Genomic DNA, 136622 nt, shown 5'->3' with positions numbered 1-136622 from the left:
ATCCATCAAAGAGGCTGCAGTCTGGCTCCCAAGGCCCCTCTCAACTCAGACCAAACTACAAACACTGCTGAACCAGCAATTACAAACTTATTTTGACAAGACCATTTGACTTGGGCCACTTAGCCCCGCGTGGATGTAAATGGATTACAATCATACTGCAACTCGTCTGTTTCCCAGAAATTTCAGATCGCAGGTAGCCTTCAGGATGAATTGAATCAAACTTCTCTCCTCCCATAATGAAGTGGCTGGCAAAATAGCTTCCTAGAGGGCGAGAGACAGAAAAATCAAACAGAAACCAGTCAAACTAAGCCAAGTGAAAAAGCTGATGCGGAAAAAAAAAAAGGTTAACCCTTCAACAAACAATTAGAGCAATTTCTAACCCTAGGAAAATTTTCTTCTCTTGATTGGGGATAATGGCACAAAATAAGCAAAATCATAGCAGCGAGAACCCAAGATACCAAATATAAAATAGATCACCATATTCCTTGTGACATTCTTAATTGAATCTTTACCATGATCTGCCTATGATACCATGAAGCAAAAGACCAGAAGGCCCAACAATGCACCTGAACATATAATGTATGAACATATCTATGTTATATATATATAGATAGATAGATAGATAGATAGATAGATGTTAATGAACATATATATATGTGTTTTGTTCCTGATTTTTTTTCCTTACACTGGAAGCTGTTATTCTTTGTTCTCCACCTATTCAGGAATCTTATATGCAGGTATCAGCATGCATACACACATATGTTTCTTTACCTAGATTTTTCATAAGCCAGCTCATACCTATACACAGAAGTCTCAGCACCTACCTACCTATGTGTATACCTCCATAACCCTCTACAATGAAGGCTCTTTGTTTTTCATATTTGTTTCAAAATGATTGTTTAATAGGAAAATACAAATTTAAATAATACTGCCCCAGGCTTTACCTACCAACTACCACATAGATTATGTAGTTTAATTGGACAGGTTTAGTGCTATGAAAGATATAGACACATACACAAACCCTAGTCTCAAATTCATTAGCAGTGCTAATGGCCAAGGTTACAGGGACATCAGTCACACAGGCTCTCTTTGCCCCACCTTGACCAGCCAGGAGGCAGGGATATTTTCAACTCTACACTAACCAGATGCAATCAGCAGTCAGGGTCAGAATCCCCATCTGCCTTATCCAGATAGAAGGAAGAACCGTGCCAGGACGTGATGGCACTAAGTCACCAAGGGAGGCTTGGGTAACACTGCACATTCCATGTGGGAACACTTTCCAAATCTGATGATTAAACGAACGCTTCTCATAGAATGGATAAACAACAAGGGCCTACTGCATAGCAAAGGGGACTATATTCAATATCCTGTGATAAACCATAGTGGAAAAGAATAGAAAAAAGAATGTATGTATATGTATAACTGAGTCACTTTGCTGTACAGCAGAAATGAACACTTTGTAAATGAACTATACTTCAATTAAAAAATGCTTTTTTTAAAAAAATAGATCTTTATTGGAGTATAATTGCTTCACAATACTGTTAGTTTCTGTTGCACAACAATGCGAATCAGACATACGCATACATTTCCCCATATCCCCTCCCTCTTGAGCCTCCCTCCCACCCTCCCTATCCCACCCCTCTAGGTCATCACAAGGCACCGAGCTGATCTCCCTGTGCTATGCTGCTGCTTCCCACCAGCCAACTATTTTACATTCAGTAGTGTATATACGTCAATGCTACTCTCACCCCAAGTCCGCAAGTCCATTCTCTATGCCTATCTCTTTATTCCTGCCCTGCAACTAGGTTCATCAGTACCATTTATTTTAGATTCCATATATATGCGTTAGCATACAGTATTTTTTTTTCTTTCTGACTTACTTCACTCTGTATGACATACCCTAGGTCTATCCACGTCACTACAAATCACTCAATTTCATTTATTTTTATGGCTGAGTAATATTCCATTGTATATATGTGCCACATCTTCTTTATCCATTCATCTGTTGATGGACATTTAGTTTGGTTCCATGTCCTGGCTATTGTAAATAGTGCTGCAATGAACATTGCGGTACATGTCTCTTTCTGAATTACGGTCTTCTCTGGGTATATGCCCAGTAGTGGGGTTGATGGGTCATATGGTAGTTCTATTTTTAGTTTTATAAGGAACCTCCATACTGTTCTCCATAGTGGCTGTACCAATTTACATTCCTACCAACAGTGCAGGAGGGTTCCCTTTTCACCACACCCCTTCCAGCAAAAAAAAAAAATGCTTCTTAAGCCACATTTCTATAATCTAATTCTCCCACAAAGGCAAGCTGTTCAAAGTGAACGACTCCTACCATAACATACTTTATTGATGCTCTCATATACCCAAGTTCTTAGATTAATACAAAGAACTTATGAATCGGCAAAAGTCTTCTTTATGTGTTATCGGCTCAGGTAAATGTTTCAATGTTTAAGGTATACAGCAAACTCTTAAAAAAATGAGATTCAGCAATTTCAGCCTGTGAAGAAGCCACAGCAAGGAAGACAGAGAAGAAAGTTCTAACAGAAAAATGGAACCAAATGTTCATTTTTTGGATTTTCTACACATGGAGCTGCTTTAGTCTAGAAACATGTATTAAACAAAACAACGTGGATAAAATCACTCGCCACAAAGTGAGGCAATTCTTTAATTAAATAACAAGCAGGAAAACATTATTTGAGAGTAACAGCAGCCAAAACCAAAGCAATCACTGAGGACCCCTTGAAAGTTACCCATCAAAACGAAAACACACACGGCAGCCATCTGCAGTGATACAACAGTGCGATTCATCATTTAGGAAAGCTTAATTATCAATTATTTATGTCTAGCACTTACTAGCCCTATTTTCCACGTGCATAATTTATAGAGAGGGGAGGTGCCTAGTTGCCATAAGCAGATGCAGCCATCTCAAAGAATTTGTCATTTACTGTTGAACCTTAGTAAAATATATTTTTTATACACTAGACATTATACATTTATTATACATAAGGTGAAATTAGAAAAGGGAAAGATGTTCACATTGATGGATGGATGGCTTGCCCAAATCATGAATAAAGAACCAGGAGAAGCAGGTTTGGTGTCTGGAGTGGTACAGGTTGAGCTCAATGTGGGACACGCTGAGTTTCCGGTACCTGGGAGCAGTCAGGTGGGGGATGTGGGGACAATGAAATCCACGGAGATTTGATCCTAGCAAGAGAAGAGCACTAATGGCCTCAGGGTTAAAGTGTTAAAGATGACAGTGTTCTATTGGAAATGCCATTCTGGGGGGAGCTGTGACATTAAAAGGAATCATCCGGAAAGCAGTGCAGAGCTAACTGTAGCATTAGAAATCAAGAGCACACATATACAAAGACCTAAACTTAAGGTCAATAATCCGCAAATGAAAAGGGGAGTTTTCATTTCAGGAGAGGCATCAATGCCACGTTCCTGGGAAAAGCTGATCTTCCTTGGTGCACTTAAAATAGAAATGCCTCATCAGGTAAAAGGAAAATTAAACTTAAGACAACTGAAATTTTGTTTTTTCCTCTCTTTGAAATGCACCTCACTAATAACCCCAGTTAGACTAGAGGGAGAGCAAACTTGCTATCTGCAGCCTAGCTAAAGCATCCTGCCTGTGTGCCCAGGCTGCCCAGAGGTGTGGATCAGGGCACACTGACCTAGAGCAGCCACATCAGCAGATGGGAACACCAAACACACTAACAATCCTTGAAAAAAATGCCTTCTGGACAATTTGCACACATTTTTTGCTTCTTAGTGTGAACTGCGCTCTAAAATCAGAAATGGCAGGGAAAAAAGAACTGCACTAAAACACTTATTTGCCTGTTTGCTAACAGGAAAATCATATGACTAGTAGATAACCTGCAAGCTTTCCGTTATTAGTTGGCTATAATTTCTTAACCAAATTATATTTAAAACATAAGGTATGAGTGGGAGGGGAAAAGGGGAATTCGTGTTTAATGGGTACAGAGTTTGTTTTGCAAGAAGAAAAAGTTCTAGAGATTTTAACACTAATGAACTGTACATTTGAAAATGGTTAAGATGGTAAGTTTAATGTTATATATTTTTACCACAATAAAAATAAATATCAAGAAAAAAAAACAACCATAAGGTGTGGCCCAGAATGACCAGTGCTAATACCATATTTTTCAGTATTTTTTAAAAAAGTATTAAAGAATAAAAAGGTATCCAGACAAACAAAAATCAAATTACTTACAAGAGAAGAAAATTACACTAGTACTGTTCTTCCAGATCAGCACTGAACAAAAATACGCTAACACGGGACTTCCCTGGAGGTCCAGTAGTTAAGACTCCATGCTTCCACTGTAGGGGGAATGGGTTCAATCCCTGGTCCCGGAACTAAGATCCCATATGCCACGTGGCGTGGGCAAAAAAATATATATGTATACCATGAGCCGTAAATGCAAGCCACATATGTAATTTTAAATTATCTAATAGCCACATTTTTAAAAAGTAAAAATAAGCAAAATTAATTTGAATATATTTTATTTATCCCAATGTTGGATATCCCAATATCCCAATATATCCAAAATATTATTTCAATAGGTAATCAATATAAAAACTTTTAAGGAGCTATTCACATTCTTTTTTCAACTATCCATGAAGAAAAATACAACTATTTGTTACTCAGCAAGAGAACAAAGAGAAAAATCTTAGAATTCACTAACTTAAATAATTTACCCAGTGAATTAAGATATTAGGGCATATTCCTAACATCACAATGAAATTCACTGTTGCTCAGTGAATTCCAGAATTTATGTCTGTCCCAGTGAGATATTCTGACATTTGCCACCAAACCACTATGTATTATCACATCACGCAATAAAGGGCAGTTAAACATCCTTCCTGTCTTTCTACAATTCTGTATTTAAAGGGTACCCTAAATGTTAACAAACAGAAACTCTAATTTTACTCTAATTTAAAATAACTTTTCTTTCCAAATCTATGATATTACTGAAATATGTTGGTCTACAGAAAAAGGGTTAGGGGGAAAAACTCAACTGTTTACGCCTCTAGGTAATAGCAATTTATTTATTGTCATGGCATGATTCCAAATAAAAGGTTTTAAGGTTTTTGAAACTTTATATTTTATAAAACTAACAAAATTCAAAGACGCTGAGTAAGCAATAAAATTGTGATAATTTGTATAGAGTAAAAGATGAAGCAAAATATATTTTGGATTTGAGTCACTATCTCATGCTAATTGGGAGGTTGTTTTTGTTTTGTTCTGTTTTGCGGTACGCGGGCCTCTCACTGTTGTGACCTCTCCCGTTGCGGACCACAGGCTCTGGACGCACAGGCTCAGAGGCCATGGCTCACGGGCCCAGCCACTCCACGGCATGTGGGATCTTCCTGGACTGGGGCATGAACCCGTGTCCCCTCCATCAGCAGGCGGACTCTCAACCACTGTGCCACCAGGGAAGCCCTAATTGGGAGCTTTTATTGCAAGATCTCTAATCAATCTTCCCTCCTTTTTGTATTTTTTTAAAAAATTGAGGTCATGGTAAAATAAATTAGATATCCTGCCTATAAGTGAAAAATACTGATCTTCACCTATCTACTTTTGGACCAATGGAGTTATATCCTTGATTATTGTAGAAAATGGAATTGTACTTAAAAATAACTTCATAGAAAATTAAAATATGGGGAAAAATTTAAAAATAAATAAAAAGAAAAGGAAATAAAAAGAAAAAATTAAAATATGGAAAAACTGGCTATGGAAATCCTATTACGTTTTCATATATTTGAAAAATCTTCATCTACATGGCATTTCAATAACATACTTTAAGCTTAAGGTCACAAAAATAAAAGGAAAGTAACAAAATTGTATTTAAGCACCTCTAACTGCTCAAGTCAATTCGAATGCTACAGTGCTGCTTTTGTTATTCATGTTTTTACCTATTTAAAAAAATTATACGGACTTCCCTGGTGGTGCAATTGTCAAGAATCCACCTGCCAATTCAGGGGATACGTGTTCGAGCTCTAGTCCGGGAAGATCCCGCATGCTGCAGAGCAACTAAGCCCGTGTGCCACAACTACTGAGCCCACGTGCCACAACGACTGAAGCCTACGTGCCTAGAGCCCGTGCTCCACAACAAGAGAAGCCACCGCCATGAGAAGTTCACGCACCACAACAAAGAGTAGCTCCCGCTTGCTGCAACTAGAGAAAGCCCGCGCCCAGCAGTGAAGACCCAACACAGCAAAAAATAAATAAATAAACAAAATTTAAAAATTATATAAGTAATACATGTCTTTGCCAAAAAAAAATACAAAGAAGTACGTAATTTGAAAAGTGATAATCTGGGCTTCTCTGGTGGCGCAGTGGTTGAGAGTCTGCTTGCCAATGCAGGGGACATGGGTTCGTGTCCCGGTCTGGGAAGATCCCACGTGCCGCAGAGCGGCTGTGCCCGTGAGCCATGGCCGCTGAGCCTGCACATCTGGAGACTGTGCTCTGCAACGGGAGAGGCCACAACAGTGAGAGGACCGCGTACCACGAGAAAAAAAAAGTGATAGTCCAACACTATGAAAGGTAACTCCATTATTAACAATCAGTTTGCAGCCTTCCAGATTTTCCTATACATATATAAACACATTCAGGGTTTCTGATTTGCTTTATTTTGATATTTTACCTAACTGGGATATTACTCTTCTTGATCTGCATGTTGCTTTTTTCCCTAATGTACTGTAGGCATCTTTCCATGTCTGTACTTAATGGATTGACCTCATTGCCTCATTGTTTTTTTTTTTTTTTGGCCCGCTGTGAGCAGCTTGCAGGATCTTATTTCACCAACCAGGGGCTGAACCCGGGCCTCAGCAGTGAAAGCGCCACAGTTCTAACCACTGGACCGCCAGGGAATTCCCAAACTCATTGTTCTTAATGACTACATAATAACCACCTCTTGGGCTTCCCTGATGGCGCAGTGGTTGAACGTCTGCCTGCCGATGCAGGGGACACGGCTTTGTGCCCCGGTCCGGGAAGATCCCACATGCTGCGGAGTGGCTGGGCCCGTGAGTCATGGCCGCTGAGCCTGCGCGTCTGGATCCTGTGCTCCACCACGGGAGAGACCCCAACAGTGAGAGGCCGGCATACCGCAAAAAAAAAAAAAAAAAAAGGAATTTTAAATATGTAGATATTTTCTTACTTTTCTTCTTGTTTTCTATCTTAATTGCATCACTGTCTGAGAATGTACTCTGTATGATTTAGAGCATTTGAATTTGTTGAGACTTGTTATATGGCCCAGCATTTTCATAAACATTCCATGTAGACTGGAGAAGAATTTGTGATCTGCAGTTGTGGGTGCAGTATTCTCTATATATCTATTAGGTAAGGTCTGCTTATCCAGTTGTTCAGATCTCTTTCTTACTAGCTCTCCATCTGCTTGTTTTAACAGTTACTGATATATGCATCTTCCACTGTATTTGTAGATTTGTCTCTACCTTCTTGCAATTCTGTCCATGGTTTTGCTTTCTATATTTTGAGGCTATGTGTATTAGGCACACACAAATTCAGAACTGTTATGTCTTCTTGGTGAATGAAGCATACCATCATTATGAAGCATCCCTCTTTACTTCCAGTCATGCTTTTTTGCCATAATGCCTACTTTCTTTTGGTAGTTTTTGCATGGTTTGTCTTTTTAAATTTTTGTTCTTCTTTCAAAAATTGTGGTGCAATGCACAATTTACTGTCTTAACCATTAAGTTTTAAAAATTGCGGTAAAATCTCTGTTCACATGAAGTTTACCATTTTAGTCATTTTAAAGTGTACAGTAAAGTACATTTACATTGTTCTGCAATTAATCTCCAGAAGTCTTTTCATCTTACCACACTGAAGACGCTATATGTGTATCCAGGTAACAATTCCCCATCCTTCCTCCCCACCCCCTGCTTGGTAATCACCCTTCCTACTCTCTAAGAATTTGTCTACTCTAGATGCCCTCGTACAAATACATCAGACAGTTGTTTGTTTCTTGCTGCTGGTTTATTCCACATAGCACAATGTTGTCAAGGTTCATCCATGTTGTAGCATGTGTAGCATTTCCTCCATTTTTAAGGCTGAGTAATATTCCATGGTGTGTATATGCCACATTAAAAAAAAATCTGTTCATCTCTTGATGGACGCTTGGGTTCCTCCCACCTTTTTGTGATTGTGAATAATGCTGCTATGAACATGAGTGTTTAATATCTGTTTTGAGTCCTTGCTTTCAATTCTTTTGGTTATATACTCAGAAGTGGAAGTGCTGGGTCATATGGTAATTGTTTAATTTTTTGAGAAACTGCCATAATGTTTTCCATGGTGGTCGCACCATTTTACATTCCTACCAGCAATGCACAAGTATTTTAATTTCACTACATCTTTGCCAACACTTGTTATTTTCTGTTTTTTGTTTTTGTTTTGATAACAGTTGTCTTAATGTGTTCGAGGTGATACTTACTCTGGACTTAAGTTGCTGTCAAAAGCAAAGGAACATAGGGCACAAGGACCCCAAACCTTAGAATCACCTCCCTGTTCTGTCTACCCCTGATAGTTTTCACTCTTATTAACCCACCAGATGTTTCCAAGCAGATGTTTTGAGGAATACATTGTCTATTTTGTTTTAGTAGTCCTTAGTGGGAGGGTTAGTCTGAATTATCTGGACCACCATCACTTCTTTTCTGTATTTCAAAAAGAAATGAAGTGGGCCTTAAAGGTAGAAGGAGAGTAGGAGTCCATGGATTTAATATTTATTTATTTTTTAAACAACGTTATTTCCCAAGTCTCTATTTTAAGTAACCTGGAGTAGATATCCTGGCTGAGTACTCGCAGTAGCTCACATTAACAGGCAGTGATTTTTTTTTAGATTAAGTGGGAATAAAAAGAGAAGAAAATCCATGGAAGAAAAAGGAGTGGAAGAAGAAAGGGAGAGAGAAGGAGGACCTAGAGGGATAGAGATGGAGAAGGCAGAAAAGTGGGAAGAAGAGAAAGATGAAGCGGGGAAAACAGAATTAAAGGAAGCTCCATTTAGTTTGACCAAGACCTGTAGCCAGTGCTTCTGTAGAAATCCAGAGTTACTACTTGTTTAACAATCAAACAAACAAAAAATTCCTTTCACTTTGTCCTTTCCTTGCCAACCATTCACTTATTTTCATGACTGGTCATGGAAAAAGGAAACTAATTCATTCACTCAACAAATATTTATTAGGTACCCACTATATGCCAAGCTCTGTTCTGGGCACTGAGGAGAAACAAATGAACAAAACCTACACAAGCCCTTGCCCTTACTGAGCTTCTGTTCTAGTGGGCCACTGTACCCAAGGTAGAGTGATTGAGGTGCTAAATGCTGTAACAAACAGATCACAACTTCTCAGCAGGTTAACATAATAAAGGTCTGTTGTCTGCTCAGCTGAGAGTCCTTGCATGTATTTTTGGTCATGCAGATCTGCCCTGCTCATTCAGAGTCACACTTCTGCTTCACGTCTATTGGCAAGAACTAGTCACATGGCCCCAAAGGCAAGGGCATGGCTGGGAAATGTAGTTCCCAGTAACAAACACAAGTCTTTGGTGACCAAAGACTTTGATTCTTCACATGGAAAGATACAGACAAGAAGCTGAATAAGAAATTTTTTATTACTTTAGGAGGTGATAAATGCTATGGGAAAAATGCAGGAAAGAAATAGAGTGTCTGGGAGGGGGGAGTATTGAAAATTTAAATAGACTGGCGAGAGATGGACTCATGGGGCTGAGCAAAACTTGAAGGAAGCAGAGGTGTGAGCCATGTGAATATAGGGGAGACGGTGTGACTAGAAGAGGGAACACTCAAAAAGGAGCCCATTATGGCTGAAACAGAGCCAGCGGAGAGAGGCAGGAGATGAGGTCAAACAAATCAGAGGCAAATCGTGTGGGACTCTAGATTTATCCTCTGAATGAGATGAGAAGAAATCAGATGGGTGTGAGCAGAGGAGAGCTAGGATTCGATCTGCACTTTATTGAGACCAGTGTGGTGGCTACATTGGGAATACACTGATTGGGGGCAAAGGGAAGGAGATAAAAGTGCATGGGACCAGAGTGGCAACAATGGAGGTGATGAGAGATGTAGATTGCTAGATACAATTTGAAGGCAAAGCAGGATTTGTAGATGGATTGAAGATGGAGTTTGAGAGAAAGACAGGAGTGACTGTGGCCTGAGCAATTAAGACATGGAGCTAGGGAAGACCATGGTGGAGCACGTTTGTGGGGGGAACTCAAGAACTCACCTCTGGACATGTTGAGCTTGCTACGTCCATGCGAGTTTCATGTGGAGACGCTAAAAAGCTGCTGGACTAGGGTCTGAAGCTCAGGAGAAAGCCCTGGGCTTGAGCTACAGGTTTAGAGTCCTTTCTCAGGGTAAAGGCGCTACTCAAAGCCTTGAGACCGAAAGAGAAGGGCAGGCAGTGTAGTTGAAAAAGAGAGACCCAAGGGCTGAGCCTTAGGTCTGGACAGAATAAGATGTGGCCATTGCTGGGTTGGGGAGAAAAAAAGTGAGGGAAGGAAGCGGGCGTGAGTGGGGAATTATTTGGGGCTGAGATTCATCCGATCAGAATCAGAATGGAGCACCATTAATGGTGACCAAGGGGTCTGTTTCCCCCCAACTCCACTCCAACCTGCCTGCTTCTAGCTGTGTACAAGCCCCGTGGTCTGATGATGGGCAGGGCCGTCAGCTGCTCATTCCATGCTTCTGCACTCTTTCACCACCACCCCTCGCTCTCATAAAGGTTTGGTCATTCATTCAACAAATCTTTACTGAATGCCTATATATGTGCCAGGCCCTGAGTGAACAAGCTAGACAAGGCCTGTGCCCTTCTGGAGCTTATACTCCATAAGGGGGCTGGGGTAGAAAATAAAAAATCAACAAATAGACAAACAGGAACATTCCTAATCCAGGATAAAAGAATAGAGAATGCCCTGATTTGGTGAAGGGGATCATGAAAATTCTCTTCCAGGAGGGGACATCCGAGCTGAGACCTGAGCGCTAAAAAGATTATGGCCATCAGATCTGGGGGTCAAGGATCTGGCTGGAGGGAGGCTTGTAGTGCTGCAAGGGAATGTTGAAGGCCAGTGTGCTGATCATGGTGAGGAGCCCCCTCACATGGGACCTTGTAGGCTATGGTTAGGAATTTGGTTTTATTCTAAGTGTGACGAGGACACCTCCCATGGGTTTAAGCAGAGGACTCACGTGACAACATTTCACAGACCTCCCTGGGTTGGTCAGATGGAGAGAAGAGAGTAGGGGGCAGAGTGGAGGCAGCGAAAGGAGTTAGGAGGGTTTTCTAGCTGAGGCCACAGGTGGCATCTTGCACTAGGATGGGCCAGGGTGCACGTTCTCTTGAACGAACGGGGGAGGGTCAGGCAGTCATACATATATCAAGCTCTTCTCTGGGTCCAGGCCCATGCAAGGCCAAGAAAAGCACCTCCTAAAGAAACATGGTCGAGGTACAGTCCTTGCCCTCAGCTTACTGAATGCTGAATTACAGGAAACTCAGGCCACACATATTAAGGTGCCGGGTAAACACAAAGCAACCAATAAGTCAGTGCATAGGAGGGGTTGACTAGGTGCAGAAGGGGGACTGGAAACAGTAACTGGCTACCGCGTAAAGGAGAGAGTTTGGAGCCTTCTCCAGACGGGCAGGGCGGCTCATTTTCCAGCGGGCAGCGGCAGAGGGTCTCGAGCAGCTCTGCCTCCCCACCCGCAGCCCACGGCCCCGCGTGGCGGCGGGGCCTGGATTGTCCAAGAACTTGGCTCCGGGCTCCAGTTTCCCAACTCACTCGGGAGCTCAGAGAAGCAGTGACTCAGGCGAGGGCCCTCCCAGCACGCAGCGTTCTCAGCCGGCCTGCAGTGATTCACCACTTCGCTCCCTCCCTCACCGCTGACCCCGGGCCAATCCCTTAAGGAGTCTACACCCCACTCTTCTCACTTGGCCGGGACAATTGCCTGGTGGAGTTTTTAGCTCCCCGGGGGCAGGGCCTCTGTCAGCAACCGTCCAGGTTCCTCGAGAGAGGCTTCTCCTAGGGTCTGGTGGATCGTAAAACCCTTGGGTGGACCCGAAGGCCCCAGGCCCTCCCCGTGCACCGAAGGAGGGCTTTAATGCCTGTGCATTCTTCTAATTTCAGAGCCTTTCAACAGCATTTTATACCGAATACAATTTCGCAAGTCTTGGTGTCCTGGAGGAATTTTCCCTTGGACACCTCTTGGTCAAAATTTGCTTGGGGGAAACCAAAAAGCAACCAGAGTAGGCCCCCAAAGTCTGCAAAGCAGAGACCAGTGGCAATGGGAGGCGAGAGTGCGGCAGACTGACCAACGGGCCCCGAGGCAAGGGGACCACCGCGCGAGGGCGCGGGCCGAAGCTCTACTCGCCCGCGCAACCGAAAGCGGGCGGCGAGTATCGCGAGAGCGCTCAGCTCCCCTGCAGCGAGCCCTCGGGCAGGAGCAGAGGCCCAGGCGGCGGGCGTGGGCTGCGGGGTCGCTCGCCGGGTTCCCCGGCTGGCATCTAGGCGCCCCTACTTCCAGCGCGCCCCATCGCAGCCAGGCGACCTGAGCGGCCCCCAACCAGCCTTGGGCCAGAGTTCTGCCCGCAGTCCTCCGCTCGCCTGGGCGCCGGCGCTCGCCGCCCGGCTGGGACCCGGCAGGTGGACTGTGGCATGTGCACCCTCCTTCCAGCCCCGGCCCCTGTCCCGGACCCTCCCTCGAGCCCTTTCGTGCCTCTGCTCGCCGGCCAGAGCTCGCTATCTGCGCCCCCGTGTTACCTGCCTCGGGAAGTCCCAGTTCGCAGGCAGCCCGCACTGTAAAAGGGTGGATTCGGCAGAGCCCAAAACCACATTCCTAGGGGAGGGGTGGGGTCCCCATCTAGAGGGTCGCAGATCGCATTACCGGCCGAGGGGAGGAGACAGCGGAAGGGAGAGTCAACAGGGGTAAAATTTGCTTTTCGCTTAGTACTCCCCCTCCCCCTCCCTAAAGCGCTGCGATGCCTGTAGGCTCAGGGACACGGTGTCCGCCCAGGTTCCGGAGCCCGACGGCCCCGGAACGGTTTGGCAGGACACAAGCATCTTTCCATACGCGGATGCTGCAGTCAGAGCGCCGGTTGGCCTGCAGGGCTGCCAGGCTCCAGGGCCCCGAGGGCGACCCCTCTCCGGGCAACGAAGCCCGCCTCCGGGCAACGAAGATCTAGAGCAATAACAGACGGATAAATCAATCAATGAGCGGCTCTTTGCTGCCAGCAGCAGAGAAACCTCGGGCTGATTAAATGCAGACGCGGGGTGTCTGCCAGGACAGGAGGGCGGTGGGGTACAGGGAACCGGCGGGGAGGCGAAGGGTGGGGGGAAGGGAGGCCGGGGCAGGAGCGACGGGAAAGACCCAAAGCCACGTTCTTAAACATGGGGGGCGGTTTTAAAGGAAAACAGTACGGGGGAGGTGGGGACAGGGCTGCGGGCCTCTTGGCCTCCAAGCCACCCGGGGCAAATTTCCAGGTGGGAGGTGCGGCCCGAGGGGCGGCGCCGGCGGCAGGAGGCGGGAGTCCGAGGCTGAGGGAGGGGGGGCGGTCACTTTAAATGCTCTTTCTTACCCATAATGCTTTGTGGGGGCGTTGCCATAGTGGATCCAAGATGGCGTAGCAAGTAATGAGAGGTAAGTCCTGAATTCCCCCTTCTCTGCTGCTGGGATCGCTCCGCGAGCTGCTGGAGCCCTCCGGAGAGAGAACCGGACTCCCCTCCGGTCCTCCAAGTCCCAAGAGGGTCGGCCCCGGGGCCGGCCTGAGGCCCAGACGGCCCGCGGCGGGGCCTGGGAAGCGGGGCTCTTCGAGGCGAGGCCCAGACGCTGGGGCTGTTTACAGCTTCTTTCCCTCCCTGGCCCCGTTCCCCTCCGCTGGGGGCCGCGGAGCCCTCGGCCCAGGCCGTGGAGGGGGCCTCGCAGACCCCAGCCGTGAGCGTGCGGGAGGTTTGTCCAGCCCACAGCACGCCGGGAGGGGAAGTCAAGCCGCCTTGCACGCTCCCCTCCTCTGGGTCGCGGCTGGGTGTGGGGAGCGTGCAGGCCTCCCACGCCCCCGCTCGATTGCCCCCTCTGAGCTTGGACTTCCACGAGGGGTGGGGCGGGGCCGGAGGGTGAGCGCGGGGAAAAGTAGGTCAGGGGTGCACCCCTCCCTCCCCCGCCGAGGGCTGTTGCCTGAGCTTCACTTTCTTTACCCCCTTTCTCCGCCCCCTCCTCGGAAATTCTCATTGGGCCACAAGCACATCAACAAAAACAAAAACAGAGGATCCTTTCCTGGAGATTCCTTCAAGACTTCCCTTTTCTTGAGCTAAGGGACCGCAGCTTTATCTAAGGAACTTTGATTGCTCTCCCCCCAAATTATTTGAGCCTCCTGCACCTTCCCCTTTGCTGAGGATCGTCCAGCCAGGGTTGGGAATCAGGGTCTTAGGATTCTTCTTGAATTGAGACCCTCAGGTTGTGTTTGAAACTCAAAATTGTTGTTCCTTCACCCTCACCACTTAACGCTTTTCAGGCAAATTGTTTATAGATGTGTAACTCCAGAGACAGTGGATGCCTAGAGTTGGGCGGGGGGAGGGGGGAGAAAGGCGTCGTCCTGGCTAGTTTGTTCTTAATTCTGCCCTCTCTTCAACTCGTATGAATGGATTTCTTCTCCATCATCTCTTCTTTTTTCTCCTTCTTTTTCATTTGATTTTTTGAAAGTAAGCTCAGTCAGATATGACATTTTTATGTTTGGATTTTAAGAACACTTTATAATTATTCTTTTCTCACACAGAGAGGAAATGTTTTTGTTTTAAAGTAAAGCAAACAGACTCATTTACAAAGCTGCATACTGTACCATTTTGGTAACTTTTTCCATTTGAAATTTATATGCCCTTTCACTTCAGGCTGATAGAATGTTTGCTACATGTCTCTTACTGGTGTTGTCTAGACACATTTTACTTTTCTGTTTATCTCAGGAATTGGATGAAGTCATTGATGACTAAAGAACTACAGTGCTGGTGAGATGTGTAAGGTGAGACTGCAGTTAAAAATGATTTACCTTTTTTCCTTCTTTATTTTAATCAAGTCATGAGGGTGAGACTGCAACTAAGTAACTTGATGGGGCCATCTTTATTTCCAAATCACTCACTCAGTCAAATGGGAGTAGAGGCAGGGCTAGATTTGGAAAGGACAACTGTGTCAAGTACACCAAACTTTTCAGCTACTGGAGCTTATCCAGAGCCAAATGTTATTTGCAGCCATCCTTGATTAGTATCTTCACCAGGGGTAATTATAGTTTGCCTATTTAAATTCCCTTGTGTAACTTTAATTGAATGTCTTAATTTTATCTGTGCTTTGGTGTCCATCACTTAGTCTGCATTGAGTGTTAGTGATTGTGTATGCGGATTTTGTGTGCCTACAGTTTGTGGGACTCATGTAAAGTACACCCTTTGCATTGGAAAGAATGATTTCAGGCAAATCCTGCTTTTATTTTCTGAAAAATGGAACAATGCTTGGCTCTCTCATAATTATTTGGAAATAAAAATGATAGTGTTGCATTTTGGTTAGGTTATTAGGGATAAGACTGGCTTGTCATTATCTTCTGGTCACATGTAGTGTGTGAATTCAGAGTGTTGCTTTATTTAATCTAACTCATAAGGCTTTGGATTTATAGAACATTATGAATACAGGGTCAACGAACAGTCAGTATTCTGTACTGGTGAGAAGGACAGTGTTGCTAATTTTACATTCTTCACAAGCAATTTTCTCAACTTTAAAAATATATCTTTTAATTTTTTTTTATTTTAGTCACTGTAGATGTACTATAGTACAGTGTGTGTGAGTGTGTGTGTCTGTAAAATATTTTACTATGGTTTATTGAGAAAATGTAAGTTGTTATGGTAGATTGGTTACTGCAGGGTTTTGTTTATTTTTCCTTTAACACATCTGAGTAGCCTTTGAATTTTGAAATTCACTCACAAAGTTTTCATCTCTATGACACATCTGTTTAAGAAGAGTAAGCTGTGCTTTATTTTATTCCAGATTGAGGCATACAATTGACATTTTTGCCTTAAAAAAAAACTTGGGAGAGGAAGGTGGACATAAACCAAGATCTTTTTGTAAGTGCACACACCACATTTGCTTGTGTTTGAAACTCAGAAGTGCTTGTGTGTATTACATATATTTTTATTTTTATTCTTACCAGAGCAAATATGGATTGTAAAATTTATTTATTTTCAGCTTACAGATGGAGGCATATTCATGCCTTAGGCCTCCCAATCTGTACCTTTTATCTTTTTTTTTAAATACATATTACTTTGTGGAAAGAACCAATGATCTACTTTAGGGCCTATGGAGATGCTTGTTTATAATCCAAAAGGGAATATTTAGAAATAGGTCATCTTGTGTGGCTAGTGTTGTTTGGCCTGAGCTGTGTCAAGACATTTTCCACAATTTTCACACGTGTAGACCATGTGAAGTGTTAGTATTGACTTCAAAGTGAAGTTGGTGGTTGGCCACCGAACAGGTTGTCACACGAAGCATTCTAAAATGGGAAATGCCATAGTACTGAAGTTTGTGGTGAAGCGAGGGTCTGTGTCTTTGAAGACATAGCTTTTTTAGTCTGTCCTTTCAGCTGGGAAGCTGGGACACTATTTTTAGGTAAGGTGGGAGTTTTGGGGAGTCAGTAAGTGTCTCTCTATCAGCTGGTGTGCTTGATTTTTGCAGTTGTTAGCAAGAAGTTTCATTTCTAATACCATAAGTATTCAATCTACATTGTTTTAAAGTCTGTATACATTTATGCACAGTCCAGAATTTTACTGGAGCAGGGAGTGATGCCAAAATAACAGGGGAAATCATTCCTGGTTGCAAAGCACCTTGTGTAGTTTAAAAATATAGAGCATATTCGTGAAAGGCTAAGAATATTGCAGAGGGACCTACAACTAAGTAGACCAGATCTTACACATGCACTTTTGTCCTCTGTTTAAGAAGTAGGCATGGTATTGATATTAAATGCAAATTAGTCTATAATTATCTGTCAGACTCTATTTAAGATTCTAAATACAGGCCCAGCACAAGAAGTAAGGTCCTTTGCCTGTTGTTTTAAATGCTTAGCAGTTTTAAATGCATAGTAGATTTGGGGCCAAGTTTATCAACTTGTCGATAAACAAGAGATGGGGAGGAGCTACTTAAAAATTATAAACGAAGTGTTATGGCCGTTTATTTCCATCAACTTAGATAAGTATACGTGCCAATATAATTTGATTTCTAAATAATAGTTTGAGTTGTTTTCTAGGAGAGAAGTATGATATGTGTGGAGGGTGTGGCCGCAGCAGCTTGTAGTCCATTCAGGTTGCTGGCTGGAGTCAGGGTGACGTCGGTAGCCCTGGCTCGGAGCCGCGTAAAGCGTAGTGGTCCGTCACTTCACCGGTGGCTGGGATTATGCTTCTGAGCCTTCCTGAATTCAGTAAGGTTCATATTCCTCGTTCAAGAATAGATAGTAGACATAACATGGAGATTTTTAATTTATATGTCTATATGTGTGTGTGCATATATATTTATATACGCATCTATCTTTATTTTAAAAGCTACCAATTGTCTAAAGCAAATTGAACGTTTCTCAGCATACTACTAGAGAGTCATACCAACTTGTTTACCGGTGTAAATTGTACTGGGTCAGTTTCTCCAAGGGCAGGAGGTTGTCTGGTAAAGCCAGAATTTGTGTGTTCAACTTGTTTTGACCCCCAGAAACCCTGATTCATCATTAGGTTCTTCAAAGAATGCAGGCACATTTTTTTTGAGTAAACCATTGTGACGTGTGAATGTTTGTGATTTTTGTTATTTCTGTGCCATATTTTAGGTGTTCTCAGAACATCTGAATTTGCCTTTTTGCTTTCTTCTGTCGATATTCTCCTGGTGGTGAAAATATTCCTGTGAGGCGAGCTTCCTTTCAGTAGGCAATATGTGTAACTAATATAGTCTAAAAAATTATTTATTTTTATGTAAAACTGATGCATGCTATGGTAAACAAATCCAAGCAGTGCTAAGTGTATATAGGAAAAAAGATAAAAAGCCTCTGCTCTCCTTCCTCCATCGTTAGCCATGTCCCCCTAATCTGACCGTAGAAAGCAGTTGGTGTTACTTGGTGTTTAGAAGACCTCTGTTGCCTAGGTGCGCGGGCACTAGTGAAAGCAGAGGGAGAAGTCATGGAAGGCATGGCCACTGAACCCGTTTAGATGTTAGGCAGGTATTCCACCCTTATTTCCTGTGATGTTAATTAATATTGATAATCTTAAACTTCCATTGGTTTAAGATAACTGTAATTGAATTGTTAGTGAACCACTCAAACAGTTAATTGCATTGTCAGGTTGGTAAAGTTTTGATTTGTTGATCTTGTAAGGAAATAAATATTTAGAAATTGAATTCACGTAACCTTAGGGCTGGGAGTAATGTTGGTAATTATCATCTGTGGAATTTTATGATGAGATACACAGTATATTTACTATAGCTTCTATCTAGTCTGTCTTATTTTCCAGATGAGGAAGTTGAGGCCTGGAGAAGTCAAGTGACTTTCCCAAGGTCACACAGCTGATTAGTAGCAACATTAAAGCAATCTTTTATCTCTGGACCCTTATCTCAGGACTCTTGGTCCTGGCTGGTTATGCTACATTTTACTGCAGTACTGTGGACCAAAGGACCATATGCTGTGACCACTGGATACAAATGCTTCAGAACTGATACATCAGCAGTGAGTGGTGTTTTCTAGTATGTATTAAAAGGTTCCTTCTCTCTCTTTCAGAAATTATAAAGAGCTCTGATGGGCTCTTTGGGTGATAGCCAGTGCAGTGAACTGCAGGTGAGTAAGGTCTGGGAGAGCCTTATTTACAAAGCAAGGACTTGGTAATGCCTGAGGAAAAGACAAAAGGGACTTAACCTAGAGGAGGGTGTCTGGTCAGCAAGATGAGGTGGGACAAGGTGGAGGAAGTAGGGCCCTGGTGCAGCAGTGGTGACCTGGCTGAATTGGTTACTTCTGGAGCCGACTGGATGATGGTGAAGCTACTCCAAACAGACTGCCTGATGCTTTGTCAGTTTGTTTGAAGAGAAGTGAGGGTAGGTTAATCTTCCACTTCTGTTTTGAATGAGTAACTGCACAGGGATTCAACCTATCTGCATATGATTGGATCTTCAGATGTCCTTCAGTTTCTGTGTCAACATTCTTGAGTGTTGATCACCCAGTGCTCTGATGAACGGGTTAAGTATTAAATTGTTTGTTTTCTGTTATGTACTATGTGTGTATTGTCATGAATGACTATATATCCATATTTTTGAGGATCTGGATACCAGGAACATATCAATGGAAACAGAAGGTTAAACGTTTTTCCTAATGGTTGTATTAGTCCATTAGATTATTTGTATATTGCTGAAATGCCCTAAGAATGACATTTTAGTCTTGAGTATTTATTATTTCACAGTAATTAATCTTCTTGGTCCATTATAGTATCTTGGCCATTCAGTATTAAACTAAGAAAATTGTAGTACTACAGAGAAAACAATTAGAAGAGAGTTTTAATATTGTCCTTGTGGGGCATCAGTGCTAAAATTATTTTTTGATGTATTTTTAATGCTAGTCCCGGAGACTATAATGAGACAATGCTATATACTTTTAGGGTTTATAATTAAACTTATGCTTGGCTACTTATTGATTGCTAAAGTAAAACATGGTTGTAGGGGTTCTTTGTTTCTTGAGTTAGGGCAGTTTGCACGATTCATCCCCCACAGGTTCATGGGGATGATCAGAAGGCTAGTTGAGCTGGTTTCTTAGTCCTTGGAAAACTGGGATCTGGGTTGTCATAGGTCATTGTGATAAGAAGTACATGAGCGTTCTCAGTTAAGGCCAAAGTAAGCAGTAAAAGAGAGGTGTGGACCTCTTCCTGAGACTATATTGAGTTTGCATCCTGGGACCCCTAAGTTTCCTCAGTATGGTAGAACTTTCTCTCTTAAATTATAAAATAATTTAAGCATGGCTATTAAGTAAATTGTTAAATATTTGGGTTACTACCCCAAAAACAGTTGATTTTCTTTTTGGCATTCTGTTAAATATATATATATATATATATATATATATATATATATATACACACATATATATATATATACACACACATATATATATATATATATACATATATATATATACACATACACACACATATATTATTGTACTCATTTTTAATTATAATGCATATAATTTGAATTTTTTCTACTTATTAGATTATGAAACATTTCCATGTTATAGTTGTCACAATTTTAATTGACATGATTACACTTTGAGAGGCTGCAAAATACGTCATCAAGTCATGCCGTCAATAATTTACTTAAATCGTTTTATATTAGATATTTATGTTGCTGGCTGGTTTTCAGTTAATATTTAATCTACGTTATTGTAGATATTATTGTATTTTTTTCTGGCTAATTATATCTCTAGGATAAATTTTTGAATGCATTATTGTGTTAAATGGTATGAATGTTTTTATGGCTTTTGATATATATCGCCATACTGTTTTTCAAGAATGTTATACCAGTTTGTACTACTAACAGATATACAGATGTACCTGTTTCACCATAACTGGATATAAATACATATTTTCCTTAAAAGTTTTTGCTTATTTAATAGTGTAAAGTGGCATTTGTACTTCTTTGTTCTATAATGTTGCATTTTTCTCTTTGAGTCTCTTCATGGTGAATTGTTTGTTCATATCCTTTGCTATTTTAATCAGTAAACTATCGTTGTGGGCTTTGGATGTTACGACAAGTAAAACCAGCTAATAAACAGGTGATTATTAAAATGATGATCAGACCTCTTTAGCTCATTTATGGCATACCACAGTGCCACGGCACAGTCTTTGAGAAGCTCTGTTCTGAAGGATACAAAGACGAATAAAGCATCATTTCCTCTGACAAGGAGCGAATCATCTAGTAGAGAGAGTAGGGGCACCAAAACAAGAAAGGACTAATAGGAATTTGAAGGGTGTTGTAAGAGGGGTTCAGACAAGGTGCTTAGGGGTTCAGTGGAGGGAGTGATACTGCCCCCTTGGGGATGTAAGGGAACACTTCAACTGAGGAGGTGGCATTTAAATTGCACCACTGTGAAATTGAGGCGCCAGGGCAAGAAGAGGGCATTCTGGAGGGAAGGGTAGCTTGAGCAAAGGCTGAGGGGTGCTGTTGGAAATGAGGTGGATGTCCGGAAACTGAGTATCCAAATTACCCAGACCCTGGGTTACATGAAGGAACATAGTGGACAGTGAGGCTGTTGAGAGGTCATGACTGGGTTTTGGAGAATGAATATGATGGATTGTCAGTGAGGAGAAACTAGAGACAGGGTTTTCAGTCGAGTTCATGGCACTACTCCAGGTGAGGGATGATGAGTGCCTGAGTTAGTGTGCTTGGGAATGAAAGGAGGTGGTGGAGTCAAGAGATACTTTGGAGGTTGAACAGAGATGTGGTGACTGATTAGGTAGGAGGGTAAGGAACAGTCAGTTCTGTGTCTTAAGTCAGAGATGATGCTGAGGTATTTGTGGTTGGATGGCTGGCAGAATGGGACAGCAGGAATACAGAAGTCAGGAGGAAGAGCAGGTCTTAGGGGTTTAGAATAGAGAAAAGATGATTTTGGTTTTGTGTGTTGAGTTTAAGGAACTAGTAGAAAGGTGAAATCAGAATCTTAACCCTGGAAGGAACAGATGAGGAAGTTCGGGGCCCAGAGGAGCTTGAGGGACCAGTGAGGTCTCACAGTTAGATAAAGCAGAGTGAAGACTGAATCTTCCTGATTCCCAGTGCAGCACTTTCTTCAGTGCCTCAGACTGAGAAACTTCTCTGCTGTGGTGTTTTCCTCGCACCTAGGTGTGCTCAATAGGAAGTTGGAAGTGGCAGAGCTTATGTTGGGAGTGAAGAGCTTATTTTTCAATTACATTTTTATTATGGAAAATTTCAGATGTATAGAAGTGGAAAGGGTATAATCAATCCCACTGTACCCGTTGTTCAACTTTAATAGTTAGTAATGTTGTTTCATCTGTTTCCTCCCTCTCCATCAATTCTATTGAAGCAAATCAGATAAAGTGTTTTGGTGAACTTGAACTCTGTGTATCTGTAGTTAAGGAGAATTGAACAGTTCAGTAGGGTATGTTCTGAGCTTTCTGGGTGGGGGTCTAGAGTGAACAGAAGTAGCATTAATTGCCAGGATTCCTGGGCAAATCACTTACGTCTTCTGAGCCTTCGTTTGTCTGTGAGATGGAAGTAATAATGGCAGCGTCACAGAATCACCTGAGATAAGGTGTAGAAAACGCTCTGTGAACTGTGAGCCTGAAGAGTGTTATGCAGATTTTAGTTGTTGGTAATAACAGAAAGGTAGTGCTATTCCTTTGGGCTTCTGTGTTGCTGGCATTCAATACATTGTTATTACTCAACAAAGAATAACAGGGAACAAAACAGACAAATCTCAGCTCTCCTGGAACTCATGTTCTAGGTCTGGAGTATAATAGGAAGTTGATACCTTAATAGTGATTAGTGTGGGCTAGACACTGTTCTGAGGGCTTTCATATTTTAGCCTATTTAATTCTTGCAGTAATGCCTTGAAGTGTAGCACTGTTATTATTCCCATTTTGCAAATTTGGAAATCAAAGCAGATTTTTAAGCAGATTGCCTCAGGTCACAATGCCAGGATTCAGTTTCAGGCAGAGCTGGCTTCAAGCCTATACTCTTACCCCTGTGCCATTAAAACGCTTTAGCTCATTCATGGCGTACTAGTGTTTGGTACAAATAAAAAAGGTAGGCCCTGATTGAAATTATTCCTAAACAAGTAAGTGTTCTCTTCTTGTGGGAGAAAAAAAGACAAAAACAAAGGAAAACAATGGCAGTACACAGTTCTCTGTGGATGGGCATATATTAGTATTCTTACACAGAAAAGAATTTTTCTTCCTACATTTTATAGGCTTCACCAACTTTCTTGGTTTCTTTAGATATAAATGGCCACCTCAGTGGAATGAAGTCATTTTCCTGCTGGTACTTGGGAAGAGTCTCTTCTTGGATGAATCTCCTTCTTGCTTACAATTCTTCTTTTTTCTCCTACTCCTCTCTTTCCTTACCTTGGGGCAGTTCCCTTCTCTGATTTCCCCTGTTGTCTGATCCTCCTTTTCCTCACAGCTGTGGTGTCCCTTCCCAGTGTCATCAGCTGCCCATGTTCTCAGGGATTTCCTTCCTTCTGCCTTTGCCTTCTCTTCCCTAGCCTGCCTCTGTCCGTCTTCTTGGGCCTTACCGTTTGTTGTGGCTCTTCTGAGTTTCTTCAGTGGGACTAACGTCAGGACCAATTTCCCGCCCCTGGCTCTGGCTCTGCCCTGCCAGCTCGTGGTTCTCCTTCCTGGGCAGGGAAGATGGGGAAATGGGCAGTGAGCATTCCTTAAGTTTGCATCAGGATTAGGACAAGGGCCTCATTCCTTTTAAGGAGGGTTAGGAGGGTATTATGGCTTGCATACCTGTGGGGGTTTTTTGAATATTGTTAAAATATACATAACATAAAATTTACCATTTTAATCATTTTAGCATACAATGTTCAGTGTCATTAAGTGCATTCACATTGTTGTACAACCATCACCACCATCCATCTCCAGAACTTCATCATCTTCCCAAATTGAAGTCTGTACTCATTAAACACTAACCCTCCATCCCCCTCTCCCTCAAGCACCTGGCAAACATCATTCTACTTTCTGTTTCTAAGAATTTGAATAGGGTCCATTCATACCATAGGTACCTCATATAAGTGCACTGATACAATATTTGTCTTTTTGTGACTGGCTAATTTCACTTAGCATGTCTTCAAGGTTCATCCATATTGTAGCATGTGGCAGCATTTTCTTCCTTTTTAAGGCTAAATGCTATGCCATTGTACATAAATACCACATTTTTTAAAATCCATCCAGTTTTTGATAGACACTCAGGTTGCTTCCACCTTTTGGCCGTTGTGAATAATGTTGCTGTGAACTTGGGTGTATACATATCTGTTCAGGTCCCTACTTTCAGTTCTTTCGGGAAATACCCAGAAGTGGAATTGTTAGATCATATGGTAATTCCGTGTTTAATTTTTTGAGGAATCCCCATATTGTATTCCATAGCAGTAGCACCATTTTATGTCCACCAGAAATGTAAAAGGGTTCCAATTTCTCCACACCCTCGCAAACAGTTATTTTCTATTTTTTTGATAGTAGCCATCCTAATGGGTGTGAAATGATAATATATACTTGTTTTTAAAGGTGTTTTATGTAGAATAATAGAATTTCAGGACCTGAAATGGTATTAAAGATTTCTGATTCAATTAGCTGTAGACAGCAGCGAATGTTCTCATATGTCTTAGCATTTTCACTTCTTTCTCATTTGGAGAAAGGCATTTTGGGCAGACGGGTCTCTACTGGATCTTCGGCTCAAGATGAACTATGTCTGACCCAGGCAGGGTACATGGAATGCAGCTTTGCAAGAGATCTGCTCTTCTCTTCTGCCAGTGACTCTCTTTCTTATACTTCTTTACAGTTTCCAACTGTGTCTTCTGGGTTATTTAATATTCTTTCCAGCTTCTTTAAGGGATAAGGTAATTGTATTCAAATAAACATTCTTATTTTTAAAAAAAGTAGGTAAGTTAGCAATTAATGAGCCCAAGATCAGTATAAACTGCTCAGATGATTAAAAAGACTGTATTGAATATCAATTTGAAGGAAACCTAAATATTACTCCTGGATGTTAGCTATAATTCCTTACTCTGTAAAATAAGTCATCCCTTTTCAATTTTTTTTAATTTGGAGGAGATGATTTAAGCAGCATAAAATAAAATATATTTTATATTTACGAGAAGATTATAACTTCTGGATTAGTTTGGGTTTTGAATCTTTTTTAAGTTAAAGAAAACTGTTAGTTTAATTTATATTATGAAAACCTATACGCCTACAGCAAAGTTGTAAGAATAGTATAATCAATACCCAATTGTTAGCGTTATGTCATAATTTGCCTTGTCTCTCTTTCTCTGTCAAATAGATAGAAAGTTTTTTCCTGAGCCAGCTAAAAGTAAGTGGCAGACATCTTAGATGGCATTTCATTCATACTTCATCATGTGTCTCCTAAGAATGAGCACATAGTTCTTCATAAACATAATACCATTATGACACCTAAGAAAATAATTCAGTAATACTAATAGTTATACTATCAGATATCAAGTACATGTATAATTTTTCCTCTTTCTTCCCAAAATGTATTTTATTTCATTAGTTTGTTTTTGACTCTTTAGTTTCTTTGTTTTTAAATTAATTAATTTAATTTATTTATTTTTGGATGCATTGGGTCTTCGTTGCTGTATGCGGGCTTTTTCTAGTTGCGGCGAGCAGGAGCTACTCTTCATTGCGGTACACGTGCTTCTCACTGTGGTGGCTTCCCTTGTTGTGGAGCACGGGCTCTAGGCATGTGGGCTTCAGCTGTTGTGGCGCACAGGCTTAGTTGCTCTGCAGCATATGGGATCTTCCCGGACCAGGGCTCAAACCCGTTTCCCCTGAACTGGCAGGCAGATTCTTAAACACTGCCGCAACAGTTATTATTTTTTTTAAAAAAATTATTTCCTCATTTGTTTTTATGTCATGATGCCTTTATATATTCATTTTTATTATTGTTTATGTTTGGCTGTGTTGGGTCTTTGATACTGCGCATGGGCTTTCATGAGTTGTGGCAAGTGGGGGCTACTCTTTATTGTGGTGCGCAGACTTCTCATTGTGGTGGCTTCCCTTGTTGCGGAGCACGGGCTCTAAGGGTGCGAGCTTCAGTAATTGCAGCAACTGGGCTCACTAGTTGCAGCACACAGGCCCTAGAGTGCACGGGCTTCAGTAGTTGCGGCATGTGGCCTCAGTTGTTGTGGCTCGCGGGCTCTACAGCGTAGGCTCAGTAGTTGTGATGTACGGGCTTACTTGCTCTGCGGCATGTGGGATCTTCCCGGACCAGGGCTGGAACCGGTGTCCCCTGCATTGGCAGATGGATTCTTAACTAGTGCACCACCAGGAAAGTCCCAGACTTTTCTTTTCTTAATGACAATTTTGAAGAGTCCTGGTTCACGTATTTCATAGACTGTCCTTCCACTTGGTTTTGTGTGATGTTCTCCTCATGACTGGAGTGGAGTTAGGGTTTTGGGGAAGGAGATGTTTACTTTTAATATTCGGTTTCAACTCTATCTTTTGGCTTTTTATATAAGATATTCAATGCATTTAGTTATATATTTAAAAAAGCAGGCTTGTAGACTATTATTTTAAAATCTGCTTGCTATTTTGTAATCTGCTTGGGTTGATGGTTGTATGTTTTTTTTTTTTTTTCAGTACGTGGGCCTCTCACTGTTGTGGCCTCGCCCGTTACGGAGCACAGGCTCCCGACCCGCAGGCTCAGTGGCCATGGCTCACGGTCCTAGCCGCTCCGCGGCATGTGGGATCTTCCCGGACCGAGTCACGAACCCAGGGCCCTTGCATCGGCAGGCAGACTCTCAACCACAGTGCCACCAGGGAAGCCCGGTACACTTTTGTTTTAATTATGCAGTTGGCTCTATTGTGTTGATTTACATTTTATTGGTAAAGCTCAACTGCTTTGGATTATGATGTGTTTACAAGGCTACACAGATAATCTGAAAGGGAAAATGAAGTAATACAAATGACAGAAAATGTTTTATAATAATAAAATTTTCTTGGCAAGCAGCAACCTTTTCTCAAAGTCAGTGTTTTAATATAATTTGCTTGCTTCATAAATATGGCTTTCTTGTTTGTTCTTATCTTTATTGATTAGTGAGCATGTTAGATGACTTGGGAGGAATCTCACTGTCTTCAAGAAATAATTTGGAATTATTGATCCCGAATGCTGACAATTCTCAAAAATGGGTCAGGAAAATCAAAGTAAAAATGAAAAAAAATCTCAATTTTAGCTGTTGATACAACTTTACTTAAATTTAGGGTGTTTTTTATAATTTAAGTTACTTAAACAGGTGGTGGAAGGTCCACCAACATATTTATTTTATGTATTTAAAGCATTTTACTTTGTGTATTGAATTCCATTCATTCTGGAATTTAGGAGAATTTACCTCTTTATGAAAGAGATTATTGAAAGTAGAAAATGATTGATGACCTTCGCTTCCAGTATTCTTCTGAATAGACTTAGTCTCTCTTCTAATGCTTCTTGCATACTCAGTAATTGTATAAGGTGTAGAGAAAAATGCAGGTCTGGCTGAATATTAAGCACAGTACACTAAATAAAGCTTTTTTACTTTGCAGAATATTTTACATGTGTGTCCCATAGATTCATCAGAGATTCTAGTTTTGGATAAAGGCAAGTACATTTAAGGACAATACAACATCCCTGTCTATGACATTGGCATTCGAATGAGAAGTGAATTTGGTTCAGGACGGTTCTTGGAATGCTTGGCATTTAGGTTATTTTAGGTCAACTCTTTGGGCAATTCAAATAGAGTATTTAATGAATGGTTTTCGTGAGCAGAATGGTTGTCATGTCATGTCATAGATGGTCTAAAACATGACTCTTATTTCTAAAATAGTTGTGTTGGTCAGATAAGGCATCTTACATGATGTATTTAATCCAAGATAATGATGGATGAGTAAGAGGCAGATCATTCTCGAGGAAGTAATTTTGGTTTTGAGAGAGGCATTCTTAGGGAAATAGGCCTTGCAGTGCTCATTTAGAGCTGGGCAGGATTGAGGTCCGGAGAGAGGAGGGAAAGGATATTTGGGTGGAGGGAAGGGCATTGGCAGAGCCTCAGAGGCCTGACGGTTCCTGGGGCCTGTGTGGGAATGGTGGGAAAGTTGGGCTGCAGTCAGCCTGTGGGTGGCCTGGACGTTGGGTAATGAGCGTGGCCGTCAGTTTATGGGTGCCCTCTGTAGAGTGGTCTGTAACTTGCTTCCTCCCTGAGCAAGTGTGACACGCTTCTGCTAGCTGCAGTGTCTTCCCCACAGCTGTGCTGTCCATTGAGGAGAAGGGGGCCTGCTCTGCCATGGCTTCCTTACTCCTCAGGGTATGGCGTGTGAGTTTTTTAATAATGTATCAACCTGCCTTTTCTTTCTTTTGTCACGATGCATTTGCTTTCTAAAGTGGTCTTGTTTTCAGGATAATAATTGGGTTTCCACAGGGAAAATCATAATGTATGAGGCAAATTACTGACTAAAGGTAAATTCCTGACTTAAAAAATGAATCTCTAATATTTTTCTAGTAGTTCTTCTTTTGTTTAAATTTTTGTTGTGTTAGTTATGTATAGAAACTTAAGGATAGTAATTTCTGCTCAGGTGGATAGTGGTACTGTTTAGCACAGCTCATTGGTCTTCTGAAACTTTTACAAATGCAGTCTGATTCATTCCAGCCAAGTTAATTATGAGGTACATATTTTTTTCCCCTAATGGAGACAAATGTAAAAGACAGAGATACAGAAATCATCTCCAGTTTAGATTGAAGAAATTTTAGTTACTACTGTTTGTTCCTGCTATTTGATCACAGTTTATTTTTATTTTTTGAAGTCTGTCTCTAATCAAATAAGATTTAATGTTTTAGAAGTAAAAGAGCACCATGACTAAGTTAATAAGAAAAGTTAATTTAAGGACAATAATTGATTTTTAAAAATATAAAAGTACATTTCATGACTTGATTTCAAGATGATCTGGTGGTATCCTTATACTGCTGCAGAAGGAAGTCCACAGTGGGACGAGAATGATGCTTAAAAATCACCACCCTTATTATCTATGACTGAACATGTCTTAGTCCAGGCCAGTGTGCCTACCACCTCTGTGGTACACTGTTGATGTCATTTTTCTTCCAGTATTTACTTTTGGTCCTGGACCAGTTATCTAGCTGTGATGGGATTCTCCAAAAGTATCCTACATTTTGTACTTAGTGAACTAGTGATTGTTCTGTTTGCAGACATTCTTTCTGAGGCTCTACTCTTGCCTCGAAAACCTACATATGCAGAAAGGGAAATGTATAGGTTTTCCTTTTCAATGTATTTATTTTTATTTATATTTTATTTATTTTTGGCTGTGTTGGGTCTTCGTGTCTGTGCGAGGGCCTTCTCTAGTTGCGGCGAGCAGGGGCCACTCCTCATCGTGGTTCGTGGTCCTCTCACTGCCGTGGCGCCTCTTGTTGCGGAGCACAGGCTCCAGAAGCGCAGGCTCAGTAGTTGTGGCTCACGGGCTTAGTTGCACTGCAGCATGTGGGATCTTCCCGGACCAGGGCTCAAACCCATGTCCCCTGCACTGGCAGGCGGATTCTTAACCATTGCCCCGCCCGTTATTCTTTTATTTAAAAAAATATTTCCTCATTTGTTTTTATGTGATGATGCCTTTATTTATTTATTTTTATTGTTTATATTTGGCTGGGTTGAGTCTTTGTTGCTGCGCGCAGGCTTTCTCTAGTTGTGGCAAGTGGGGGCTACTCTTTGTTGTGGTGCGCGGACTTCTCATTGTGGTGGCTTCTCTTGTTGCGGAGCAGGGGCTCTAAGAGTGCGGGCTTTAGTAATTGCAGCACCTGGGCTCAGTATTTGCGGCACACAGGCCCTACAGAGTGCGGGCTTCATTATTTGCAACATGTGGCCTCACTTGTTGTGGCTGGCGGGCTCTAGAGCGCATGCTCAGTAGTTGTGATGTACGGGCTTACTTGCTCTGCGGCATGTGGGATCTTCCCGGACCAAGGCTGGAACCTGTGTCCCCTGCATTGCCAGACGGATTCTTAACTAGTGCACCACCAGGAAAGTCCCAGACGTTTCTTTTCTTAATGACAATTTTGAAGAGTCCTGGTTCACGTATTTCATAGACTGTCCTTCCACTTGGTTTTATGTGATGTTCTCCTCATGACTGGAGTGGAGTTAGGGTTTTGGGGAAGGAGATGTTTACTTTTAATATTCGGTTTCAACTCTATCTTTTGGCTTTTTATATAAGATATTCAATGCATTTAGTTATATATTTAAAAAAGCAGGCTTGTAGACTATTAGTTTAAAATCTGCTTGCTATTTTGTAATCTGCTTGGGTTGATGGTTGTATGTTTTTTTTTTTTTCAGTACGTGGGCCTCTCACTGTTGTGGCCTCTCCCGTTACGGAGCACAGGCTCCCGACCCGCAGGCTCAGTGGCCATGGCTCACGGTCCTAGCCGCTCCGCGGCATGTGGGATCTTCCCGGACCGAGGCACGAACCCAGGGCCCTTGCCTCGGCAGGCAGACTCTCAACCACTGTGCCACCAGGGAAGCCCAGTACACTTTTGTTTTAATTATGCAGTTGGCTCTATTGTGTTGATTTACATTTTATTGGTAAAGCTCAACTGCTTTGGATTATGATGTGTTTACAAGGCTACACAGATAATCTGAAAGGGAAAATGAAGTAATACAAATGACAGAAAATGTTTTATAATAATAAAATTTTCTTGGCAAGCAGCAACCTTTTCTCAAAGTCAGTGTTTTAATATAATTTGCTTGCTTCATAAATATGGCTTTCTTGTTTGTTCTTATCTTTATTGATTAGTGAGCATGTTAGATGACTTGGGAGGAATCTCACTGTCTTCAAGAAATAATTTGGAATTATTGATCCAGAATGCTGACAATTCTCAAAACTGGGTCAGGAAAATCAAAGTAATAGATGGAAAAAAAAATCTCAATTTTAGCTGTTGATAAAACTTTTCTTAAATTTAGGGTGTTTTTTATAATTTAAGTTACTTAAACAGGTGGTGGAAGGTCCACCAAGATATTTATTTTATATATTTAAAGCATTTTACTTTGCTGTATTGAATTCCATTCATTCTGGCATTTAGGAGAATCTACCTCTTTATGTAAGAGATTATTGAAAGTAGAAAATGATTGATGACCTTCGCTTCCAGTATTCTTCTGAATAGACTTAGTCTCTCTTCTAATGCTTCTTGCATACTCAGTAATTGTATAAGGTTTAGAGAAAAATGCAGGTCTGGCTGAATATTAAGCACAGTACACTAAATAAAGCTTTTTTACTTTGCAGAATATTTTACATGTGTGTCCCATAGATTCATCAGAGATTCTAGTTTTGGATAAAGGCAAGTACATTTAAGGACAATACAACATCCCTGTCTATGACATTGGCATTCGAATGAGAAGTGAATTTGGTTCAGGACGGTTCTTGGAATGCTTGGCATTTAGGTTATTTTAGGTCAACTCTTTGGGCAATTCAATTAGAGTATTTAATGAATGGTTTTCGTGAGCTGAATGGTTGTCATGTCATGTCATAGATGGTCTAAAACATGACTCTTATTTCTAAAATAGTTGTGTTGGTCAGATAAGGCATCTTACATGATGTATTTAATCCAAGATAATGATGGATGAGTAAGAGGCAGATCATTCTCGAGGAAGTAATTTTGGTTTTGAGAGAGGCATTCTTAGGGAAATAGGCCTTGCAGTGCTCATTTAGAGCTGGGCAGGATTGAGGTCCGGAGAGAGGAGGGAAAGGATATTTGGGTGGAGGGAAGGGCATTGGAAGAGCCTCAGAGGCCTGACGGTTCCTGGGGCCTGTGTGGGAATGGTGGGAAAGTTGGGCTTCAGTCAGCCTGTGGGTGGCCTGGACGTTGGGTAATGAGCGTGGCCGTCAGTTTATGGGTGCCCTCTGTAGAGTTGTCTGTAACTTGCTTCCTCCCTGAGGAAGTGTGACACGCTTCTGCTAGCTGCAGTGTCTTCCCCACAGCTGTGCTGTCCATTGAGGAGAAGGGGGCCTGCTCTGCCGTGGCTTTCTTACTCCTCAGGGTATGGCGTGTGAGTTATTTTAATAATGTATCAATCTGCCTTTTCTTTCTTTTGTCACAATGCATTTGCTTTCTAAAGTGGTCTTGTTTTCAGGATAATAATTGGGTTTCCACAGGGAAAATCATAATGTATGAGGCAAATTACTGACTAAAGGCAAATTACTGACTTAAAAACATGAATCTCTAATTTGTTTCTAGTAGTTCTTCTTTTGTTAAAATTTTTGTTTTGTTAGTTAGGTATAGAAACTTAAGGATAGTAATTTCTGCTCAGGTGGATAGTGGTACTGTTTAGCACAGCTCATTGGTCTTCTGAAACTTTTACAAATGCAGTCTGATTCATTCCAGCCAAGTTAATTATGAGGTACATATTTTTTTCCCCTAATGGAGACAAATGTAAAAGACAGAGATACAGAAATCATCTCCAGTTTAGATTGAAGAAATTTTAGTTACTACTGTTTGTTCCTGCTATTTGATCACAGTTTATTTTTATTTTTTGAAGTCTGTCTCTAATCAAATAAGATTTAATGTTTTAGAAGTAAAAGAGCACCATGACTAAGTTAATAAGAAAAGTTAATTTAAGGACAATAATTGATTTTTAAAAATATAAAAGTACATTTCATGACTTGATTTCAAGATGATCTGGTGGTATCCTTATACTGCTGCAGAAGGAAGTCCACAGTGGGACGAGAATGATGCTTAAAAATCACCACCCTTATTATCTATGACTGAACATGTCTTAGTCCAGGCCAGTGTGCCTACCACCTCTGTGGTACACTGTTGATGTCATTTTTCTTCCAGTATTTACTTTTGGTCCTGGACCAGTTATCTAGCTGTGATGGGATTCTCCAAAAGTATCCTACATTTTGTACTTAGTGAACTAGTGATTGTTCTGTTTGCAGACATTCTTTCTGAGGCTCTACTCTTGCCTCGAAAACCTACATATGCAGAAAGGGAAATGTATAGGTTTTCCTTTTCAATGTATTTATTTTTATTTATATTTTATTTATTTTTGGCTGTGTTGGGTCTTCGTGTCTGTGCGAGGGCCTTCTCTAGTTGCGGCGAGCAGGGGCCACTCCTCATCGTGGTTCGTGGTCCTCTCACTGCCGTGGCGCCTCTTGTTGCGGAGCACAGGCTCCAGAAGCGCAGGCTCAGTAGTTGTGGCTCACGGGCTTAGTTGCACTGCAGCATGTGGGATCTTCCCGGACCAGGGCTCAAACCCATGTCCCCTGCACTGGCAGGCGGATTCTTAACCATTGCCCCGCCCGTTATTCTTTTATTTAAAAAAATATTTCCTCATTTGTTTTTATGTGATGATGCCTTTATTTATTTATTTTTATTGTTTATATTTGGCTGGGTTGAGTCTTTGTTGCTGCGCGCAGGCTTTCTCTAGTTGTGGCAAGTGGGGGCTACTCTTTGTTGTGGTGCGCGGACTTCTCATTGTGGTGGCTTCTCTTGTTGCGGAGCAGGGGCTCTAAGAGTGCGGGCTTTAGTAATTGCAGCACCTGGGCTCAGTATTTGCGGCACACAGGCCCTACAGAGTGCGGGCTTCATTATTTGCAACATGTGGCCTCACTTGTTGTGGCTGGCGGGCTCTAGAGCGCATGCTCAGTAGTTGTGATGTACGGGCTTACTTGCTCTGCGGCATGTGGGATCTTCCCGGACCAAGGCTGGAACCTGTGTCCCCTGCATTGCCAGACGGATTCTTAACTAGTGCACCACCAGGAAAGTCCCAGACGTTTCTTTTCTTAATGACAATTTTGAAGAGTCCTGGTTCACGTATTTCATAGACTGTCCTTCCACTTGGTTTTATGTGATGTTCTCCTCATGACTGGAGTGGAGTTAGGGTTTTGGGGAAGGAGATGTTTACTTTTAATATTCGGTTTCAACTCTATCTTTTGGCTTTTTATATAAGATATTCAATGCATTTAGTTATATATTTAAAAAAGCAGGCTTGTAGACTATTAGTTTAAAATCTGCTTGCTATTTTGTAATCTGCTTGGGTTGATGGTTGTATGTTTTTTTTTTTTTCAGTACGTGGGCCTCTCACTGTTGTGGCCTCTCCCGTTACGGAGCACAGGCTCCCGACCCGCAGGCTCAGTGGCCATGGCTCACGGTCCTAGCCGCTCCGCGGCATGTGGGATCTTCCCGGACCGAGGCACGAACCCAGGGCCCTTGCCTCGGCAGGCAGACTCTCAACCACTGTGCCACCAGGGAAGCCCAGTACACTTTTGTTTTAATTATGCAGTTGGCTCTATTGTGTTGATTTACATTTTATTGGTAAAGCTCAACTGCTTTGGATTATGATGTGTTTACAAGGCTACACAGATAATCTGAAAGGGAAAATGAAGTAATACAAATGACAGAAAATGTTTTATAATAATAAAATTTTCTTGGCAAGCAGCAACCTTTTCTCAAAGTCAGTGTTTTAATATAATTTGCTTGCTTCATAAATATGGCTTTCTTGTTTGTTCTTATCTTTATTGATTAGTGAGCATGTTAGATGACTTGGGAGGAATCTCACTGTCTTCAAGAAATAATTTGGAATTATTGATCCAGAATGCTGACAATTCTCAAAACTGGGTCAGGAAAATCAAAGTAATAGATGGAAAAAAAAATCTCAATTTTAGCTGTTGATAAAACTTTTCTTAAATTTAGGGTGTTTTTTATAATTTAAGTTACTTAAACAGGTGGTGGAAGGTCCACCAAGATATTTATTTTATATATTTAAAGCATTTTACTTTGCTGTATTGAATTCCATTCATTCTGGCATTTAGGAGAATCTACCTCTTTATGTAAGAGATTATTGAAAGTAGAAAATGATTGATGACCTTCGCTTCCAGTATTCTTCTGAATAGACTTAGTCTCTCTTCTAATGCTTCTTGCATACTCAGTAATTGTATAAGGTTTAGAGAAAAATGCAGGTCTGGCTGAATATTAAGCACAGTACACTAAATAAAGCTTTTTTACTTTGCAGAATATTTTACATGTGTGTCCCATAGATTCATCAGAGATTCTAGTTTTGGATAAAGGCAAGTACATTTAAGGACAATACAACATCCCTGTCTATGACATTGGCATTCGAATGAGAAGTGAATTTGGTTCAGGACGGTTCTTGGAATGCTTGGCATTTAGGTTATTTTAGGTCAACTCTTTGGGCAATTCAATTAGAGTATTTAATGAATGGTTTTCGTGAGCTGAATGGTTGTCATGTCATGTCATAGATGGTCTAAAACATGACTCTTATTTCTAAAATAGTTGTGTTGGTCAGATAAGGCATCTTACATGATGTATTTAATCCAAGATAATGATGGATGAGTAAGAGGCAGATCATTCTCGAGGAAGTAATTTTGGTTTTGAGAGAGGCATTCTTAGGGAAATAGGCCTTGCAGTGCTCATTTAGAGCTGGGCAGGATTGAGGTCCGGAGAGAGGAGGGAAAGGATATTTGGGTGGAGGGAAGGGCATTGGAAGAGCCTCAGAGGCCTGACGGTTCCTGGGGCCTGTGTGGGAATGGTGGGAAAGTTGGGCTTCAGTCAGCCTGTGGGTGGCCTGGACGTTGGGTAATGAGCGTGGCCGTCAGTTTATGGGTGCCCTCTGTAGAGTTGTCTGTAACTTGCTTCCTCCCTGAGGAAGTGTGACACGCTTCTGCTAGCTGCAGTGTCTTCCCCACAGCTGTGCTGTCCATTGAGGAGAAGGGGGCCTGCTCTGCCGTGGCTTTCTTACTCCTCAGGGTATGGCGTGTGAGTTATTTTAATAATGTATCAATCTGCCTTTTCTTTCTTTTGTCACAATGCATTTGCTTTCTAAAGTGGTCTTGTTTTCAGGATAATAATTGGGTTTCCACAGGGAAAATCATAATGTATGAGGCAAATTACTGACTAAAGGCAAATTACTGACTTAAAAACATGAATCTCTAATTTGTTTCTAGTAGTTCTTCTTTTGTTAAAATTTTTGTTTTGTTAGTTAGGTATAGAAACTTAAGGACAGTAATTTTTGCTCAGGTGGATAGTGGTACTGTTTAGCACAGCTCATTGGTCTTCTGAAACTTTTACAAATGCAGTCTGATTCATTCCAGCCAAGTTAATTATGAGGTACATATTTTGTTCCCCTAATGGAGACAAATGTAAAAGACAGAGATACAGAAATCATCTCCAGTTTAGATTGAAGAAATTTTAGTTACTACTGTTTGTTCCTGCTATTTGATCACAGTTTATTATTATTTTTTGAAGTCTGTCTCTAATCAAATAAAATTTACTGTTTTAGAAGTAAAAGAGCACCATGACTAAATTAATAAGAAATGTTAATTTAAGGACAAGAATTGATTTTTAAAAATATAAAAGTACATTTCATGACTTGATTTCAAGATGATCTGGTGGTATCCTTATACTGCTGCAGAAGGAAGTCCACAGTGGGACGAGAATGATGCTTAAAAATCACCACCCTTATTAAGTATGACTGAACATGTCTTAGTCCAGGCCAGTGTGCCTACCACCTCTGTGGTACACTGTTGATTTCATTTTTCTTCCAGTATTTACTTTTGGTCCTGGACCAATTATCTAGCTGTGATGGGATTCTCCAAAAGTATCCTACAGTTTGCACTTAGTGAACTAGTGATTGTTCTGTTTGCAGACATTCTTTCTGAGGCTCTACTCTTGCCTCGAAAACCTACATTTGCAGAAAGGGAAATGTATAGGTTTTCCTTTTCAATGTATTTATTTTTATTTATATTTTATTTATTTTTGGCTGTGTTGGGTCTTCGTGTCTGTGCGAGGGCCGTCTCTAGTTGCGGCGAGCAGGGGCCACTCCTCATCGTGGTTCGTGGGCCTCTCACTGCCGTGGCGCCTCTTGTTGCGGAGCACAGGCTCCAGAAGCGCAGGCTCAGTAGTTGTGGCTCACGGGCTTAGTTGCACTGCAGCATGTGGGATCTTCCCGGACCAGGGCTCAAACCCGTGTCCCCTGCACTGGCAGGCGGATTCTTAACCACTGCCCCGCCTATTATTCTCCTTTTTAAAAAAATATTTCCTCATTTGTTTTTATGTGGTGATGCCTTTATTTATTTTTTTATTATTGTTTATATTTGGCTGGGTTGAGTCTTTGTTGCTCTGCACAGGCTTTCTCTAGTTGTGGCAAGTGGGGGCTTCTCTTTGTTGTGGTGCGCGGACTTCTCATTGTGGTGGCTTCTCTTGTTGCGGAGCGTGGGCTCTAAGAGTGCGGGCTTCAGTAATTGCAGCACCTGGGCTCAGTATTTGGGGCTCAGAGGCCCTAGAGTGCGCGGGCTTCATTAGTTGCAGAGTGTGGCCTCAGTTGTTGTGGCTGGCGGGCTCTAGAGCGCAGGCTCAGTAGTTGTGATGTACGGGATTACTTGCTCTGTGGCATGTGGGATCTTCCCGGTCCAGGGCTGGAACCCGTGTCCCCTGCATTGGCAGACGGATTCTTAACTAGTGCACCACCAGGAAAGTCCCAGACTTTCCTTTTCTGAATGACAATTTTGAAGAGTCCTGGTTCACATATTTCATAGACTGTCCTTCAACTTGGTTTTGTGTGATGTTCTCCTCATGACTGGAGTGGAGTTAGGGTTTTGGGCAATGAGATGTTTACTTTTAATATTCGGTTTCAACTCTGTCTCTTGGCTTTTTATATAAGATATTCAATGCATTTAGTTATATGTTTAAAAAAGCAGGCTTGTAGACTATTATTTTAAAATCTGCTTGCTATTTTGTAATCTGCTTGGGTTGATGGTGGTATGTTTTTTTTTTTTTGCAGGACGTGGGCCTCTCACTGTTGTGGCCTCTCCCGTTACGGAGCACAGGCTCCTGACCCGCAGGCTCAGTCGCCATGGCTCACGGGCCTAGCCGCTCCGCGGCATGTGGGATCTTCCCGGACCGAGGCACGAACGCAGGGCCCCTGCATCGGCAGGCAGACTCTCAACCACTGTGCCACCAGGGAAGCCCGGTACACTTTTGTTTTAATTATGCAGTTGGCTCTATTGTGTTGATGTACATTTTATTGGTAAAGCTCAACTGCTTTGGATTATGATGTGTTTACAAGGCTACAAAGATAATCTGGAAGGGAAAATGAAGTAATACAAATGACAGAAAATGTTTTATAATAATAAAATTTTCTTGGCAAGCAGCAACCTTTTCTCAAAGTCAGTCTTTTTTTTTTTTTTTTTTTTTTTTTCTTTTTGCGGTATGCGGGCCTCTCACTGTTGTGGCCTCTCCCGCTGCGGAGCACAGGCTCCGGACGCGCAGGCCCAGCGGCCATGGCTCACGGGCCCAGCCGCTCCGCGGCATATGGGATCCTCCCAGACCGGGGCACGAACCCGTATCCCCTGCATCGGCAGGCGGACTCTCAACCACTGCGCCACCAGGGAGGCCCAATCAAAGTCAGTCTTTTAATATAATTTGCTTGCTTCATAAATATGGCTTTCTTGTTTTTTCTTATCTTTATTGATTAGTGAGCATGTTAGATGACTTGGGAGGAATCTCACTGTCTTCAAGAAATAATTTGGAATTATTGATCCAGAATGCTGACAATTCTCAAAAATGGGTCAGGAAAATCAAAGTAATAGATGGAAAAAAAAATCTCAATTTTAGCTGTTGATATAACTTTTCTTAAATTTGGGGTTTTTTTATACTTTAAGTTACTAAAAGAGATGGTGGAAGGTCCACCAATATATTTATTTTATGTATTTAAAGCATTTTACTTTGCTGTGTTGAATTCCATTCATTCTGGTATTTAGGAGAATTTACCTCTTTATGAAAGTGATTATTGAAAGTAGAAAATGATTGATGACCTTCGCTTCCAGTATTTTTTTCAATAGACTTAGTCTCTCTTCTAATGCTTCTTGCATACTATGTAATTGTATAAGGTTTAGAGAAAAATGCAGGTCTGGCTGAATATTAAGCACAGTACACTAAATAAAGTTTTTTTACTTTGCAGAATATTTTACATGTGTGTCCCATAGATTCATCAGAGATTCTAGTTTTGGATAAAGGCAAGTACATTTAAGGACAATACAACATCCCTGTCTGTGACATTGGCATTCGAATGAGAAGTGAATTTGGTTCAGGACGGTTCTTGGAATGCTTGGCATTTAGGTTATTTTAGGTCAACTCTTTGGGAAATTCAATTAGAGTATTTATTGAATGGTTTTCGTGAGCTGAATGGTTGTCATGTCATGTCATAGATGGTCTAAAACATGATTCTTATTTCTCAAATAGTTGTGTTGGTCAGATAAGGCATCTTACATGAAGTATTTAATCCAAGATAATGATGGATGAGTAAGAGGCAGATCATTCTCGAGGAAGTAATTTTGGTTTTGAGAGAGGCATTCTTAGGGAAATAGGCCTTGCAGTGCTCATTTAGAGCTGGGCAGGATTGAGGTCCGGAGAGAGGAGGGAAAGGATATTTGGCTGGAGGGAAGGGCATTGGCAGAGCCTCAGCGGCCTGACGGTTCCTGGGGCCTGTGTGGGAATGGTGGGAAAGTTGGGCTGCAGTCAACCTGTGGGTGGCCTGGACGTTGGGTAATGAGCGTGGCCGTCAGTTTATGGGCGCCCTCTATAGAGTTGTCTGTAACTTGCATCCTCCCTGAGGAAGTGTGACACGCTTCTGCTAGCTGCAGTGTCTTCCCCACAGCTGTGCTGTCCATTGAGGAGAAGGTGGCCTGCTCTGCCATGGCTTCCTTACTCCTCAGGGTATGGCATGTGAGTTATTTTAATAATGTATCAATCTGCCTTTTCTTTCTTTTGTCACAATGCACTTGCTTTCTAAAGTGGTCTTGTTTTCAGGATAATAATTGGGTTTCCACAGGGAAAATCATAATGTATGAGGCAAATTACTGACTTAAACAATGAATCTCTAATTTTTTTCTAGTAGTTCTTCTTTTGTTTAAATTTTTGTTTTGTTACTTATGTAAAGAATCTTATGGAGAGTAATTTCTGCTCAGGTGGATAGTGGTACTGTTTAGCACAGCTCATTGGTCTTCTGAAACTTTGACCAATGCAGTCTGACTCGTTCCAGCCAAGTTAATTATGAGGTACATAATTTTTTTCCCCTAATGGAGACAAATGTAAAAGACAGAGATACAGAAATCATCTTCAGTTTAGATTGAAGTAATTTCAGTTACTACTGTTTGTTCCTGCTATTTGATCACAGTTTATTTTTATTTTTTGAAGTCTGTCTCTAATCAATTCAGATTTAATGTTTCAGAAGTAATAGAGGACCATGACTAAACTAAGAAGAAAAGTTAATTTAAGGACAAGAATTGATTTTTAGAAATATAAAAGTACATTTCATGACTTGATTTCAAGATGATCTGGTGGTATCCTTATACTGTCGCAGAAGGAAGTCCACAGTGGGACGAGAATGATGCTTACAAATCAGCACCCTTATTATCTATGACTGAACATGTCTTAGTCCAGGCCAGTCTGCCTACCACCTCTGTGGTACACCGTTGATTTCATTTTTCTTCCAGTATTTACTTTTGATTCTGGACCAATTATCTAGCTGTGATGGGATTCTTCAAAAGTATCCTACAATTTGTACTTAGTGAACTAGTGATTGTTCTGTTTGCAGACATTCTTTCTGAAGCTCTACTCTTGCCTCGAAAACCTACATTTGCAGAAAGGGAAATGTATAGGTTTTCCTTTTCAATGTATTTATTTTTATTTATTTTTTATTTATTTTTGGCTGTGTTGGGTCTTCGTTTCTGTGTGAGGGCCTTCTCTTGTTGCGTTTAGCAGGGGCCACTCCTCATCGTGGTGCGTGGGCCTCTCAATGCTGCGGCCCCTCTTGTTGTGTAGCACAGGCTCCAGACGCACTGGCTGAATAGTTGGGGCTCACGGGCTTACTTGCTCTGCAGCATGTGGGATCTTCCCGGACCAGGGCTCAAAGCCGTTTCCCCTGCACTGCCAGGTGGATTCTTAACCACTGCCCCACCCGTTATTCTTTTGTTAAAAGTAATTACTTCCTCATTTGTTTTTATGTTATGATGCCTTTATATATTTATTTTTATTATTGTTTATATTTGGCTGTGTTGGATCTTCGTTGCTGCGCGCGGGCTTTCTCTGGTTGTGGCAAGTGGGGGCTACTGTTTGTTGTGGTGCGCGGACTTCTGATTGTGGTGGCTTCTTTTGTTGCGGAGCACGGGCTCTAAGTGTGCGGGCTTCAGTAATTGCAGCACCTGGGCTCAGTAGTTGCGGCACACAGACCCTAGAGTGCGCGGGCTTCAGTAGTTGCGGCGTGTGCCCTCAGACGTTGTGGCTCGCGGGCTGTAGAGCGCAGGCTCAGTAGTTGTGACGTACGGGCTTAGTTGCTCTGCGGCATGTGGGATCTTCCCGGACCAGGGCTGGAACCCATGTCCCCTGCACTGGCAGACGGATTCTTAACCACTGCACCACCAGGAAAGTCCCAGACTTTCCTTTTCTTAATGACAATTTTGAAGAGTCCTGGTTCACGTATTTCATAGACTGTCCCTCAACTTGGGTTTGTGTGATGTTCTCCTCATGACTGGAAGGGAGTTAGGGTTTTGGGGAGGGAGATGTTTACTTTTAGTATTTTGTTTCATCTCTATCTCTTGGCTTTTTATATAAGACATTCAGTGCATTTAGATATATATTTTAAAAAGCAGGCTTGTAGACTGTTATTTTATAATCTGCTTGCTATTTTGTAATCTGCTTGGGATGATGGTGGTATGCTTTTTATTTTTCAGTACGCGGGCCTCTCACTGTTGTGTCCTCTCCCATGCGGAACACAGGCCCCGGACGTGCAGGCTAAGCGGCCATGGCTCCCGGCCTCGCCGCTCCGCGGCATGTGTGATCTTCCCGCACCGGGGCACAAACCCGTGGCCCCTGCATCGGCAGGCAGGCTCTCAACCACTGCTCCACCAGGGAAGCCCGGTACACTTTTGTTTTAATTATGCAGTTGGCTCTCTTGCGCTGATTTACGTTTTATTGATAAGCTCAACTGCTTTGAATTATGATGTGTTTACAAGTCTACAGAGATAAACTGGAAGTGACAAAGAAGAAAAACAAATGACAGAAAATATTTTATAATAATAAAATTTTCTTGGCAAGCAGCAACCTTTTCTCAAAGTCAGTCTTTTAATATAATTTGCTTGCTTCATATATATGGGTTTTTTTTTGTTTTTTCATATCTTTATTGATTAGTAAGCATGTTAAATGACTTGGGAGGAATCTCACTCTCTTCAGGAAATTATTTGGAATTATTGATCCAGAATGGTGACAATTCTCAAAAATGGGTCAGGAAAATCAAAGTAATAGATGGAAAAAACAATCTCAATTTTAGCTGTTGATATAACTTTTCTTAAATTTAGGGTTTTTTTTATAAATTAAGTTACTAAAACAGATGGTGGAAGGTCCATCAAGATATTTATTTTATGTATTTAAAGCATTTTACTTTGCTGTATTGAATTCCATTCATTCTGGTATTTAGGAGAATTTACCTCTTTATGAAAGAGATTTTTCAAAGTAGAAAATGATTGATGACCTTCGCTTCCAATTTTCTTCTCAATAAACTTAGTCTCTCTTCAAATGCTTCTTGTATCCTCAGTAATTGTATAAGTTTTAGAGAAAAATGCAGGTCTGGCTGAATATTTAGCACAGTACAATAAATAAAGCTTTTTTCCTTTTCAGAATATTTTACATGTGTGTCCCATTGATTCATCAGAGATTCTAGTTTTGGATAAAGGCAAGTACATTTAAAGACAATACAGCATCCCTGTGTATGAGATTGTCATTCGAATGAGAAGTGAATTTGGTTCAGGACGGTTCTTGGAATGCTTGGCATTTAGGTTATTTTAGGTCAACTCTTTGGGAAATTCAATTAGAGTATTTATTGAATGGTTTTAGTGAGCTGAATGGTTGTCATGTCATGTCATAGATGGTCTAAAACATGACTCTTATTTCTAAACTAGTTGTGTTGGTCAGATAAGGCATCTTACATGATGTATTTAATCCAAGATATTGATGGATGAGTAAGAGGCAGATCATTCTCTAGGAAGTAATTTTGGTTTTGAGAGAGGCATTCTTAGGGAAAGAGGCCTTGGAGTGTTCATTTAGAGCTGGGCAGGATTGAGGTCCCGAGAGAGGAGGGAAAGGATATTTGGGTAGAGGGAAGGGCATTGGCAGAGCCTCAGAGGCCTGACGGTTCCTGGGGCCTGTGTGGGAATGGTGGGAAAGTTGGGTTGCAGTCAGCCTGTGGGTGGCCTGGACGTTGGGTCATGAGCGTGGCCGTCAGTTTATGGGCGCCCTGTCTAGAGTGGTCTGTAACTTGCTTCCTCCCTGAGGAAGTGTGACACGCTTCTGCTAGCTGCAGTGTCTTCCCCACAGCTGTGCTGTCCATGGAGGTGAAGGTGGCCTGCTCTGCCATGGCTTCCATGCTCCTCAGGGTATGGCGTGTGAGTTATTTTAATAATGTATCAATCTGCCTTTTCTTTCTTTTGTCACGATGCATTTGCTTTCTAAAGTGGTCTTGTTTTCAGGATAATAATTGGGTTTCCACAGGTAAAATCATAATGTATGTGGCAAATTACTGACTAAAGGCAAATTACTTACTTAAACAGTGAATCTCTGATTTTTTTCTAGTAGTTCTCCTTTTGTTTAAATTTTTGTTTTGTTACTTATCTAAAGAAACTTTTGGAGGGTAATTTCTGATCAGGTGGATAGTGGTACTGTTTAGCACAGCTCATTGGTCTTCTGAAACTTTTACAAGTGCAGTCTGACTCATTCCAGCCAAGTTAATTATGAGGTATATAATTTTTTCCCCTGATGGAGACAAATGTAAAAGACAGAGATAGAGAAATCATCTTCAGTTTAGATTGAAGTAATTTCGGTTACTACAGTTTGTTCCTGCTATTTGATCACAGTTTATTTTTATTTTTTGAACTCTGTCTCTAATCAAATAAGATTTAATATTTTAGAAGTAATAGAGGACCATGACTAAACTAATAAGAAAAGTTAATTTAAGGACAAGAATTGATTTTTAAAAATATAAAAGTACATTTCATGACTTGATTTGAAGATGATCTGGTGGTATCCTTATACTGTCGCAGAAGGAAGTCCACAGTGGGACGAGAATGATGCTTACAAATCAGCACCCTTATTATCTATGACTGAAGATGTCTTAGTCCAGGCCAGTCTGCCTACCACCTCTGTGGTATACCGTTGATTTCATTTTTCTTCCAGTATTTACTTTTGATTCTGGACCAATTATCTAGCTGTGATGGGATTCTTCAAAAGTATCCTACAATTTGTATTTAGTGAACTAGTGATTGTTCTGTTTGCAGACATTCTTTCTGAGGCTCTACTCTTGCCTCGAAAACCTACATTTGCAGAAAGGGAAATGTATAGGTTTTCCTTTTCAATGTATTTATTTTTATTTATTTTTTATTTATTTTTGGCTGTGTCGGGTCTTCTTTCTGTGTGAGGGCCTTCTCTAGTTGCATTTAACAGGGGCCACTACTCATCGTGGTGCGTGGGCCTCTCAATGCTGCGGCCCCTCTTGTTGCGGAGCACAGGCTCCAGACGTGCAGGCTGAATAGTTGGGGCTCACGGGCTTAGTTGCTCTGCAGCATGTGGAATCTTCCAGGACCAGGGCTCAAACCCGTGTCCCGTGCACTGGCAGGCGGGTTCTTAACCACTGCCCCACCAGTTATTCTTTTTAAAGAAAAATTATTTCCTCATTTGTTTTTCTGTGATGATGCCTTTATTTATTTTTATTATTGTTTATATTTTGCTGTGTTGGGTCTTTGTTGCTGTGCGTGGGCTTTCTCTCGTTGTGGCATGTGGGGGCCACTGTTTGTTGTGGTACGTGGACTGCTGATTGTTGTGGTTTCTCTTGTTGTGGAAAACGGGCTCTAACTGTGCGGGCTTCAGTAATTGCAGCACCTGGGCTCAGTAGTTGCATCACACAGGCCCTAGAGTGCGCGGGCTTCAGTAGTTGCGGCGTGTGGCCTCAGTAGTTGTGGCTCGCGGGCTCTAGAGCGCAAGCTCAGTAGTTGTGACGTACGGGTTGAGTTGCTCTGTGGCATGTGGGATCCTCCCAGAACAGGGCTGGAACCATGTCCCCTGCACTGGCAGACGGATTCTTAACGACTGCACCACTAGGAAAGTCCCAGACTTTGATTTTCTTAATGACAATTTTGAAGAGTCCTGGTTCACGTATTTCATAGACTTTCCTTCAACTTGGGTTTGTGTGATGTTCTCCTCATGACTGGAAGGGAGTTAGCGTTTTGGGGAGGGAGATGTTTACTTTTAGTATTTTGTTTCATCTCTATCTCTTGGCTTTTTATATAAGATATTCAATGCATTTAGATATGTATTTTAAAAAGCAGGCTTGTAGACTATTATTTTATAATCTGCTTGCTATTTTGTAATCTGCTTGGGATGATGGTTGTGTGCTTTTTTTTTTTTTCAGTACGCAGGCCTCTCACTGTTGTGGCCTCTCCCTTGGCGGAACACAGGCTCCGGACGCGCAGGCTCAGCGGCCGTGTCTCACAGGCATAGCCACTCCGCGGCATGTGGGATCTTCCCGGACCGGGGCACGATCCCGTGTCCCCTGCATCGGCAGGCAGGCTCTCAACCACTGCTTCACTAGGGAAGCCATCGCCCGCAGTTTCTCTCTCGGCTATTCTGCTGGCCCGCCCTTGTCTCAAAGCCATGGTAGGAAGACCTGGGTGCGGTCCAGGGCCTTGAAGCCGTCTTCTCTGGGGGTCTGGAGCTCAGGAACAATTTAATCTTCCTACGCCCAGCTGAAGGAGGACTGGCAGTTTGTGGCCATGGTGGTGGACCGCCTCTTCCTGTGGACCCTCGTCATCTTTCTGGATGCCACGTACCACTTGCCCCCTCCCGACCCCTTTCCTTGAGGACGAGAGGGCCGAGACCGAGGTCCACGGCCACTTGAATTGAGAGTTTCATAGTACTCTCAAGTCCTATCCCTTCGTGCATCTTAACTCCTTCACTAGGAGTCCAATCCTCTCCTCATTTCGTTTCTAGGGAGGAAGCCCAAGTGGGACTGGGCAGCTGGGGACCTTGGGCCCACCTGACATGCACTATCTGCTTATTTACTCTTGCTTCTTGAAGAAGCCCCATTGGATATTCACATCTAGGTTGGCAATGAATGGAACAAAGAACAAGAACTAGATTGTAAGCCTTCTGAGGGCAGGAACTATGGCTGTTCACTGTAATATCCCCAGCACCGAGCACAGATCCTAACCTATACAGCCGGTACCTCTGATTGAATGAAGAGGGAAATTATGTTTTCTGTAAGGAAATACACTAAGTAATAGTGCTTATGTGGGCATGTTGGGACTAGTGGTCGTTTTTTCTTTGTTTTGACCTTTCTGTACTTTATTGTATTTTGTAATATGTATTATCTTTAGGATAAGAAAAGGTTCTTTCTAAAAGGATGCATTTGTAATGAGGATAAAAAAGCACACTGTAAAAACCTCAAGTTCCAGCTTTGATGCTCAAACTTTGGACAAGCTACTAAACTGCTCTGTGCCTCAGTTTCTCCATCTGTAAAATGAAGCGAATAATAGTATCTGCCCCCTAGTCTGAGGATCATATGAGAAGATGAGAACAAAAGCATTATACAGTATACGTCAGAGGTTACAACCTGGTGTGTTTTGTGTGGCCCATGTTGTTGGCCAGCAGAGTTTAAAATTTGAATTGGTTTGCTACTTTTAAAATGTGGATATTTCACAGAGCAATTTGGATTTCTGGCTTCCCTTGAAACTTTTTAAGAACTGCAGGCTAGTTCTAAGAAGCCCAACAGGCTACGTAAGCGGTCCTAATGTCTTGAACAATGAAATGGAGGAAATCCTATATGCATGATCCAGTCACTATGAAGACTGTCTCTCATCTGTAGCAACCCTGCTTGCAAATCAAGTTAAGCAAGGCCCCATGGAGACAGAAGGACAGACTGAACTCTGGGGACTAGGCTCCATGTAGTGGGAGCCGAGGGCAGAGACGGCCACCTAAAGGACCAGCTGAGTGGATGAAAGATTGGACAACTCCGCATTGTGACTCCCTGCAATGTGCCTCATTATGACCATGGTCCCTCACCTGTTGGGGGGTGTCCCCAGGTCCTGGCATGAGTGCAGTGTGGGTCAGGGCCGGTGGGGTTGGGGGGGTGGGGCGTCCCACGGCTCAGGCGGCCCTAGGACCCGCCCACCATGGAACAGCAGCTCTGGTATGACAACCTGGGGTGCTGCCATCAATACCAAGAAAGTACCCAGAATGCGGAGGACTTCCTACTCCTGTTGCTGGGCATTGTCATTCTTGTCAGCATTGGGATCAGCATGGCAACTATGGTCAGCGATGGTTGGGGATCACCAGTAGGGGTGAAGATGGCTGAGGGTGGGAACCAGCTGCAGCCTGCACCTCCGTCTGCAGGAACGGTCTTGGCTGGGAGTGGTGGTGAGGGTAGAGAGCCTGGCCTTCATTTTCACCCACCCCACCCCACCCCACCCCAGATATGGCATGGGCTCCAGAATGCCTTAGACAAGACCATGTATTGTATTATTCAGAAAAGTAACTACAGAAGACAGCTAGGAGGCACCCCGCCTCGCCATTCCCAGGGCCCTAGAAACCCAGGCTCCCAGGTTCCCAACCCTGAAATCTTCTGACAGTTGCCCTGCCCTCACGGACTCTCGACTCCCACAGATGAAATCTCACAGGCTTGTGAAAGTTCCTCCAAACATCCTCCAGCCAAGGCCCAAGACATCCACATGCACTGCACCCTGGACCCTGTGGAAGTGAGAATGGCCCGGTCCACTTGCTACTCCTCGTCCTCCTACCACCATCTCCGCAACCGTAGCCGCAGCTGCAGCCGCCACCCCTGAAGCCACCAGGGGAGGCCCAAGAATTTAGAAAATTCCCCTCCAGCTGCTCAGGCTTCCGTAGGCCGCATCGCCTCCACGGGATGTCACAGCTGCCTCCGATGCCCTCCTTTAGCTGGGAGGACCCGGACTCCTACCTGGAGGAGGAGGACCAGCTTTCCTTCCCACAACCCAAGTACCCGTGGGGGTGCTGGGGAGGGCTCTACCGGCAGATGGGTCTGCCCTCCAACGTGGGCCTCTGGGGTCGACAGGGTGGGATCCTGGCCATCCAGCCACCAGCCTGTCTCTACCTGTCGCCCGAGCTGCACCGCATGCCCAAGCGTGTGGAGGCCAAGTCTGAGCTAGGGCTGCAGTCCTTCGGGGCCCCTTGCTCGCCATCCCGCATCTGGGGCAATGTGGATGCTGACCAGTGGACCTCGTCTCCACCACTTACCCGACGGCTGCCCCCTAACAGCTCGTGGGTCCCTGGGGGGCACAGAACTTACCCCTCAGGGGGCCATCTCCCGTATGACTCCTGGGATCAGCGGCGGCGTGGTCTGGAGGGCTCTGAGCCTCCATCAGCTCTGGTGCCTCAGGGCTACCGGCCCGAAGCCTGGCAGCGCAACTCCCCACCGGCCCACGGGCGGAGCCTCCACAGCTGTGCTCACAGCCAGCCCAACCACAGCCCGCGCCACTCCACGGGACACTTGAACTACTCCCGGGATCCCCACGAGGTGTGGCGCTGGGCGGCCGAATGGGCAGAGATGCTGCCTGTGCGGCACCCTCTGGCCGCCTCCGCCTCCCTCACGGTGCTGGCTGAGGCCTCTACCAGCGGGCCTCGGATTCCAGCTCAGCGCTGCTCCTCCGCCCCTCCCAGACTCTGCCCGACGTCCAGGCTACCGAACACCCTCCACCCCCGCCCACCTTCATGCCACTCAGCCGGAACCCAGGGGGAAATGCCAACTACCAGGTGTATGACAGCCTGGAGTTGAAGCGGCAAGTGCGGGAAGCCAAGCGCGGGCCAACTCGCTGCTACCTTCCACCTCGGCCTCGAGGCCCTCTCTGCACGGAAGCCAGGCTGGGAAAATGAACTGGCCAGCAGCTAATGGGGGCGGGTGGGGAGCGGCAGGGCATGGAGAGAGGAATAAAGAGCGCCATGGTCCAGAAAACATTGGCGGTCTGTGGCTTGGAAGCGCCACTCCTTCTGCCAGCTTGGGTCCCTGCCTTTGGCTTCCTGCAATAAGAAGCCAGTGTCCCCTTCTGGGCCTGAGGGTCCCCTTGGTTTAGTGGCCACAGTCCTGCCAGCAGGCCCCTCCTGGTCCGATACCATGCACTAAGTAGATCTGCAGCTGCAGTCTCCACACCACTGGTCTCTGGGCACCTCCTCTGTGTCTCAGCTGTCCCTGTCCCCAAAGAGCCTCAAACAAGAAGCTGCTTCCAAACTGGGAGGTTCCACATCTGGGCAGGTCCAGCTCCACAGCCAGTGAAGGGCATGAAGAAGGCTGAGGCTCTGGACTCCAGCCAGGCCTTCCGCAGGGCTCTGAGGCCAAGGTCTTTCTAGTCTCAGGAGGGGCCAAGAGATGGAATGTGACATTTGAACAAGTGAGTCAGTGGGCGGTGAGCGAATGTTTGACACCTCGAGGGGAGGTGTGCCGGCCTCCGGGCCCTGTTTGGCTGTCCAGGCTCAGCTTACCTCACCCGGGGAACCATGGAATGCCACGCCTGGCCCTCCTTTTCGTCCCCCTCCCTCACTGTGACGCCACCACCTGCCCCATTATGACCCAGTCTGTCTCCCAGTATACATATATGGAGGCCAGCGGACCCAGGCAGTCCTGGGACCCCCGGCCATGGCTGAGCAAACCCATTACCTAGCCGAGGCGTGCTCTGGCACCACACCCAGGAAATGCCAAGACCTAGGAGACTCAATTCTTCTGATCCTGGTCAGCATCATCTTGCTCAATGTGTGGATCAACGTGGTGACTCTGGTGAGGGCAGGATCTGGGCAGTGTGGTTGGGGGAGCCCTGGGGTCTTGAAGGGGCTGAGATGGGATGGCTGCTGCAGTGTGGCCGGACAAGGGTTGGATTTCAGGGCTCACCCTGATCCCGAACTCCACGCTCCCTTGCTTCCCTCAGCTCTGGATGCATCTGAAGAGATTCTTGCGGGCAGGTTTCAACCGTATTTTCCCCAAAGGTAAGTGGGCGCCAGTGTGGCCTCAGGGGATGTGGGCCTGTCCCCTTTCTTCTATCCCTGCCTTGATTCTCAGCCCCTCAGGAACCCAGGCCCTGTCCCATCTCGCCTTTCCCTGCAGACAAGCAAGCCAGCTGTGGAGGCAGCCATCGCATGTGCTGCTCCGTGGATCCCAAGAACCTGTGTTCAAGAGTTTCTCCCCGCTTCCACCATCGCCCGAGCTTCCTGCACAGGCACCCAAACCACCTTGAATCCTGGATACCAGAAACAGATGATGAGACGGCTTCTAAGTGCTGCTGGATGCCGCCGCAGTGTGGACGGGCTCGGGCTTCCACGGAGGCTCCACGGGGACTGTGGAAGGAGGGGGTAGTGGGAGCTGGGGAGGCCCCTCCGTTCACAGCCTTAAAGTCCAAAGCCACCTTTAACTCCAGGTGAGAGACATCTTCCAAGCTCCGCAGGATAAGCAAGGTGGACGTGGTTCCACTCTGCCTGCCCCAAGAGAGCAAGACTAAGACCCCAGACTATGACTCAGCCCAGGCCCCAGCCCGGGCCCAGACCTGCCCCCCAGTTCAGCTCCCTGCACATTCTCCTGCCAAGGCCCAGACCTTCTCCTACAAGCACCCCTCTGTGCACGCCCCACCTCAGGCCCAGACTTGCTCCACACTCCACCTCCCTGAGCACACTACCCCCCAGGCCCAGACCCCCTCACCAGCCCTCACCCCTGAGCACAGCCCTGCCCAGGTCCATGGCCCGGAGCATACCTCAGCCCATACCCCAGCCCAGGCCCAAGCCCAGGCCCCCTCACATGCCTCAGCCCAATTCCTGGGCCACACTTCTCTCTGCACCCTGACCCATGCTCATCTGACCTATACCCATGCCAACACTCTGGTCCCTCCCCCAACTTCTGCCCCTGCTACTACTCCTGCCCTAGCCCCTACACCAGCCCCTGTCCCGATCTCTGCCACAACCTCTGTCCCAGCACTGGTCATGGCCCTGACGACCCCTCCAGTCCCTTCCACCACCCGTACCCCCATCCTAGATTCTATTCTCTCTACCTTGTCTACCTTCGACCAAGGCCTCTCCTCTGGCCATGTGGTCTACTATGCCCGCAGCATAAAGCAGAACTTATTCCATGTGTGTCCCCCTCAGAACTCTGGGTACTCCAGAAATGACTTGGGTACCCTCTCCAGGCCCCAAGAGGGGCATGGTCTGGTGAGCTCTGGTACAGCTGAGCAAACACTGAAGCAATGTAGTGGGGACAGTGCCAAGCCCTCCACAGGGTCCATACTGGGTTACGTGGAGTTGGGGACTATGGAATGGAAGATCCCAAATGATGCCAAAGACAAATTTGTACAGTCCAAGACCTTCACTCACTGTAGCTCCCACCCTTGCCAGTCTGAGAAGAGAAACACGGATCCCCAGACTCCAGTCTACCCCAAATTCCTGGTGTACTCCAAGGATGCTGCACCTTCTCAACCTTGCTTCCATTCTCCGACCAGTGCCCAGAGCTCACCATGCACCATGCCTCCACCATGCACTCTTTCTCTGCCTCTTGTTTTCCCAGATCCTTTGTCCTTCATCAACACAGCAACCACCAGAAGCCCTCCGCCTTAATACAAACCCCCACCTTTCCCCCAACCTCCAAGTCTCCTCAGTCTGTCCTCTCTCCCCAGGGCCCCATCCCTCCCCAGTTATCCACTACTTCCCAAACCCCAAACCAGCCCCAACCCCCAGAACTTCATGAGAGTCTAGGTCTCAACCAATGCTCTGTCCTCCAAAGGACCCCAGGCCTTACCGGAGACACAGGCCTCCCCAAGAACCCAGGCCTTGCTCAAGATCCAGGCCTCCACGAACTTCGAGGCCTTACCAAAGACCCTTACCTCTGCAAGAATCCAAGCCTTTCCCAAGACTCTGACCTTCAGAAGAATCCAGTCATTACCCAAGATTCTTGGCCACAGAAGAGTCCATGCCATGCCCAAGACTCTGCAGTCAACAAGAGCTCAGTCCTTTGCCAGGAGTCTGATCTCCATAAGAGCCCAGGTCCTGTGCAAACCGCTCGCCTCCATAAGGGCTCAAGCCTTACCCGAGACTCCGGAGACTACAAGAATCCAGGCCTGACCCAAGCTTCTGGAGTCTGCAGGAGCCAAGGCCTTACTCAAGATTCTGACCTCCATAAGAATCCTGGCCTTACCCAAGATGCTGGAATTTACAGGAGCTCAGAACATACCCATGACCCTAACTTCCACGAGGACTCAGGAATTAATCGAGATCCTGGCCCCCATAAGGGTCCAGCCCTTACTCAAGACTCTGGCTTATCCAAGAGACGAGGCCTCCATAACAACTCAGGCCTTATCCCAAACCCTGGCCTCCACAAGAACCCTCTAGGAACTGACTCTGTCCAAGTTTTGGGCCCACGTCAGACCCAAAAGTCATTTATATCTGAGACAGTTCCTCGAAAGGAGGATGCAGGGCAGCACATACCATGGACTTCTGTCCCACCCAGTCACAACTCCTGCTCTGCCAAGGCTCAGGGGGCCTACAATGACCTGCTAACCTCCTCGCAGCGAACAGGCAGCCAAGCCTGGGTGTACCACCCGATACCATCCCCCCAGCCTGCCAGAACTATCGCCAGATGTCTACGCCTCCCAAAACCAGCAGGCACCCGGCTAGGGCATGTGGTCTTTGATGCCCGCCAGAGACAGCAGACAGGGTCAAGTGCGAAGCTCTGTCTCCCAGGCGCCTTCATAGGGCCACATCCAGCTGCCGGAGTCCAGCTCCAGCGAGTCAAGGGATACCCGAGGGATAGATAGCGTCGGCGAAGGAAATAAATCTATTACACTTCTTAAAGTATCAGCATTGCATGTTTCTCTCTCTTCTTTATTGTTTACAATCACAGGTTTATATATTGTAGTTGATTACATTACCAGGTATGTGACCAAACAATCTTAGCACAATCAAACCTCAAAATGTTCTATAAAGATTTTTTTTTAAAAAATATATCCCCTAGTTTCTAGATGTCCTATTAAAATATTTCCCAAGTTCCCATTAATCACAGGTTATTTCTTAGTAACCAAGCCAAGCAGTTATATGATTATTTTAGTTGTAAAAGTTGAAGCTACTTGTTCCTATTTCTCTTCTTGCATGGGCAACCTTTTACAATGGTTCCACGAAAATATTTACAATGTACCCTGCATGCCCTTTCTCGTTGTTTCCTTCAACTGAGACAGTGCTTTCTCCCTATCCTAGCAACTAATTCTGCTCTAGGCATTTGCTTTTCTAGAATTAATCTTCCTTTATAATAGAACCATAAATTTCCTATGTGATCAGGAACTCCAGCCCATGGCCATAACTCCATACTAGAGGGTGTTTTTCATAAAAAAAATATCCCTTTAGTTCCAGGCTCTTAATTCTTTACCCATTTCCCTGGGTCTTTAGTGGGTACTTCCCATTCTGTGGTAGTTTCAGGAGGGGGAGTCCTAGAGGAATTTTTCTTTCACGTGGAGCAACATCCCCCCAAAATTGCCCCTATATTTAAACTTATTATCATAAAACATAACAACAGAGCTGTAGTCCACCTTCCTGGCACGGCGCTGCCTTGCAGTTTCGCCTTCCGTTGCTTCATGACTTTGTCATGGTGCAATGGCTCCAGGATGGCTTCCAACATCCAACAACTCACCAGAGACCATCAAGGAGTGGGGATATCAGTGTGTGATGAGAAACTTAGAAAAAGAGGGGACAGATAAGCATGAGGAATAAAGAGACAAGAGAAGTGTTCTGTGGACTTTTGAGGACATCCAACCCAGCCCCATCCCACAGGGCCTGATGAGGACCTAAACTATCCCTGCTTTCCCTCCATCGCTGTCTAGCTAAATCCGTTATCCCCAAGGCCCTAGAGCTGCACTGTCAATTACAGTAGCCACTAGCCAAAGGCCTATTAGAATGTAAATTACTTAAAGTTAAGGAAAATTAATTCTATTAAAAATTAAGTTAAAAAGTTAAAAATTCTCTTCCTCAGGGAACAGAATTTCCCTGACATCCAATTCTGTTCCCTGGCAGTCCAGTTGTTGGGACTTGGCGCTTTCACTGATGTGGCGGTGGTTCAATCCCTGGTCGGGGAATTCAGACCCCGCAAGCTTCATGGCTTGGCCAGAAAAAAAAAAGAAATTCTCTTCCTCAGTGCCATGATCTTCTAAGTGCTCAGTAGCCACATGGAGCTAGTGGCTACTGCATTGGACGGCACAGATTTAGAACATTTCCATCATCATGAAAAATGCTATTGGAGAGCAGTGCTTTAGAGTTTAGAGCAATTTTCCTTTCCCTGTCACCCACGCCCAGCATCTTAAAGCTCCCCCAGAGCGCAGAGAACTTAATTCTTTTTAGGGTGGCTCAGAAGCCACCCTCTGGGGAGGAGGTAAGATGTAGGGATGGACACCCAATGCCTGATTTCCCCAGACTGTGAGAAAGAGCCCAGGCTTCAGTTTTCCTCATCTGGTCTCTTGGGTCACGACCAGATGTATGCAAACTTGCCTCCCCCATTCTGGGCTGTGTTTGGGGCTCTTGGTTGATCTGATTTACATTTTAACGGGATCAATGTGGCTGCTCTGTTGAGAACAGTCAGCAGGGGGGACAAAGGATGAAGCAAAGAGGAGGCCTTTGTAATAACTCAGATCTGAGGTAATGGTGGCTTGTACCAGGATGGTAGTGGTAGATGGGATAAGTCATCAGTTTCAGGATATATGTTGAAGGTAGAGCCAATAGGGTTTGGTATGGATTGGATATGGGATGAGAGAGAGGAGAGCTGAGAATGACTCCAAGGGATTTGGCCTGAGCCACAGGAAAGATCGAGTTGTCATTTATGACCTGAGGAAGACTGTGTGGGGAGTCGGTGGTGAGGGAATTAAGTTTTGGACATGTTAAGGTCGAGGTGTCTATTGGACACCCAAATGGAGAGGTTAAGTAGGCAGGTGGATACAAGTGTGGAATTTAGGGGAATCAGTCCAGGTTGGAGGTATAAATGTAGGAGTTATTTGCATGCAGTTGGCCCTTCCAAAAGCCTGTCCTTGAGTGGGCTGGAAACACGGTCACTGATTATGCCAGGGAGATTGCTTTCTGGCAAAGCCTAATCCTTCCGCCTTCCCCTCTGTCCCCCAAGTAGAGCAGATGGGGCTCTCGATCTTTGCCCTGCTGACCCTTACTGTGTTCCTGCTGCTGCTGGCAGACAAAGTGCCTGAGACCTCCCTGTCTGTCCCCGTCATTATCAAATACCTCATGTTTACCATGGTCCTCGTCACCTTCTCAGTCATCCTTAACATCGTAGTCCTCAACCTGCACCATCGCTCACCCCACACCCACCAAATGCCCCTTTGGGTCCGTCAGGTAAGAAGATCTCCTCTCCAACCTGTGTTAACTCTCAATCCTAGTATTTGGCTTTTTGTCCAGGTATCGCTCCTCACTCCCACCAACTTTCAACCTTCCCTTTCACAGACCTGAGGGAGAACTACAACTCCTGGTAGAGTGTCAAAGTGCCAAGGTCTTTGGGTGTTGAAATGTTGCCCAATTAATTTTATCCTCCCATCATTAACATTGCGTAGATCCCAGACTCTCTTCATCAATACTTCTCTCCTTCGTGGGTCCCAAGGAAGCATTCTCAGGGTTAGGTACTATCAGGGTGGAAGCCCTCAGAACTTTTCTTTCCAGTCAGGATGCCTCCTAGCCCCCTTAAGGACTCTTGGGCTGTGTAGTTGCATTTCATCTGTGGGATGCATGCACGCATGCGCAGGAATGGGCACGTGCCGTGGGGGTGGTTGGCGGCTTCCCTTCTGGTCTGAAAGCATAAGAGCCCCCTCCAAGACGGCTCTTCTTCTACTCAGCAGATCTTTATCCACAAACTCCCTCCGTATCTGGGTCTGAAGAGACCCAAACCTGAGAGAGACCAGATACCGGAGCCACCTCCTATACCTCTCAGGGATTCTCCAGGAAGTGGCTGGGGTCGGGGAACAGATGAATATTTCATCCGCAAGCCACCACATGATTTTCTCTTCCCCAAACCCAACAGGTAGTATCTACTCCCCACGGCCCACGTAGAAGGGAGAGGGAGAACTACAGTTCCCAGAAGACTGTGCGGAGGCAGGCGTCCTAAGCTCTCAGAGGATGTCGTGGTCGAGCATCATGGGAGTTGTAGTACCCCTTCTGTTGCCCACTTTGCGGGGAGGTGGGAACTAAAGCGTAAGGGAATAGGAGGAATTGCGGAAGGCTAGAGAGGTCGCCGCTGCTGAAGAGAACCTGAAGGGCTCTCTCACGTTTTGAAACCTGGATGGGCGTTGGAGGAGGGAGCTGGGGCGGGGCCTAGAGCACCCACGCAGGCCGTCTTTGTGCCCCGGTCGTGGCCAAACAGACTCGCCTCTTCCACGTTCCAGCCTGAACTGTCTGCCCCGGACCTGCGGCCATTTATCGATGGTCCAAGCCGGGCTGTGTGCCTGCCTCCCGACCTACGGGAGGTCGTTTCTTCAATCAGCTACACCGCTCAACAGCTGCGGGAACAGGAGGACCACGAAGCTGTGACTCCAAAGAGGGTGGGTTAAGGCAAGGCCTGGGTGGCCTTGGCTCCACCGGCAAACTTAGGCTCCGCCCCCAGAACTCGATTATTTTTCTGATTGGAAGTTTGCCTCACTTGGTCCCGCCCCCTGGCTTCCCACTTGTTCTTTACTCACATCCGTCGCCCGCAGTTTCGCTCTCTGCTATTCTGCGGGCCCGCCCTTGTCTCAAAGCTGTGGTATGAGGACCTGGGTGCGGTACAGGGCCTTGAGGCCGCCTTCCCTGGTTGTCTGGAGCCCAGGAACAGTTTAATCTTCCTACCCCCAGTTGAAGGAGGACTGGCAGTTTGTGGCCATGGTGGTGGACCGCCTCTTCCTGTGGACCCTCGTCATCTTTCTGGATGCCACGTACCACTTGCCCCCTCCCGACCCCTTTCCTTGAGGACGAGAGGGCCGAGACCGAGGACCTCGGCCACTTGAGTTGAGAGTTTGATAGTACTCTCAAGTCCTATCCCTTTCTGCATCTTAACTCCTTCACTAGGAGTCCAATCCTCTCCTCATTTCGTTTCTAGGGAGGAAGCCCAAGTGGGACTGGGCAGCTGGGGGCCTTGGGCCCACCTGACATGCACTATCTGCTTATTTACTCTTTTGCTTCTTGAAGAAGCCCCATTGGATATTCACATCTAGGTTGGCAATGAATGGAACAAAGAACAAGAACTAGATTGTAAGCCTTCTGAGGGCAGGAACTATGGCTGTTCACTGTAATATCCCCAGCACCGAGCACAGATCCTAACCTATACAGCCGGTACCTCTGATTGAATGAAGAGGGAAATTATGTTTTCTGTAAGGAAATACACTAAGTAATAGTGCTTATGTGGGCATGTTGGGACTAGTGGTCGTTTTTTCTTTGTTTTGACCTTTCTGTACTTTATTGTATTTTGTAATATGTATTATCTTTAGGATAAGAAAAGGTTCTTTCTAAAAGGATGCATTTGTAATGAGGATAAAAAAGCACACTGTAAAAACCTCAAGTTCCAGCTTTGATGCTCAAACTTTGGACAAGCTACTAAACTGCTCTGTGCCTCAGTTTCTCCATCTGTAAAATGAAGCGAATAATAGTATCTGCCCCCTAGTCTGAGGATCATATGAGAAGATGAGAACAAAAGCATTATACAGTATACGTCAGAGGTTACAACCTGGTGTGTTTTGTGTGGCCCATGTTGTTGGCCAGCAGAGTTTAAAATTTGAATTGGTTTGCTACTTTTAAAATGTGGATATTTCACAGAGCAATTTGGATTTCTGGCTTCCCTTGAAACTTTTTAAGAACTGCAGGCTAGTTCTAAGAAGCCCAACAGGCTACGTAAGCGGTCCTAATGTCTTGAACAATGAAATGGAGGAAATCCTATATGCATGATCCAGTCACTATGAAGACTGTCTCTCATCTGTAGCAACCCTGCTTGCAAATCAAGTTAAGCAAGGCCCCATGGAGACAGAAGGACAGACTGAACTCTGGGGACTAGGCTCCATGTAGTGGGAGCCGAGGGCAGAGACGGCCACCTAAAGGACCAGCTGAGTGGATGAAAGATTGGACAACTCCGCATTGTGACTCCCTGCAATGTGCCTCATTATGACCATGGTCCCTCACCTGTTGGGGGGTGTCCCCAGGTCCTGGCATGAGTGCAGTGTGGGTCAGGGCCGGTGGGGTTGGGGGGGTGGGGCGTCCCACGGCTCAGGCGGCCCTAGGACCCGCCCACCATGGAACAGCAGCTCTGGTATGACAACCTGGGGTGCTGCCATCAATACCAAGAAAGTACCCAGAATGCGGAGGACTTCCTACTCCTGTTGCTGGGCATTGTCATTCTTGTCAGCATTGGGATCAGCATGGCAACTATGGTCAGCGATGGTTGGGGATCACCAGTAGGGGTGAAGATGGCTGAGGGTGGGAACCAGCTGCAGCCTGCACCTCCGTCTGCAGGAACGGTCTTGGCTGGGAGTGGTGGTGAGGGTAGAGAGCCTGGCCTTCATTTTCACCCACCCCACCCCACCCCACCCCAGATATGGCATGGGCTCCAGAATGCCTTAGACAAGACCATGTATTGTATTATTCAGAAAAGTAACTACAGAAGACAGCTAGGAGGCACCCCGCCTCGCCATTCCCAGGGCCCTAGAAACCCAGGCTCCCAGGTTCCCAACCCTGAAATCTTCTGACAGTTGCCCTGCCCTCACGGACTCTCGACTCCCACAGATGAAATCTCACAGGCTTGTGAAAGTTCCTCCAAACATCCTCCAGCCAAGGCCCAAGACATCCACATGCACTGCACCCTGGACCCTGTGGAAGTGAGAATGGCCCGGTCCACTTGCTACTCCTCGTCCTCCTACCACCATCTCCGCAACCGTAGCCGCAGCTGCAGCCGCCACCCCTGAAGCCACCAGGGGAGGCCCAAGAATTTAGAAAATTCCCCTCCAGCTGCTCAGGCTTCCGTAGGCCGCATCGCCTCCACGGGATGTCACAGCTGCCTCCGATGCCCTCCTTTAGCTGGGAGGACCCGGACTCCTACCTGGAGGAGGAGGACCAGCTTTCCTTCCCACAACCCAAGTACCCGTGGGGGTGCTGGGGAGGGCTCTACCGGCAGATGGGTCTGCCCTCCAACGTGGGCCTCTGGGGTCGACAGGGTGGGATCCTGGCCATCCAGCCACCAGCCTGTCTCTACCTGTCGCCCGAGCTGCACCGCATGCCCAAGCGTGTGGAGGCCAAGTCTGAGCTAGGGCTGCAGTCCTTCGGGGCCCCTTGCTCGCCATCCCGCATCTGGGGCAATGTGGATGCTGACCAGTGGACCTCGTCTCCACCACTTACCCGACGGCTGCCCCCTAACAGCTCGTGGGTCCCTGGGGGGCACAGAACTTACCCCTCAGGGGGCCATCTCCCGTATGACTCCTGGGATCAGCGGCGGCGTGGTCTGGAGGGCTCTGAGCCTCCATCAGCTCTGGTGCCTCAGGGCTACCGGCCCGAAGCCTGGCAGCGCAACTCCCCACCGGCCCACGGGCGGAGCCTCCACAGCTGTGCTCACAGCCAGCCCAACCACAGCCCGCGCCACTCCACGGGACACTTGAACTACTCCCGGGATCCCCACGAGGTGCGGCGCTGGGCGGCCGAATGGGCAGAGATGCTGCCTGTGCGGCACCCTCTGGCCGCCTCCGCCTCCCTCACGGTGCTGGCCGAGGCCTCTACCAGCGGGCCTCGGATTCCAGCTCAGCGCTGCTCCTCCGCCCCTCCCAGACTCTGCCCGACGTCCAGGCTACCGAACACCCTCCACCCCCGCCCACCTTCATGCCACTCAGCCGGAACCCAGGGGGAAATGCCAACTACCAGGTGTATGACAGCCTGGAGTTGAAGCGGCAAGTGCGGGAAGCCAAGCGCGGGCCAACTCGCTGCTACCTTCCACCTCGGCCTCGAGGCCCTCTCTGCACGGAAGCCAGGCTGGGAAAATGAACTGGCCAGCAGCTAATGGGGGCGGGTGGGGAGCGGCAGGGCATGGAGAGAGGAATAAAGAGCGCCATGGTCCAGAAAACATTGGCGGTCTGTGGCTTGGAAGCGCCACTCCTTCTGCCAGCTTGGGTCCCTGCCTTTGGCTTCCTGCAATAAGAAGCCAGTGTCCCCTTCTGGGCCTGAGGGTCCCCTTGGTTTAGTGGCCACAGTCCTGCCAGCAGGCCCCTCCTGGTCCGATACCATGCACTAAGTAGATCTGCAGCTGCAGTCTCCACACCACTGGTCTCTGGGCACCTCCTCTGTGTCTCAGCTGTCCCTGTCCCCAAAGAGCCTCAAACAAGAAGCTGCTTCCAAACTGGGAGGTTCCACATCTGGGCAGGTCCAGCTCCACAGCCAGTGAAGGGCATGAAGAAGGCTGAGGCTCTGGACTCCAGCCAGGCCTTCCGCAGGGCTCTGAGGCCAAGGTCTTTCTAGTCTCAGGAGGGGCCAAGAGATGGAATGTGACATTTGAACAAGTGAGTCAGTGGGCGGTGAGCGAATGTTTGACACCTCGAGGGGAGGTGTGCCGGCCTCCGGGCCCTGTTTGGCTGTCCAGGCTCAGCTTACCTCACCCGGGGAACCATGGAATGCCACGCCTGGCCCTCCTTTTCGTCCCCCTCCCTCACTGTGACGCCACCACCTGCCCCATTATGACCCAGTCTGTCTCCCAGTATACATATATGGAGGCCAGCGGACCCAGGCAGTCCTGGGACCCCCGGCCATGGCTGAGCAAACCCATTACCTAGCCGAGGCGTGCTCTGGCACCACACCCAGGAAATGCCAAGACCTAGGAGACTCAATTCTTCTGATCCTGGTCAGCATCATCTTGCTCAATGTGTGGATCAACGTGGTGACTCTGGTGAGGGCAGGATCTGGGCAGTGTGGTTGGGGGAGCCCTGGGGTCTTGAAGGGGCTGAGATGGGATGGCTGCTGCAGTGTGGCCGGACAAGGGTTGGATTTCAGGGCTCACCCTGATCCCGAACTCCACGCTCCCTTGCTTCCCTCAGCTCTGGATGCATCTGAAGAGATTCTTGCGGGCAGGTTTCAACCGTATTTTCCCCAAAGGTAAGTGGGCGCCAGTGTGGCCTCAGGGGATGTGGGCCTGTCCCCTTTCTTCTATCCCTGCCTTGATTCTCAGCCCCTCAGGAACCCAGGCCCTGTCCCATCTCGCCTTTCCCTGCAGACAAGCAAGCCAGCTGTGGAGGCAGCCATCGCATGTGCTGCTCCGTGGATCCCAAGAACCTGTGTTCAAGAGTTTCTCCCCGCTTCCACCATCGCCCGAGCTTCCTGCACAGGCACCCAAACCACCTTGAATCCTGGATACCAGAAACAGATGATGAGACGGCTTCTAAGTGCTGCTGGATGCCGCCGCAGTGTGGACGGGCTCGGGCTTCCACGGAGGCTCCACGGGGACTGTGGAAGGAGGGGGTAGTGGGAGCTGGGGAGGCCCCTCCGTTCACAGCCTTAAAGTCCAAAGCCACCTTTAACTCCAGGTGAGAGACATCTTCCAAGCTCCGCAGGATAAGCAAGGTGGACGTGGTTCCACTCTGCCTGCCCCAAGAGAGCAAGACTAAGACCCCAGACTATGACTCAGCCCAGGCCCCAGCCCGGGCCCAGACCTGCCCCCCAGTTCAGCTCCCTGCACATTCTCCTGCCAAGGCCCAGACCTTCTCCTACAAGCACCCCTCTGTGCACGCCCCACCTCAGGCCCAGACTTGCTCCACACTCCACCTCCCTGAGCACACTACCCCCCAGGCCCAGACCCCCTCACCAGCCCTCACCCCTGAGCACAGCCCTGCCCAGGTCCATGGCCCGGAGCATACCTCAGCCCATACCCCAGCCCAGGCCCAAGCCCAGGCCCCCTCACATGCCTCAGCCCAATTCCTGGGCCACACTTCTCTCTGCACCCTGACCCATGCTCATCTGACCTATACCCATGCCAACACTCTGGTCCCTCCCCCAACTTCTGCCCCTGCTACTACTCCTGCCCTAGCCCCTACACCAGCCCCTGTCCCGATCTCTGCCACAACCTCTGTCCCAGCACTGGTCATGGCCCTGACGACCCCTCCAGTCCCTTCCACCACCCGTACCCCCATCCTAGATTCTATTCTCTCTACCTTGTCTACCTTCGACCAAGGCCTCTCCTCTGGCCATGTGGTCTACTATGCCCGCAGCATAAAGCAGAACTTATTCCATGTGTGTCCCCCTCAGAACTCTGGGTACTCCAGAAATGACTTGGGTACCCTCTCCAGGCCCCAAGAGGGGCATGGTCTGGTGAGCTCTGGTACAGCTGAGCAAACACTGAAGCAATGTAGTGGGGACAGTGCCAAGCCCTCCACAGGGTCCATACTGGGTTACGTGGAGTTGGGGACTATGGAATGGAAGATCCCAAATGATGCCAAAGACAAATTTGTACAGTCCAAGACCTTCACTCACTGTAGCTCCCACCCTTGCCAGTCTGAGAAGAGAAACACGGATCCCCAGACTCCAGTCTACCCCAAATTCCTGGTGTACTCCAAGGATGCTGCACCTTCTCAACCTTGCTTCCATTCTCCGACCAGTGCCCAGAGCTCACCATGCACCATGCCTCCACCATGCACTCTTTCTCTGCCTCTTGTTTTCCCAGATCCTTTGTCCTTCATCAACACAGCAACCACCAGAAGCCCTCCGCCTTAATACAAACCCCCACCTTTCCCCCAACCTCCAAGTCTCCTCAGTCTGTCCTCTCTCCCCAGGGCCCCATCCCTCCCCAGTTATCCACTACTTCCCAAACCCCAAACCAGCCCCAACCCCCAGAACTTCATGAGAGTCTAGGTCTCAACCAATGCTCTGTCCTCCAAAGGACCCCAGGCCTTACCGGAGACACAGGCCTCCCCAAGAACCCAGGCCTTGCTCAAGATCCAGGCCTCCACGAACTTCGAGGCCTTACCAAAGACCCTTACCTCTGCAAGAATCCAAGCCTTTCCCAAGACTCTGACCTTCAGAAGAATCCAGTCATTACCCAAGATTCTTGGCCACAGAAGAGTCCATGCCATGCCCAAGACTCTGCAGTCAACAAGAGCTCAGTCCTTTGCCAGGAGTCTGATCTCCATAAGAGCCCAGGTCCTGTGCAAACCGCTCGCCTCCATAAGGGCTCAAGCCTTACCCGAGACTCCGGAGACTACAAGAATCCAGGCCTGACCCAAGCTTCTGGAGTCTGCAGGAGCCAAGGCCTTACTCAAGATTCTGACCTCCATAAGAATCCTGGCCTTACCCAAGATGCTGGAATTTACAGGAGCTCAGAACATACCCATGACCCTAACTTCCACGAGGACTCAGGAATTAATCGAGATCCTGGCCCCCATAAGGGTCCAGCCCTTACTCAAGACTCTGGCTTATCCAAGAGACGAGGCCTCCATAACAACTCAGGCCTTATCCCAAACCCTGGCCTCCACAAGAACCCTCTAGGAACTGACTCTGTCCAAGTTTTGGGCCCACGTCAGACCCAAAAGTCATTTATATCTGAGACAGTTCCTCGAAAGGAGGATGCAGGGCAGCACATACCATGGACTTCTGTCCCACCCAGTCACAACTCCTGCTCTGCCAAGGCTCAGGGGGCCTACAATGACCTGCTAACCTCCTCGCAGCGAACAGGCAGCCAAGCCTGGGTGTACCACCCGATACCATCCCCCCAGCCTGCCAGAACTATCGCCAGATGTCTACGCCTCCCAAAACCAGCAGGCACCCGGCTAGGGCATGTGGTCTTTGATGCCCGCCAGAGACAGCAGACAGGGTCAAGTGCGAAGCTCTGTCTCCCAGGCGCCTTCATAGGGCCACATCCAGCTGCCGGAGTCCAGCTCCAGCGAGTCAAGGGATACCCGAGGGATAGATAGCGTCGGCGAAGGAAATAAATCTATTACACTTCTTAAAGTATCAGCATTGCATGTTTCTCTCTCTTCTTTATTGTTTACAATCACAGGTTTATATATTGTAGTTGATTACATTACCAGGTATGTGACCAAACAATCTTAGCACAATCAAACCTCAAAATGTTCTATAAAGATTTTTTTTAAAAAAATATATCCCCTAGTTTCTAGATGTCCTATTAAAATATTTCCCAAGTTCCCATTAATCACAGGTTATTTCTTAGTAACCAAGCCAAGCAGTTATATGATTATTTTAGTTGTAAAAGTTGAAGCTACTTGTTCCTATTTCTCTTCTTGCATGGGCAACCTTTTACAATGGTTCCACGAAAATATTTACAATGTACCCTGCATGCCCTTTCTCGTTGTTTCCTTCAACTGAGACAGTGCTTTCTCCCTATCCTAGCAACTAATTCTGCTCTAGGCATTTGCTTTTCTAGAATTAATCTTCCTTTATAATAGAACCATAAATTTCCTATGTGATCAGGAACTCCAGCCCATGGCCATAACTCCATACTAGAGGGTGTTTTTCATAAAAAAAATATCCCTTTAGTTCCAGGCTCTTAATTCTTTACCCATTTCCCTGGGTCTTTAGTGGGTACTTCCCATTCTGTGGTAGTTTCAGGAGGGGGAGTCCTAGAGGAATTTTTCTTTCACGTGGAGCAACATCCCCCCAAAATTGCCCCTATATTTAAACTTATTATCATAAAACATAACAACAGAGCTGTAGTCCACCTTCCTGGCACGGCGCTGCCTTGCAGTTTCGCCTTCCGTTGCTTCATGACTTTGTCATGGTGCAATGGCTCCAGGATGGCTTCCAACATCCAACAACTCACCAGAGACCATCAAGGAGTGGGGATATCAGTGTGTGATGAGAAACTTAGAAAAAGAGGGGACAGATAAGCATGAGGAATAAAGAGACAAGAGAAGTGTTCTGTGGACTTTTGAGGACATCCAACCCAGCCCCATCCCACAGGGCCTGATGAGGACCTAAACTATCCCTGCTTTCCCTCCATCGCTGTCTAGCTAAATCCGTTATCCCCAAGGCCCTAGAGCTGCACTGTCAATTACAGTAGCCACTAGCCAAAGGCCTATTAGAATGTAAATTACTTAAAGTTAAGGAAAATTAATTCTATTAAAAATTAAGTTAAAAAGTTAAAAATTCTCTTCCTCAGGGAACAGAATTTCCCTGACATCCAATTCTGTTCCCTGGCAGTCCAGTTGTTGGGACTTGGCGCTTTCACTGATGTGGCGGTGGTTCAATCCCTGGTCGGGGAATTCAGACCCCGCAAGCTTCATGGCTTGGCCAGAAAAAAAAAAGAAATTCTCTTCCTCAGTGCCATGATCTTCTAAGTGCTCAGTAGCCACATGGAGCTAGTGGCTACTGCATTGGACGGCACAGATTTAGAACATTTCCATCATCATGAAAAATGCTATTGGAGAGCAGTGCTTTAGAGTTTAGAGCAATTTTCCTTTCCCTGTCACCCACGCCCAGCATCTTAAAGCTCCCCCAGAGCGCAGAGAACTTAATTCTTTTTAGGGTGGCTCAGAAGCCACCCTCTGGGGAGGAGGTAAGATGTAGGGATGGACACCCAATGCCTGATTTCCCCAGACTGTGAGAAAGAGCCCAGGCTTCAGTTTTCCTCATCTGGTCTCTTGGGTCACGACCAGATGTATGCAAACTTGCCTCCCCCATTCTGGGCTGTGTTTGGGGCTCTTGGTTGATCTGATTTACATTTTAACGGGATCAATGTGGCTGCTCTGTTGAGAACAGTCAGCAGGGGGGACAAAGGATGAAGCAAAGAGGAGGCCTTTGTAATAACTCAGATCTGAGGTAATGGTGGCTTGTACCAGGATGGTAGTGGTAGATGGGATAAGTCATCAGTTTCAGGATATATGTTGAAGGTAGAGCCAATAGGGTTTGGTATGGATTGGATATGGGATGAGAGAGAGGAGAGCTGAGAATGACTCCAAGGGATTTGGCCTGAGCCACAGGAAAGATCGAGTTGTCATTTATGACCTGAGGAAGACTGTGTGGGGAGTCGGTGGTGAGGGAATTAAGTTTTGGACATGTTAAGGTCGAGGTGTCTATTGGACACCCAAATGGAGAGGTTAAGTAGGCAGGTGGATACAAGTGTGGAATTTAGGGGAATCAGTCCAGGTTGGAGGTATAAATGTAGGAGTTATTTGCATGCAGTTGGCCCTTCCAAAAGCCTGTCCTTGAGTGGGCTGGAAACACGGTCACTGATTATGCCAGGGAGATTGCTTTCTGGCAAAGCCTAATCCTTCCGCCTTCCCCTCTGTCCCCCAAGTAGAGCAGATGGGGCTCTCGATCTTTGCCCTGCTGACCCTTACTGTGTTCCTGCTGCTGCTGGCAGACAAAGTGCCTGAGACCTCCCTGTCTGTCCCCGTCATTATCAAATACCTCATGTTTACCATGGTCCTCGTCACCTTCTCAGTCATCCTTAACATCGTAGTCCTCAACCTGCACCATCGCTCACCCCACACCCACCAAATGCCCCTTTGGGTCCGTCAGGTAAGAAGATCTCCTCTCCAACCTGTGTTAACTCTCAATCCTAGTATTTGGCTTTTTGTCCAGGTATCGCTCCTCACTCCCACCAACTTTCAACCTTCCCTTTCACAGACCTGAGGGAGAACTACAACTCCTGGTAGAGTGTCAAAGTGCCAAGGTCTTTGGGTGTTGAAATGTTGCCCAATTAATTTTATCCTCCCATCATTAACATTGCGTAGATCCCAGACTCTCTTCATCAATACTTCTCTCCTTCGTGGGTCCCAAGGAAGCATTCTCAGGGTTAGGTACTATCAGGGTGGAAGCCCTCAGAACTTTTCTTTCCAGTCAGGATGCCTCCTAGCCCCCTTAAGGACTCTTGGGCTGTGTAGTTGCATTTCATCTGTGGGATGCATGCACGCATGCGCAGGAATGGGCACGTGCCGTGGGGGTGGTTGGCGGCTTCCCTTCTGGTCTGAAAGCATAAGAGCCCCCTCCAAGACGGCTCTTCTTCTACTCAGCAGATCTTTATCCACAAACTCCCTCCGTATCTGGGTCTGAAGAGACCCAAACCTGAGAGAGACCAGATACCGGAGCCACCTCCTATACCTCTCAGGGATTCTCCAGGAAGTGGCTGGGGTCGGGGAACAGATGAATATTTCATCCGCAAGCCACCACATGATTTTCTCTTCCCCAAACCCAACAGGTAGTATCTACTCCCCACGGCCCACGTAGAAGGGAGAGGGAGAACTACAGTTCCCAGAAGACTGTGCGGAGGCAGGCGTCCTAAGCTCTCAGAGGATGTTGTGGTCGAGCATCATGGGAGTTGTAGTACCCCTTCTGTTGCCCACTTTGCGGGGAGGTGGGAACTAAAGCGTAAGGGAATAGGAGGAATTGCGGAAGGCTAGAGAGGTCGCCGCTGCTGAAGAGAACCTGAAGGGCTCTCTCACGTTTTGAAACCTGGATGGGCGTTGGAGGAGGGAGCTGGGGCGGGGCCTAGAGCACCCACGCAGGCCGTCTTTGTGCCCCGGTCGTGGCCAAACAGACTCGCCTCTTCCACGTTCCAGCCTGAACTGTCTGCCCCGGACCTGCGGCCATTTATCGATGGTCCAAGCCGGGCTGTGTGCCTGCCTCCCGACCTACGGGAGGTCGTTTCTTCAATCAGCTACACCGCTCAACAGCTGCGGGAACAGGAGGACCACGAAGCTGTGACTCCAAAGAGGGTGGGTTAAGGCAAGGCCTGGGTGGCCTTGGCTCCACCGGCAAACTTAGGCTCCGCCCCCAGAACTCGATTATTTTTCTGATTGGAAGTTTGCCTCACTTGGTCCCGCCCCCTGGCTTCCCACTTGTTCTTTACTCACATCCGTCGCCCGCAGTTTCGCTCTCTGCTATTCTGCGGGCCCGCCCTTGTCTCAAAGCTGTGGTATGAGGACCTGGGTGCGGTACAGGGCCTTGAGGCCGCCTTCCCTGGTTGTCTGGAGCCCAGGAACAGTTTAATCTTCCTACCCCCAGTTGAAGGAGGACTGGCAGTTTGTGGCCATGGTGGTGGACCGCCTCTTCCTGTGGACCCTCGTCATCTTTCTGGATGCCACGTACCACTTGCCCCCTCCCGACCCCTTTCCTTGAGGACGAGAGGGCCGAGACCGAGGACCTCGGCCACTTGAGTTGAGAGTTTGATAGTACTCTCAAGTCCTATCCCTTTCTGCATCTTAACTCCTTCACTAGGAGTCCAATCCTCTCCTCATTTCGTTTCTAGGGAGGAAGCCCAAGTGGGACTGGGCAGCTGGGGGCCTTGGGCCCACCTGACATGCACTATCTGCTTATTTACTCTTTTGCTTCTTGAAGAAGCCCCATTGGATATTCACATCTAGGTTGGCAATGAATGGAACAAAGAACAAGAACTAGATTGTAAGCCTTCTGAGGGCAGGAACTATGGCTGTTCACTGTAATATCCCCAGCACCGAGCACAGATCCTAACCTATACAGCCGGTACCTCTGATTGAATGAAGAGGGAAATTATGTTTTCTGTAAGGAAATACACTAAGTAATAGTGCTTATGTGGGCATGTTGGGACTAGTGGTCGTTTTTTCTTTGTTTTGACCTTTCTGTACTTTATTGTATTTTGTAATATGTATTATCTTTAGGATAAGAAAAGGTTCTTTCTAAAAGGATGCATTTGTAATGAGGATAAAAAAGCACACTGTAAAAACCTCAAGTTCCAGCTTTGATGCTCAAACTTTGGACAAGCTACTAAACTGCTCTGTGCCTCAGTTTCTCCATCTGTAAAATGAAGCGAATAATAGTATCTGCCCCCTAGTCTGAGGATCATATGAGAAGATGAGAACAAAAGCATTATACAGTATACGTCAGAGGTTACAACCTGGTGTGTTTTGTGTGGCCCATGTTGTTGGCCAGCAGAGTTTAAAATTTGAATTGGTTTGCTACTTTTAAAATGTGGATATTTCACAGAGCAATTTGGATTTCTGGCTTCCCTTGAAACTTTTTAAGAACTGCAGGCTAGTTCTAAGAAGCCCAACAGGCTACGTAAGCGGTCCTAATGTCTTGAACAATGAAATGGAGGAAATCCTATATGCATGATCCAGTCACTATGAAGACTGTCTCTCATCTGTAGCAACCCTGCTTGCAAATCAAGTTAAGCAAGGCCCCATGGAGACAGAAGGACAGACTGAACTCTGGGGACTAGGCTCCATGTAGTGGGAGCCGAGGGCAGAGACGGCCACCTAAAGGACCAGCTGAGTGGATGAAAGATTGGACAACTCCGCATTGTGACTCCCTGCAATGTGCCTCATTATGACCATGGTCCCTCACCTGTTGGGGGGTGTCCCCAGGTCCTGGCATGAGTGCAGTGTGGGTCAGGGCCGGTGGGGTTGGGGGGGTGGGGCGTCCCACGGCTCAGGCGGCCCTAGGACCCGCCCACCATGGAACAGCAGCTCTGGTATGACAACCTGGGGTGCTGCCATCAATACCAAGAAAGTACCCAGAATGCGGAGGACTTCCTACTCCTGTTGCTGGGCATTGTCATTCTTGTCAGCATTGGGATCAGCATGGCAACTATGGTCAGCGATGGTTGGGGATCACCAGTAGGGGTGAAGATGGCTGAGGGTGGGAACCAGCTGCAGCCTGCACCTCCGTCTGCAGGAACGGTCTTGGCTGGGAGTGGTGGTGAGGGTAGAGAGCCTGGCCTTCATTTTCACCCACCCCACCCCACCCCACCCCAGATATGGCATGGGCTCCAGAATGCCTTAGACAAGACCATGTATTGTATTATTCAGAAAAGTAACTACAGAAGACAGCTAGGAGGCACCCCGCCTCGCCATTCCCAGGGCCCTAGAAACCCAGGCTCCCAGGTTCCCAACCCTGAAATCTTCTGACAGTTGCCCTGCCCTCACGGACTCTCGACTCCCACAGATGAAATCTCACAGGCTTGTGAAAGTTCCTCCAAACATCCTCCAGCCAAGGCCCAAGACATCCACATGCACTGCACCCTGGACCCTGTGGAAGTGAGAATGGCCCGGTCCACTTGCTACTCCTCGTCCTCCTACCACCATCTCCGCAACCGTAGCCACAGCTGCAGCCGCCACCCCTGAAGCCACCAGGGGAGGCCCAAGAATTTAGAAAATTCCCCTCCAGCTGCTCAGGCTTCCGTAGGCCGCATCGCCTCCACGGGATGTCACAGCTGCCTCCGATGCCCTCCTTTAGCTGGGAGGACCCGGACTCCTACCTGGAGGAGGAGGACCAGCTTTCCTTCCCACAACCCAAGTACCCGTGGGGGTGCTGGGGAGGGCTCTACCGGCAGATGGGTCTGCCCTCCAACGTGGGCCTCTGGGGTCGACAGGGTGGGATCCTGGCCATCCAGCCACCAGCCTGTCTCTACCTGTCGCCCGAGCTGCACCGCATGCCCAAGCGTGTGGAGGCCAAGTCTGAGCTAGGGCTGCAGTCCTTCGGGGCCCCTTGCTCGCCATCCCGCATCTGGGGCAATGTGGATGCTGACCAGTGGACCTCGTCTCCACCACTTACCCGACGGCTGCCCCCTAACAGCTCGTGGGTCCCTGGGGGGCACAGAACTTACCCCTCAGGGGGCCATCTCCCGTATGACTCCTGGGATCAGCGGCGGCGTGGTCTGGAGGGCTCTGAGCCTCCATCAGCTCTGGTGCCTCAGGGCTACCGGCCCGAAGCCTGGCAGCGCAACTCCCCACCGGCCCACGGGCGGAGCCTCCACAGCTGTGCTCACAGCCAGCCCAACCACAGCCCGCGCCACTCCACGGGACACTTGAACTACTCCCGGGATCCCCACGAGGTGCGGCGCTGGGCGGCCGAATGGGCAGAGATGCTGCCTGTGCGGCACCCTCTGGCCGCCTCCGCCTCCCTCACGGTGCTGGCCGAGGCCTCTACCAGCGGGCCTCGGATTCCAGCTCAGCGCTGCTCCTCCGCCCCTCCCAGACTCTGCCCGACGTCCAGGCTACCGAACACCCTCCACCCCCGCCCACCTTCATGCCACTCAGCCGGAACCCAGGGGGAAATGCCAACTACCAGGTGTATGACAGCCTGGAGTTGAAGCGGCAAGTGCGGGAAGCCAAGCGCGGGCCAACTCGCTGCTACCTTCCACCTCGGCCTCGAGGCCCTCTCTGCACGGAAGCCAGGCTGGGAAAATGAACTGGCCAGCAGCTAATGGGGGCGGGTGGGGAGCGGCAGGGCATGGAGAGAGGAATAAAGAGCGCCATGGTCCAGAAAACATTGGCGGTCTGTGGCTTGGAAGCGCCACTCCTTCTGCCAGCTTGGGTCCCTGCCTTTGGCTTCCTGCAATAAGAAGCCAGTGTCCCCTTCTGGGCCTGAGGGTCCCCTTGGTTTAGTGGCCACAGTCCTGCCAGCAGGCCCCTCCTGGTCCGATACCATGCACTAAGTAGATCTGCAGCTGCAGTCTCCACACCACTGGTCTCTGGGCACCTCCTCTGTGTCTCAGCTGTCCCTGTCCCCAAAGAGCCTCAAACAAGAAGCTGCTTCCAAACTGGGAGGTTCCACATCTGGGCAGGTCCAGCTCCACAGCCAGTGAAGGGCATGAAGGAGGCTGAGGCTCTGGACTCCAGCCAGGCCTTCCGCAGGGCTCTGAGGCCAAGGTCTTTCTAGTCTCAGGAGGGGCCAAGAGATGGAATGTGACATTTGAACAAGTGAGTCAGTGGGCGGTGAGCGAATGTTTGACACCTCGAGGGGAGGTGTGCCGGCCTCCGGGCCCTGTTTGGCTGTCCAGGCTCAGCTTACCTCACCCGGGGAACCATGGAATGCCACGCCTGGCCCTCCTTTTCGTCCCCCTCCCTCACTGTGACGCCACCACCTGCCCCATTATGACCCAGTCTGTCTCCCAGTATACATATATGGAGGCCAGCGGACCCAGGCAGTCCTGGGACCCCCGGCCATGGCTGAGCAAACCCATTACCTAGCCGAGGCGTGCTCTGGCACCACACCCAGGAAATGCCAAGACCTAGGAGACTCAATTCTTCTGATCCTGGTCAGCATCATCTTGCTCAATGTGTGGATCAACGTGGTGACTCTGGTGAGGGCAGGATCTGGGCAGTGTGGTTGGGGGAGCCCTGGGGTCTTGAAGGGGCTGAGATGGGATGGCTGCTGCAGTGTGGCCGGACAAGGGTTGGATTTCAGGGCTCACCCTGATCCCGAACTCCACGCTCCCTTGCTTCCCTCAGCTCTGGATGCATCTGAAGAGATTCTTGCGGGCAGGTTTCAACCGTATTTTCCCCAAAGGTAAGTGGGCGCCAGTGTGGCCTCAGGGGATGTGGGCCTGTCCCCTTTCTTCTATCCCTGCCTTGATTCTCAGCCCCTCAGGAACCCAGGCCCTGTCCCATCTCGCCTTTCCCTGCAGACAAGCAAGCCAGCTGTGGAGGCAGCCATCGCATGTGCTGCTCCGTGGATCCCAAGAACCTGTGTTCAAGAGTTTCTCCCCGCTTCCACCATCGCCCGAGCTTCCTGCACAGGCACCCAAACCACCTTGAATCCTGGATACCAGAAACAGATGATGAGACGGCTTCTAAGTGCTGCTGGATGCCGCCGCAGTGTGGACGGGCTCGGGCTTCCACGGAGGCTCCACGGGGACTGTGGAAGGAGGGGGTAGTGGGAGCTGGGGAGGCCCCTCCGTTCACAGCCTTAAAGTCCAAAGCCACCTTTAACTCCAGGTGAGAGACATCTTCCAAGCTCCGCAGGATAAGCAAGGTGGACGTGGTTCCACTCTGCCTGCCCCAAGAGAGCAAGACTAAGACCCCAGACTATGACTCAGCCCAGGCCCCAGCCCGGGCCCAGACCTGCCCCCCAGTTCAGCTCCCTGCACATTCTCCTGCCAAGGCCCAGACCTTCTCCTACAAGCACCCCTCTGTGCACGCCCCACCTCAGGCCCAGACTTGCTCCACACTCCTCCTCCCTGAGCACACTACCCCCCAGGCCCAGACCCCCTCACCAGCCCTCACCCCTGAGCACAGCCCTGCCCAGGTCCATGGCCCGGAGCATACCTCAGCCCATACCCCAGCCCGGGCCCAAGCCCAGGCCCCCTCACATGCCTCAGCCCAATTCCTGGGCCACACTTCTCTCTGCACCCTGACCCATGCTCATCTGACCTATACCCATGCCAACACTCTGGTCCCTCCCCCAACTTCTGCCCCTGCTACTACTCCTGCCCTAGCCCCTACACCAGCCCCTGTCCCGATCTCTGCCACAACCTCTGTCCCAGCACTGGTCATGGCCCTGACGACCCCTCCAGTCCCTTCCACCACCCGTACCCCCATCCTAGATTCTATTCTCTCTACCTTGTCTACCTTCGACCAAGGCCTCTCCTCTGGCCATGTGGTCTACTATGCCCGCAGCATAAAGCAGAACTTATTCCATGTGTGTCCCCCTCAGAACTCTGGGTACTCCAGAAATGACTTGGGTACCCTCTCCAGGCCCCAAGAGGGGCATGGTCTGGTGAGCTCTGGTACAGCTGAGCAAACACTGAAGCAATGTAGTGGGGACAGTGCCAAGCCCTCCACAGGGTCCATACTGGGTTACGTGGAGTTGGGGACTATGGAATGGAAGATCCCAAATGATGCCAAAGACAAATTTGTACAGTCCAAGACCTTCACTCACTGTAGCTCCCACCCTTGCCAGTCTGAGAAGAGAAACACGGATCCCCAGACTCCAGTCTACCCCAAATTCCTGGTGTACTCCAAGGATGCTGCACCTTCTCAACCTTGCTTCCATTCTCCGACCAGTGCCCAGAGCTCACCATGCACCATGCCTCCACCATGCACTCTTTCTCTGCCTCTTGTTTTCCCAGATCCTTTGTCCTTCATCAACACAGCAACCACCAGAAGCCCTCCGCCTTAATACAAACCCCCACCTTTCCCCCAACCTCCAAGTCTCCTCAGTCTGTCCTCTCTCCCCAGGGCCCCATCCCTCCCCAGTTATCCACTACTTCCCAAACCCCAAACCAGCCCCAACCCCCAGAACTTCATGAGAGTCTAGGTCTCAACCAATGCTCTGTCCTCCAAAGGACCCCAGGCCTTACCGGAGACACAGGCCTCCCCAAGAACCCAGGCCTTGCTCAAGATCCAGGCCTCCACGAACTTCGAGGCCTTACCAAAGACCCTTACCTCTGCAAGAATCCAAGCCTTTCCCAAGACTCTGACCTTCAGAAGAATCCAGTCATTACCCAAGATTCTTGGCCACAGAAGAGTCCATGCCATGCCCAAGACTCTGCAGTCAACAAGAGCTCAGTCCTTTGCCAGGAGTCTGATCTCCATAAGAGCCCAGGTCCTGTGCAAACCGCTCGCCTCCATAAGGGCTCAAGCCTTACCCGAGACTCCGGAGACTACAAGAATCCAGGCCTGACCCAAGCTTCTGGAGTCTGCAGGAGCCAAGGCCTTACTCAAGATTCTGACCTCCATAAGAATCCTGGCCTTACCCAAGATGCTGGAATTTACAGGAGCTCAGAACATACCCATGACCCTAACTTCCACGAGGACTCAGGAATTAATCGAGATCCTGGCCCCCATAAGGGTCCAGCCCTTACTCAAGACTCTGGCTTATCCAAGAGACGAGGCCTCCATAACAACTCAGGCCTTATCCCAAACCCTGGCCTCCACAAGAACCCTCTAGGAACTGACTCTGTCCAAGTTTTGGGCCCACGTCAGACCCAAAAGTCATTTATATCTGAGACAGTTCCTCGAAAGGAGGATGCAGGGCAGCACATACCATGGACTTCTGTCCCACCCAGTCACAACTCCTGCTCTGCCAAGGCTCAGGGGGCCTACAATGACCTGCTAACCTCCTCGCAGCGAACAGGCAGCCAAGCCTGGGTGTACCACCCGATACCATCCCCCCAGCCTGCCAGAACTATCGCCAGATGTCTACGCCTCCCAAAACCAGCAGGCACCCGGCTAGGGCATGTGGTCTTTGATGCCCGCCAGAGACAGCAGACAGGGTCAAGTGCGAAGCTCTGTCTCCCAGGCGCCTTCATAGGGCCACATCCAGCTGCCGGAGTCCAGCTCCAGCGAGTCAAGGGATACCCGAGGGATAGATAGCGTCGGCGAAGGAAATAAATCTATTACACTTCTTAAAGTATCAGCATTGCATGTTTCTCTCTCTTCTTTATTGTTTACAATCACAGGTTTATATATTGTAGTTGATTACATTACCAGGTATGTGACCAAACAATCTTAGCACAATCAAACCTCAAAATGTTCTATAAAGATTTTTTTTTTAAGAATATATCCCCTAGTTTCTAGATGTCCTATTAAAATATTTCCCAAGTTCCCATTAATCACAGGTTATTTCTTAGTAACCAAGCCAAGCAGTTATATGATTATTTTAGTTGTAAAAGTTGAAGCTACTTGTTCCTATTTCTCTTCTTGCATGGGCAACCTTTTACAATGGTTCCACGAAAATATTTACAATGTACCCTGCATGCCCTTTCTCGTTGTTTCCTTCAACTGAGACAGTGCTTTCTCCCTATCCTAGCAACTAATTCTGCTCCAGGCATTTGCTTTTCTAGAATTAATCTTCCTTTATAATAGAACCATAAATTTCCTATGTGATCAGGAACTCCAGCCCATGGCCATAACTCCATACTAGAGGGTGTTTTTCATAAAAAAAATATCCCTTTAGTTCCAGGCTCTTAATTCTTTACCCATTTCCCTGGGTCTTTAGTGGGTACTTCCCATTCTGTGGTAGTTTCAGGAGGGGGAGTCCTAGAGGAATTTTTCTTTCACGTGGAGCAACATCCCCCCAAAATTGCCCCTATATTTAAACTTATTATCATAAAACATAACAACAGAGCTGTAGTCCACCTTCCTGGCACGGCGCTGCCTTGCAGTTTCGCCTTCCGTTGCTTCATGACTTTGTCATGGTGCAATGGCTCCAGGATGGCTTCCAACATCCAACAACTCACCAGAGACCATCAAGGAGTGGGGATATCAGTGTGTGATGAGAAACTTAGAAAAAGAGGGGACAGATAAGCATGAGGAATAAAGAGACAAGAGAAGTGTTCTGTGGACTTTTGAGGACATCCAACCCAGCCCCATCCCACAGGGCCTGATGAGGACCTAAACTATCCCTGCTTTCCCTCCATCGCTGTCTAGCTAAATCCGTTATCCCCAAGGCCCTAGAGCTGCACTGTCAATTACAGTAGCCACTAGCCAAAGGCCTATTAGAATGTAAATTACTTAAAGTTAAGGAAAATTAATTCTATTAAAAATTAAGTTAAAAAGTTAAAAATTCTCTTCCTCAGGGAACAGAATTTCCCTGACATCCAATTCTGTTCCCTGGCAGTCCAGTTGTTGGGACTTGGCGCTTTCACTGATGTGGCGGTGGTTCAATCCCTGGTCGGGGAATTCAGACCCCGCAAGCTTCATGGCTTGGCCAGAAAAAAAAAAGAAATTCTCTTCCTCAGTGCCATGATCTTCTAAGTGCTCAGTAGCCACATGGAGCTAGTGGCTACTGCATTGGACGGCACAGATTTAGAACATTTCCATCATCATGAAAAATGCTATTGGAGAGCAGTGCTTTAGAGTTTAGAGCAATTTTCCTTTCCCTGTCACCCACGCCCAGCATCTTAAAGCTCCCCCAGAGCGCAGAGAACTTAATTCTTTTTAGGGTGGCTCAGAAGCCACCCTCTGGGGAGGAGGTAAGATGTAGGGATGGACACCCAATGCCTGATTTCCCCAGACTGTGAGAAAGAGCCCAGGCTTCAGTTTTCCTCATCTGGTCTCTTGGGTCACGACCAGATGTATGCAAACTTGCCTCCCCCATTCTGGGCTGTGTTTGGGGCTCTTGGTTGATCTGATTTACATTTTAACGGGATCAATGTGGCTGCTCTGTTGAGAACAGTCAGCAGGGGGGACAAAGGATGAAGCAAAGAGGAGGCCTTTGTAATAACTCAGATCTGAGGTAATGGTGGCTTGTACCAGGATGGTAGTGGTAGATGGGATAAGTCATCAGTTTCAGGATATATGTTGAAGGTAGAGCCAATAGGGTTTGGTATGGATTGGATATGGGATGAGAGAGAGGAGAGCTGAGAATGACTCCAAGGGATTTGGCCTGAGCCACAGGAAAGATCGAGTTGTCATTTATGACCTGAGGAAGACTGTGTGGGGAGTCGGTGGTGAGGGAATTAAGTTTTGGACATGTTAAGGTCGAGGTGTCTATTGGACACCCAAATGGAGAGGTTAAGTAGGCAGGTGGATACAAGTGTGGAATTTAGGGGAATCAGTCCAGGTTGGAGGTATAAATGTAGGAGTTATTTGCATGCAGTTGGCCCTTCCAAAAGCCTGTCCTTGAGTGGGCTGGAAACACGGTCACTGATTATGCCAGGGAGATTGCTTTCTGGCAAAGCCTAATCCTTCCGCCTTCCCCTCTGTCCCCCAAGTAGAGCAGATGGGGCTCTCGATCTTTGCCCTGCTGACCCTTACTGTGTTCCTGCTGCTGCTGGCAGACAAAGTGCCTGAGACCTCCCTGTCTGTCCCCGTCATTATCAAATACCTCATGTTTACCATGGTCCTCGTCACCTTCTCAGTCATCCTTAACATCGTAGTCCTCAACCTGCACCATCGCTCACCCCACACCCACCAAATGCCCCTTTGGGTCCGTCAGGTAAGAAGATCTCCTCTCCAACCTGTGTTAACTCTCAATCCTAGTATTTGGCTTTTTGTCCAGGTATCGCTCCTCACTCCCACCAACTTTCAACCTTCCCTTTCACAGACCTGAGGGAGAACTACAACTCCTGGTAGAGTGTCAAAGTGCCAAGGTCTTTGGGTGTTGAAATGTTGCCCAATTAATTTTATCCTCCCATCATTAACATTGCGTAGATCCCAGACTCTCTTCATCAATACTTCTCTCCTTCGTGGGTCCCAAGGAAGCATTCTCAGGGTTAGGTACTATCAGGGTGGAAGCCCTCAGAACTTTTCTTTCCAGTCAGGATGCCTCCTAACCCCCTTAAGGACTCTTGGGCTGTGTAGTTGCATTTCATCTGTGGGATGCATGCACGCATGCGCAGGAATGGGCACGTGCCGTGGGGGTGGTTGGCGGCTTCCCTTCTGGTCTGAAAGCATAAGAGCCCCCTCCAAGACGGCTCTTCTTCTACTCAGCAGATCTTTATCCACAAACTCCCTCCGTATCTGGGTCTGAAGAGACCCAAACCTGAGAGAGACCAGATACCGGAGCCACCTCCTATACCTCTCAGGGATTCTCCAGGAAGTGGCTGGGGTCGGGGAACAGATGAATATTTCATCCGCAAGCCACCACATGATTTTCTCTTCCCCAAACCCAACAGGTAGTATCTACTCCCCACGGCCCACGTAGAAGGGAGAGGGAGAACTACAGTTCCCAGAAGACTGTGCGGAGGCAGGCGTCCTAAGCTCTCAGAGGATGTTGTGGTCGAGCATCATGGGAGTTGTAGTACCCCTTCTGTTGCCCACTTTGCGGGGAGGTGGGAACTAAAGCGTAAGGGAATAGGAGGAATTGCGGAAGGCTAGAGAGGTCGCCGCTGCTGAAGAGAACCTGAAGGGCTCTCTCACGTTTTGAAACCTGGATGGGCGTTGGAGGAGGGAGCTGGGGCGGGGCCTAGAGCACCCACGCAGGCCGTCTTTGTGCCCCGGTCGTGGCCAAACAGACTCGCCTCTTCCACGTTCCAGCCTGAACTGTCTGCCCCGGACCTGCGGCCATTTATCGATGGTCCAAGCCGGGCTGTGTGCCTGCCTCCCGACCTACGGGAGGTCGTTTCTTCAATCAGCTACACCGCTCAACAGCTGCGGGAACAGGAGGACCACGAAGCTGTGACTCCAAAGAGGGTGGGTTAAGGCAAGGCCTGGGTGGCCTTGGCTCCACCGGCAAACTTAGGCTCCGCCCCCAGAACTCGATTATTTTTCTGATTGGAAGTTTGCCTCACTTGGTCCCGCCCCCTGGCTTCCCACTTGTTCTTTACTCACATCCGTCGCCTGCAGTTTCGCTCTCTGCTATTCTGCGGGCCCGCCCTTGTCTCAAAGCTGTGGTATGAGGACCTGGGTGCGGTACAGGGCCTTGAGGCCGCCTTCCCTGGTTGTCTGGAGCCCAGGAACAGTTTAATCTTCCTACCCCCAGTTGAAGGAGGACTGGCAGTTTGTGGCCATGGTGGTGGACCGCCTCTTCCTGTGGACCCTCGTCATCTTTCTGGATGCCACGTACCACTTGCCCCCTCCCGACCCCTTTCCTTGAGGACGAGAGGGCCGAGACCGAGGACCTCGGCCACTTGAGTTGAGAGTTTGATAGTACTCTCAAGTCCTATCCCTTTCTGCATCTTAACTCCTTCACTAGGAGTCCAATCCTCTCCTCATTTCGTTTCTAGGGAGGAAGCCCAAGTGGGACTGGGCAGCTGGGGGCCTTGGGCCCACCTGACATGCACTATCTGCTTATTTACTCTTTTGCTTCTTGAAGAAGCCCCATTGGATATTCACATCTAGGTTGGCAATGAATGGAACAAAGAACAAGAACTAGATTGTAAGCCTTCTGAGGGCAGGAACTATGGCTGTTCACTGTAATATCCCCAGCACCGAGCACAGATCCTAACCTATACAGCCGGTACCTCTGATTGAATGAAGAGGGAAATTATGTTTTCTGTAAGGAAATACACTAAGTAATAGTGCTTATGTGGGCATGTTGGGACTAGTGGTCGTTTTTTCTTTGTTTTGACCTTTCTGTACTTTATTGTATTTTGTAATATGTATTATCTTTAGGATAAGAAAAGGTTCTTTCTAAAAGGATGCATTTGTAATGAGGATAAAAAAGCACACTGTAAAAACCTCAAGTTCCAGCTTTGATGCTCAAACTTTGGACAAGCTACTAAACTGCTCTGTGCCTCAGTTTCTCCATCTGTAAAATGAAGCGAATAATAGTATCTGCCCCCTAGTCTGAGGATCATATGAGAAGATGAGAACAAAAGCATTATACAGTATACGTCAGAGGTTACAACCTGGTGTGTTTTGTGTGGCCCATGTTGTTGGCCAGCAGAGTTTAAAATTTGAATTGGTTTGCTACTTTTAAAATGTGGATATTTCACAGAGCAATTTGGATTTCTGGCTTCCCTTGAAACTTTTTAAGAACTGCAGGCTAGTTCTAAGAAGCCCAACAGGCTACGTAAGTGGTCCTAATGTCTTGAACAATGAAATGGAGGAAATCCTATATGCATGATCCAGTCACTATGAAGACTGTCTCTCATCTGTAGCAACCCTGCTTGCAAATCAAGTTAAGCAAGGCCCCATGGAGACAGAAGGACAGACTGAACTCTGGGGACTAGGCTCCATGTAGTGGGAGCCGAGGGCAGAGACGGCCACCTAAAGGACCAGCTGAGTGGATGAAAGATTGGACAACTCCGCATTGTGACTCCCTGCAATGTGCCTCATTATGACCATGGTCCCTCACCTGTTGGGGGGTGTCCCCAGGTCCTGGCATGAGTGCAGTGTGGGTCAGGGCCGGTGGGGTTGGGGGGGTGGGGCGTCCCACGGCTCAGGCGGCCCTAGGACCCGCCCACCATGGAACAGCAGCTCTGGTATGACAACCTGGGGTGCTGCCATCAATACCAAGAAAGTACCCAGAATGCGGAGGACTTCCTACTCCTGTTGCTGGGCATTGTCATTCTTGTCAGCATTGGGATCAGCATGGCAACTATGGTCAGCGATGGTTGGGGATCACCAGTAGGGGTGAAGATGGCTGAGGGTGGGAACCAGCTGCAGCCTGCACCTCCGTCTGCAGGAACGGTCTTGGCTGGGAGTGGTGGTGAGGGTAGAGAGCCTGGCCTTCATTTTCACCCACCCCACCCCACCCCACCCCAGATATGGCATGGGCTCCAGAATGCCTTAGACAAGACCATGTATTGTATTATTCAGAAAAGTAACTACAGAAGACAGCTAGGAGGCACCCCGCCTCGCCATTCCCAGGGCCCTAGAAACCCAGGCTCCCAGGTTCCCAACCCTGAAATCTTCTGACAGTTGCCCTGCCCTCACGGACTCTCGACTCCCACAGATGAAATCTCACAGGCTTGTGAAAGTTCCTCCAAACATCCTCCAGCCAAGGCCCAAGACATCCACATGCACTGCACCCTGGACCCTGTGGAAGTGAGAATGGCCCGGTCCACTTGCTACTCCTCGTCCTCCTACCACCATCTCCGCAACCGTAGCCGCAGCTGCAGCCGCCACCCCTGAAGCCACCAGGGGAGGCCCAAGAATTTAGAAAATTCCCCTCCAGCTGCTCAGGCTTCCGTAGGCCGCATCGCCTCCACGGGATGTCACAGCTGCCTCCGATGCCCTCCTTTAGCTGGGAGGACCCGGACTCCTACCTGGAGGAGGAGGACCAGCTTTCCTTCCCACAACCCAAGTACCCGTGGGGGTGCTGGGGAGGGCTCTACCGGCAGATGGGTCTGCCCTCCAACGTGGGCCTCTGGGGTCGACAGGGTGGGATCCTGGCCATCCAGCCACCAGCCTGTCTCTACCTGTCGCCCGAGCTGCACCGCATGCCCAAGCGTGTGGAGGCCAAGTCTGAGCTAGGGCTGCAGTCCTTCGGGGCCCCTTGCTCGCCATCCCGCATCTGGGGCAATGTGGATGCTGACCAGTGGACCTCGTCTCCACCACTTACCCGACGGCTGCCCCCTAACAGCTCGTGGGTCCCTGGGGGGCACAGAACTTACCCCTCAGGGGGCCATCTCCCGTATGACTCCTGGGATCAGCGGCGGCGTGGTCTGGAGGGCTCTGAGCCTCCATCAGCTCTGGTGCCTCAGGGCTACCGGCCCGAAGCCTGGCAGCGCAACTCCCCACCGGCCCACGGGCGGAGCCTCCACAGCTGTGCTCACAGCCAGCCCAACCACAGCCCGCGCCACTCCACGGGACACTTGAACTACTCCCGGGATCCCCACGAGGTGCGGCGCTGGGCGGCCGAATGGGCAGAGATGCTGCCTGTGCGGCACCCTCTGGCCGCCTCCGCCTCCCTCACGGTGCTGGCCGAGGCCTCTACCAGCGGGCCTCGGATTCCAGCTCAGCGCTGCTCCTCCGCCCCTCCCAGACTCTGCCCGACGTCCAGGCTACCGAACACCCTCCACCCCCGCCCACCTTCATGCCACTCAGCCGGAACCCAGGGGGAAATGCCAACTACCAGGTGTATGACAGCCTGGAGTTGAAGCGGCAAGTGCGGGAAGCCAAGCGCGGGCCAACTCGCTGCTACCTTCCACCTCGGCCTCGAGGCCCTCTCTGCACGGAAGCCAGGCTGGGAAAATGAACTGGCCAGCAGCTAATGGGGGCGGGTGGGGAGCGGCAGGGCATGGAGAGAGGAATAAAGAGCGCCATGGTCCAGAAAACATTGGCGGTCTGTGGCTTGGAAGCGCCACTCCTTCTGCCAGCTTGGGTCCCTGCCTTTGGCTTCCTGCAATAAGAAGCCAGTGTCCCCTTCTGGGCCTGAGGGTCCCCTTGGTTTAGTGGCCACAGTCCTGCCAGCAGGCCCCTCCTGGTCCGATACCATGCACTAAGTAGATCTGCAGCTGCAGTCTCCACACCACTGGTCTCTGGGCACCTCCTCTGTGTCTCAGCTGTCCCTGTCCCCAAAGAGCCTCAAACAAGAAGCTGCTTCCAAACTGGGAGGTTCCACATCTGGGCAGGTCCAGCTCCACAGCCAGTGAAGGGCATGAAGAAGGCTGAGGCTCTGGACTCCAGCCAGGCCTTCCGCAGGGCTCTGAGGCCAAGGTCTTTCTAGTCTCAGGAGGGGCCAAGAGATGGAATGTGACATTTGAACAAGTGAGTCAGTGGGCGGTGAGCGAATGTTTGACACCTCGAGGGGAGGTGTGCCGGCCTCCGGGCCCTGTTTGGCTGTCCAGGCTCAGCTTACCTCACCCGGGGAACCATGGAATGCCACGCCTGGCCCTCCTTTTCGTCCCCCTCCCTCACTGTGACGCCACCACCTGCCCCATTATGACCCAGTCTGTCTCCCAGTATACATATATGGAGGCCAGCGGACCCAGGCAGTCCTGGGACCCCCGGCCATGGCTGAGCAAACCCATTACCTAGCCGAGGCGTGCTCTGGCACCACACCCAGGAAATGCCAAGACCTAGGAGACTCAATTCTTCTGATCCTGGTCAGCATCATCTTGCTCAATGTGTGGATCAACGTGGTGACTCTGGTGAGGGCAGGATCTGGGCAGTGTGGTTGGGGGAGCCCTGGGGTCTTGAAGGGGCTGAGATGGGATGGCTGCTGCAGTGTGGCCGGACAAGGGTTGGATTTCAGGGCTCACCCTGATCCCGAACTCCACGCTCCCTTGCTTCCCTCAGCTCTGGATGCATCTGAAGAGATTCTTGCGGGCAGGTTTCAACCGTATTTTCCCCAAAGGTAAGTGGGCGCCAGTGTGGCCTCAGGGGATGTGGGCCTGTCCCCTTTCTTCTATCCCTGCCTTGATTCTCAGCCCCTCAGGAACCCAGGCCCTGTCCCATCTCGCCTTTCCCTGCAGACAAGCAAGCCAGCTGTGGAGGCAGCCATCGCATGTGCTGCTCCGTGGATCCCAAGAACCTGTGTTCAAGAGTTTCTCCCCGCTTCCACCATCGCCCGAGCTTCCTGCACAGGCACCCAAACCACCTTGAATCCTGGATACCAGAAACAGATGATGAGACGGCTTCTAAGTGCTGCTGGATGCCGCCGCAGTGTGGACGGGCTCGGGCTTCCACGGAGGCTCCACGGGGACTGTGGAAGGAGGGGGTAGTGGGAGCTGGGGAGGCCCCTCCGTTCACAGCCTTAAAGTCCAAAGCCACCTTTAACTCCAGGTGAGAGACATCTTCCAAGCTCCGCAGGATAAGCAAGGTGGACGTGGTTCCACTCTGCCTGCCCCAAGAGAGCAAGACTAAGACCCCAGACTATGACTCAGCCCAGGCCCCAGCCCGGGCCCAGACCTGCCCCCCAGTTCAGCTCCCTGCACATTCTCCTGCCAAGGCCCAGACCTTCTCCTACAAGCACCCCTCTGTGCACGCCCCACCTCAGGCCCAGACTTGCTCCACACTCCACCTCCCTGAGCACACTACCCCCCAGGCCCAGACCCCCTCACCAGCCCTCACCCCTGAGCACAGCCCTGCCCAGGTCCATGGCCCGGAGCATACCTCAGCCCATACCCCAGCCCAGGCCCAAGCCCAGGCCCCCTCACATGCCTCAGCCCAATTCCTGGGCCACACTTCTCTCTGCACCCTGACCCATGCTCATCTGACCTATACCCATGCCAACACTCTGGTCCCTCCCCCAACTTCTGCCCCTGCTACTACTCCTGCCCTAGCCCCTACACCAGCCCCTGTCCCGATCTCTGCCACAACCTCTGTCCCAGCACTGGTCATGGCCCTGACGACCCCTCCAGTCCCTTCCACCACCCGTACCCCCATCCTAGATTCTATTCTCTCTACCTTGTCTACCTTCGACCAAGGCCTCTCCTCTGGCCATGTGGTCTACTATGCCCGCAGCATAAAGCAGAACTTATTCCATGTGTGTCCCCCTCAGAACTCTGGGTACTCCAGAAATGACTTGGGTACCCTCTCCAGGCCCCAAGAGGGGCATGGTCTGGTGAGCTCTGGTACAGCTGAGCAAACACTGAAGCAATGTAGTGGGGACAGTGCCAAGCCCTCCACAGGGTCCATACTGGGTTACGTGGAGTTGGGGACTATGGAATGGAAGATCCCAAATGATGCCAAAGACAAATTTGTACAGTCCAAGACCTTCACTCACTGTAGCTCCCACCCTTGCCAGTCTGAGAAGAGAAACACGGATCCCCAGACTCCAGTCTACCCCAAATTCCTGGTGTACTCCAAGGATGCTGCACCTTCTCAACCTTGCTTCCATTCTCCGACCAGTGCCCAGAGCTCACCATGCACCATGCCTCCACCATGCACTCTTTCTCTGCCTCTTGTTTTCCCAGATCCTTTGTCCTTCATCAACACAGCAACCACCAGAAGCCCTCCGCCTTAATACAAACCCCCACCTTTCCCCCAACCTCCAAGTCTCCTCAGTCTGTCCTCTCTCCCCAGGGCCCCATCCCTCCCCAGTTATCCACTACTTCCCAAACCCCAAACCAGCCCCAACCCCCAGAACTTCATGAGAGTCTAGGTCTCAACCAATGCTCTGTCCTCCAAAGGACCCCAGGCCTTACCGGAGACACAGGCCTCCCCAAGAACCCAGGCCTTGCTCAAGATCCAGGCCTCCACGAACTTCGAGGCCTTACCAAAGACCCTTACCTCTGCAAGAATCCAAGCCTTTCCCAAGACTCTGACCTTCAGAAGAATCCAGTCATTACCCAAGATTCTTGGCCACAGAAGAGTCCATGCCATGCCCAAGACTCTGCAGTCAACAAGAGCTCAGTCCTTTGCCAGGAGTCTGATCTCCATAAGAGCCCAGGTCCTGTGCAAACCGCTCGCCTCCATAAGGGCTCAAGCCTTACCCGAGACTCCGGAGACTACAAGAATCCAGGCCTGACCCAAGCTTCTGGAGTCTGCAGGAGCCAAGGCCTTACTCAAGATTCTGACCTCCATAAGAATCCTGGCCTTACCCAAGATGCTGGAATTTACAGGAGCTCAGAACATACCCATGACCCTAACTTCCACGAGGACTCAGGAATTAATCGAGATCCTGGCCCCCATAAGGGTCCAGCCCTTACTCAAGACTCTGGCTTATCCAAGAGACGAGGCCTCCATAACAACTCAGGCCTTATCCCAAACCCTGGCCTCCACAAGAACCCTCTAGGAACTGACTCTGTCCAAGTTTTGGGCCCACGTCAGACCCAAAAGTCATTTATATCTGAGACAGTTCCTCGAAAGGAGGATGCAGGGCAGCACATACCATGGACTTCTGTCCCACCCAGTCACAACTCCTGCTCTGCCAAGGCTCAGGGGGCCTACAATGACCTGCTAACCTCCTCGCAGCGAACAGGCAGCCAAGCCTGGGTGTACCACCCGATACCATCCCCCCAGCCTGCCAGAACTATCGCCAGATGTCTACGCCTCCCAAAACCAGCAGGCACCCGGCTAGGGCATGTGGTCTTTGATGCCCGCCAGAGACAGCAGACAGGGTCAAGTGCGAAGCTCTGTCTCCCAGGCGCCTTCATAGGGCCACATCCAGCTGCCGGAGTCCAGCTCCAGCGAGTCAAGGGATACCCGAGGGATAGATAGCGTCGGCGAAGGAAATAAATCTATTACACTTCTTAAAGTATCAGCATTGCATGTTTCTCTCTCTTCTTTATTGTTTACAATCACAGGTTTATATATTGTAGTTGATTACATTACCAGGTATGTGACCAAACAATCTTAGCACAATCAAACCTCAAAATGTTCTATAAAGATTTTTTTTTAAAAAATATATCCCCTAGTTTCTAGATGTCCTATTAAAATATTTCCCAAGTTCCCATTAATCACAGGTTATTTCTTAGTAACCAAGCCAAGCAGTTATATGATTATTTTAGTTGTAAAAGTTGAAGCTACTTGTTCCTATTTCTCTTCTTGCATGGGCAACCTTTTACAATGGTTCCACGAAAATATTTACAATGTACCCTGCATGCCCTTTCTCGTTGTTTCCTTCAACTGAGACAGTGCTTTCTCCCTATCCTAGCAACTAATTCTGCTCTAGGCATTTGCTTTTCTAGAATTAATCTTCCTTTATAATAGAACCATAAATTTCCTATGTGATCAGGAACTCCAGCCCATGGCCATAACTCCATACTAGAGGGTGTTTTTCATAAAAAAAATATCCCTTTAGTTCCAGGCTCTTAATTCTTTACCCATTTCCCTGGGTCTTTAGTGGGTACTTCCCATTCTGTGGTAGTTTCAGGAGGGGGAGTCCTAGAGGAATTTTTCTTTCACGTGGAGCAACATCCCCCCAAAATTGCCCCTATATTTAAACTTATTATCATAAAACATAACAACAGAGCTGTAGTCCACCTTCCTGGCACGGCGCTGCCTTGCAGTTTCGCCTTCCGTTGCTTCATGACTTTGTCATGGTGCAATGGCTCCAGGATGGCTTCCAACATCCAACAACTCACCAGAGACCATCAAGGAGTGGGGATATCAGTGTGTGATGAGAAACTTAGAAAAAGAGGGGACAGATAAGCATGAGGAATAAAGAGACAAGAGAAGTGTTCTGTGGACTTTTGAGGACATCCAACCCAGCCCCATCCCACAGGGCCTGATGAGGACCTAAACTATCCCTGCTTTCCCTCCATCGCTGTCTAGCTAAATCCGTTATCCCCAAGGCCCTAGAGCTGCACTGTCAATTACAGTAGCCACTAGCCAAAGGCCTATTAGAATGTAAATTACTTAAAGTTAAGGAAAATTAATTCTATTAAAAATTAAGTTAAAAAGTTAAAAATTCTCTTCCTCAGGGAACAGAATTTCCCTGACATCCAATTCTGTTCCCTGGCAGTCCAGTTGTTGGGACTTGGCGCTTTCACTGATGTGGCGGTGGTTCAATCCCTGGTCGGGGAATTCAGACCCCGCAAGCTTCATGGCTTGGCCAGAAAAAAAAAAGAAATTCTCTTCCTCAGTGCCATGATCTTCTAAGTGCTCAGTAGCCACATGGAGCTAGTGGCTACTGCATTGGACGGCACAGATTTAGAACATTTCCATCATCATGAAAAATGCTATTGGAGAGCAGTGCTTTAGAGTTTAGAGCAATTTTCCTTTCCCTGTCACCCACGCCCAGCATCTTAAAGCTCCCCCAGAGCGCAGAGAACTTAATTCTTTTTAGGGTGGCTCAGAAGCCACCCTCTGGGGAGGAGGTAAGATGTAGGGATGGACACCCAATGCCTGATTTCCCCAGACTGTGAGAAAGAGCCCAGGCTTCAGTTTTCCTCATCTGGTCTCTTGGGTCACGACCAGATGTATGCAAACTTGCCTCCCCCATTCTGGGCTGTGTTTGGGGCTCTTGGTTGATCTGATTTACATTTTAACGGGATCAATGTGGCTGCTCTGTTGAGAACAGTCAGCAGGGGGGACAAAGGATGAAGCAAAGAGGAGGCCTTTGTAATAACTCAGATCTGAGGTAATGGTGGCTTGTACCAGGATGGTAGTGGTAGATGGGATAAGTCATCAGTTTCAGGATATATGTTGAAGGTAGAGCCAATAGGGTTTGGTATGGATTGGATATGGGATGAGAGAGAGGAGAGCTGAGAATGACTCCAAGGGATTTGGCCTGAGCCACAGGAAAGATCGAGTTGTCATTTATGACCTGAGGAAGACTGTGTGGGGAGTCGGTGGTGAGGGAATTAAGTTTTGGACATGTTAAGGTCGAGGTGTCTATTGGACACCCAAATGGAGAGGTTAAGTAGGCAGGTGGATACAAGTGTGGAATTTAGGGGAATCAGTCCAGGTTGGAGGTATAAATGTAGGAGTTATTTGCATGCAGTTGGCCCTTCCAAAAGCCTGTCCTTGAGTGGGCTGGAAACACGGTCACTGATTATGCCAGGGAGATTGCTTTCTGGCAAAGCCTAATCCTTCCGCCTTCCCCTCTGTCCCCCAAGTAGAGCAGATGGGGCTCTCGATCTTTGCCCTGCTGACCCTTACTGTGTTCCTGCTGCTGCTGGCAGACAAAGTGCCTGAGACCTCCCTGTCTGTCCCCGTCATTATCAAATACCTCATGTTTACCATGGTCCTCGTCACCTTCTCAGTCATCCTTAACATCGTAGTCCTCAACCTGCACCATCGCTCACCCCACACCCACCAAATGCCCCTTTGGGTCCGTCAGGTAAGAAGATCTCCTCTCCAACCTGTGTTAACTCTCAATCCTAGTATTTGGCTTTTTGTCCAGGTATCGCTCCTCACTCCCACCAACTTTCAACCTTCCCTTTCACAGACCTGAGGGAGAACTACAACTCCTGGTAGAGTGTCAAAGTGCCAAGGTCTTTGGGTGTTGAAATGTTGCCCAATTAATTTTATCCTCCCATCATTAACATTGCGTAGATCCCAGACTCTCTTCATCAATACTTCTCTCCTTCGTGGGTCCCAAGGAAGCATTCTCAGGGTTAGGTACTATCAGGGTGGAAGCCCTCAGAACTTTTCTTTCCAGTCAGGATGCCTCCTAACCCCCTTAAGGACTCTTGGGCTGTGTAGTTGCATTTCATCTGTGGGATGCATGCACGCATGCGCAGGAATGGGCACGTGCCGTGGGGGTGGTTGGCGGCTTCCCTTCTGGTCTGAAAGCATAAGAGCCCCCTCCAAGACGGCTCTTCTTCTACTCAGCAGATCTTTATCCACAAACTCCCTCCGTATCTGGGTCTGAAGAGACCCAAACCTGAGAGAGACCAGATACCGGAGCCACCTCCTATACCTCTCAGGGATTCTCCAGGAAGTGGCTGGGGTCGGGGAACAGATGAATATTTCATCCGCAAGCCACCACATGATTTTCTCTTCCCCAAACCCAACAGGTAGTATCTACTCCCCACGGCCCACGTAGAAGGGAGAGGGAGAACTACAGTTCCCAGAAGACTGTGCGGAGGCAGGCGTCCTAAGCTCTCAGAGGATGTCGTGGTCGAGCATCATGGGAGTTGTAGTACCCCTTCTGTTGCCCACTTTGCGGGGAGGTGGGAACTAAAGCGTAAGGGAATAGGAGGAATTGCGGAAGGCTAGAGAGGTCGCCGCTGCTGAAGAGAACCTGAAGGGCTCTCTCACGTTTTGAAACCTGGATGGGCGTTGGAGGAGGGAGCTGGGGCGGGGCCTAGAGCACCCACGCAGGCCGTCTTTGTGCCCCGGTCGTGGCCAAACAGACTCGCCTCTTCCACGTTCCAGCCTGAACTGTCTGCCCCGGACCTGCGGCCATTTATCGATGGTCCAAGCCGGGCTGTGTGCCTGCCTCCCGACCTACGGGAGGTCGTTTCTTCAATCAGCTACACCGCTCAACAGCTGCGGGAACAGGAGGACCACGAAGCTGTGACTCCAAAGAGGGTGGGTTAAGGCAAGGCCTGGGTGGCCTTGGCTCCACCGGCAAACTTAGGCTCCGCCCCCAGAACTCGATTATTTTTCTGATTGGAAGTTTGCCTCACTTGGTCCCGCCCCCTGGCTTCCCACTTGTTCTTTACTCACATCCGTCGCCCGCAGTTTCGCTCTCTGCTATTCTGCGGGCCCGCCCTTGTCTCAAAGCTGTGGTATGAGGACCTGGGTGCGGTACAGGGCCTTGAGGCCGCCTTCCCTGGTTGTCTGGAGCCCAGGAACAGTTTAATCTTCCTACCCCCAGTTGAAGGAGGACTGGCAGTTTGTGGCCATGGTGGTGGACCGCCTCTTCCTGTGGACCCTCGTCATCTTTCTGGATGCCACGTACCACTTGCCCCCTCCCGACCCCTTTCCTTGAGGACGAGAGGGCCGAGACCGAGGACCTCGGCCACTTGAGTTGAGAGTTTGATAGTACTCTCAAGTCCTATCCCTTTCTGCATCTTAACTCCTTCACTAGGAGTCCAATCCTCTCCTCATTTCGTTTCTAGGGAGGAAGCCCAAGTGGGACTGGGCAGCTGGGGGCCTTGGGCCCACCTGACATGCACTATCTGCTTATTTACTCTTTTGCTTCTTGAAGAAGCCCCATTGGATATTCACATCTAGGTTGGCAATGAATGGAACAAAGAACAAGAACTAGATTGTAAGCCTTCTGAGGGCAGGAACTATGGCTGTTCACTGTAATATCCCCAGCACCGAGCACAGATCCTAACCTATACAGCCGGTACCTCTGATTGAATGAAGAGGGAAATTATGTTTTCTGTAAGGAAATACACTAAGTAATAGTGCTTATGTGGGCATGTTGGGACTAGTGGTCGTTTTTTCTTTGTTTTGACCTTTCTGTACTTTATTGTATTTTGTAATATGTATTATCTTTAGGATAAGAAAAGGTTCTTTCTAAAAGGATGCATTTGTAATGAGGATAAAAAAGCACACTGTAAAAACCTCAAGTTCCAGCTTTGATGCTCAAACTTTGGACAAGCTACTAAACTGCTCTGTGCCTCAGTTTCTCCATCTGTAAAATGAAGCGAATAATAGTATCTGCCCCCTAGTCTGAGGATCATATGAGAAGATGAGAACAAAAGCATTATACAGTATACGTCAGAGGTTACAACCTGGTGTGTTTTGTGTGGCCCATGTTGTTGGCCAGCAGAGTTTAAAATTTGAATTGGTTTGCTACTTTTAAAATGTGGATATTTCACAGAGCAATTTGGATTTCTGGCTTCCCTTGAAACTTTTTAAGAACTGCAGGCTAGTTCTAAGAAGCCCAACAGGCTACGTAAGCGGTCCTAATGTCTTGAACAATGAAATGGAGGAAATCCTATATGCATGATCCAGTCACTATGAAGACTGTCTCTCATCTGTAGCAACCCTGCTTGCAAATCAAGTTAAGCAAGGCCCCATGGAGACAGAAGGACAGACTGAACTCTGGGGACTAGGCTCCATGTAGTGGGAGCCGAGGGCAGAGACGGCCACCTAAAGGACCAGCTGAGTGGATGAAAGATTGGACAACTCCGCATTGTGACTCCCTGCAATGTGCCTCATTATGACCATGGTCCCTCACCTGTTGGGGGGTGTCCCCAGGTCCTGGCATGAGTGCAGTGTGGGTCAGGGCCGGTGGGGTTGGGGGGGTGGGGCGTCCCACGGCTCAGGCGGCCCTAGGACCCGCCCACCATGGAACAGCAGCTCTGGTATGACAACCTGGGGTGCTGCCATCAATACCAAGAAAGTACCCAGAATGCGGAGGACTTCCTACTCCTGTTGCTGGGCATTGTCATTCTTGTCAGCATTGGGATCAGCATGGCAACTATGGTCAGCGATGGTTGGGGATCACCAGTAGGGGTGAAGATGGCTGAGGGTGGGAACCAGCTGCAGCCTGCACCTCCGTCTGCAGGAACGGTCTTGGCTGGGAGTGGTGGTGAGGGTAGAGAGCCTGGCCTTCATTTTCACCCACCCCACCCCACCCCACCCCAGATATGGCATGGGCTCCAGAATGCCTTAGACAAGACCATGTATTGTATTATTCAGAAAAGTAACTACAGAAGACAGCTAGGAGGCACCCCGCCTCGCCATTCCCAGGGCCCTAGAAACCCAGGCTCCCAGGTTCCCAACCCTGAAATCTTCTGACAGTTGCCCTGCCCTCACGGACTCTCGACTCCCACAGATGAAATCTCACAGGCTTGTGAAAGTTCCTCCAAACATCCTCCAGCCAAGGCCCAAGACATCCACATGCACTGCACCCTGGACCCTGTGGAAGTGAGAATGGCCCGGTCCACTTGCTACTCCTCGTCCTCCTACCACCATCTCCGCAACCGTAGCCGCAGCTGCAGCCGCCACCCCTGAAGCCACCAGGGGAGGCCCAAGAATTTAGAAAATTCCCCTCCAGCTGCTCAGGCTTCCGTAGGCCGCATCGCCTCCACGGGATGTCACAGCTGCCTCCGATGCCCTCCTTTAGCTGGGAGGACCCGGACTCCTACCTGGAGGAGGAGGACCAGCTTTCCTTCCCACAACCCAAGTACCCGTGGGGGTGCTGGGGAGGGCTCTACCGGCAGATGGGTCTGCCCTCCAACGTGGGCCTCTGGGGTCGACAGGGTGGGATCCTGGCCATCCAGCCACCAGCCTGTCTCTACCTGTCGCCCGAGCTGCACCGCATGCCCAAGCGTGTGGAGGCCAAGTCTGAGCTAGGGCTGCAGTCCTTCGGGGCCCCTTGCTCGCCATCCCGCATCTGGGGCAATGTGGATGCTGACCAGTGGACCTCGTCTCCACCACTTACCCGACGGCTGCCCCCTAACAGCTCGTGGGTCCCTGGGGGGCACAGAACTTACCCCTCAGGGGGCCATCTCCCGTATGACTCCTGGGATCAGCGGCGGCGTGGTCTGGAGGGCTCTGAGCCTCCATCAGCTCTGGTGCCTCAGGGCTACCGGCCCGAAGCCTGGCAGCGCAACTCCCCACCGGCCCACGGGCGGAGCCTCCACAGCTGTGCTCACAGCCAGCCCAACCACAGCCCGCGCCACTCCACGGGACACTTGAACTACTCCCGGGATCCCCACGAGGTGTGGCGCTGGGCGGCCGAATGGGCAGAGATGCTGCCTGTGCGGCACCCTCTGGCCGCCTCCGCCTCCCTCACGGTGCTGGCTGAGGCCTCTACCAGCGGGCCTCGGATTCCAGCTCAGCGCTGCTCCTCCGCCCCTCCCAGACTCTGCCCGACGTCCAGGCTACCGAACACCCTCCACCCCCGCCCACCTTCATGCCACTCAGCCGGAACCCAGGGGGAAATGCCAACTACCAGGTGTATGACAGCCTGGAGTTGAAGCGGCAAGTGCGGGAAGCCAAGCGCGGGCCAACTCGCTGCTACCTTCCACCTCGGCCTCGAGGCCCTCTCTGCACGGAAGCCAGGCTGGGAAAATGAACTGGCCAGCAGCTAATGGGGGCGGGTGGGGAGCGGCAGGGCATGGAGAGAGGAATAAAGAGCGCCATGGTCCAGAAAACATTGGCGGTCTGTGGCTTGGAAGCGCCACTCCTTCTGCCAGCTTGGGTCCCTGCCTTTGGCTTCCTGCAATAAGAAGCCAGTGTCCCCTTCTGGGCCTGAGGGTCCCCTTGGTTTAGTGGCCACAGTCCTGCCAGCAGGCCCCTCCTGGTCCGATACCATGCACTAAGTAGATCTGCAGCTGCAGTCTCCACACCACTGGTCTCTGGGCACCTCCTCTGTGTCTCAGCTGTCCCTGTCCCCAAAGAGCCTCAAACAAGAAGCTGCTTCCAAACTGGGAGGTTCCACATCTGGGCAGGTCCAGCTCCACAGCCAGTGAAGGGCATGAAGAAGGCTGAGGCTCTGGACTCCAGCCAGGCCTTCCGCAGGGCTCTGAGGCCAAGGTCTTTCTAGTCTCAGGAGGGGCCAAGAGATGGAATGTGACATTTGAACAAGTGAGTCAGTGGGCGGTGAGCGAATGTTTGACACCTCGAGGGGAGGTGTGCCGGCCTCCGGGCCCTGTTTGGCTGTCCAGGCTCAGCTTACCTCACCCGGGGAACCATGGAATGCCACGCCTGGCCCTCCTTTTCGTCCCCCTCCCTCACTGTGACGCCACCACCTGCCCCATTATGACCCAGTCTGTCTCCCAGTATACATATATGGAGGCCAGCGGACCCAGGCAGTCCTGGGACCCCCGGCCATGGCTGAGCAAACCCATTACCTAGCCGAGGCGTGCTCTGGCACCACACCCAGGAAATGCCAAGACCTAGGAGACTCAATTCTTCTGATCCTGGTCAGCATCATCTTGCTCAATGTGTGGATCAACGTGGTGACTCTGGTGAGGGCAGGATCTGGGCAGTGTGGTTGGGGGAGCCCTGGGGTCTTGAAGGGGCTGAGATGGGATGGCTGCTGCAGTGTGGCCGGACAAGGGTTGGATTTCAGGGCTCACCCTGATCCCGAACTCCACGCTCCCTTGCTTCCCTCAGCTCTGGATGCATCTGAAGAGATTCTTGCGGGCAGGTTTCAACCGTATTTTCCCCAAAGGTAAGTGGGCGCCAGTGTGGCCTCAGGGGATGTGGGCCTGTCCCCTTTCTTCTATCCCTGCCTTGATTCTCAGCCCCTCAGGAACCCAGGCCCTGTCCCATCTCGCCTTTCCCTGCAGACAAGCAAGCCAGCTGTGGAGGCAGCCATCGCATGTGCTGCTCCGTGGATCCCAAGAACCTGTGTTCAAGAGTTTCTCCCCGCTTCCACCATCGCCCGAGCTTCCTGCACAGGCACCCAAACCACCTTGAATCCTGGATACCAGAAACAGATGATGAGACGGCTTCTAAGTGCTGCTGGATGCCGCCGCAGTGTGGACGGGCTCGGGCTTCCACGGAGGCTCCACGGGGACTGTGGAAGGAGGGGGTAGTGGGAGCTGGGGAGGCCCCTCCGTTCACAGCCTTAAAGTCCAAAGCCACCTTTAACTCCAGGTGAGAGACATCTTCCAAGCTCCGCAGGATAAGCAAGGTGGACGTGGTTCCACTCTGCCTGCCCCAAGAGAGCAAGACTAAGACCCCAGACTATGACTCAGCCCAGGCCCCAGCCCGGGCCCAGACCTGCCCCCCAGTTCAGCTCCCTGCACATTCTCCTGCCAAGGCCCAGACCTTCTCCTACAAGCACCCCTCTGTGCACGCCCCACCTCAGGCCCAGACTTGCTCCACACTCCACCTCCCTGAGCACACTACCCCCCAGGCCCAGACCCCCTCACCAGCCCTCACCCCTGAGCACAGCCCTGCCCAGGTCCATGGCCCGGAGCATACCTCAGCCCATACCCCAGCCCAGGCCCAAGCCCAGGCCCCCTCACATGCCTCAGCCCAATTCCTGGGCCACACTTCTCTCTGCACCCTGACCCATGCTCATCTGACCTATACCCATGCCAACACTCTGGTCCCTCCCCCAACTTCTGCCCCTGCTACTACTCCTGCCCTAGCCCCTACACCAGCCCCTGTCCCGATCTCTGCCACAACCTCTGTCCCAGCACTGGTCATGGCCCTGACGACCCCTCCAGTCCCTTCCACCACCCGTACCCCCATCCTAGATTCTATTCTCTCTACCTTGTCTACCTTCGACCAAGGCCTCTCCTCTGGCCATGTGGTCTACTATGCCCGCAGCATAAAGCAGAACTTATTCCATGTGTGTCCCCCTCAGAACTCTGGGTACTCCAGAAATGACTTGGGTACCCTCTCCAGGCCCCAAGAGGGGCATGGTCTGGTGAGCTCTGGTACAGCTGAGCAAACACTGAAGCAATGTAGTGGGGACAGTGCCAAGCCCTCCACAGGGTCCATACTGGGTTACGTGGAGTTGGGGACTATGGAATGGAAGATCCCAAATGATGCCAAAGACAAATTTGTACAGTCCAAGACCTTCACTCACTGTAGCTCCCACCCTTGCCAGTCTGAGAAGAGAAACACGGATCCCCAGACTCCAGTCTACCCCAAATTCCTGGTGTACTCCAAGGATGCTGCACCTTCTCAACCTTGCTTCCATTCTCCGACCAGTGCCCAGAGCTCACCATGCACCATGCCTCCACCATGCACTCTTTCTCTGCCTCTTGTTTTCCCAGATCCTTTGTCCTTCATCAACACAGCAACCACCAGAAGCCCTCCGCCTTAATACAAACCCCCACCTTTCCCCCAACCTCCAAGTCTCCTCAGTCTGTCCTCTCTCCCCAGGGCCCCATCCCTCCCCAGTTATCCACTACTTCCCAAACCCCAAACCAGCCCCAACCCCCAGAACTTCATGAGAGTCTAGGTCTCAACCAATGCTCTGTCCTCCAAAGGACCCCAGGCCTTACCGGAGACACAGGCCTCCCCAAGAACCCAGGCCTTGCTCAAGATCCAGGCCTCCACGAACTTCGAGGCCTTACCAAAGACCCTTACCTCTGCAAGAATCCAAGCCTTTCCCAAGACTCTGACCTTCAGAAGAATCCAGTCATTACCCAAGATTCTTGGCCACAGAAGAGTCCATGCCATGCCCAAGACTCTGCAGTCAACAAGAGCTCAGTCCTTTGCCAGGAGTCTGATCTCCATAAGAGCCCAGGTCCTGTGCAAACCGCTCGCCTCCATAAGGGCTCAAGCCTTACCCGAGACTCCGGAGACTACAAGAATCCAGGCCTGACCCAAGCTTCTGGAGTCTGCAGGAGCCAAGGCCTTACTCAAGATTCTGACCTCCATAAGAATCCTGGCCTTACCCAAGATGCTGGAATTTACAGGAGCTCAGAACATACCCATGACCCTAACTTCCACGAGGACTCAGGAATTAATCGAGATCCTGGCCCCCATAAGGGTCCAGCCCTTACTCAAGACTCTGGCTTATCCAAGAGACGAGGCCTCCATAACAACTCAGGCCTTATCCCAAACCCTGGCCTCCACAAGAACCCTCTAGGAACTGACTCTGTCCAAGTTTTGGGCCCACGTCAGACCCAAAAGTCATTTATATCTGAGACAGTTCCTCGAAAGGAGGATGCAGGGCAGCACATACCATGGACTTCTGTCCCACCCAGTCACAACTCCTGCTCTGCCAAGGCTCAGGGGGCCTACAATGACCTGCTAACCTCCTCGCAGCGAACAGGCAGCCAAGCCTGGGTGTACCACCCGATACCATCCCCCCAGCCTGCCAGAACTATCGCCAGATGTCTACGCCTCCCAAAACCAGCAGGCACCCGGCTAGGGCATGTGGTCTTTGATGCCCGCCAGAGACAGCAGACAGGGTCAAGTGCGAAGCTCTGTCTCCCAGGCGCCTTCATAGGGCCACATCCAGCTGCCGGAGTCCAGCTCCAGCGAGTCAAGGGATACCCGAGGGATAGATAGCGTCGGCGAAGGAAATAAATCTATTACACTTCTTAAAGTATCAGCATTGCATGTTTCTCTCTCTTCTTTATTGTTTACAATCACAGGTTTATATATTGTAGTTGATTACATTACCAGGTATGTGACCAAACAATCTTAGCACAATCAAACCTCAAAATGTTCTATAAAGATTTTTTTTTAAAAAATATATCCCCTAGTTTCTAGATGTCCTATTAAAATATTTCCCAAGTTCCCATTAATCACAGGTTATTTCTTAGTAACCAAGCCAAGCAGTTATATGATTATTTTAGTTGTAAAAGTTGAAGCTACTTGTTCCTATTTCTCTTCTTGCATGGGCAACCTTTTACAATGGTTCCACGAAAATATTTACAATGTACCCTGCATGCCCTTTCTCGTTGTTTCCTTCAACTGAGACAGTGCTTTCTCCCTATCCTAGCAACTAATTCTGCTCCAGGCATTTGCTTTTCTAGAATTAATCTTCCTTTATAATAGAACCATAAATTTCCTATGTGATCAGGAACTCCAGCCCATGGCCATAACTCCATACTAGAGGGTGTTTTTCATAAAAAAAATATCCCTTTAGTTCCAGGCTCTTAATTCTTTACCCATTTCCCTGGGTCTTTAGTGGGTACTTCCCATTCTGTGGTAGTTTCAGGAGGGGGAGTCCTAGAGGAATTTTTCTTTCACGTGGAGCAACATCCCCCCAAAATTGCCCCTATATTTAAACTTATTATCATAAAACATAACAACAGAGCTGTAGTCCACCTTCCTGGCACGGCGCTGCCTTGCAGTTTCGCCTTCCGTTGCTTCATGACTTTGTCATGGTGCAATGGCTCCAGGATGGCTTCCAACATCCAACAACTCACCAGAGACCATCAAGGAGTGGGGATATCAGTGTGTGATGAGAAACTTAGAAAAAGAGGGGACAGATAAGCATGAGGAATAAAGAGACAAGAGAAGTGTTCTGTGGACTTTTGAGGACATCCAACCCAGCCCCATCCCACAGGGCCTGATGAGGACCTAAACTATCCCTGCTTTCCCTCCATCGCTGTCTAGCTAAATCCGTTATCCCCAAGGCCCTAGAGCTGCACTGTCAATTACAGTAGCCACTAGCCAAAGGCCTATTAGAATGTAAATTACTTAAAGTTAAGGAAAATTAATTCTATTAAAAATTAAGTTAAAAAGTTAAAAATTCTCTTCCTCAGGGAACAGAATTTCCCTGACATCCAATTCTGTTCCCTGGCAGTCCAGTTGTTGGGACTTGGCGCTTTCACTGATGTGGCGGTGGTTCAATCCCTGGTCGGGGAATTCAGACCCCGCAAGCTTCATGGCTTGGCCAGAAAAAAAAAAGAAATTCTCTTCCTCAGTGCCATGATCTTCTAAGTGCTCAGTAGCCACATGGAGCTAGTGGCTACTGCATTGGACGGCACAGATTTAGAACATTTCCATCATCATGAAAAATGCTATTGGAGAGCAGTGCTTTAGAGTTTAGAGCAATTTTCCTTTCCCTGTCACCCACGCCCAGCATCTTAAAGCTCCCCCAGAGCGCAGAGAACTTAATTCTTTTTAGGGTGGCTCAGAAGCCACCCTCTGGGGAGGAGGTAAGATGTAGGGATGGACACCCAATGCCTGATTTCCCCAGACTGTGAGAAAGAGCCCAGGCTTCAGTTTTCCTCATCTGGTCTCTTGGGTCACGACCAGATGTATGCAAACTTGCCTCCCCCATTCTGGGCTGTGTTTGGGGCTCTTGGTTGATCTGATTTACATTTTAACGGGATCAATGTGGCTGCTCTGTTGAGAACAGTCAGCAGGGGGGACAAAGGATGAAGCAAAGAGGAGGCCTTTGTAATAACTCAGATCTGAGGTAATGGTGGCTTGTACCAGGATGGTAGTGGTAGATGGGATAAGTCATCAGTTTCAGGATATATGTTGAAGGTAGAGCCAATAGGGTTTGGTATGGATTGGATATGGGATGAGAGAGAGGAGAGCTGAGAATGACTCCAAGGGATTTGGCCTGAGCCACAGGAAAGATCGAGTTGTCATTTATGACCTGAGGAAGACTGTGTGGGGAGTCGGTGGTGAGGGAATTAAGTTTTGGACATGTTAAGGTCGAGGTGTCTATTGGACACCCAAATGGAGAGGTTAAGTAGGCAGGTGGATACAAGTGTGGAATTTAGGGGAATCAGTCCAGGTTGGAGGTATAAATGTAGGAGTTATTTGCATGCAGTTGGCCCTTCCAAAAGCCTGTCCTTGAGTGGGCTGGAAACACGGTCACTGATTATGCCAGGGAGATTGCTTTCTGGCAAAGCCTAATCCTTCCGCCTTCCCCTCTGTCCCCCAAGTAGAGCAGATGGGGCTCTCGATCTTTGCCCTGCTGACCCTTACTGTGTTCCTGCTGCTGCTGGCAGACAAAGTGCCTGAGACCTCCCTGTCTGTCCCCGTCATTATCAAATACCTCATGTTTACCATGGTCCTCGTCACCTTCTCAGTCATCCTTAACATCGTAGTCCTCAACCTGCACCATCGCTCACCCCACACCCACCAAATGCCCCTTTGGGTCCGTCAGGTAAGAAGATCTCCTCTCCAACCTGTGTTAACTCTCAATCCTAGTATTTGGCTTTTTGTCCAGGTATCGCTCCTCACTCCCACCAACTTTCAACCTTCCCTTTCACAGACCTGAGGGAGAACTACAACTCCTGGTAGAGTGTCAAAGTGCCAAGGTCTTTGGGTGTTGAAATGTTGCCCAATTAATTTTATCCTCCCATCATTAACATTGCGTAGATCCCAGACTCTCTTCATCAATACTTCTCTCCTTCGTGGGTCCCAAGGAAGCATTCTCAGGGTTAGGTACTATCAGGGTGGAAGCCCTCAGAACTTTTCTTTCCAGTCAGGATGCCTCCTAGCCCCCTTAAGGACTCTTGGGCTGTGTAGTTGCATTTCATCTGTGGGATGCATGCACGCATGCGCAGGAATGGGCACGTGCCGTGGGGGTGGTTGGCGGCTTCCCTTCTGGTCTGAAAGCATAAGAGCCCCCTCCAAGACGGCTCTTCTTCTACTCAGCAGATCTTTATCCACAAACTCCCTCCGTATCTGGGTCTGAAGAGACCCAAACCTGAGAGAGACCAGATACCGGAGCCACCTCCTATACCTCTCAGGGATTCTCCAGGAAGTGGCTGGGGTCGGGGAACAGATGAATATTTCATCCGCAAGCCACCACATGATTTTCTCTTCCCCAAACCCAACAGGTAGTATCTACTCCCCACGGCCCACGTAGAAGGGAGAGGGAGAACTACAGTTCCCAGAAGACTGTGCGGAGGCAGGCGTCCTAAGCTCTCAGAGGATGTCGTGGTCGAGCATCATGGGAGTTGTAGTACCCCTTCTGTTGCCCACTTTGCGGGGAGGTGGGAACTAAAGCGTAAGGGAATAGGAGGAATTGCGGAAGGCTAGAGAGGTCGCCGCTGCTGAAGAGAACCTGAAGGGCTCTCTCACGTTTTGAAACCTGGATGGGCGTTGGAGGAGGGAGCTGGGGCGGGGCCTAGAGCACCCACGCAGGCCGTCTTTGTGCCCCGGTCGTGGCCAAACAGACTCGCCTCTTCCACGTTCCAGCCTGAACTGTCTGCCCCGGACCTGCGGCCATTTATCGATGGTCCAAGCCGGGCTGTGTGCCTGCCTCCCGACCTACGGGAGGTCGTTTCTTCAATCAGCTACACCGCTCAACAGCTGCGGGAACAGGAGGACCACGAAGCTGTGACTCCAAAGAGGGTGGGTTAAGGCAAGGCCTGGGTGGCCTTGGCTCCACCGGCAAACTTAGGCTCCGCCCCCAGAACTCGATTATTTTTCTGATTGGAAGTTTGCCTCACTTGGTCCCGCCCCCTGGCTTCCCACTTGTTCTTTACTCACATCCGTCGCCCGCAGTTTCGCTCTCTGCTATTCTGCGGGCCCGCCCTTGTCTCAAAGCTGTGGTATGAGGACCTGGGTGCGGTACAGGGCCTTGAGGCCGCCTTCCCTGGTTGTCTGGAGCCCAGGAACAGTTTAATCTTCCTACCCCCAGTTGAAGGAGGACTGGCAGTTTGTGGCCATGGTGGTGGACCGCCTCTTCCTGTGGACCCTCGTCATCTTTCTGGATGCCACGTACCACTTGCCCCCTCCCGACCCCTTTCCTTGAGGACGAGAGGGCCGAGACCGAGGACCTCGGCCACTTGAGTTGAGAGTTTGATAGTACTCTCAAGTCCTATCCCTTTCTGCATCTTAACTCCTTCACTAGGAGTCCAATCCTCTCCTCATTTCGTTTCTAGGGAGGAAGCCCAAGTGGGACTGGGCAGCTGGGGGCCTTGGGCCCACCTGACATGCACTATCTGCTTATTTACTCTTTTGCTTCTTGAAGAAGCCCCATTGGATATTCACATCTAGGTTGGCAATGAATGGAACAAAGAACAAGAACTAGATTGTAAGCCTTCTGAGGGCAGGAACTATGGCTGTTCACTGTAATATCCCCAGCACCGAGCACAGATCCTAACCTATACAGCCGGTACCTCTGATTGAATGAAGAGGGAAATTATGTTTTCTGTAAGGAAATACACTAAGTAATAGTGCTTATGTGGGCATGTTGGGACTAGTGGTCGTTTTTTCTTTGTTTTGACCTTTCTGTACTTTATTGTATTTTGTAATATGTATTATCTTTAGGATAAGAAAAGGTTCTTTCTAAAAGGATGCATTTGTAATGAGGATAAAAAAGCACACTGTAAAAACCTCAAGTTCCAGCTTTGATGCTCAAACTTTGGACAAGCTACTAAACTGCTCTGTGCCTCAGTTTCTCCATCTGTAAAATGAAGCGAATAATAGTATCTGCCCCCTAGTCTGAGGATCATATGAGAAGATGAGAACAAAAGCATTATACAGTATACGTCAGAGGTTACAACCTGGTGTGTTTTGTGTGGCCCATGTTGTTGGCCAGCAGAGTTTAAAATTTGAATTGGTTTGCTACTTTTAAAATGTGGATATTTCACAGAGCAATTTGGATTTCTGGCTTCCCTTGAAACTTTTTAAGAACTGCAGGCTAGTTCTAAGAAGCCCAACAGGCTACGTAAGCGGTCCTAATGTCTTGAACAATGAAATGGAGGAAATCCTATATGCATGATCCAGTCACTATGAAGACTGTCTCTCATCTGTAGCAACCCTGCTTGCAAATCAAGTTAAGCAAGGCCCCATGGAGACAGAAGGACAGACTGAACTCTGGGGACTAGGCTCCATGTAGTGGGAGCCGAGGGCAGAGACGGCCACCTAAAGGACCAGCTGAGTGGATGAAAGATTGGACAACTCCGCATTGTGACTCCCTGCAATGTGCCTCATTATGACCATGGTCCCTCACCTGTTGGGGGGTGTCCCCAGGTCCTGGCATGAGTGCAGTGTGGGTCAGGGCCGGTGGGGTTGGGGGGGTGGGGCGTCCCACGGCTCAGGCGGCCCTAGGACCCGCCCACCATGGAACAGCAGCTCTGGTATGACAACCTGGGGTGCTGCCATCAATACCAAGAAAGTACCCAGAATGCGGAGGACTTCCTACTCCTGTTGCTGGGCATTGTCATTCTTGTCAGCATTGGGATCAGCATGGCAACTATGGTCAGCGATGGTTGGGGATCACCAGTAGGGGTGAAGATGGCTGAGGGTGGGAACCAGCTGCAGCCTGCACCTCCGTCTGCAGGAACGGTCTTGGCTGGGAGTGGTGGTGAGGGTAGAGAGCCTGGCCTTCATTTTCACCCACCCCACCCCACCCCACCCCAGATATGGCATGGGCTCCAGAATGCCTTAGACAAGACCATGTATTGTATTATTCAGAAAAGTAACTACAGAAGACAGCTAGGAGGCACCCCGCCTCGCCATTCCCAGGGCCCTAGAAACCCAGGCTCCCAGGTTCCCAACCCTGAAATCTTCTGACAGTTGCCCTGCCCTCACGGACTCTCGACTCCCACAGATGAAATCTCACAGGCTTGTGAAAGTTCCTCCAAACATCCTCCAGCCAAGGCCCAAGACATCCACATGCACTGCACCCTGGACCCTGTGGAAGTGAGAATGGCCCGGTCCACTTGCTACTCCTCGTCCTCCTACCACCATCTCCGCAACCGTAGCCGCAGCTGCAGCCGCCACCCCTGAAGCCACCAGGGGAGGCCCAAGAATTTAGAAAATTCCCCTCCAGCTGCTCAGGCTTCCGTAGGCCGCATCGCCTCCACGGGATGTCACAGCTGCCTCCGATGCCCTCCTTTAGCTGGGAGGACCCGGACTCCTACCTGGAGGAGGAGGACCAGCTTTCCTTCCCACAACCCAAGTACCCGTGGGGGTGCTGGGGAGGGCTCTACCGGCAGATGGGTCTGCCCTCCAACGTGGGCCTCTGGGGTCGACAGGGTGGGATCCTGGCCATCCAGCCACCAGCCTGTCTCTACCTGTCGCCCGAGCTGCACCGCATGCCCAAGCGTGTGGAGGCCAAGTCTGAGCTAGGGCTGCAGTCCTTCGGGGCCCCTTGCTCGCCATCCCGCATCTGGGGCAATGTGGATGCTGACCAGTGGACCTCGTCTCCACCACTTACCCGACGGCTGCCCCCTAACAGCTCGTGGGTCCCTGGGGGGCACAGAACTTACCCCTCAGGGGGCCATCTCCCGTATGACTCCTGGGATCAGCGGCGGCGTGGTCTGGAGGGCTCTGAGCCTCCATCAGCTCTGGTGCCTCAGGGCTACCGGCCCGAAGCCTGGCAGCGCAACTCCCCACCGGCCCACGGGCGGAGCCTCCACAGCTGTGCTCACAGCCAGCCCAACCACAGCCCGCGCCACTCCACGGGACACTTGAACTACTCCCGGGATCCCCACGAGGTGCGGCGCTGGGCGGCCGAATGGGCAGAGATGCTGCCTGTGCGGCACCCTCTGGCCGCCTCCGCCTCCCTCACGGTGCTGGCCGAGGCCTCTACCAGCGGGCCTCGGATTCCAGCTCAGCGCTGCTCCTCCGCCCCTCCCAGACTCTGCCCGACGTCCAGGCTACCGAACACCCTCCACCCCCGCCCACCTTCATGCCACTCAGCCGGAACCCAGGGGGAAATGCCAACTACCAGGTGTATGACAGCCTGGAGTTGAAGCGGCAAGTGCGGGAAGCCAAGCGCGGGCCAACTCGCTGCTACCTTCCACCTCGGCCTCGAGGCCCTCTCTGCACGGAAGCCAGGCTGGGAAAATGAACTGGCCAGCAGCTAATGGGGGCGGGTGGGGAGCGGCAGGGCATGGAGAGAGGAATAAAGAGCGCCATGGTCCAGAAAACATTGGCGGTCTGTGGCTTGGAAGCGCCACTCCTTCTGCCAGCTTGGGTCCCTGCCTTTGGCTTCCTGCAATAAGAAGCCAGTGTCCCCTTCTGGGCCTGAGGGTCCCCTTGGTTTAGTGGCCACAGTCCTGCCAGCAGGCCCCTCCTGGTCCGATACCATGCACTAAGTAGATCTGCAGCTGCAGTCTCCACACCACTGGTCTCTGGGCACCTCCTCTGTGTCTCAGCTGTCCCTGCCCCCAAAGAGCCTCAAACAAGAAGCTGCTTCCAAACTGGGAGGTTCCACATCTGGGCAGGTCCAGCTCCACAGCCAGTGAAGGGCACGAAGGAGGCTGAGGCTCTGGACTCCAGCCAGGCCTTCCGCAGGGCTCTGAGGCCAAGGTCTTTCTAGTCTCAGGAGGGGCCAAGAGATGGAATGTGACATTTGAACAAGTGAGTCAGTGGGCGGTGAGTGAATGTTTGACACCTCGAGGGGAGGTGTGCCGGCCTCCAGGCCCTGTTTGGCTGTCCAGGCTCAGCTTACCTCACCCGGGGAACCATGGAATGCCACGCCTGGCCCTCCTTTTCGTCCCCCTCCCTCACTGTGACGCCACCACCTGCCCCATTATGACCCAGTCTGTCCCCAGTATACATATATGGAGGCCAGCGGACCCAGGCAGTCCTGGGACCCCCGGCCATGGCTGAGCAAACCCATTACCTAGCCGAGGCGTGCTCTGGCACCACACCCAGGAAATGCCAAGACCTAGGAGACTCAATTCTTCTGATCCTGGTCAGCATCATCTTGCTCAACGTGTGGATCAACGTGGTGACTCTGGTGAGGGCAGGATCTGGGCAGTGGGGTTGGGGGAGCACTGGAGTTGTAAAGGGGCGGAGTTGGGAGTGCTTCTGGGGTTTGGCCAGAGAAGGGTTGGATTTCAGGTCTCACCTTGATCCCGGCCTCCCCCCTCCCCTTCTTCCCTCAGCTCTGGATGCATCTGAAGAGATTCTTGTGGGCACGTTTCAATCGTATTTTCCACAAAGATAAGTGGGCAGCAGCGTGGCCTCAGGGGATGTGGGCCTGTCCCCTTTCTTCTATCCCTGACTTGATTGTCAGCCCCTCAGGAACCTAGGCCCTGTCCCAATTCACTTTTCCCTGCAGACTAGCAAGACAGCTGTGTAGGCAGCCATCGCATGTGCATGCGCTGCTCCGTGGATCCAAAGAACATGTGTTCAAGAGTTTCTCCCTGGTTCCGCCATCGCCCAAGCTTCTGGCTCAGGCACCCAAAACACCTTGACTGCTGGATACCAGAAATAGATGATGAAACGGCTTCTATGTGCTACTGGATGCCTCCTCAGTGCGGACTCCTTGTGCTTCCAAGGAGGCTCCACGGGGACTGTGGAAGGAGGGGGTCGTGGGAGCTGGGGAGGACCCTCCGTTCACAGCCTTAAAGTCCCAAGCCACCTTTAACTCCAGGTGAGAGACATCTTCCAAGCTCCGCAGGATAAGCAAGGTGAACATGGTTCCAATGCGCCTGCCCCAAAGAGCAAGATTAAGACCCCAGACTATGACTCAGCCCAGGCCCCAGCCCGAGTCCAGAACTGCCCCCCAGTTCAGCTCCCTGCACATTCTCCTGCCAAGGCCCAGACCCTCTCCTACAACCACCTCTCTGTGCACGCCCCACCTCAGGCCCAGACTTGCTTCACATTACAAACCCGTTAGCACACTATCGCCGAGGTCCAGACCCCCTCACCAGCCCTCAACCCTGAGCACAGCCCTGCCCAGGTCCATGGCCTTGAGCACACCTCAGCCCATACCCCAGCCCAGGCCCAAGACCAGGCCCACTCACATGCCTCTGCCCAGTCCCTGGGCCACACTTCTCTCTGCACCCTGACCCATGCTCATCTGACCTATACCCATGCCAACACTCTGGTCCCTCCCCCAACTTCTGCCCCTGCTACTACTCCTGCCCTAGCCCCTACACCAGCCCCTGTCCCGATCTCTGCCACAACCTCTGTCCCAGCACTGGTCATGGCCCTGACGACCCCTCCAGTCCTTTCCACCACCCGTACCCCCATCCTAGATTCTATTCCCTCTACCTTGTCTGCCTTCAGCCAGGGCCTCTCCTCCGGGCATGTGGTCTATGATGCCCGGAGTGTAAAGCAGAACTTATTCCATGTGTGTCCCCCTCAGAACTCTGGGTACTCCAGAAATGACTTGGGTACCCTCTCCAGGCCCCAAGAGGGGCATGGTCTGGTGAGCTCTGGTACAGCTGAGCAAACACTGAAGCAATGTAGTGGGGACAGTGCCAAGCCCTCCACAGGGTCCATACTGGGTTACGTGGAGTTGGCGACTATGGAATGGAAGATCTCAAATGATGCCAAAGACAAATTTGTACAGTCCAAGACCTTCACTTACATCCTTTCAGGTCTGAGAAGAGAAACACGGATGCCCAGACTCCCGTCTACCCCAAATTCCTGGTGTACTCCAAGGATGCTGCACCTTCTCAACCTTGCTTCCATTCTACGACTGGTGCCCAGAGCTCACCATGCCCCATGCCTCCACCATGCACTCTTTCTCTGCCTCTTGTTTTCCAAGATCCTTTGTCCTTCATCAACACAGCAACCACCAGAAGCCCTCCGCCTTAATACAAACCCCCACCTTTCCCCCAACCTCCAAGTCTCCTCAGTCTGTCCTCTCTCCCCAGGGCCCCATCCCTCCCCAGTTATCCACTACTTCTCAAACCCCAAACAAGCCCCAAACCCATGAACTTTATGAGAGTCTAGGCCTCAACCAAGGTTCTGTCCTCCAAAGGACCCCAGGAGCTTCTAAAGGCTGTAGAGTTTCCAGAAATGCAGGCCTTACTCCAAATCTGGGCTTCCACAAGAACCAGGGCCTTACCGGAGACACAGGCCTCCCCACGAACCCAGGCCTTGCTCAAGATCCAGGCCTCCACGAACTTTGATGCCTTACCGAAGACCTTTACCTCTTCAAGAATTCAAGCCTTGGGCTTCCCTGGTGGCACAGTGGTTGAGAATCTGCCTGCCAATGCAGGGGACACGGGTTCGAGCCCTGCTCTGGGAAGATCCCACATGCCGCGGAGCGACTAGGCCCGTGAGCCACAACTACTGAGCCTGCGTGTCTGGAGCCTGTGCTCCGCAACAAGAGGGGCCGCGACAATGAGAGGCCTGTGCACCGCGATGAAGAGTGGGCCCTGCTCGCCGCAACTAGAGAAAGACCTCGCACAGAAACGAAGACCCAACACAGCCAAAAATAAATAAATAAATAAATAACATATAATAAATAAATTAAAAAAGACTTGTTTAAAAAAAAAAAAAAAAAAAAAAAGAATTCAAGCCTTTCCCAAGACTCTGACCTTCAGAAGAATCCAGTCATTACCCAAGATTCTGGCTCCCAGAAGATCTTAGGTTCTACTCTATATGGACGTTTCTTTAAAAGGCTATATATCATCCAACCCTCTGACCTCCACAAGAACACATCAGTTCTCCAAAGTTCTTACATTCAGAGGAGCTCAGCCTTTATGCATGATTCTGGAGTCTATAGGAATCTAGAACGAAACCAAGAGACTGTACTCTATAAAAGTCGAGGGCTTTCTGAAAAAACTCTCTTCCATCATAGCCCACACCCTTTTCAAGATTCTGGATGTGACAAGAGTACAGGTAATGCCCAAGATTCAGCAGTCTCTAGGAGTCCAGACTTTACCCAAGATTCTGGTACACAGAAGAGTCCATACCTTGCCCAAGACTCTGCATTCAACAAGAGCTCAGTCCTTTGCCAGGCATGTGGTCTCCATAAGAGCCCAGGCCTTGTGCAAACCCCTCGCCTCCATAAGGGCTCAAGCCTTACCTGAGACTCAGGAGACTACAAGAATCCAGGTCTGACCTAAGATTCTGGAGTCTGCAGGAGCCAAGGCCTTACTCAAGATTCTGATCTCCATAAGAATCCAGGCCTTTCCCAAGCCACTGAAGGCAAAAGGAGATGTGGCCTTACCCAAGGTGGTGGAATTTACAGGAGCTCAGACCATATCCATGACCCTAACTTCCACAAGTACTCAGGAATTAATCGAGATCCTGGCCTACACAAGAACCCTGTGGGAACTGACTCTGTCCAAGTTTTGGGCGCACACCAGACCCAAAAGTCATTTATATCTGAGGCAGTTCCTCGAAAGGAGGATGCAGGGCAGCACGTACCATGGACTTCTGTCCCACCCAGTCACAACTCCTGCTCTTCCAAGGCTCAAGGGGCCTACAATGACCTGCTAACCTCCTCGCAGCAAGCAGGCAGCCAAGACTAGGTGTACCACCCCATGGATACAGTTCCTCCAGCCTGCCACAACTATCAGGTATGCAGCTAGGGCGTGTGATCTTTGACTCCCGCCAGAGACAGTTCAGAGCAGGCAGGGACAAGTGCAAAGCTCTGTCTCCCAGGCGCCTTCACTGAGAGACATCCAACAACTCACCGGAGACCATCAAGTAGTGGGGATATCAGTGTGTGATGAGAAACCTAGAAAAAGAGGGGACAGATATGCATGAGGAATAAAGAGACAAGAGAATTCGTCTGTGGTTGTTTGAGGACATCCAACCGAGCCCCATCACACAGGTCCTGATGAGGACCAAAATTATCCCTGCTTTCCTTCCATCGCTGTCTAGCTAAATCCGTTATCCCCAAGGCCCTAGAGCTGCATTGTCATTTACAGTAGCCACTATCCAAATGCCTATTAGAATGTAAATTAGTTAAAAGTAAGGAAAATTAATTCTATTAAAAATTAAGTTAAAATTTAAAAATTCTCTTCCTCAGGGAACAGAATTTCCCTGGCATCCAATTCTGTTCCCTGGCAGTCCAGTTGTTGAGACTTGGCGTTTTCACTGCTGTGGCTGGGGTTCAATCCGTGGTCAGGGAAATCAGACCCCACAAGCTTCATGGCTTGGACAGAAACAAAAGAGAAAATTCTGTTCATCAGTGCCATGATCTTCTAAGTGCTCAGTAGCCACATGGAGCTAGTGGCTACTGTATTGGACGGCACAGATTTAGAACATTTCCATCGTAATGGAAAATGCTATTGGAGAGCAGTGCTTTAGAGTTTAGAGCAATTTTCCTTTCCCTGTCACACACCCCCAGCATCTTAAATCTCCCCCAGAGTGCAGAAAACTTAGTTCTTTTTAGGGTGGCTCAGAAACCACCCTCTGGGGAGGAGGTAACATGTAGGGATGGACACCCAATGCCTGATTTCCCCAGCCTGTGAGAAAGAGCCCAGGCTTCAGTTTTCCTCATCTGGTCTCTTGAGTCACGACCACATGTATGGAAACTTGCCCCCACATGCTGGGCTGTGTTTTGGGCTCTTGGTTACTGAGGGAGAAGACCTCTCTTTGTCAGTGAGTAGGAAACCTTGTGTTTTAGGCTCCCCAAATTGAGGCCTGGATTCTGAGGGTCCCCTCCTTCATAGGCCTCAATTTTTTCGAGGTGTCTGCACTTAATTTTCTTGCCCATGGACTTAGGCCTAGTTCACTGTGGAGACAGAACCCTGGGAAAAAGGAATGTAAGAATTCCTGGTCCAGTATGCATTGGTCTAATCTGTGAGCGTGTCTCTGGTGTCCTTTCTTTCTGTCCTATTATTCTGGCTCCTAGTTTCATCCTGGACTTAAGCTGTGTCCATGATAGCACTGTTTGCTGAAAGCCATTTCCTTCCCCTGATAATTTTTCATTGCCGTGCCCTAGCCCAGCTGGGGTTTCCTCTGGACTTGATTTTCAGTCCTGATAACTCTTCTGTATACACACATAAGCTGCGAGATTCCAAAGTGTTTTCCCTGCCACCACTTGTGTGTCTGAGGTGGGCAAGACTAATGTGTCCCTTCCCTGAGTCAGATGTCCATCCCTGGGTCACTACATGCACACTATCGGTGTGTTCTTGTCTAACGTTACCACCACCGATTCCAAGGAGATACATCCCAGCTGGAGAGCCCATTTCCAACACCTCTCTGGCTCAGCTCCGACCTTGGGCAAGTCATGTGCAACCTTTCTAGGCTTGCAGTCTCATCTCTATCTGAAGTTATAATTGCACACAAGAACCCTTCTAGATTCAAATGACCAGGGCGCCTCTACTCCCAAGTGAGATGTAGAGTCCCCTATTTCTCCGCATGCCCTAGTGTATGCCCCTCATTATTGTTATTCAGATCCATCCTATTAGGCCTCTGTTCTAACCCCAAGGAGTGTTTGTGCGGTTGACCTGGCCTTGTAAAAACACAGCAGAGTTTATCTCCATAGAAACTACAACTTCCATCAGGCACTACCTCAACGGAACAGGAAAGGATGTGGGTGCGTGGCCCCAATGCCCTGGTAGCTTTGAAGACAAACTACAACTCCCAGGGTAGCCGTGAGATCTCTGCAGAGCGAAAGGAGTGACTGAACTCTGACTGGAGGCCGGGCTGGTCCGGAACCACCCCGACAGTCTCCCAAAAGAGGTGTGCTTATAATTTAGGGGCGTGGCCTTGCCAGCAGCAGGAAGAAGTTACCTGTTGAATCTTCCTATCCATTCTCTTCCCAGCCTTTGTAGCTAACCTTAAGAGGGAAGCTGGAAACCACTAGCCTCTTCAGAAAAGGAGGTAAGGGGACGTAGACAAGGGGCAGCGAAGGAGGCTATTGCATTCCTTAGGAGGGGCCAAACAGCTACTTTCTACCTGCTGAGTCAGGTGAAATGTTGACACTTGCACAGACAAACCTGACTCAAGTCACAATTCAACCTATGGATGTGGAGCTTACCGTTACTGCAGGATCCAATATGGAGACTCTACCTTCTCCAATCATGCAGAAGACCCCAACTCAGCCTCAAGAGGCACCTCAGGACGTTGTAGTTCCATCTCCATTCCAGCAGGAGGTGACAGTTCCAACTCCAAGCAAGCATCAAGGTCAGCATTCAACATCATCCAGCGTCACAGTTCATCATGTGGACCTAGAGCAAGCCACAACTCCAGAACCCACTGTGGAGGCTGGACATTCTACAGCCCTACAGCAGACTACAGCTCCCCCTCCAAAACACCCTGAGGTGGCACTTTCACAACCAAACCTGACACAATCACACTTCCACCTGTGGACCTTGGAGTTAACATATCTCAGCAACCAAGGCCATCTGAGACAGTTCTTTTACCTTCGACTCAGTATTCATTATCCACAGGTCTTCCTGGTATAAAATATACCCCAGAAAAGAAGCAGCCATAACAGAATGCCACCACAAACATCAGCATATGTGAGCTCTGTACCTGCAAAAATGAGACGTTGTCATGTGTTGGTCTCAGCCCAAAGCAGAAGCTCCACAGTGTGCCTAAGCCAGAACCTAACACCTACAATGGCATCTTCACCGTCATGTAAGAATTGCCTTTCCTTATTTGTTCTCTCCATTCTGCCTGAACTAGCAGCCTTTCTTCAAGTCTTCCTGGGTCCTCCTTATCTCCCCGATCCACATTGACTTACTTTCTATTTCCACCTTTTGTTTGTCAATGATTCCTTATCTTCATTCTCCTTCTTACTATTTCTCCTCTCCTCCAGTCTTTTACTTTTAATTGCCCTTATTTTTTCCTTCTCCATTTTTTACCCCATTACCGAATTCCTTAACATCTACTCTTCTCCCATGAAAAGCGAATAGAAAGCCAGGAATGGGAACTTGGGCGGTCTGGACCAGGAAAGGCTCTGCCTTGGGCGGCAGTGATGGGAGGGAGGCAGGGTGGTCTCGAGGTGGCGCTGTGGCTCCACGTAAAGGGAAGATTCGGGCGCCCCTGGTCCCTGCGCATCCAGGGCAGCCTCAGGGAGGTGGGGCACGGCGGTCTTGGTGGGCTTGGCACCATCTTCATACAGCCACCAAATAATGACGGTGATAAAGATAATAAATATGCAGATAACCCGAAGCAGTCTCTTCTAGGACACACGGCATCAATAATCAGAAACTGTGCGCGAGGAACAATAGAGAGCGCGGAACTGTCCGCCAGGGATCAGTGCGCGCGCATCCCACATAATTTGCGGACCCTGGCGGAACCTGCCTCGCCCGCCTGGAGCCGAGCTGGGCGCTAACCTGTAGCCTCTGGGCGGCTCCTGCGCCCCGTGGGCGACCTCCTGCTACCTGCAGGCCAAAGGATCCACAGTTTCCACACCTGCCGTGGGGCGCTCAGTCCGCAGCCTGTCTGCACCTTTCCTCTGACTGGACCTGAGATCTTTGGGGGACTACTTTGCTGGATTTCACATGCACATATGGACACACGAATCACATATGAGCTCAGGCTCAGACACATGTACCATGCTTTTGCACACACATTACATGCACACCCGCTCACATAAAGGAGGAATGTCTACACGTGACACATGCACACACTATACACATGCACTCGTGTACTCACCTTTGTGTGCAACAATCCTCCTCAAGAACATGTGCACACATGCACCCAAGTGCGTGATGTCACTCAATGCCACAGACTCGTATTCCACAGACCCACGATATACAACCACTCTTCGTTTGTACAAACATATTTGCACACTCACATCACACACATCCAGCAAAGACCTCCAAGTGCGGAGCGGTGCGTAAACACCCAGTGAATTGCACCTTAAAGAAAACACACTCGAGAACTTTTTGTGACTGCGACATCTCGGGCTTGTCTGCTAAACTCCTCCCCCCTTCTACTTTCCTCTAAGCAAACAGGCCTTCTCCTTCCCTTCCGCTCCAAATCCTCGGAGGCCTCAGTTTCCTTCTTTCGGATCTGCACTACTGAAGGGATGCTAATTTCCAAACAGCCCGGCAACCCTGTTCTCCCACCCTGGAGTCTCCTTCCGTGCGGGGAGAGAGGGCCATTCAGACTCCAGAATCAAGCAGCCTGATCAACTCCAATCCCACCGGCTGGAGGACTGTGTGGAAGGGTCTGGGGAGGGGTAAGGTCGCGCCCTGGGGCAGCCTTGGACTGGGACCTTTCTGGCAGTGCCCCTGTGTTGTCTCTGCACAGAGTAACTTCAGCTTTTAGCTATGGTCATTCCAAGGACATGTGGCCTTCCTCCATTAAAGCACGTCCGCAGGTGTCCAGATTTTTGCCCTCTGATGGGCGTCCCGGTCTTCCCCGCAGTCTTTTATTTAGTCTATTTCAATTAGGCGACTTTGCGTGCGCCTGGAGCTCTAAAATTTCAGCTAGGGCTGGGGAGAAGCGGCTAACTGGAGGTCACATAACAAATGTGGCAGAGCCAGGGATGGAGCTGGCACGACCCTAGCGCGACCTGCCACTGGCGGCCCCGAGAGTCGCGGGCATCTGTATCCGACCACTGCAATGCGCGTGCAGTCCGCGTATTATGGCTTTTCAGAACCGTTTACCCTCCTCTCTACTCTCTGCTGCCTGCCTTCGGGGAGACAACTTGCACCCATGCTCCTTTGTCATCCAGGATAACTACAGGCCCAAGAGCTAAAGGGATCTTCGAGCCATGGGGGGCAAGCACCAAGGCGAATGCGGGAGATGAGCACCGAAGCTGGGTGAGTGGTTTGGATCCAAGGTTCACAGCATATATAGGCTCTGGAGAAATTTCGGCTCAGCGAGTTTATTAGCAATGCAGCTGTGGGCAAGTTTCATTTTAATCACAGAGCGTCAGTTTTCTCACCTGTAAAATAGGGGTGAACTTACCTACCTTGTTTGTCTGTTGTGGGAATTCAGTGAGTTTATGCCCATAAAACCTCCAACAAATGGGATCTATTCTTATCTGGGGACCACCCCAGAGGAAACCCGAGAGTCTGCAGGCTCGATCCGGGAAAGGTTCGTTCGAACCCCTGGCCTCAAGCCCTCGTCCCAGGCAGACTAAGCGCTCCCAAGCCAGAGCCCCAGCGGTGTTATTTGCCTGACTTCTACCTCCTAGTTCTCTGTGGGTGACTTTGTCCCTCTCTAGGCCTCAGTTTCCCTGTCCGTGCTGTGGGAAGAGGCACGCTCCCAGGGTCTGGAAGTATCAGCCAGACTGGACGAGCAAGCTGGGGCTTCTCTGCAGCGCTGGGGGTCAGAATCAGGGTTCATGGTCCAGGGAAATGCCCCCTTCCCTTTGCCACTTGCCGGAGAGGACTGAGAGCAAGGAGGGAGGACAGACGATTTCCGCTGGAACCGTGGCCAGGGCAGCGGGTAGAGTCATTAGGAGGGCAGGGGCAGGGTTTTGCCATGGGCGACCGGGATCCATTGTTTGACCACCCCCGTCAGCATCTGGGTGCTTCTCAGGGGCCGCTGTGGAACTGCGTCCCACTCAGGTCCTCTCTTTCCCAGGGCCCCGGGCCACCACCCTCCACCCACCTATCCCTCTCCTCTCTGGGGCAGTGCCTTGGCCTCTGTGCAACCCTGCCCGGGACTCCAGGCTGCGGAGGGCCGCCTTCAGAGCCGGCCGCGTGTGGCAGGACTTCGCACCTTTGGCCTTCATCACCCCGTCTTTCCCTTTTCCCTTCTTCCCAGCTTTGGAGGAGGCATCTTTCCTCCGGTTTCACTCTGGTCTCTGGCTAGTGGCAAAAGGCAAGGGGCATTTCCCCGACAGGCGGCCCTTCTGGGAGTGTGTCTCCCTAAGGGGGACCGAAACGAGGGAATTTTCTGAATGACAGGTCCCAAGTCTGGCCTCCTGGGGGCGGACTCGCGGAGAAGATTCCCTCTTTCCCTGGGACGTCCCCCTAGTCTTAGCTGGGCGGTGTTTATCTTGTCTCCGCTCTTTTGGGGAGCGGGTGTGTTTCCATTTGCACTTCCCGGAAGTTACCGCAGCGACTGATGCTCTTCAGGAAACGGAATTGATCTCTTTGTGACGTAAGAGGGTTGGAATAGCCACGAGTGAGAGGGTTTCCAAGGTCGGGGTGGGGAGAAGGGCTTGCGCACAGGGCCTGAGTTGCTCCCAGTGCGGGGAGACCCCGAGGGCTGGGCAGCCTTGTCTGCTGTCTGGAGCAATGGAGAGGAAGTGGGTGGATGCTGAAGCGCGCCCACCACCAGGCGGAAGAAACTCTGAGAAGACCCGAGGGAGTCTTCACTCCAGGGGAAATATCAAGTGCTTCCAATTGCTCCTTCCACATATAATCTCATTCTGCTGTATATTTTCCTCATGTACATGTTCTTTACCCCTCACTTTCTTCCTCCCTAATTCTGCAGGTCTGGACAAGGCCTGGAAATCTGCATTTCTAACAAAATTCCTCCTTTCCCCATTTGATTAAGCTGATAAGCAGGGTTTACCTTATAAGTGATTACCGTTATAAGTTATCCTAAAGTCATATCACAGATATGCTATAAAGCCTGGGCAATGCTATACGTACAAGTTTGTCTCTCCACAGAGGATGGGACTATAATGTAAAAAGGATGAAGACAGTCTCAGTACATACTTTATAGTCACCCCTGTACACACACGTTTTGCTTTCTGCAGGTGGTGCAAACCTTACATGAGGGAAGACTGAAAAGCATTTAAGGGATTTTTCAAAGTTTCAAACTGCCAGTACTAGTTCATTATTCACCAGAGGAAATCCACAAAAAGGTACCATTCTGCTGGCCTGGGTGTTGTTCCCAGTTTTCTGTCACCCTCTTCGTCTCTTTTCCACCTTCTCTTTAACTTCCTTCCTACTTAAACATTTCTTACTGGGTAAGCGAGCAAGGTTGAAAGCACAAGGATGCCCAGAAGAAAAACTACAAATACACTCTGCTTGATTAAAATAAAGTACACTCAGCATCCCAGGTGAATTATCTGCTGCCTCTGCATAGCCAAATGGACTTGGCCGTAGCAAAAGATACCTGCCCCCGTTTGTTTTTCCTCCCATGGCCTGGTGGATGTGGAGGTTACCTTCCTCCTATTTAGTTCCTGGAGACTACTGGCTCTGGGGCAGGAATTGGGCTGCTGAAGGCTTCTTTCTCTGGGCCAGTTTCTCTTTTGGATCACGCAGCTTCAGGCCCCTCCACAAACACATCATTTGCAGAGTGCTTCTAGATTTGCTTGACCCCCTAGAAATCCATCTGTTGTGTTACTCTCACTGATCCTGGTCCTCAGAGTGGCTGTGTCTCTCCTTTCTCTGTCACCTTTGGCAGTGATCTGATGTCCCATTGTGTGTTCCCCATCACTGGGGTGTGTACCTCACCAGACTCAACTTGGGAGTCTTAACACTGTTTACTGGAGAGTGAAATGGAGGCACAGGCAATTAAAGAGAGGGAGGTCTCGGTCTTATGCCAGTGCTACCTGGGACTCTTTGACAGGAGGGTGGCCTCTGCTTCCTGGTCCCCCTCCTCTGAAGGATCCCCTCAGAGAAGGAAGGGGATGGTCCAGGAAGGGGAAGGGATGGGCTCTGGGGACCCTTTGGGCCTCGGAGGTTAAACTTGGAGCTTTGGGAAAATTTCAGCAGGCCAAGATTCAACTGTGAACTTAAATTCTGTAGAGATGGAGTATGTCCAGCTTCCCCTTTCCCCTCTTCACATACCTATAATCCTTTTTCCAGCGACATACCTCTCATGAACACATACTGTGTGACAGGAACTCTGGTGGGTGGTGTGGGGATCCTGATGGAACCAACAGATCTCTTCAAGAGCATCTTGGACGAAATGGCATTAATTACAGTACCAGGGAGGAAGAGCTCAGCTCATGAAGTGGTCCAAATTAAATGGTATGAAACTGGGCAGGCTTTGTGCACAAGAGATAAAGCAGTGTTGAGGACAGTGGAGACTAGCAGCACGGCCAGCTTCCCCACAGGGCAGGCCCGCCCCTCTTGGAGGCCTGCTTTCAGAAAGTTCCCAAGCCAGGTCACGGGTGGCCCTGCCCACAGCCCCATGGGCCGTCCTGCATGGCAGCAGAGGGAGGGAGGGCACCTTGATGTTGTCAGCAAAGTCCTCCAATGTTTTGGCTCCAACGGTCTCCATGGAAGTGATGAGGCTGGGCAGCTTGCTCTTGGTGCTGGCGGCCGTCCCCTGAGGAAGCACATGGTTGCACAGGGCGCAGAACCCGGCTATAGGCTGTGCCTGGGGCCCTGCTCCTTCCCAGCCCCTCACCCCAGGGGACTGTCTCCCCTCTTCACTCACCCTGAGAGCACCTCCACATGCCCGGGGCCCTGAGGAAGCTGTCGCCATTCACCCTCAGAGCAGACGCATGGGGGTAGAGAACACAGTTCTCCTGGGAGGCTGTGCCGGGCAACAGGATTCCTCCTCCCGGAGTCCCCAAGGGCATCCTCACCCACATACCTGGAGCACCTGGTCAAACTCAGGCTTGGTCTGCTTGAGGTGCCGCAGGATGGGGAAGACGGTGAGCACAGCCGAGAATTCGTGTCGGATGATGGCCTTCCGGGCAGCAGCCACAATGTTCTCCCCTTCAAGCATCAGCCCATCCAGGGCATCCTGAGAGAGCGGGGCAGGGAGAGGGCTCAGGGGAGGGGGCAGACAGCCGGTTCCCAGGGACGGTGAGGGCACCTGGAGGGGCGTGGGGGAAGTATGCCCCCAATGGGGTGGTCCCGACCAGGCCACGCCACCCAGGACAGATCCCCAGGACGGGAGGTGGAGGTGGTGGCTGGACTTGAGGGCTATGGACCGCATGCCTGGACCGAACTCAAGCTTCCAAAGTGACAGCTCTTGCTGGGGCATCTGGTCAGGGCCCAGGGGCAGGGTCGGGTGGCGCAGGACCTGTATCAAAGAGTCAAAGGTCTTTTTCTGATGGTGCTCAGGGATGACGTCCGTCAGCAGCTGGTACTCGCTCTGGGCCAGCTTGACAAAGGCACTGACGCAGTGAATGTAGGCGTCGGTCTCCACGTCCAGCAGGTCATCTCTCCCTGGGGGAAAAGCAGCGCCGCTGAGCTACTGGCTTGGGGCAGACCCTCTCCCTGCTGTGGGGTGGGGCACGAGTCTCCCCAGTTCCTGGCCTGTAGCCAGACTAGCAGCAGATGGGGAAGAAGACTGTGCCGGCAGAAAGCTGAGAGAACTCCAGCAGGCCCGACAGGGTGCGAGGGGGAAAACGGGCTGAGTCCAGCCTTTGTTCCAGAATGTCAGGTACGAGAGGTGTTGGGGAGATGGATAAAAAGGATAAGAAGATCCCCCAGTCGACTTCCTGGATAAGACACGCCTGACCCCAAGACTGAGGATTCTGAATTGTACTGGAAAGAGGACACCCAGGGATGGGCAAGTGGCCGCGTCCACCTCAAGGAGGCAGGCACTGTGGTCATCCATCTCCGAAAATGCTGGGCCTCTGGAGCCAGATACCAGCCCCGCCAGGCCTTCTGGAACGTATAAAAAGGCAGTGGGCTCTGGTCCATAAGGCTAGCTGGCATGGCATCAAAACTGGAGAAGAGGCAAAATGAGCCTCAGAGGGGGAGGGCTCCCTGGTTGTCAGCTGCCCCAGCAGGAGACAGGATCCCGCTACTGCATTGGAGGCTGGGGCAGGGGTGCCCGCTGGCAACCTGGTCCTATGTGCCGAGGGATGGGCTCCGAGGGGTTAGAGGTTTGGAGCCATCGCTGGAGTCAGGTGTTGTCGTTCCCTGCCCTCCAGGGGCCCGCATGCCCTCTCTGTCCACCTTCCAAGTGGTGGCAACTTCTGCCCTTGGCCCAGGCCCTGAGAGCCAGGTGTGCACTCCCACCTGGAGAGAGGCAAGGAGACCTAGTGCCCAAAAGAGAGACAGACTGGAGAGAGAGAGAGGCGAGTAGGCCGGGCTCATCCTTGGAGCGGAGCAGCCGGCTAGGCCAGGTCGGAGCAGGCCCTCTGGGGACGGCCATGAATGCAGCGATGGCTGCCCTCAGGCTGGGCTGCAGTACTCACCAGCCAGTGGACCGTGCTTGTCGTTCAGGGCCTCAGACAGGTGCTTAACTCGGAAATCATGCTCCTGACCTAGCGAAACGTCGGCCACAAACACAAGCAGCATTTATCCAGGGGCGGGGTGGCTGCCTCTCAGGGGACTGGGAAGAAGCCCTCGATCTCCAGGGGGGGATGTGAGATGGGGTGTAGAGGAAGGGGCATTGGAGAGGGCTCTGAGCCCCTCTTCTGCTCAGACCACCTTGGGAACAGCCGTTTCAAGCCTGACTTGCAGTGCCTCGGACCATCCTCGGGAGCTGGTTTCCCCAAGCCTGGAGGCTAAGAGAAAGCCGGGTTTCTGAAGTTTCCAGCAGCTGCGGAAGGTCTGATGCTCAGCCCCAGGGGGTTTATCTCACCATATTTCGGGAGAGATCCAGTTAGAGAAATGTCACTGCCCAGTGAATGGGGACAGGCTTCTTTTTGCCCCCAGGGTCATTCTTTTGAAGGTGGATCTGTTCCACTAGGGCAGGGCTGTCCTTCCTCTGATGGGAGGGAGGCAGGGACATGGTGTATGGGCTGCCTGTCCCCTGTGGCACATGCTCGCCTTTCAGGTGGAGGGGGGCGGCCAGGAGGCCTCGGCCGCCTTGGTCCTGCCACTGCTGGTCTGAGCGTGAAAGGGCTGCCCGTGACAAAGAACTTTCTCTGAGTTCAAACAGGAGACAAGGACAGAGACAGGGAGGGGAGGGAGCGGGAAGCCTCTGGGCGGGCAGAGCTGCCGTCAGCCAGACAGGGCCAGGCCGAGGGCCATGAAAGCTGCCCCTGAGCCAGCTGGGGTCAGAGGCCCAGGACCTCAGTTCCCACCCCTGCTCCCCTCTCAGGGTTGTGCCCGAGGCCCTCTGGGGGTTTGGAGGCTCTGCCCTACCACGTGAGTGGACACACTGTGGAGGAGGAGGGAAGAGGAGAGGAACACAGGACGATTACCTTCCAGAGGAATGAGGTTAGAGCCCCCCTTTTTCCCATATAGACCATGCTGGGAATATTGTTTCAGAAGGTTCTGAGCCTTATGGATCATCCCTGTCACCAGAGCCACACAGAGAGGAGATAAGAAGACCTAGGAAACGAGTGAGAGAAAACAGCAGCAGCCCTCCCCCTGCCCCCCAGGCCCACGCCCTCCCCCAGCAGAGAGCACGCCTGGGTGCCATCTCTCTCAGCAGGCCTCTCCCAGGCCCGCCGGAGGTCCCGCGGAAGGAGATGGAGGAACGGACACATTTCGTTCCCCCAGTGGAGCTCCTGATCCTGCCAGCGACCCTCACTGTTCCAGATCTGAGTTCATTTTAGGAAGTGCAGAGGGTGAAGGAGATGAGATGGGCCAAGATCCACCAGGAGAAGCCAAAAATAAAAAACAGTACTGAGTGGCACTTAACTCAGAAATAGACAAGGGCCTGGGATGGAGGAGCTAGCGATGGAGCTCTCACACCTAGAAGGCGAGACCAAGTGGCAGAGCCTGGGGGCACCTTGAAGTGGGCAGGCCCATGGCTCCTCCCCAAAGGGCAGGCAGAGGTCTCCAGGCATGCTCAGTGCTGGGACGCAGCTAAACAGTAGCCAAAGGAAAGCATCACCCAGGAGTTGGTGAAATGGGACTGAGCTTCCTGGGACAGCAGCGCCCAAGACGGAAGGCTTGGAGACCCAGAAGCAGACTGGCCCCATATACCATGGGAGGGACCCAAACCGCCAAAGCAATTGGGAAAAACTCAAAAGCCAAAAAGAAATTAATAGGAGCCATCACACAGAGAGCAGGAGGGAGGGCAGCAGGAAAGGGCACATGCTCTTGGCATGGCGGGGGGGAACCAACAGTTAGTATCACAAGTGAGAACAATGAAAACAAAACTGCAGCACCCACAGCCTCCAGGGTCAGCTACCTCTGTGGGAACGAGACATCACAGGGCAGAAAACGTGGGGAAATAAAACAGCATTTAAAACAGATGCGTACAGCTGCCCTGTTAATAAAATGTACTGGGGCAGGGGAGGCACCCATGAGTGTAACTCCGTCCCTCTTCCCTGGGGACTCCCAGGTGCCCACTTGCACCTCTGAACACAGTGAGGCTTCTTGGGTCCTGGCAGCTCCCCAGAAAGCTAGTGGAGAAGGGACAGAGTCTGGAGCGGCTCGTTTCTTTCTGTTTGCACCAACCACAAGTAGTTACTAATAACCAAGTTTGGGGCTTGGGCTCAGCATCTGTCTCGCTGGGTTCTGCCCCTTCAGTGAGCAGCCCCGCTAATGAGCGAGTCAGTGCCCTGCCCCACAACCGACCAGGAGCAGGGGGGCCCGCCGGGCCTCCAGGAGCCTCCCCAGTATGCTCGCGTGGACGTGGGCTGGGGACACTGATCCGGCAGCCGCCAAACCCATCAGGAGCACAATTACCATGAACGACGTTGAGGTCGGTGCTTCATTACCCACTGAGGCCTCCCTGCTCCTCTCTTCAAGGGCTGGGAACTGATGTCCCAGGGGCCTGATTCCTTAGTTCCTGACGTCAGTCCTGAGCCCCCCAGCTCCTGACAACTCTTGAAAGCCCACAGAAACCAGAGGGATGCTCAAAGCCTGAGTTTTCCTCTTGGGGCTCTAAGCCAAGCTAGATTAGGCCCACTGGGGGCCCCGAGATCAGATCCCTGCTCCCTGCATGGCCAGCAGCACTCTTGGATGCAGACTGGGTCCTGGGGCCCCCACTGGGCCCATCAGAGAAGAGACAGAGGGGAAGAGAGCACAGACAGGCCAAGGCCCAGGCAGCCTCACAGCCTCCCAGAACCAAGGCACAGAGACGGACAGGCCCAGGTGCAGCCAGCTGTGGCTGCGCAGCCTGGCTTAGTAGGGTCACCGTTTGTGGCAGGTTCCCCAGGGGGTCGGCCAGGATATCCACACTGGGGAGGGGGAAGGCAGTGCTCTTCCTGCTGGGGCCACCCAGATTCCCTTATGCTCTATTCCCCTGCGCCCCTGCAGGCACCCTCGGCTCAGCCGTATCTCCAAAGCCTGAACAAAGGCCTGAGGAGGAGCAGGTGCTCGCGGCGACTGTCAACAGGTCCTTCGTTCTCTGAGGGGCAGGTAAGGAAAACGCCGTCATGAGGGGCGTGTCCCACCAGGGCACGTGGGGTGTGTGCCCACAGCAGCAGCTGGACAGGGAAGGCTAGGGTGGGAGCAGCCCCCAGCCTCACTGGCTCTCTCTCCCTGGGGCCTGCAGCAGCCCCACACCCTGGAATCACCCAGCCTCTTGAGGGTCACATCTCTCAGCAGCCAGACACAGCCAGGCTTGCCAAGCGGAAGCTGACACCCAGGAACACTGTTTACCTGGAGCGTAGACTACAGGGGACATGATGACGGGAAGAAGGACAGACAGTGAGCTCTTTGCCCAGGATACCAACGTCCACAGCCCAGATGTCTCCCACCTCAACACCCCTCCCTTGACTCTCCCGCCGCAAGGCACTAACTTTCGAGTGGGGCCCAAAAGCCGGATTAAGTTCTTTGGAGAAGGCGTGGGGTTATTTTCCTTTCTGGGTGACTGTGAAAGTGGAAACTCTCCCCTATCCACTTTTTCAAGCCACCCTGGCTTTCTGCAAGGTGATGGCTGCAGTGCCTGCCCCTGTCCTGTCCACGGTTTTGGCAGCAGCAGCGTGCCTGGCCTCCTGATGCAGGGAGGAGAAGGGGGTCCAGCAAGGGGCTCTGCCCCGGCACCCCTGTCAGCCCACCTCTCCGTGCCTGTGACCCTCCACTCCAAGGACACTTATGTAGCCCCCAGACTCGGCTGGGTAGAGAGAAGCTCACCGGATGGGGCCTTGCTAGGTGGGCAGACACCTGCTTTCTGTCCTGCATACCTATAGTTGGGGGTCGCTGTGAGGTCAAGCTGTAGCGGCTGCTACCCCCAGGGTGGCCAAAGGTAACCCGGGTCCCACAGAGCTTCTGTCTGGTTCTGAGGTGGGCCAGGGTGGGGACTCACCTGGCTGCTTGACCGGCTTCTTGGTAGGTGTGTCCTTCCTCTCGTTGGGGACAGCAGGGGAGCAGGGGACCCCAGACGAAGAACTGCTCTTCCGGAAATGCTCCTTCAGGCCTTTGATGGAGCGGTCCAGCTGGCTGGAGCGGATCTGGTAGTAGACGTTCATGAAGTCTGAGGAGAGATGGGCGACAGCTGGGGTCCCTGCCTCTGCCTGGCCCAGGGCCTCCCTCTCACTTCCAGACGCAGCTCCGCAGGGCAGCAGTGGTGCCCGCCACTGCTCCTTGCTACCCCCTTCCTAGTGGCCTCCCACATGGCCTCGTCCGTTCCAAATCAAAGGCTTAAAAGGGAAAGTATCCCCCAAAAGAACCAACAGTTAGTTGTTATTTTTTATTTTATTTATTTATTTTTGGCCATGCCGTGTGGCCTGTGGGATATTAGGTCTCTAGCCAGGGATTGAACCCGGGCCCCTGGCAGTGAAAGTGCCAAGTCCTAACTACTGAACCGCCAGGGAATTCCCTGTAAGGTTTTTGTTTTGTTTTGTTTTTTTGCCATGCCACATGGCATCTTCCCTGACCAGGGATTGAACCCATGTCCCCTGCACTGGAAGTGCAGAGTCTTAACCACTGGACTGCCAAGGAAGTCCACAGTAAGGTTTTTTTTAGATTAAAAAAATGTAAAGTTAACATCCAGCTTCAACTTGGTAAGGGGTCAAAGGATGTGAGCAATGTATATGCGATAAAGAGACAAGTGTCACTGAATTTAAAAACACACCATTTCTTTAGCCATGAATGAAATGCAAATTTAAAAAAATTAGAGGATTGTGAAAACCCTGTCAAATAGCTAAGATAAATAAAGCTAATGAAGAACAAATAGCTGTGGGATTTTCGATGGGTCAGTTGACTGGCCCCACCTACCCGGAGATGAACTCAAGACAGCAAGAAGGTTTCAGATCTGTTCAGACAGTTCTGCCTGATAACTGCACCTTTGAGAAAATATCTCAGAGAACTTCCTAAATAAGAAAAGCAAGCCATCCAATTGTGCTCACTGCAGCACTATTTGTCGATATTGGAAAACTGGAAAATCCAAAAATGCAAATGAGCAAGGAAAAAGATACGAATATGCCATGGTACATTTTAGCAGTTCCCAACGAGTGTGTCGCCAATGTGAAAAATGGAACAAAGCACTGAGGCTCTGACTGAAGGGGACTGAGGGGTCTGGAGGCATCTACTGGCCTCTGGCTTATCCCAAGGGAGCCCCTGAAAAGCTCCTGCTGAGCCCTCAGCTCCCACAGTGCAGCTCGTGAGCCTCAGACATGCCGTGTGGTCAGTACAGGCGGCCCTGAGACCTGGCACCACAGAGTCCTTGAGGGAAAGCAGGGATAGTGATAACGCACACTGACAACTTGGTATGTGTACAAACTAACAAAGAGAAGAAGGGTGTGGGGGGGCTAAAAAGCTTAAAATTGAATATTCATTACTGTTGGGGTGTTTTTTAATTTTTTGCTTAACTTGGGATTTAGAAAAAAATTCTGGGACTGGATTTAAAGAAATGATGCACCAACATACCATGGAATATTATGCAGCTGCCAAAAAGAATGAAGCAAATATACATGTACTGATGTGGAACACACTCAAGATATAATACTAATTTGAAAGCAAAATCCAAAAAAAAATCTTAGGGGAGTGTTTAGTATGCTTCCTTCCACTTGGGAACGAGGAGCAGATACACACATATTTATTCTCTCTCTCTCTCTCTCTCTCTCTCTCTCACACACACACACACACACACACACAGTGGCATAAAGAATTTTTTGGAAGGGTATAAATAACCTTAACAGTACTCATCTTTGGGTTATGATACTGCAAGCATCAGGGAAGTGGGGAGATGGACTTTTGCTTTTCACCTAAGCCTTTCTGTGCCATTTGAAGTTTTTATAATTAATCAAAAAAAGGAAAGAAACAGGAAAGTAAGGTATACAAAAAAAGCTTGAATTTAGCTAGATTCATAATTTGATACATAAGCTGTAGACTTATTGCTCATATTGTTTCCTAATAAACTCCTTTGTTTTAAAAGAAATGCAGGTGGATTAAAGAAACAGAGGGCAAAGTCCACTCCCTCTGGCCCTGCCACCTGGGCCCCCGCCTCCCCAGGACACCTCACCTTGGTTGCATCCATATTCCACCAGCCAGCGGGAGATGCGGATCACGTCCTGCAGCACGCTCTCAGGCAGATGCTCTAGGGGCACCTCCTCCTGTACCTCCAGGTCGTCCTTACCGCTGATCAGATCCAGGGTGAGCACAGGGTACAAGACCTTGCTATGCCGTGTCATCAGGCTGCAGAACTCGGACTCCAGCGACTCCTTCCCCCTCTCAAACAGCAGCTTCTACAGGGAAGAAGGAAGGAAGGGAGGACAGAGAGAAGAAAGAGGGTCCACGGCTGTTCCAGCATTCAGCAGGCCCTCGCCTCCCCATCCCCTTCCTTTGCCTTCCTGAGTCAGGGCCTCGGCCCTCCTCTGCCTTCACTTCCTTTTTCCCAGAGAATAAATGCCGGGAAGCTTTCCTTGATTATTTATTTCCCTTGTGTTCTCTCAAAATGGATGTTCATAGGTGAAACCCAGAGTTTTATAAGAAGTAGGTGCTTCACAGATATCAGCTGATTATTTTCTCATTGTACCATTAATTTGTGTTCTTGTTAGAAAAGGGTTTGCAAAAGAAAAAAAATAGATAAATTGGACTACATCAAATTAAAAACTTTTGTGCTGTAAATGACACCATCAAAAAAGTGAAAATACAATTCACAGAATGAGAGGAAATACTTGCAAGTCATGTATCTGACAAGTGACAGGTATCCAGAGCAGATAAGAGAATTGAAAATATATGTTCACAGAAAAGTTCATACACAAGGGTTCATAGCAACACTGTTCATAACAGCCAAAAAGTGGAGTGTCCACCAAGTGATGGACGGATAAACAAAACGTGGCAGATCCATACAATGCAATATTATTCAACCATACAATGGAATGAAACACTGCCACACGCTACCACATAGATGAACCTTGAAAACATTATGCTAAGTGAAGGAAGCCAGACACAAAAGGTCACATATTGTGTGATTCCATTTTCAGGAGAAGTCCAGAATAGGTAAATTTACAGAGACAGAAAATAGCTGAGTGATTACCAGAGGCTGGGTGAATGGGGGAGGGAAGGGAAGAAGAGTGACTGCCAATGGATTTCTTTTTTTAGGCAATGAAAATGTTATAAAAGTTATTCCGGTGTTTTTTTTTTTTTTTTTTTTTTTTTCTTTTTGTGGTATGCGGGCCTCTCACTGTTGTGGCCTCTCCCGTTGCGGAGCACAGGCTCCGGACGCGCAGGCCCAGCGGCCACGGCTCACGGGCCCAGCCGCTCCGCAGCATATGGGATCCTCCCAGACCGGGGCACGAACCCGTATCCCCTGCATCGGCAGGCGGACTCCCAACCACTGCGCCACCAGGGAAGCCCTATTCCGGTGTTGTTGCACAACTCTGTGATTATACTAAAACTACTGCGTTTTATACTTTAAATGGGTAAATTTTATGGTATGTGAATTATATCTCAGTAAAGATGTTTTAAAAATAGAGGAGTTGGAGCATTTCTGCTTAAATGAAAAGTACGTCCCCTAGGGTAAACCTATAGCATATTTTTTGTATTCTCCTTCTCTAATCCACTCCCACACCCAAGTTCTAGCACAGAGCTCTTCACTCTGTGATCCAAACTTGGTAGAGACCCTCAAGAATCAAGTTCTCCAGCCCCTGGCATCCCAATCTCTGAGTCCAGGCTGCCCACCCAAGGGCTGCAGTATTATGGTTTTACTGGTGTGTGCCCACTGCATTACTGGTGTGCCGAGGTATTGATCTTATCAGTCCTCCGGGTAGCCAGGTGGCGCTGTGTACAGCCAGAGACCACTGGCTAGTTACTTTACCCCAGTGTGCCACACAAACATTCTCATTTCTGATGGAGCCACGATGGGAGAAAAGCTGGGAGGCACTGTTCTAAGCAACAGCTTTCTGGGTGGGAGAAAAGCCAGTTTCCCATCTTTGTTCCCCAGCCCACCCCCTCTTCTGGGTAAGACACACGCCTCAGGGCAAGAACTGTGGTGCCACCAGGAAGGTGTGCCAGGTGACTGGGGGTCCAAGCTGGCCTGCCCTCTAATGTTCCTCAGTGGCTGGGATGTCTGGGCCTCTGCTCCCACCTTTTCTCCTGTCTGCATTCTCTCCTTTCCTCAATGCATTGAGTAAATCTCACTTCCCAGCCCTTCTCCATCTCCCTCTGGTGATCTAAAGACCCCAAAACTTAAACACAAAGATATGACACAAAAAAATTGAATATGAAAACATGAATGCAGGTCCCCTGACTAGTCAAATTCATTGAGTCAGAAAGTAGAGTGATGATGGCCAGGGATTGGTGGGGAGGAGAAAGAGGAGTTAGTGTTTAATGGGTACAGGGTTTCAGTCTGAGATGATGAAAAGAATTCTGGAGATGGTTATACGACAGTGTGAACGTACTTAATGTCACTGAACTGTTCCTTTAAAGATGGTTAAAAAGGCAAATTTTATATTATGCATTTTTTGCTACAATAAAAAAATACCCATGCATTTATAAAAATCAAATGTTAAACTTATACTTCATATTTAACTTATAATTTAGTTAAATTATTAAGATGCAATAAAAATGTATACCTGTAATTTCTGAGACAGAGATCTTAATGCCTACAGTATGTGTATGGTATTATATACTTCTGTTTATTCTACTATATTCTCTTTTAAGCTGGTTCAGTGTCTCTCATGAGACCAGGGCTGTGACTCGTGTCCCCAAACCTCTCACATCACTCTGCTGGCCCCTTACCACTTTGTTGAGCTCTGGGCTGTCTGGGATGTTGTCCTGGAAATACTCCACAGCCTTCTGAATCTTAGCCATGCTGCCCAGGTACTCTTCCAGCCTACCTGGGGGGCTGGAAAGGAGAAAAGTCCTATTAGCCTGGGCAGATGGAAGTTGAAGAGGAAGGACCAAGAGAATGGTATTTGGAAAGGGGAGAAGAGAATTAACACAGGGGACTCGAGGCTCAAATATATCTACTCCTCCCTTCCAAGGCCTACAGCCACTGGTGCAAGAGGCCTTAGGAATGTGACCTTCTGGCCCTAGCTCACCCCTCCCTGATGATCTTCTTAGTGTCACTGGCCACATGGTAGTAGCTGATAACGTGGTCCAGACAGGACAGGGTCTTCTCAACATTCTCCTGCAGCCGCTGCAGGTTCTCCGTCTGTTTGTGCACAGGGATGATGTTCTCCAGCTTCATAAGGCGACTCTCAATGGATGACAGGATAGACACCTGCGGGGGGAAGCTCCATGCTCTCAGGCCTCAGGGTTGTCCCAGCACTGCTTCTGCCACCCACCAGGTCTTTGGCAATTGCTGCCTCTTCTCTGGTTTTCTAGACAATAAGCTCCATGAGGGAAGGGACAGGGTATATCTGTTCACCACTGTATCCCCAGAACCTACCCTGTGCCTGGCACATAGGAGGTGGCCCAAATAAATTGGCTGAAGTTTGATTTGAAGGCAAGTCAAGCATTAAATTAACTCCTCCTCAGATAACACCTCAGGATGGCTTCCCTTCCAACCTTTGAAGCCAAATCTCAATCTCTATTCTCTCTGATGCTTTCCTGGACTGAACAGGAAATAGTTTCATACAGAGTAGCCTCAAATGCATTGCTGGTACCTTCAAAACCCTTTCTCTCTAAGAGTGAATCTCATTAAGTAAGGCCTAGCACCTGATGACTGTATTATTAAAAACATACTCAAGTTTGTATCTGCTCAGTTTGTGCTTTTCCAGTCTTCTCTAGGAACAAGGAAGGAAACTCATATTTACTGAGGACCTATTGTATACCAGGTACTATGCAAAATGCATCTGCATGCATTGGCTTCTATGACCTTCACAGTTACACTGGAGGTTGGCATCGTCTGTTTTAGCAGAGGAAGTAACTGAGGCTCAGAGTTACCTGTCAGGGGCCACACACAAATAGGTGGAGGGGCGGGGACTAGACCCCAGATCTCTCTGACTTCAGAGCTCATTTTACACCTCAAGCCCTCTGGGGTGAAGGCTGAGTCTTTTTCTGCCCTCAGTAATCTCAGAAGTGGTAACCCAGCCGTCCAACCCTCACTTGAATTGACGATGACGCATGGCCAGTACCCAGCCCACCTAAGTCAGTCTCACTAAATGTCTGCAGAAGGAGAGAAGGAAGAATGGAGAACTTAGGCAGAAAGCAGAAAGTCCAGGCCAGTGGGGGCTGCAGCATCCTCAGCGAAGGGGCGGACAAGGGGAAGGGAGTGTTAAGAGACGTGTCACACTGTTGCTAGAGAAACCCACAGGTTACCACCACCACTACCCAGACCCACACCTCCAGGCCTTAGGTGCCAGAACTACCGGGTCGCAGGGTTCTCCTCCAGCGTCTGGAAGCCCTCCCAGCTGAGGGGTTACTCACCATGTTCTTGGAAAGCTGGTCACTCTTCTCCAGTCTGTCTCGGATGAAGGACAGCGTCTCCTCCTCCTGGGGGGAGCGCATGCAAGGACATCACCAGAAGCCGAAGGCTAAAGGAGACCACCGCGTCCTAGATCCACGGCCTCGCCCCTAGGAGACAAGGTCTCCTCGCAGGGAGGGCCCCCTCCCACTCCCGCCGCCTCCCTGAGTAGAGGCCCGGCCCGCATCTCGCCCCCCTCCCTCACCTCCTCCCCCGCCTCCCCAGCTCCAGCCCCACCTGCTTCAGCTTGTCCTCGATCTCCCGCCGCCAGGTGGACGCCTCCTGTGGGGGGATCATGACTTCGACCCTCCCAGCGGCTCTCACTGCCCAGTACCTCGCCTCCGAGTGCCCTCTGGGCTCCCATTCCTGTCACACCCACTTCCGCCCGTGGCCCCGCTCTGAGTTGCCGCTCTGATGTGCCATGTTAGGAGTGGCAGGCTGAGTGCGCCTGCGTGCAACTCAGTACAGGGGCACCGGGCAGGTGGCCATCTTGGGTGTGGCAGAGAACAGTGTTCGGGTTTATCCTTGATGCGGGTTTCCACCCTCAACAGAGAAGGTTCTCTTGAGCGGTGTATTGTCACAACAGTTACAACTCACTTGTCGTCTTCGTGGGAAGGCTGACTCTTCTCACAAAGATCAATGACGAATTCGTTTCTCCAGATCGAAGTCTGGATCCAGGCATCGATGTCGCACTCCCCACAAAGCATAGCACAGAGTTTATCACACAGCAGGCGCCTAATGTGTGCCCATTTAATGAACAAGGAGCCTGTATAATCTTGTCCACCTTCGGCCCTAAAGCTCATGGAACGGGCCCTGTGTGCAAGCCCTCGTATGGGGACAGAGTGGTCGCCCATGGTCCCAGCGGCACCCATAACTACAATCCTGCCTTGTGGAGGGGCTCAGCCAAATTCCTGTGGCGGGAGTTCTCGGTGCGTCCATCCCAGGGATTTGGATGGGACCGGAGAGCAAGCCCCAAGCTCCACTGGAAGCAGTCTGTTTTGTAGAGAACTGTGTGGTTTTATTTGCTGGTGGTGAGGACCCTGCTGGGGGGAGGGGGCGGGTGACGGGGCTGAGGACCTGGACGGGTAGAGAAGTGGCTTCAGCGGGGAGTTTTCCTACATCTGGAAACAGTGCAAGGGGAAGGCTGAAAGAGCCCAGACCTGTCTGAGGGCTTGGGGCCCAGGTGGTGGTGTCAGTTAAGGAGAGGTTGAGGCCTGCCTGCAGGTATTCAGACACACGGGGAGCATTGCTCACAGGGCCTCTGAGGAAATCAGAAAGGCTTGGAGAGCTGCTAGGGTCCCTGCTGCAGGGTGCCAGAATGTCTCAGTTCCTCTGCCCAGACTCTCCTCTAAGTACAGCTCTGGGGCGGGAAGGGGGACCTGAATCAAGGTTCCTGCAGGGATGGATGTTCTGGATTCACCACCAGAGCCAGCTCCTGCAAAACCTAGTTACTCCTTCCTCCATCCCTTCCCTGTTCACCCTGTCTCTGCCCCCAGCCCTGGGGAAGTAAGTGGCCACACAGCTTTGTTCAGTTCGTCTGTGGACCTGACATCCAGGTACAGGTAGATAGACGATGAGGCATACGCTGGTGGGCACCAAGCCATAGAGTTCCCAAGGCCCTCCCAGGACCCAGTTCCACAAAGAGGAGAAAGAAGTGGGACAGAGAGCCTGCAGGAGGATTAGGCAGCTCTTCTGGGGCAAGAGGACAATTTCAGATCTGGTGGGTGGCCGTGAAAGTGCTGATGAAGGAAATATCCAGGAGGTGCAGCCCTATTGCAGATGAGGGAGATAAAAAGGCAGAGTCCTTGTGTAAGGATACCTAGGATGATTTAGCTGAGGTGGTCCTTGTGCAGTCCTGAGAACTAAGTGAAGGGAGAAGTTTAAACTGCTAGGGGCCACAGTAAAGAATAAGTGGGCTAGAGGGTGGCACTGGCGTCCAGTGGTTAGGACTCGACACTTTCACTGCCACGGCCCGAGTTCAATCCCTGGTGGGGGATCTAAGATCCCACACACCATGCGGCACAGCCAAAAAAACAAAACAAGACAAAAAAATGCTTCAGAAACTATTGATAACATCTTGCTCTATAGGTCTCAGGAAGAAATCCTCTATGGGGCTTCCCTGGTGGCACAGTGGTTAAGAATTCACCTTCCAGGCTTCCCTGGTGGCGCAGTGTCTTGAGAGTCAGCCTGCTGATGCAGGGGACACGGGTTCGTGCCCCGGTCTGGGAAGATCCCACATGCCATGGAGCGGCTGGGCCCGTGAACCATGGCCGATTAACCTGCGTGTCTGGAGCATGTGCTCCGCAACGGGAGAGGCCACAGCACTGAGAGGCCCGCGTACCCCCAAAAAACAAAACAAAACAAAACAAAACAAAAAGAATCCGCCTGCCAATGCAGGGGACAAGGGTTCAAGCCCTGATCCGGGAAGTTCTCACATGTCGCAGAGCAACGAAGCCCATGTGCCACAACTACTGAGCCTGCGCTCTAGGGCCTGTGAGCCACAACTATGGAAGCCTGCATGCCTAGAGCCCATGCTCCGCAACAAGAAAAGCTACCACAATGAGAAACCCATGCACCGCAACAAAGAGTAGCCTCCGCTCGCCGCAACTAGAGAAAGCACGTACGCAGCAAGGAAGACCCAACACAGCCAAAACTAAATAAATTAATTAAAATAAAAATCCTCTATGGTTGTGAACAAATACTTTGAGCTTTGTATATTATCACTGCAATTTTGTAAATAAACTACACATGTGTGTGGGTTTTTATATTTTCTCCAGTTTCCTTCTCTAAGGGTAATTTGGTAGCCAACTCAGTTGAGAGCCTTCTGTTTGCCCATCTCTGTTACAAGCCCCACCTTGTGTTATCTTGTCTAATCCTCACAATAAACTCACCAGTCAGGCACAGCTATTGTCTCCCTTCTGCAGACAAGGAAGGTCAGGCTCAGAGAGGTCAGCTGCACTGAGTCAGCACAGCTGGCCAGGACACGGTACAGCTAAGGCTGTTCTCGGTCTCCCCATGCTGGGTAGCTTAGGAGTTCTGATTGTTGTTATGCAAAACTGCCAATCTGATTTTCAAGAAAATCCACTGTGAAAAGCAAGTTATTATTTTTATAGCAACCATATCTAGTAAAGGGTAGACAGAATGAAAAGATGAGTTCCAATGATTCCCAATCCAATGTCAGGCTGATGTTGACAAGTGGACATTGACTCAGTAAAAGCTGTAATTCCCCAACTATGCTCAGCACAAGCTGCTTTAGCAAAAGGAGCAAGTGCTGTTTCAGCTGCAGCCTCAGAAGCTTGGCTTTCATTCGCAAACTTGTTCAGAACACAAAGGTGCAGGTCACCAGGGAGCCCTCAGCTGCCCACTCACAGAGATGCTCTTTCCACAGGGAGGGGGGAGGAAGAGCTTGTTCCCCAATAGGCTGTTCTTTTTTTTAAAAATAAATTTATTTATTTTATTTATTTTTGGCTGCATTGGGTCTTCATTGCTGCGTGTGGGCTTTCTCTAGTTGCAGCGAGCAGGAGCTACTCTTTGTTGCAGTGCGTGGGCTTCTCATTGAGGTGGCTTCTCTTGTTGTGGAGTATGGGCTCTAGGTGTGTGGACTTCAGTAGTTGTGGCCCACGGGCTCAGTAGTTTTGGCTTGCGGGCTGTAGAGTGCAGGCTCAATAGTTGTGGCTCATGGGTTTAGTTGCTCTGCGGCATGTGGGATCTTCCTGGACCAGGGATCAAACCCATGTCCCCTGCACTGGCAGGCAGGTTCTTAACTACTGCACCACCAGGGAAGTCCCAACAGCCTGTTCTTTAGTTTGGTAACTTCCGAATTCTGGACTTTGTGCTCTTTCTGAGGAATTAGCTATATAATTCCTCTAAATTAATGTTTCCTGGCCCTGCAGCAATATTGAAAATGAATACGGTATGACATAACAGCCACAAAAGCAGATCACAAGAGTATATGTTCCCTGGGATGACAGCCATTTAAAATATGATAGCTGCATTGCAAAAAAAAGTCAGGAAAACACCACAAAACACTAAAATGGTAAGTAGAGGAGATGGATGATTCTTTTTCTCTAGTTTCTAAAGATGATGAGTTTAAATTACCTTTCTATAAAAACACATCTAAGAAAACAAATCTAGGGAATTCCCTGGCAGTCCAGTGGTTAGGACCCTGTACTTTCACTACCAAGGGCTCAGGTTCAGTCCCTGGTCAGGGAACTAAGATCCCACATGGCCAAAAAAGAAAACCAAAAGGAAGAAAACAAATCTTCATTTTTTCTGTAGTGATTAAAATGACTCTCTTTTCTTCATTTACAAACCGCCAGCCAGCCATCAACAGTGCCATCTGACACAGTGGTCAGGAGGGTTTTCTTTCTTTTTTTTCTCTTGAAATCCTCTTATATATAAAATGAGAGAAAGGACCAGGGTGCCCAAAGCCCAGGGATCGGCAGCCTTTCTCATGCTCTCATATAAGGCAGAGACAGCAAAGGAAATGCTTAGCATCCTTCAAGCCACCTGTGGGCTCAAATCTGCAATTTGGGTTTAAATCTGCTCTTCAAATTAAATGTAATACTTATTCAAGGTTAAAAATTCAAACTGTAAAGAAGGTATAAAGTGAAGAACGGAAAGTGCCCACCTCCTCCTTGGCCCCAAGCACCTCTGTTCAAGATATAACCGCAGTTATGACTTTCCAGATGTATCCATACAAATCCAAGCATATTATAAACAGAATAAGTTATCCTTAAGAAAAAAAAACCCACAAATGCTATCTCATTAAACATACTATTCTTGTAGCCTGCATGTTCACTTAACAGTATACCTTGACCATCTTTCAATAACAGGGTATTCTTTGCATAGCCTTTGCATAGTATTTCACTGAATAGATATTATATATTGAAGCAGTCTCTATTATTGGACATTTAGGTTGTTCCCTGGTATTTTACTATTGCAAACTCTGCCCCCTGTATGTACATACACTCTGCTCTCAGCCTTCTGAGAGTGGAATTGCTAAATCAAAATGTATACCCCTTTTAAATTTGTACAGATATGTACAAATTGCCATCCAAAATGGTTGAACTAATCTATATTTCCAATAGCAATGTACAAATGTGCCTTATACTCCCTTATACCACCTTAACCCACACTAAATATTATCAAGCTTTAACATTTTGTCCAATCTGATAGATGAAAAATGGCATATCATGTTTAAGTTTTTAAAATATTTATTTATTTGGCTGCTCTGGGTCTTAGTTGCAGCACAGTGCCATGAGCGGGATCTTCATTGTGGCATGTGGGATCTTTATTTGTGGCAATGTGGGCTCTTAGTTGCAGCATGCGGGCTCTAGTTCCCTGACCAGGGATCGAACCTGGGCCCCCTGCATTGGGAGTGTGGAGTCTTAACCGCCGAACCGGCAGGGAAGTCCCTCATGTTTAATTTTTGAACTAAATGGAAAGGAAAATAAAACAAAAACGTGTGGGATGCAGTGAAAATTGTGCTTGGAGGGAGATTTATAACACTGAATAGATACATTCGAAAAGAAAGATCTAAAATCAGTAATCTAAGCTTCCACCTTAGGAAACAAGCATAATCAAAGCAAATTAAATCTGAAATAGGCAGAAGAAAAGAAATAGAAGACAGGAAATTAGTAGAGAAAGTCAAGAAAATCAAAAGTTGGTTCTTTGAGGCAATTCCCTGGTCCAGTGGTTAGGACTCTGTGCTTTCACTGCTGCATGGAGCAGCCAAAAAAAAAGAAAAAAAAAGTTGGTTCTTTGAAAAAATGAATAAAATTGATAACCTCTAGTCAGGCTAAACAAGACCAAAAGAAGACACAAACTACTAATATCAGAAATAAAATACAGGTCATCATTACTGATCCCATGGGCTTTAAAAGGATAATAAAGGAATACAGTGAACAATTCTATGTCCCTAAATTTGATAACTTAGGTGAAATTGGACCAATTTCTTGAAAGGCACAATCTCCCAAAACTCACACAAGGAGAAATAAATAGGTCTATATCTATTAAAGAAATTGAATCAGTCATTAATAAGCTTCCAAAATAGAAAACACCAGGCCCAGATGGTTTTACTGGTGAATTCTACCAAACATTTAAAGAAGAAATGATACCGACTCTCTACAATCTCTTCCAGAAAATAGAAGCAGAGGGAATACTTCTAAACTTATTCTGTGAAGTCAGAATTACCCTAGTACTAATGTCTTTAACTAAAAGTGAAAGACATTACAAGAAAGAAAAACTATAGACTAATACCGCTCATGAATACAGATGCAAAAATACTCAAAATGTTAGCATATAGAATCCAACAATGTATAAAAATAAATTATACAGCATGACTAAGCGGGATTAATTTCAGGTATGCAAGACTGGTTCAATATTTGAAACTCAATTAAGGTAATCCATCACATGAACAAGCTAAAGAAGAAAAATCATATGATCATATCAACAAATGCAAAAAAAAAGAGCATTTGACAAAATCCAATATCCATTTGCAATAAAAATTCTCAGCAAACTAGGAATACTGAATAACTTCTGCAATTCGATAAAAACATCTACAACAAACCTACAGTTAATATCATATTTAATAGTGAGAAACTAGATGCTTTCACTGTAAGACTGGGAGAAAGGCAAGGATGTCCTCTTCTCACCACTCTTTTTCAACATCATACTAGAAATCCTAGGTAATGCAATAAGAAAAGAAGGGGCATATGGGAACTCTGTACTTTCTGCACAATTTTTTTTCTGTAAACATAAAACTTCACTAAAAAATAAAGTCTATTAATAAAAAATCTTTCAATGGCATCTCATGTTCAATTTTTCTCTTCAATTAAAAGTAAATTGAGGGACTTCCCTGGTGGCACAGTGGTTAAGAATCCGCCTGGCAATGCAGGGGACGTGGGTTCAAGCCCTGGTCCGGGAAGATCCCACA

At 49.1% G+C, this 136622-nt stretch overlaps 12 protein-coding genes and 7 pseudogenes across 19 annotated transcripts; 17 read left to right on the top strand and 2 right to left on the bottom strand.

Moving 5' to 3' along the window:
• The first annotated feature begins 46470 nt into the window (after nt 1–46470).
• LOC308610599 (uncharacterized protein SPEM2-like) lies at nt 46471–49171 on the top strand (annotated as a pseudogene). Its single transcript has 2 exons — nt 46471–48780; nt 49081–49171. The product of its transcript is annotated as an uncharacterized protein SPEM2-like (transcript).
• On the top strand, nt 48786–54174 carry LOC308610598 (uncharacterized protein). The gene is made up of 4 exons (XM_081259673.1): nt 48786–49650; nt 49799–49856; nt 49975–50284; nt 51634–54174. Exons 1-4 carry the CDS (start codon nt 49513–49515, stop codon nt 52661–52663), a joined length of 1536 nt encoding a protein of 511 aa, XP_081115799.1. The 5' UTR covers nt 48786–49512; the 3' UTR covers nt 52664–54174.
• Nucleotides 54175–54599: 425 nt separating this feature from the next.
• LOC308610584 (acetylcholine receptor subunit beta-like) lies at nt 54600–57595 on the top strand. The gene is made up of 4 exons (XM_081259665.1): nt 54600–55229; nt 55727–55908; nt 56248–56410; nt 56715–57595. Exons 1-4 carry the CDS (start codon nt 55014–55016, stop codon nt 56826–56828), a joined length of 675 nt encoding a protein of 224 aa, XP_081115791.1. The 5' UTR covers nt 54600–55013; the 3' UTR covers nt 56829–57595.
• A 543-nt stretch (nt 57596–58138) lies between these two features.
• Nucleotides 58139–60292, top strand: LOC308610597 (uncharacterized protein SPEM2-like; annotated as a pseudogene). Its single transcript has 4 exons — nt 58139–58279; nt 58442–58499; nt 58632–59901; nt 60202–60292. The product of its transcript is annotated as an uncharacterized protein SPEM2-like (transcript).
• Nucleotides 59907–63869, top strand: LOC308610596 (uncharacterized protein). Its single transcript, XM_081259672.1, has 4 exons — nt 59907–60771; nt 60920–60977; nt 61096–61405; nt 62755–63869. Exons 1-4 carry the CDS (start codon nt 60634–60636, stop codon nt 63782–63784), a joined length of 1536 nt encoding a protein of 511 aa, XP_081115798.1. The 5' UTR covers nt 59907–60633; the 3' UTR covers nt 63785–63869.
• A 1851-nt stretch (nt 63870–65720) lies between these two features.
• On the top strand, nt 65721–68716 carry LOC308610582 (acetylcholine receptor subunit beta-like). Its single transcript, XM_081259663.1, has 4 exons — nt 65721–66350; nt 66848–67029; nt 67369–67531; nt 67836–68716. The coding sequence occupies exons 1-4, from the start codon at nt 66135–66137 to the stop codon at nt 67947–67949; spliced, it is 675 nt and encodes a 224-aa protein (XP_081115789.1). The 5' UTR covers nt 65721–66134; the 3' UTR covers nt 67950–68716.
• A 543-nt stretch (nt 68717–69259) lies between these two features.
• LOC308610595 (uncharacterized protein SPEM2-like) lies at nt 69260–71413 on the top strand (annotated as a pseudogene). The gene is made up of 4 exons: nt 69260–69400; nt 69563–69620; nt 69753–71022; nt 71323–71413. The product of its transcript is annotated as an uncharacterized protein SPEM2-like (transcript).
• Nucleotides 71414–71425: 12 nt separating this feature from the next.
• Nucleotides 71426–75282, top strand: LOC308610594 (uncharacterized protein). The gene is made up of 4 exons (XM_081259671.1): nt 71426–71892; nt 72041–72098; nt 72217–72526; nt 73876–75282. Exons 1-4 carry the CDS (start codon nt 71755–71757, stop codon nt 74903–74905), a joined length of 1536 nt encoding a protein of 511 aa, XP_081115797.1. The 5' UTR covers nt 71426–71754; the 3' UTR covers nt 74906–75282.
• A 1559-nt stretch (nt 75283–76841) lies between these two features.
• On the top strand, nt 76842–79837 carry LOC308610583 (acetylcholine receptor subunit beta-like). Its single transcript, XM_081259664.1, has 4 exons — nt 76842–77471; nt 77969–78150; nt 78490–78652; nt 78957–79837. Exons 1-4 carry the CDS (start codon nt 77256–77258, stop codon nt 79068–79070), a joined length of 675 nt encoding a protein of 224 aa, XP_081115790.1. The 5' UTR covers nt 76842–77255; the 3' UTR covers nt 79071–79837.
• A 543-nt stretch (nt 79838–80380) lies between these two features.
• Nucleotides 80381–82534, top strand: LOC308610593 (uncharacterized protein SPEM2-like; annotated as a pseudogene). The gene is made up of 4 exons: nt 80381–80521; nt 80684–80741; nt 80874–82143; nt 82444–82534. The product of its transcript is annotated as an uncharacterized protein SPEM2-like (transcript).
• LOC308610592 (uncharacterized protein) lies at nt 82149–87539 on the top strand. Its single transcript, XM_081259670.1, has 4 exons — nt 82149–83013; nt 83162–83219; nt 83338–83647; nt 84997–87539. The coding sequence occupies exons 1-4, from the start codon at nt 82876–82878 to the stop codon at nt 86024–86026; spliced, it is 1536 nt and encodes a 511-aa protein (XP_081115796.1). The 5' UTR covers nt 82149–82875; the 3' UTR covers nt 86027–87539.
• Nucleotides 87540–87962: 423 nt separating this feature from the next.
• Nucleotides 87963–90958, top strand: LOC308610581 (acetylcholine receptor subunit beta-like). The gene is made up of 4 exons (XM_081259662.1): nt 87963–88592; nt 89090–89271; nt 89611–89773; nt 90078–90958. Exons 1-4 carry the CDS (start codon nt 88377–88379, stop codon nt 90189–90191), a joined length of 675 nt encoding a protein of 224 aa, XP_081115788.1. The 5' UTR covers nt 87963–88376; the 3' UTR covers nt 90192–90958.
• A 543-nt stretch (nt 90959–91501) lies between these two features.
• Nucleotides 91502–93655, top strand: LOC308610591 (uncharacterized protein SPEM2-like; annotated as a pseudogene). The gene is made up of 4 exons: nt 91502–91642; nt 91805–91862; nt 91995–93264; nt 93565–93655. The product of its transcript is annotated as an uncharacterized protein SPEM2-like (transcript).
• Nucleotides 93270–97524, top strand: LOC308610590 (uncharacterized protein). The gene is made up of 4 exons (XM_081259669.1): nt 93270–94134; nt 94283–94340; nt 94459–94768; nt 96118–97524. Exons 1-4 carry the CDS (start codon nt 93997–93999, stop codon nt 97145–97147), a joined length of 1536 nt encoding a protein of 511 aa, XP_081115795.1. The 5' UTR covers nt 93270–93996; the 3' UTR covers nt 97148–97524.
• A 1559-nt stretch (nt 97525–99083) lies between these two features.
• LOC308610580 (acetylcholine receptor subunit beta-like) lies at nt 99084–102079 on the top strand. The gene is made up of 4 exons (XM_081259661.1): nt 99084–99713; nt 100211–100392; nt 100732–100894; nt 101199–102079. Exons 1-4 carry the CDS (start codon nt 99498–99500, stop codon nt 101310–101312), a joined length of 675 nt encoding a protein of 224 aa, XP_081115787.1. The 5' UTR covers nt 99084–99497; the 3' UTR covers nt 101313–102079.
• Nucleotides 102080–102622: 543 nt separating this feature from the next.
• Nucleotides 102623–104776, top strand: LOC308610589 (uncharacterized protein SPEM2-like; annotated as a pseudogene). The gene is made up of 4 exons: nt 102623–102763; nt 102926–102983; nt 103116–104385; nt 104686–104776. The product of its transcript is annotated as an uncharacterized protein SPEM2-like (transcript).
• Nucleotides 104777–105936: 1160 nt separating this feature from the next.
• Nucleotides 105937–107382, top strand: LOC308610588 (uncharacterized protein SPEM3-like; annotated as a pseudogene). Its single transcript has 2 exons — nt 105937–105963; nt 106140–107382. The product of its transcript is annotated as an uncharacterized protein SPEM3-like (transcript).
• A 7792-nt stretch (nt 107383–115174) lies between these two features.
• LOC308610587 (exocyst complex component 7-like) lies at nt 115175–127434 on the bottom strand (the record flags this gene model as incomplete). The annotated part of the gene is given in 10 exon segments (XM_081259668.1): nt 115175–115354; nt 117209–117352; nt 117623–117775; nt 118058–118203; nt 119184–119269; nt 119271–119339; nt 122185–122239; nt 123140–123307; nt 125297–125519; nt 127417–127434. Coding segments are annotated over 10 exon segments (1242 nt in total).
• Nucleotides 127435–127953: 519 nt separating this feature from the next.
• Nucleotides 127954–130017, bottom strand: LOC308610586 (exocyst complex component 7-like; the record flags this gene model as incomplete). The annotated part of the gene is made up of 4 exons (XM_081259667.1): nt 129923–130017; nt 129649–129714; nt 128319–128500; nt 127954–128122 (listed from the first exon to the last, which is right to left on the bottom strand). The coding sequence occupies exons 1-4, from the start codon at nt 129980–129982 to the stop codon at nt 127954–127956; spliced, it is 477 nt and encodes a 158-aa protein (XP_081115793.1). The 5' UTR covers nt 129983–130017.
• Nucleotides 130018–136622: the final 6605 nt, after the last annotated feature.

Source organism: Mesoplodon bidens, assembly GCF_964165515.1.
Source record: "Mesoplodon bidens genome assembly, contig: HAP1_SCAFFOLD_304, whole genome shotgun sequence".
In the NCBI taxonomy this organism is placed as follows: Eukaryota; Metazoa; Chordata; class Mammalia; order Artiodactyla; family Ziphiidae; genus Mesoplodon; species Mesoplodon bidens.
Note: the sequence above shows the minus strand (reverse complement) of the source record. Positions and strands in the feature narration are given on the sequence as shown.

What these genes read in the sequence shown, in the direction of transcription:
- LOC308610583 (XM_081259664.1), top strand. Translation starts at nt 77,256, where the DNA reads ATGGGGCTCTCGATCTTTGCCCTGCTGACCCTTACTGTGTTCCTGCTG. An exon ending in TGCCCCTTTGGGTCCGTCAG is followed by an intron (nt 77,472 to 77,968) that starts GTAAGAAGATCT and finishes TCTACTCAGCAG; the next exon opens with ATCTTTATCCACAAACTCCC. An exon ending in AACAGGAGGACCACGAAGCT is followed by an intron (nt 78,653 to 78,956) that starts GTGACTCCAAAG and finishes TCCTACCCCCAG; the next exon opens with TTGAAGGAGGACTGGCAGTT.
- LOC308610590 (XM_081259669.1), top strand. Translation starts at nt 93,997, where the DNA reads ATGGCTGAGCAAACCCATTACCTAGCCGAGGCGTGCTCTGGCACCACA. An exon ending in CAACCGTATTTTCCCCAAAG is followed by an intron (nt 94,341 to 94,458) that starts GTAAGTGGGCGC and finishes CTTTCCCTGCAG; the next exon opens with ACAAGCAAGCCAGCTGTGGA. An exon ending in AAAGCCACCTTTAACTCCAG is followed by an intron (nt 94,769 to 96,117) that starts GTGAGAGACATC and finishes TGTCCTCCAAAG; the next exon opens with GACCCCAGGCCTTACCGGAG.
- LOC308610581 (XM_081259662.1), top strand. Translation starts at nt 88,377, where the DNA reads ATGGGGCTCTCGATCTTTGCCCTGCTGACCCTTACTGTGTTCCTGCTG. An exon ending in TGCCCCTTTGGGTCCGTCAG is followed by an intron (nt 88,593 to 89,089) that starts GTAAGAAGATCT and finishes TCTACTCAGCAG; the next exon opens with ATCTTTATCCACAAACTCCC. An exon ending in CTCTTCCCCAAACCCAACAG is followed by an intron (nt 89,272 to 89,610) that starts GTAGTATCTACT and finishes GTGGCCAAACAG; the next exon opens with ACTCGCCTCTTCCACGTTCC.
- LOC308610580 (XM_081259661.1), top strand. Translation starts at nt 99,498, where the DNA reads ATGGGGCTCTCGATCTTTGCCCTGCTGACCCTTACTGTGTTCCTGCTG. An exon ending in CTCTTCCCCAAACCCAACAG is followed by an intron (nt 100,393 to 100,731) that starts GTAGTATCTACT and finishes GTGGCCAAACAG; the next exon opens with ACTCGCCTCTTCCACGTTCC. An exon ending in AACAGGAGGACCACGAAGCT is followed by an intron (nt 100,895 to 101,198) that starts GTGACTCCAAAG and finishes TCCTACCCCCAG; the next exon opens with TTGAAGGAGGACTGGCAGTT.
- LOC308610594 (XM_081259671.1), top strand. Translation starts at nt 71,755, where the DNA reads ATGGCTGAGCAAACCCATTACCTAGCCGAGGCGTGCTCTGGCACCACA. An exon ending in GGATCAACGTGGTGACTCTG is followed by an intron (nt 71,893 to 72,040) that starts GTGAGGGCAGGA and finishes TGCTTCCCTCAG; the next exon opens with CTCTGGATGCATCTGAAGAG. An exon ending in CAACCGTATTTTCCCCAAAG is followed by an intron (nt 72,099 to 72,216) that starts GTAAGTGGGCGC and finishes CTTTCCCTGCAG; the next exon opens with ACAAGCAAGCCAGCTGTGGA.
- LOC308610584 (XM_081259665.1), top strand. Translation starts at nt 55,014, where the DNA reads ATGGGGCTCTCGATCTTTGCCCTGCTGACCCTTACTGTGTTCCTGCTG. An exon ending in CTCTTCCCCAAACCCAACAG is followed by an intron (nt 55,909 to 56,247) that starts GTAGTATCTACT and finishes GTGGCCAAACAG; the next exon opens with ACTCGCCTCTTCCACGTTCC. An exon ending in AACAGGAGGACCACGAAGCT is followed by an intron (nt 56,411 to 56,714) that starts GTGACTCCAAAG and finishes TCCTACCCCCAG; the next exon opens with TTGAAGGAGGACTGGCAGTT.
- LOC308610598 (XM_081259673.1), top strand. Translation starts at nt 49,513, where the DNA reads ATGGCTGAGCAAACCCATTACCTAGCCGAGGCGTGCTCTGGCACCACA. An exon ending in GGATCAACGTGGTGACTCTG is followed by an intron (nt 49,651 to 49,798) that starts GTGAGGGCAGGA and finishes TGCTTCCCTCAG; the next exon opens with CTCTGGATGCATCTGAAGAG. An exon ending in AAAGCCACCTTTAACTCCAG is followed by an intron (nt 50,285 to 51,633) that starts GTGAGAGACATC and finishes TGTCCTCCAAAG; the next exon opens with GACCCCAGGCCTTACCGGAG.
- LOC308610592 (XM_081259670.1), top strand. Translation starts at nt 82,876, where the DNA reads ATGGCTGAGCAAACCCATTACCTAGCCGAGGCGTGCTCTGGCACCACA. An exon ending in CAACCGTATTTTCCCCAAAG is followed by an intron (nt 83,220 to 83,337) that starts GTAAGTGGGCGC and finishes CTTTCCCTGCAG; the next exon opens with ACAAGCAAGCCAGCTGTGGA. An exon ending in AAAGCCACCTTTAACTCCAG is followed by an intron (nt 83,648 to 84,996) that starts GTGAGAGACATC and finishes TGTCCTCCAAAG; the next exon opens with GACCCCAGGCCTTACCGGAG.
- LOC308610582 (XM_081259663.1), top strand. Translation starts at nt 66,135, where the DNA reads ATGGGGCTCTCGATCTTTGCCCTGCTGACCCTTACTGTGTTCCTGCTG. An exon ending in CTCTTCCCCAAACCCAACAG is followed by an intron (nt 67,030 to 67,368) that starts GTAGTATCTACT and finishes GTGGCCAAACAG; the next exon opens with ACTCGCCTCTTCCACGTTCC. An exon ending in AACAGGAGGACCACGAAGCT is followed by an intron (nt 67,532 to 67,835) that starts GTGACTCCAAAG and finishes TCCTACCCCCAG; the next exon opens with TTGAAGGAGGACTGGCAGTT.
- LOC308610596 (XM_081259672.1), top strand. Translation starts at nt 60,634, where the DNA reads ATGGCTGAGCAAACCCATTACCTAGCCGAGGCGTGCTCTGGCACCACA. An exon ending in GGATCAACGTGGTGACTCTG is followed by an intron (nt 60,772 to 60,919) that starts GTGAGGGCAGGA and finishes TGCTTCCCTCAG; the next exon opens with CTCTGGATGCATCTGAAGAG. An exon ending in CAACCGTATTTTCCCCAAAG is followed by an intron (nt 60,978 to 61,095) that starts GTAAGTGGGCGC and finishes CTTTCCCTGCAG; the next exon opens with ACAAGCAAGCCAGCTGTGGA.